General features: G+C 48.0%; 5 protein-coding genes across 5 annotated transcripts; 3 read left to right on the forward strand and 2 right to left on the reverse strand.

Moving 5' to 3' along the window:
* The first annotated feature begins 25,216 nt into the window (after positions 1 to 25,216).
* Positions 25,217 to 32,490, forward strand: LOC115650584 (dispanin subfamily A member 2b-like). The gene is made up of 2 exons (XM_030560760.1): positions 25,217 to 25,489; positions 31,784 to 32,490. Exons 1-2 carry the CDS (start codon positions 25,271 to 25,273, stop codon positions 31,991 to 31,993), a joined length of 429 nt encoding a protein of 142 aa, XP_030416620.1. The 5' UTR covers positions 25,217 to 25,270; the 3' UTR covers positions 31,994 to 32,490.
* Positions 32,491 to 49,022: 16,532 nt separating this feature from the next.
* LOC115650585 (dispanin subfamily A member 2b-like) lies at positions 49,023 to 52,324 on the forward strand. The gene is made up of 2 exons (XM_030560761.1): positions 49,023 to 49,266; positions 51,487 to 52,324. The coding sequence occupies exons 1-2, from the start codon at positions 49,069 to 49,071 to the stop codon at positions 51,625 to 51,627; spliced, it is 339 nt and encodes a 112-aa protein (XP_030416621.1). The 5' UTR covers positions 49,023 to 49,068; the 3' UTR covers positions 51,628 to 52,324.
* Positions 52,325 to 62,547: 10,223 nt separating this feature from the next.
* Positions 62,548 to 65,066, forward strand: LOC115651556 (interferon-induced transmembrane protein 5-like). Its single transcript, XM_030562631.1, has 2 exons — positions 62,548 to 62,733; positions 64,848 to 65,066. The coding sequence occupies exons 1-2, from the start codon at positions 62,548 to 62,550 to the stop codon at positions 65,064 to 65,066; spliced, it is 405 nt and encodes a 134-aa protein (XP_030418491.1).
* An 8,209-nt stretch (positions 65,067 to 73,275) lies between these two features.
* On the reverse strand, positions 73,276 to 96,811 carry PGGHG (protein-glucosylgalactosylhydroxylysine glucosidase). The gene is made up of 14 exons (XM_030560762.1): positions 96,777 to 96,811; positions 95,805 to 96,066; positions 93,356 to 93,566; positions 91,829 to 92,264; positions 90,806 to 90,925; positions 90,535 to 90,666; positions 88,567 to 88,678; positions 86,807 to 86,879; positions 86,378 to 86,514; positions 81,366 to 81,499; positions 81,160 to 81,255; positions 80,283 to 80,380; positions 75,950 to 76,164; positions 73,276 to 74,850 (listed from the first exon to the last, which is right to left on the reverse strand). The coding sequence occupies exons 2-14, from the start codon at positions 96,055 to 96,057 to the stop codon at positions 74,786 to 74,788; spliced, it is 2,082 nt and encodes a 693-aa protein (XP_030416622.1). The 5' UTR covers positions 96,058 to 96,066; positions 96,777 to 96,811; the 3' UTR covers positions 73,276 to 74,785.
* Positions 96,812 to 104,598: 7,787 nt separating this feature from the next.
* Positions 104,599 to 121,889, reverse strand: LOC115651201 (NACHT, LRR and PYD domains-containing protein 3-like). The gene is made up of 10 exons (XM_030562155.1): positions 121,591 to 121,889; positions 121,284 to 121,293; positions 116,796 to 118,486; positions 116,183 to 116,272; positions 112,753 to 112,923; positions 111,580 to 111,750; positions 110,631 to 110,801; positions 108,615 to 108,785; positions 106,378 to 106,548; positions 104,599 to 104,731 (listed from the first exon to the last, which is right to left on the reverse strand). The coding sequence occupies exons 1-10, from the start codon at positions 121,887 to 121,889 to the stop codon at positions 104,599 to 104,601; spliced, it is 3,078 nt and encodes a 1,025-aa protein (XP_030418015.1).
* Between the last annotated feature and the right edge of the window lie 19,595 nt (positions 121,890 to 141,484).

The following is a 141,484-nucleotide window of genomic DNA, read 5'->3' on the forward strand; positions in this document are numbered from 1 at the left end:
GAGAGCTGCAAGTGCTCAGCCACCCTGAGAAGCAGGCCTTGGTGCCCCAAACATTTAACTTTTTACCCTTATTACTTCCCCTTCCTCCCCCCAGGCCAGAGATCGTAAAGTTCTGGGTGACACTGATGGAGCAGGAAGCAATGGCAAGACTGCCAAGTGCCTGAACATCGCGGTCCTGGTATTGGGCTGTTCAGTAGTGCTTGTGTTCATCATCCTGTTATCAGTAAAACTTCACAGAAGTAGTGTCCGTGGGGAAGATCAGGGTCTACTGTATCTAAACCACCCCTCAGGATTCTCCCCAGCTGGTTGACTTCTCCCCAAGTTTCCCTTACTCAGCTCTGCTTGCCTTTGTTCTGCAGTTTAAATTGTCAATGGCTGGAGTGCTCAGCTGTTTAGTGGATGAACAGTGGCAGCTCCAGGCCTCAGCATGCCAAGCATGTACTTGGAGCGGCAAGCCACTGAGGGCACTCTGCCGGTCACCGCCAGGTTCAGTGGTGTGCCTGCGGAGGGTCCAGTGGTCCCGCAGCTTTGGCGGATCTCCCGCAGGCATGCATGCGGAGGGTCCGGTGATCCCACGGCTTAGGCAGACCTCCTTTGGAGGTCTGCCAAAGCCGCAGGACCAGTGGACCCTCAGCAGGCAAGCCACCGAAGGCAGCCTGCCTGCCCTGCTTGGGGCAGCAAAATGCCTAGAGCCGCCACTGTGGATGAAGGAGCAGCACTCTCCTGATGTTCCAGTTGTTTTGTAACTGGAACCCAGCAATTCTCTTTGTGATATAGAGATCTACACTCCACCACCACCCCCTTATAGCCATCACCCTTCTACTGAGACTGACTGGCTGATCCTCCTTCCATTGTCCTTGCTCACTACCCACTTGAACCTCTGATCTTTAATAAATATGGTCTTATTTTCACTTCCCACGTATTTCAGCGCTGTGGTATTAAGCGGAGGAGATCCTGAGTTGAAATCATTCAGGCTGGTGTGTACTGTCCCTTGGGGGACAGCAACCCTGGTAATTCTGTGTGTGTGCATTGAAGGGCCTGGGCACTGCAGGAGCACTGTGTGGATGTGTTTCAGAGTAGCAGCCGTGTTAGTCTGTATCCGCAAAAAGAACAGGAGTACTTGTGGCACCTTAGAGACTAACAAATTCTTTTGGACATAAACTTTTGTGGGCTACAGCCCACTTCATCGGATGCATAGAGTGGAACATATAGTGAGGAGATATATATACATACACACAGAGCAAGGTCTGTGGCAGCCTGGCAGGTTCTGCTTGTGTTGCCAGAGGCGAGTGGTGGCTGGGAGCTGATGCACAGACAAGACTTCCTCATGCTAAGGACAGGTGGTGGTGAGGTGCCTCACAAACTGGCATCACAGAGTCCCAATCCCTCTCTGTCACCTCCTGATTTCTCCCTCTCTCTTTTACCTCTGCGGAACTCCACAGAACTTGATACAGGAGATTTTTCAGCTGCTCTGTGCTGTGTAAGGAATACAGCCTAAGAGCGCTGTGCTGTCACCACTAGCAGAAGCAGGGAGAGAATGACATTCAACTGGTGTAATTTAATACCAAATAGAGTGGGGCCAGTGAAGCGTAGTGTTTGGCTACACTTAGATAGGGATAGTTGTTTATAATCATAAAGATTTAACAGTTAATAGTTTTAGGTGGCTGTGGCTAGCAATAACCAAATGGCGGTCGCCAGCCGTCACAGTCAGAGAAATCCAAAATGGAGGTCTGGGAGAGATTCGGCCAATAGCAAGCAGGCAGGCTGAACAACGGTCACTCCAAAACCCTGAAGACAGGGGTCAGTTAAGCATAACACAGGCCTTCAATCAGGTCCGGCATTTAAGGTGCAGGTCTTCAAGCAGGTCCAGATTTGATTGACAGATAGAGGGCTTAAACTTGATTGGTGGTGGGACTGTAAAAGTAAGCAATCTCAATAGGTCAAAATCTGTATAGAAAGAAGGTAGCTGACAGGCTTCGGTAAGTCTGTGTTTGTCTGTCAGTGTGAGTGGGAGGTACTGGAGTGTACTCGAGTAATAGAAGAGTCATCAAAAGAAAAGATCAAGGAGGAAGAAAACAAAAAGGGCTAAAATCACTAAAGAAAAGGCAAATGGTGACATCGAAGCATCAGCAACAATGACACCACGAGCAGAGCAGAAGGACTATTCAGAGGGAAAGGAAGACAGTGGAGAGGTAAGCCCGGCGACTCTAATATAAAGTATAATGTATGCATGGGATAAGAAAGCTGGATGTTTGTTAGAATGTAAATGTTTAAGGATTTGCTGTCAGCATTCTATATGTGACTTGCCATTCCATATGGAATGTAGCCACTTGAAGCTATTTTCAGTTGTCTGATATTACAATTCTGAATACTCTGATGTGTGCCTGTGCTTATAGAAGTTATGCCTTGTTAAGAAGATATATGGATTCTTTGTTCTTTTAATAAATTTGTTGTATTAGGAAATATTATGCTAAATAAAGAATTATTTTGTTTCTGAAGAATGGTGGCTGGATGTCGATCCTTTGAGGGGAATGCCATATCCATGTCCTTCCAAGGGTCAGTGGAGGTAGTAGTCTGTTCCAGGGAGTCTTCCAAAGGTTGGACAGAAACCCCCAGTAAAACTCTGGCAAATCCTCTAGAGCGGGCCACCCCCTTTTACCTACCAAAACAGACAAATAGATAAATTGAGTTAGACAGGCTACTGCGGTGTGCCAAGAGCCTAATTTTGACTCAGCCCCTTCACTGCAACTTGGTGGTGGTGTATTCATTTAGATGGAATATAGGGACCCAAAAGTGTGAACACGGCCCCACTTGTGTCTAACTCAACACAAGGTTGGTGGTTTGGCATATAGAGACCACAGCCGGCTTGGCGCCATGACAATACATTCTTTTAACATTCTATTGGAGATGCAGCAAAAGAAGGACGAACAGTTAAAATGTAAAGCATTAAGTAAGGCTTTCATCCTAACAACATCCCTTTTTCCCTTTAGCAGAAGAGTCTTTAGAAGGACCACCTCCCTCTCCCTAGCTCTTGTCTGATCAGCTTAGATCAGCATTTCTTAAATGCAGCCACTGTGGCTTCATGTGGCCATCAGAGGCTTTTCTTGAGGCCCCAGCCTCATGGACAGTGATGAAGTGGGGGAGGAAAGAAGCAGCCCCTCCCCAGGGCCACCAGCAGGGTTTGGACCCTGCCCCCCTTTGGAGACACAAACACTGGAGGAGCAGGCAGCCAGTGAGTTCCCCACCTTCCATGGATGGTGTGGTCAGATTTCCATCATGGAGTGGTGGGTTTCAGGCTCCATCCACGCAGTGGTGAGCTCCTTCCCTCGGCCAGGTATGGGCTCACCTCCCCCCCATAGCCCCAACCCTTGCTGCCTCTCTGCCCACCTCGCCAACTACAGCTTAATTTGTCCCTGGGCTTGCTGGGGCTGAGAAGTCTGCTGTGAAAATTGATATTTGTATGTTTGTTAATGTCACTTTTCACAGCAGCCTTAGTAGCTAACTGGGAGGCTGTGAAAAGAGGTATTAACATACAAGTATCACTTTTCACAGCAGCAGACTTACGAGCTAGACAGTAAAATAAATAAAAAAATGCAAAAAAACAACAACAAAAAGGACAAGAACGTGGCAAAGCTCCATCTTTGTATTTCTACTCTGGATACATCCAGTAAAGAATAGAGACAACTGTACATTATTTTTGAGTCTGCAAAGAAACAAACAAACCCCAGACCCTACATAAATTACAATGATTTGGACATGTATATGTGCATATTTATTTGTTTCTCTTAAAGTTAATTAAGTATTTTAGGAAAAATTGTCAGAGCAGCCACCAGCAAGAATTGATGGCTGCACTCTGAGGCATCCGAAAATTTTATTTTGAGAACCTCTGTCTTAGGGCTTGGCTACACTCGAAACGTCAAAGTGCTGCCGCAGGAGCGCTTTAAAGTGTGAGTGTGGTCGCAGAACCAGCGCTGGGAGAGAGCTCTCCCAGCGCTGCATGTACTCCACCTCCTCGTGGGGATTAGCTTGCAGTGCTGGGAGCCGCGCTCCCAGCGCTGGGGCACTGTTTACACTGGCGCTTTACAGCACTGTAACTTGCTGCGCTCGGGGGATGTTTTTTTCACACCCCTGAGCGAGAAAGTTGCAGCGCTGTAAAGCGCCAGTGTAGCCAAGGCCTTAGATAGTAATAATTGTCCTTTGTGGAAAAGAAGGAAAGTTAGCTGAGATGAGCTGGAGCTCTTGTTAATGTTGGATCCTGTTTGTTTCATGACAGAACAAAACCTACGCCAGAGGAAAGAGAAGAGCAGAGATAGAAAATGCAGCTTTGGTTGCTGGTGTTGATTTTTCACTTGCAACCTCACTGCTGGAAAAGCAGAGCACGTGGTCTCAGCAGCCACTCTGAGACTTGGCAAACATGTACTGTACCTTCTCTGACTGTTCAGGGAGCTGCATTTAGTTACCTCTTTCTGGTGCCAGGCTTACAGCAGTGTTGTCAATAGGCCGTCCTGGCCAGCTAAGCCAGACTTCCATTAGACAGAAGGAAAAAGGAGAGGGATTGGCAAGGGAAGACATATGGTAGGGAAGGAAAAGGACATGTGGGAGGAAGGGGAAAGACAAAGTCTCACACCCAGGTGGGGGATGGGATTTAGCCAAAGCCCATGGAGGTGGTGGTGTCAGCTGAGTCCCTTCTCTCTGGCCTTCTCTGGTCAGAACGTCTCTCAGAATGAGGATGAAAATGGAACAAGGGAGTCAGGCTGGGTCCCAGGAAAGGTGGGGGTGGCAGCCGTCTTGATGAACCCCACACCTTCCCCTTTGTTCAATCAACGAGTGTGCTCGCTTCACCTCTACTCAGTGCCCCTCTCCCTAGACTCTCATTGGGAGGACCCCAAAGGGGTGTGATTGGTGGAATCGCCCATCTCCACATCTGTGCACCAAGCACTCAGCTTGTGACCCAGGTTTTGAGAAGGAACAGTGTAACTGGCCTCCTGGAGGGGAGCAGTCACACAGCTGACTTCTCAGGGACAGAGAAAGGGGTGGTGGAGGGTACCTCAATCCAGGTCCCAGTTTGTCAGGATGCTATTTCTGATAAGTTTTTGGAAAGTAAATGTGTCTCTTTACATCAAGGTGCAGCTCCAACGCCTGTGGCAGACGAGGAGTTGAGACCAGGAAATTGCCAGGTGGTAGTTTGTGAGAACACAAATGACCCAACTGACGGAGAGGGCGGTGTTTTCCCCCGGGCTGGTGAGAGGAAGGGAGCAGTTATGGGAAAGCTGCTGGGAAAAGGTGCATCTGATCAAAGGGTAAACACACCTAGCCCAGAGAGCACAGATCACAGCCCTCTAGGGACTCAGTGCTGGGAGGGGGAAACACAGGGTAGCCCCACAGGAGGAGCTGGATTTTCTACATATGTACAGTCCTGGGGTTGGGAGACCACTCCCCAAAGAGCCAGCCAGTGTGCACAATCCCCCTGAACACCTATCTTGCCAGACCCTGAGGTACCAAAATTCCAGAAACATGATTAAATTAAGAGCCCACACAGAGGGGAACACTGGAGGGAAAGAAAAGCCAGTGACTGATTACATGGAAGAGAGTCAATGGACACCATGGCTAATGAACAGACTAACCTCAAACTAGAATATCTGAACAGAGGGTGTGTTATCATAAAGGTACTTGTAAACGCACATCTAAGATATACATTTTGGTTTCAGTGTTTCGGGGATAAGAATTTTGACGTGGATGTTAAACCTTATGATAATGCTACTTTTCAATTAATACCTGTAAACAGGTCTAAAGCGTATCACAGCAGAGAAACCATAAAAAAACTGGTTTGCTGTGTGTGAATGGGGAAACTGAGCATACTGCCTCATGGTATTAATGGCTGAATGCTAAGAGAACTATAACACAAACTGCCTTCAAGCTAATCAGTGACTAATCCTCTTGCAGTAAACTAAGGGAGGAGGTGTGATGTTCTGTACCTTATGGGAACACTCTACACCTCCATGTTCATCCTTATAATATGATTGTGTGGTATCCATTGCAAAGTTTGTCATGTCAAATGTCTTCGGAAGGCTCATGATGCACTGAGCATTGTGGTTAGAGTAATGTTATAGTAACTGTTGTTACAGTAATGTTATAGTTATGTTATAGGTTGTAATTTCATGTATATAGTTATGAGGCTGAAAATGAGTCCTCATGGCTTAAAAAGGAGGAAAAACTCTCCAAGAGTAGAGGGGTAGCTCACATCGCATGAGGGCATGGATGGGACAAACCCAGCCCAGCCTCACAGGAACAAAGGAAACTGGCGTAGGCAACGACAAAGGATCTGTTGGACTCTTGAGTGAGTCATCCCCCTTCCCTTAGTCAGTAGGGACTACAATGAGCTAATACTCACCTGACCCTGAAGGAGAGGACAAAGCCAAGAGGGAAGAAAGAACATGATAAAAGAGAGAAACGTTTGCCATGCTCTTCCTCTCTCTTCCACCTCCATCTACAGACATCAACACCAAGCGACTGAAGCGCTGATCAAAGGAGAGAGCCTGGCTGAAGAGCAGCCAGCCAGCCTGTGGTGAGAAGCATCTAAGTTTGTAAGGACATTGAAAGTGTTAAGATCAGTTTAGAATGTGTTTTGCTTTTATTTCATTTGACCAAATCTGACTTCTTGTCCTTTGACTTATAATCATCTTAAAATCTATCTTTGTAGTTAATAAATCTGTTTGTTTATTCTACCTGAAGCAGTGCATTTGGTTTGAAGTGTCCCCTTGGAATAACAAGCCTGGTGCATATCAATTTCTTTGTTAAATTGACAAACTGATATAAGTGTGCAGCGTCCAGCGAGCATAATTGGACACTGCAAGACGGGGATTCCTAGGGTTGTGTCTGGGACTGGAGATATTGGCTAGTGTCATTCGGTTGCACAATCCAAGGAGCAGCTTACATGCTAGAGGATGTGCGTGAACAGCCCAGGAGTGGGAGTTCTCCCAGCAGAGCAGGGTAAGGCTGGCTCCCAGAGTCGAGGATTGAAGTGACCTAGCAGATAACACCAAGGGAACATCATAGGTGGGCCAGGGTTCCCTTACCCCCTGTTGCCAACCCCCCCATGCTTGGGGCTAGTGATGAACTCACCTGAGGGTCTGCATATAGACTGTTTGTTGCTGTGCCCTGCCCTGAGGGCCAGAGCCTATAGACTATTTATTTACTCTCTGTCCCAGTCAGAAGGCCAGAAACTCGACTGTTGGTGTCAGCCATGCAGAGCCCAGGTGGCCTCCCTAGCCACAGATTTTCTTCTGAAAGCTCTTTGGGGCTGATCTTGTTCTCTCCAACCAGATGAACATTAACTAAACTGTGGCATTCGGCTGTGGAGGTCTTGGCTTGGGCAGGTTTTTCCGTCCCAACTCCTGCCCACACACTCTTGTAATGGTAAGAGGTGTGTTCCATTTCCACTTCACTGCCCTAATAGCCTATCAGTTCTGGATTTTCTTTTCCCTGCCTGTATTTCCCTCCAGTTGCTAAAGAAGAATTTGGGGGGTTATTTTCCACACAACTGGTAGCACGTGTTCGAGGCACATTCCGATACATTTAAAAAAGTGATCTGCTTTCTCCACATTTTCCACTGATCGGGAAATATTTTTGCTGCACACTGTTAACCTGTGGAACATGCTGCCACAAGAGCCCAGGGGCTCACTTCTGGTTTATGGCTTATGTTCCTATAGCTCATACCTCAGGGTTTCAGCCAGTCAATGCAGGGGTGAGGAAGAGATTCTCCCTCACAGTGTATTCTGAGAGGGGATTTTTTTTTGGCTCTCCTTCCTCTGCAGGGATGGCCCCAGTTGGAGATGGGACACTAGGTAGGTGGGCCGGGGCTTGGAGGTGAAACCAAGCATTCTCTCTCTCAGGTGCTTGGCTGGGTCATTTATGCCCATATGCTCAGGGTCTAACAGATTGCTGTATCTGGAATTGGGAAGGAGTTTGACCCCAAGTCAGATTGGCAGATACCTTGCTGGGTTTTGACTTTCCTCTGCAGTGTGTGGGTGCGGGTTAAATGCCAGATTATCTGGGTAAACCTCACCTAATCAATTCCCTGCCATTGTGGGAACCTCTGGCATTGGGGCACCTCAGGTCTTGTTCTTTGCCTGTGGCCCATACTAGTCTAGTCTCCTGTGGGCTATAATTCTCTGATCTAATTGCAGTTGCTGGGTTTAGTGTGCGGATGCGCTGGATGGTGTTGGTGGCCTGTGATATAGAGGAGGTCAGACTAGATGATCTGGTCATCTCTTCTGGCCTTAAACTCTCTGATGCTAAAATGTTATTGTGGTGAAGAGCTTAGCAGGATCAGAAGAGGGATTCCACATTAGAGCACTCCCACTCTCATTAAATGAGAGAAGTGAGAAATACAATACTTCAGGGCATACCCCTAAGTGCCTGGGGTAGGAAGAAATGTTGCCTAGGGGTGGGTGGCTTATTACATACAACGGCTCAGTACAAATCTCCTTGTAACTTCCTCTAGTGCAGCTGCCAGTGTCAGAAACAGGACACTGAACGAGGTGGACAATTCGCTTAATTCAATATGGCAATTCTTATGTTCCTAAATGTTATTTCAGCAGCCAGTCAAATAGCAATGGGAAGTGATTTCCTCACAGTGTGAGAGTTGCTTTCCAGACCTTTATCCAGTGACCATTTGTGATCTCTCTCCTCTAACCCAGAGGCCACATTTTTTTCATACATGAATATGAAACATCCTTTTGATGGGATCCCCAGGGTCCAACCTGGAACTGTTGGACCACTGTGCTCTCTTAACTCTCCAGCCTGAGCTATCTCACACAAAGCTATGCCAGTGAGAAGCAGGAAACCTCTCCAGGTGCTGTGATCACTCAGCCATTTAGCACGCTCAATGGCAGTACAGACAATCCAACAGGATATTAAGGTTCAACAGATTAAGACTTAAAGGATACCTTACAAAGCATGTATTGAACAAAACGTATCATAATCTTATGACAGTGGTGAATATGGGGGTCTCAGGGTGCTACTTTGAGGTGCAGAGCGTCACAATCCTACAGGCTTATTGTGATGAAATCTCACTGTGTTCTAGCCATTGGCCTTTTCCTTTTCCCTGCTAGTTGTCAGTGACTAGGTGGTGGTGTGGGAGTTGTGCTGACACATTAATCCCTGCACTTTGTCCCACCTCTCACAGCGGTTAGGCCCCTAAGTTACTTAGACTGTATACCCCTTAACCTGTAAGTCTCTTGGGGCAGGGACCTTCTTGTAGTTGTGTGTGTGCAGAACCTAGCAAAATAGGGTCCTGGACTAGGACTATGGCCCCACGATGCTACAGTAATACAACTAATCCGCTCAGCATGTTCAAGGCTAGCTCCTTAGCAAGTGCTGTCTCTTTTGTGTATCCTCTCCAGGGCGTGGACATTTCCTAGGTATCAAAAAGGCCAGAACTCCTCATTTTCACTTAAAACCAATCAGAGTGCCAGGGGGTCATCAGAAGAGCAGTGCCATGCTGGGTGGCGGAGGCTGGTAGAGGATGGAATGGAGCAGAAGGAATGTGTGGAGGGGAAAGGCTGGGAAGAAAGGAGAGACAGGGAATGTGGGGTCCCTAAAGGAGGTTGGGGTAGCAAGTGGTGGTGAGAATGAGATGCCAAACAGCTGCGCCCTCCTATCAGCCTATCAGGTGGGTGGGTGGGAGTCGAGGAGGGGAAGGTCTAGCTGGGGAAGGGAGGAGGAAGATCCCTCTGGGGGGCAGTAGGGGTATATAGGGCCCAGTTCTGTTTAGTTTAGTTTCCTGACCCCACCTGGGCACCCCAGCCCCTTCCTCCAGAGCTGCCTGCACTCTGCCTCCACACCTTCCTGGCATGGAGTCCAAGCCGCAGGCTGTGAGCAGCCCCAGGGCCTGGTTGCGCCCTACCCCAGCCCCATGCAAGGCTTCTAACTTAGCAGCCCATGGACTTTGTGCTCTGGTCCCTCTGCAACGTCCTGCTGTGCCAGGAGATCACCTGCCCTGGGCTGCCCTGCACTGACCTGCTCCATCAAGGCAAGAGCCCCCTCACCCCAAATGCCCCGATCCCACCAGTCCAGCCTACTCTGGATCTCCAAGGCCCATTGCAACACCCTAGTCCCTGCCCCTCACTCTCCCTCCCGCTCCACCTGCGTGTCTCCACCTCTGGACATCTCTTCCTCCCCTTTCCGCCCCCATTCCTCACCCCCCACACATCCTGACCCTTCAGCAGAGTTTTGTTTCCTCTGCTCCACCTGCCTGGCATTTTCCTGATCTGCTCCTTTGCCCCGGAGCCTAGGGTGACCTGATTTTTTTACACTTGCTATTTCTAGACACTTTTTTGGGGGTGGGGTATAGTTGCATATATAAGACAAAATCCCTAATATGGGGATGGTCCTGATAATATTGCGATGTCGTGTTACTCTACCGGAGCCACCAGCTGGCCTCTGTCTCTGTCCATACCAAGATGGTGGTGGGGTGGGCAACTGGGCTGCCCCATAGCTAGGGCTGTCTAGTGCTGCCCTCTGCAGGCAGCAATGTGGGGGGGGGCAGGCTGTATGTGGGGTTGGAGGTAAGGCTAGGGGGGCAGGGGCAGGAGTCTAGCTGAGCTCATTGGCTCTGGGGTAAGCCCTGAGGTGGGATTTGGGGAGGGGGGAGCAAAGGGGGTTCAGTTAATTCGGTGAGCACAAATTTACGCAAATACTAAGAACTGAACACAGCACCTGGAAAAATGTTACATTGTTCACAATTCCCCAGAGATAGGGCCCAAACTCTGCTGTCTGTAGCGAAGAACAATAAATTTAGCAGCTTAGACTAAACAAGAACTTACTGAAAATGCAGCCCACACATCTCCCTGCGAGGCTGCGCCAATCCCCCCCTCCCCCCCGCCTTGTCTGTTTCCAGGGCTTGGACTTCTCCAGCTACAAACTCTGAGCCATTTGGAGAGCTGAGACAGAAGGGGTCAGATCCTCAGCTCTAGTATATCAGTAACACTCCATTCAAAGCAACGGAGCTTTAGCAATTTACACCAGCTGAGGATCTGGCCTCAGAGGCTTGGCTCCAATGCAGCTTATCCACTGATATTTCAAGAGGATCTGATGGAACCCATTGACCTGCGCATTCAGTTATCCTTGGGGTGGAATGAGGGCTCCTTCAGATGCATTTACAGCCCCCAGGGTCCCTTACCCTCCTCTGGTTCTCATACACTGCTGATCGTCCTTTCAAGGGAATGAGAATGAGCTGGATTCTCCTCGGAGCCCAGCAGACCTGTGTTTTTAACTATCTGGGCAGCTCTAGCCCGTCTTTAATCATCATCAGTTAGCCAAGATAGATCTTCAACGAGTGCCAATTGGTGAAGCTCCATCAATTTCTGTGAAAGTGTGTGGAAGCCATGGCCGATTACAGTGTTTCAATCTCTCCTGCTAAATCAATCCATCCAGCACGCTAATCATTCCTGACGTGCTTCTCCAATTCCCTTCACTTTTTTTTGGGCGGGGGGAGGGAGAGAGATTTTTTCTTTTTTAACTTGCTGTACATGCTTGTTTTTACCACTTTTCTGAGTCACTCTTCTGACAGATGACTTCCCCTGAGCTGCACATGGATCTCACTTCTGTAGGCAGGGACTGAAACACAGGTCACTGGCTGGAATAGATCAAATATTGTTTTCAGATGTTGTAAAACAAACAGGGCCTATCAGTGTGCATGAGACATTGGCCTTGGCATTGGTTACTGTTTAGGTCAGCTGCAGCACTGTCCGTCCCCAGCATGTATGGGGAATAACACTCAAGTAGAAACCACGTGGGTTTCAATTTATTCAAAAGATTTCCGGGCTCAGTTAGAGGTGTTGGGGGCTGTTAGACATGGCGAGGGAGCGTACTGCAATGTAAACTGTAACTTATGCAGAAGAAGCGGAAAGGCAAAGGCCTAGCAGGAATTAGCGCACACCTTAAAGCAACCCTCCCCTTGCTTTGTTCTTACATGTTCTAGGGCTGGCCTGAAGCAGGTGGCCACAAAGGAGCCCTGGGACTCTGCTGAAGCAGGGGTGGTCACAATCGGGACTGTAGATAGGGTGGCCATATTTTTCCCAGAGGGAAAACAGGATACCCCTGGGCCAGCCTGAGCCTCTCCCCTCTTGCCCCCACATTGGGGCGGCCTGAGCCCTTCCTGCCTCCAGCCAACATAGGGCTGGCCTGAGATCCCCTTCTCATCGGCACCCAGGGCCAGCTCAAGCCCCTGCACTGCCTACCCGTGATCCCCCTCCTCGCTGCAAACCCCTCATCCCCTGCATATGGGGCTGGTCCTCCAAGCTCCCTGCACATGCAGAGCGGGTGTTCTGAGCCCCCCACACTGCCCAAAGCCCCCAGCACCCATCTGCATGCTGAGCTGCCTAAAATTCCCTCTGCCCCCTGCATGTGGAGCAGGTCAGCCCGAGCCACTCCCCCTAGTCCTCCCTCCACCATGTGGCTGGTGTTGCCACTCGCCCCTCCCCCACCTAGCACATTGCTTTGTGCCCCACTAGGGTTCCCACCCCACTTTTTCTGGCAAAACTCTGCATTTGTCCCATTTGTTTTGCAAGTGATGATCAGTTGGCAGAGCAAACAGGACAAATGCCTGGTTTTGTCAAAGAAGTTGGGAGGCCTGGGACAGGGCCTAAAAAAGGGACTGTCCCGGCCAAAAGCGAACATATGGTCACTCTTACCCTAGAGCAGTGATTTTCAAACTGTGGGTCGGTTGCAGAATTTAAGGCACTGGGTCATGGTAGCTCTCGTCAGCACCGCCAACCAGGCCATTAAAAGTCCCATCGGTGGTGCTGCCCGGCTAAGGCAGGCTAGTCCCTACCTCTTCCGACACCGCGCTGCACCCTAGATACGGCCAGCAGCAGGTCCAGGTCCTAGGCGGAGTGGGGCACAAGTCTCCGTGCACTGTCCCTGCCGCGAGCACCAGCTCTGCACTCCCATTAGCCAGGAAATGGCCAACAGGAGCTTGGGGGGCAGGGCCTGCAGGCGAGAGCCATGCGGAGCTGCTTGCGTGCCTCTGCCTAGGAGCCAGACCTGCTGCTGGCATCTTCCAGGACACAACGCGGTTTGCGGTGCCAGGACAGGCAGGAAGCCTGCCTCTGCACCCCGCTGCGCCATTGACCGGGAGCCACCTGAGGTAAGCCCACGTCCCAACCACACACCTCAATCCCCTACCCCAGCCCTTAGCCCCCCAAACCTAAAGCCCCCTCCTGCACCCCAAACCCCTCATCCCTGGCCCCACTCCAGAGCCTGCATCCCCAGCCCAGAGCCCTGACCCTGCTACCATACCCAATCCCCTGCCCCAGCCCTGAGCTCCCCCAAACTGAGAGCCACCTCCTGCATCCCAATCCCCTCATCCCTAGCCCCATCCCAGAGCCTGCAGCCCCAGCCCTGAGCCATGACCTCCTCCTGCTCCCCAATCCCCTGCCCCAGCCCTGAGCCCCTCCCAAACCCCAAACCCCTCATCCCCAGCTCCACTGGGTTGTAGGCATCAACAATTTTCTTCAACTGGGTCACCAAAAAACAAGTTTGAAAATTACTGCCCTAGAGAAGCTCTCCAGGCAGAGAGATGCCTGCAAAGAGGGCAGCTGCAGGAGGAAGATCCAGAGGTGGAGAGGCAGCCAGATAACCCTGCAGAGCTACTCCTTAGCTCTGACTGGGCTGTCTTGTGAATTCACAAGAAGGAGAGCCTGGATGCTAAGGAGTCCGGCTTTCCTAGAACTCAAACTGAGTTACACACACCAAAGCAGAGCCCTGAGCTCCTAGCTGTGTGTCTAGTGACACCAAGGCACTAGCCGCTTCCCCTGGTTTCTCACTTGCCCCGGTCTAGTTCCCTGTAACGTGTGCTCTCCGCCTCTGCTCCTCCTGGCACAGCCCCTACTCCTAATGCTGCTCACCTGTGCTTTCCCTGGTACCCTTTCTGCCCGCTCTGCATGTGAGTTGCAACTTACTGTAGCATCTTTCACTTTGGCATTGGGCCCTGAGCTCCCCAACAAGTGGGTATTTCAAAGGCTGTTCAAGTAGCCTAAATGATAAGGCTCAGCCCACAAAAATCCATGTGTCTGAATGTTCCTCCAGCCCGGTGCAATCAATCAGTCCAATGAGGGCAGGAGAGTCACAACACAGAATGGAAACCAACTTGGGCCTCCCAGATGCAGAAGGCCTCCATTGCAAAGGGGCTGAGCTAAGGGTAGAATGATCATCCACCATTACACTGAGCTGCACCTCAGCAGGCCAGGGGGAGTGAGTACAATCAGTCACATGCTGAGGGGGTGGAAAAGCAGGTTGGTCTCCTCTCCCCTTAACTCCTTGCTTTGATGGCCTCTTGGAGAATGAACACCTCCGATCACACCCTGTCCATAGTCTGCTGCTCTCACCAGAGCCTACTCTCATGATAGTCCCACTGCTACTGTTCTCCACTGCATCCAGAGGCTGCTCCCTCTTGGCAAATCCCCTTTTCGTCTGCCTGCCAAGCAGGGCCGGCTCTAGCCATTTTGCTGCCCCAAGCATGGCGGCACGCTGCGGGGGGCGCTCTGCCACTTGCCGGTCCCGCGGCTCCGGTGGACCTCCCGCAGGCGTGCCTGCGAATGCTCCACCGGAGCTGAGGGACCAGCGGACCCTCCGCAGGGACGCCTGTGGGATGTCCATCGGAGCCGCGGGACCAGTGGACCCTCCACAGGCAACTGGCAGAGCGCCCCCCACGGCATGCTGCCCCAAGCATGCACTTGGTGCGCTGGGGCCTGGAGCCGGCCTTACTGCCAAGCCTATCCCCCTCAGCCTGTCCCCTTTCCCTGCAGCTCCTCAAGCCTGTACCCCATAGCGACAGATCCAGTTTCCCAAACTCACCCCACCCGCTACAGCTCCCCCAGCCTGTACCCCATAGCGACAGATCCAGCTTCCCCAAACCACTCCCTACAGTTCCCCCAGCCTATAACCCATAGTGACACATCCAGCTTCCCCAAACCGCTCCCTACAGCTCCCCCAGCCTGTACCCCACAGCGACAGATCCAGCTTCCCCAACCCGCCCCCTAGAGTTCCCCCTCCACTAATCTGTCCCTATCACAACTTCTCCCTCTAGCCTGTAGCTCTACAGTGAGCTCCCCCTACCTCCCCCAGCCTGCCCCCTACAGCTCTGCCTCCCCTAGCATGTCCCTACAACAGGATGAACATAACATAAGAATGGCCGTACTGGGTCAGACCAAAGGTCCATTTAGCGCAGTATGTGTCTACCGACAGTAGCCAATTCCAGGTGCCCCAGAGGGAGTGAATCTAACAGGAATGATCAAGTGATCTCTCTCCTGCCATCCATCTCCATCCTCTGATGAACAGAGGCTAGTGACACCATTCTTTACCCTTCCTGGCTAATAGCCATTTATGGACTTAGCCACCATGAATTTATCCAGTTCCCTTTTAAACATTGTTATAGTCCCAGCCTTCATAACCTCCTCAGGTAAGGAGTTCCACAAGTTGACTGTGCGCTGTGTGAAGAAGAACTTCCTTTTATTTGTCTTAAACCTGCTACCTATTAATTTCATTTGGTGACCCCTAGTTCTTGTATTATGGGAATAAGTAAATAACTTTTCCTTATCCACTTTCTCCACATCACTCATGATTTGATATACTTCTATCATATCCCCCCTTAGTCTCCTCATTTACAAGCTGAAGAGTCCTAGCCTCTTTAATCTTTCCTCATATGGGACCCTCTCCAAACCCCTAATCATTTTTGTTGCCCTTTTCTGAACCTTTTCTAGTGCTAGAATATCTTTTTTGAGGTGAGGAGACCACATCTGTACACAGTATTCGAGATGTGGGCTTACCATGGGTTTATATAAGGGCAATAATATATTCTCAGTCTTATTCTCTATCCCCTTTTTAATGATTCCTAACATCTTGTTTGCTTTTTTGACCGCCTCTGCACACTGCGTGGACATCTTCAGAGAACTATCCACAATGACGCCAAGATCTTTTTCCTGACTCATTGTAGCTAAATTAGCCCCCATCATATTGTATATATAGTTGGGGTTATTTTTTCCAATGTGCATCACTTTACGTTTATCCACATTAAATTTCATTTGCTATTTTGTTGCCCAGTCACTTAGTTTTGTGAGATCTTTTTGAAATTCTACACAATCTGCTTTGGTCTTAACTATCTTGAGTAGTTTAGTATCATCTGCAAACTTTGCCACCTCACTGTTTACCCCTTTCTCCAGATCATTTATGAATAAATGGAATAGGATTGGTCTTAGGACTGACCCTTGGGGAACGCCACTAGTTACCCCTCTCCATTCTGAGAATTTACCATTAATTCCTACCCTTTGTTCCCTGTCTTTTAGTCAGTTCTCAATCCATGAAAGGACCTTCCCTTTTATCCCATGACAGCTTAATTTATGTAAGAGCCTTTGGTGAGGGACCTTGTCAATGGCTTTCTGGAAATCTAAGTACACTATGTCCACTGGATCTCCCTTGTCCACATGTTTGTTGACTCCTTCAAAGAACTCTAATAGATTAGTAAGACATGATTTCCCTTTACAGAAACCATGTTGACTATTGCTCAACAGTTTATGTTTTTCTATGTGTCTGACAATTTTATTCTTAACTATTGTTTTGACTAATTTGCCCGGTACCGACGCTAGACTTACCGGTCTGTAATTGCTGGGATCACCTCTAGACCCCTTTTTAAATATTGGCGTTACATTAGCTAACTTCCAGTCATTGGGTACTGAAGCCTATTTAAAGGACAGGTTACAAACCTTAGTTAATAGTTCCGCAACTTCACATCTGAGTTCTTTCAGAACTCTTGGGTGAATGCCATCTGGTCCCGGTGACTTGTTAATGTTGAGTTTATCAATTAATTCCAAAACCTCCTCTAGTGACACTTCAATCTGTGACAGTTCCTCAGATTTGTCACCTACGAAAGCCAGTTCAGGTTTGGGAATCTCCCTAACATCCTCAGCCGTGAAGACTGACGCAAAGAATCCATTTAGTTTCTCCGCAATGACTTTATTGTCTTTAAGCGCACCTTTTGTATTTTGATCGTCAAGGGGCCCCACTGGTTGTTTAGCAGGCTTCCTGCTTCTGATGTACTTAAAAAACATTTTGTTATTACCTTTGGAGTTTTTGGCTAGCCGTTCTTCAAACTCCTCTTTGGCTTTTCTTATTACACTCTTGCACTTAATTTGGCAGTGTTTATGCTCTTTTCTATTTGCCTCACTAGGATTTGACTTCCACTTTTTAAAGGAAGTCTTTTTATCTCTTACTGCTTCTCTTACATGGTTGTTAAGCCACGGTGGCTCTTTTTTAGTTCTTTTACTGTGTTTCTTAATTTGGGGTATACATTGAAGTTTGGCCTCTATTATGGTGTCTTTAAAAAGGGCCCATGCAACTTGCAGGGATTTCACTTTAGTCACTGTACCTTTTAACTTTTGTTTAACTAACCCTCTCATTTTTGTATAGTTCCCCCTTTTGAAATTAAATGTCACAGATGGATTTTATTTAAATCACTAGTCAGGAAGACTCGATTTAATCATGGGTTTTTACATAAACGAGCATTCTTGTTGGTTGTTATAACCTTAATACATATTCTTAACAACTCAGAGATAGATGTAGGTTTCATTTTTAGAAAACACACACTATACATGTTTAAAGTAATTTATTTTGATTAGTTTTACCCTATATCAGAAAATGAATGATTGTTTGATATTTCATTTATGAAAGGTAATTAAAGCAGATATTTATGATGTCATTGGGAAGTGAACTATCTCCAATTCAACAGGTTAATCATTAATATTTGGAGGATTTTCTTGCCATGCTATATTAGGAGGAGAACGTCACCAGACAGACATTTGAATTGTTTTATTTAACTAAAACAACAACATCATGTATTCTGGATTTTTACTTCAACAGCAAACATCTAATATTTTAATAAAACAAGCATATGAATTTTTGAATTTATTTAAATATTCAAGTTTTTTTAAAATCAGGTTTGTATTTGTTAAAATTGTTTTTAACTAAGATAGTTAAATGAAATATTAAAAAAAAAATTAATTGACTATGTCAGCCAGGTCAATATGAGAAACTTAAATTATTGGCTTCTGCAGCTAACTCAGTCATCTTCACTTTCATTTTCCCGTTTATTCATAATCTGGAAAAGAAAAACAAGCTTTCCTGCTTTTTCAGGTCCCAAACGATTTCTCAGTTTGGAATGAATTAGTCCAAAGGAAGAAAATATTCTTTCTAGACCCGCAGAAGAAGCTACTGCTGTTAAAAATGAGATTATCACTTCAACCGTTTCTGAATCCAAGTGCTTAAGTGATTTCCACCTGTTCCACCAGATGGGATCTGCCTAATGAAGAGAGGGAAGATCATCTTTGCAGGCAGGCTTGCTAACCTGGTGAGGAGGGCTTTAAACTAGGTTTGCCAAGGGGTGATGACCTAAGCCCTGAGGTAAGTGGGGAAGTGGGATACAGGGAGGAAACACAAGGAGAAGGGTACAAGATGGGAAGCCTCCTGATTCATACTGAGAAAGTAGGGCAATTGACTAGTTAGCTTAGGTGCATGTACACGAACGCAAAAAGCCTGGGAAACAAGCAGGAAGAATTGGATGTCCTGGCACAATCAAGGAACTATGATGTGGTTGGAATAACAGAAACTTGGTGGGGCAGTTCACATGACTGGAGCACTGTCGTGGATGGGTATAAACTGTTCAGGAAGGACAGGTGCGGGAGGAAAGGTGGAGGACTGTCATTGTATGTAAGAGTGTGGTATGGTTGGTCAGAGCTCCAGTATGAAACTGGAGAAAAGCCTGTTGAGAGTCTTTGGCTTAAGTTTAGGGGTGAGAGCAACAAGGGTGATGTCATGGTGGGTGTGTGCTATAGCCCACCAGATCAGAAGGACGAGGCAGATGAGGCTTTCTTTGGGCAACTAACTGAAGTTTCCAGATCACTCGCCCTGGTTCTAATGGGGGACTTCAATTACCCTTACATCTGCTGGCAGAGCAATACTGCAATGCACAGACAATCCAGGAAGTTTTTGGAGAGTGTTGGGACAACTTCCTGGTACAAGTGCTGGAGGAACTGACTAGGGGCCATGTTCCTCTTGACCTGCTGCTCACAAACAGGAAAGAATTGGTAGGGGAAGTAGAAGTGGGTGGCAACTTGGGCAGCAGTGACCATGAGATGTTGAATTTAGGATCCTGACAAAAGGAAGCAAGGAGAGTAGCAAAATACAGAACCTGGACTTCAGAAAAGCAGGCTTAGACTCCATTAGGCAACTGATGGGCAGGATCCCCTGGGAGGCTAATATGAGGGGTAAAGGAGTTCAGGAGAGCTGGCTGTATTTTAAAAGGTATATTAAAAGATATATGTATATTTGCTATGCCGATGTGCAGAAAGAATAGCAAATATGGCAGGAGACCAGCTTGGCTTAATGGTGAAATCTTCGGTGAGCTTAAACTCAAAAAGGAAGCTTACAAGAAGTAGAAATTTGGACAGATGACTAGGGAAGAGTATAAAAATATTGCTAGAGCATGCAGGGGTATAATCAGGAAGGCCAGAGCACAGTTGGAGTTGCAGCTAGCAAGGGATGTGAAGGGTAACAAGAAGGGTTTCTGGAGGTATGTTAGCAACAAGAAGAAGGTCAGGGAAAGTGTGGGACCCTTACTGAATGGGGGAGGCAACACAGTGACCAGTGTGGAAAAAGCTGAAGTACTCAATGCTTTTTTTGCTTCTGTCTTTGCAGACAAGGTCAGCTCCCAGATTGCTGCACTGGGCACACAGTATGGGGAGGAGGTTAGCAGCCCTCAGTGGTGAAAGAACAGGTTAAGGACTATTTAGAAAAGCTGGACATGCACAAGTCCATGGGTCCAGATCTAATACAGCCAAGGGTGCTGAGGAAGTAGTCTGATGTGATTGCAAAGCCATTAGCGATTAACTTTGAAAATTTGTGGCTATTGGGGAAGGTCCTGCATGATTGGAAAAAGGCAAAAATAGTGCCTATTCTTTAAAAAGGGAAGAAAGAGAACCTGGGGAACTACAGACTGGTCAGTCTCACTTCAGTCCCCACAAAAATCATGGGGCAGGTCTTCAAGGAATCCATTTTGAAGCATTTGGAGGAGAGGGAGGTGATCAGGAACAGTCAACATGGATTCACCAAGGGCAAGTCATGTTGACCAACCTGATTGCTTTCTATGATGATAACTAGCTCTGTGGATTTGGGGAAAGCGGTGGATGTGATATATCTTGGCTTTAGCAAAGCTTTTGAAACAGTCTCCCACAATATTCTTGCCAGCAATTTAAAGCAGTAGGGATTGGATGAATGGACTATAATGTGGATAGAAAGCTGGCTAGGTTGTCAGGCTCAACAGGTAGGGAGCCACAGCTCAATGTCTAGTTGGTAGCAGAGTGCCCCAGGGGTTGGTTTTGTTCAACATCTTTATTAATGACCTGGATGGTGGGATGACTTGCACTCTCAGCAAGTTCGCAGATGACACTAAGCTGGGGGGAGAGGTAGATATGTTGGAGGGTAGCGATAGGGTCCAGAGTGACCTAGACAAATTGGAGGATTGGGATAAAAAGAAATCTGATGAGGTTCCACAAGGACAAGTGCAGAGTCTTTCACTTAGGAAGGAAGAATCCCATGCTCTGCTGCAGACTGTGGAGTGATTGGATAAGCAGTTCTGCAGAAAAGGACCTGGGGATTACAGTGGATGAGAAGCTGGATATGAGTCAACAGTGTGCCCTTGTTACCAAGAAGGCTAATGGCATATTGGGCTCCATTAGTAGGAGCATTGCCAGCAGATCTAGGGAAGTGATTATTCCCCTCTCTTCGGCACTGGTGACGCCACACCTGAAGTATTGTGTCCAGTTTTGGTCCCCCCCACTACAGAAGGGATGTGGACAAATTGGAGAGTCCAGTGGAGGGCAACAAAAATGATTGGGGGGCTGGGGCACATGACTTATGAGGAGCGGCTGAGGGAACTGGGATTATTTAGTCTGCAGAAGAGAAGAGTGAGAGGGAATTTGATAGCAGCCTTCAGCTACCTGAAGTGGGGTTCCAAAGAGGGTGGAGCTAGGCTGTTCTCAGTGGTGGCAGATGACAGAACAAGAAGCAATGGTCTAAAGTTGTAGTGGGGGAGGTCTAGGCTAGATATTAGGAAACACTATTTCACTAGGAGGGTGGTGAAGCATTGGAATGGGTTACCTAGGGAGGTGGTGGAATCTCCAGCTGTCATAAATATAAAGGGAAGGGTAACAACCTTCCTGTATACAGTACTATAAAATCCCTCCTGGCCAGAGGCACAAAATCCTTTTACCTGTAAAGGGTTAAGAAACTCAGGTAACCTAACTGGCACATGATCAAAAGGATCAATAAGAGGACAAGATACTTTCATCATTTTAAGATCCAAGGGTTTGTATCTGTGCTCACCTGTACCAATTTTTGAGGATATTATTCTCAAGCCTGCCCAGGAAAGGGAGTGTAGGGGCTTGGAGGATTATTCTCAGGCCTGCCCAGGAAAAGGGGTGTAGGGGTTTGAGGGGATATTTGGGGAAGGTAGGGCTCCAAGTGGCCACCCCTAAATGTTTGTTTAAATCTCTTGGTGGTGGCAGCATTACTTAATCCAAGGAATAAGGGAGTTTTTAACCTAAAATGGTAGAAATAAGATTAGGGGGTCTTCATGCAGGTCACCATATCTGTACCCTAAAGTTCAGAGTGGGGAGGGAACCCTGACACCATCCTTAGAGGTTTTGAAGGCCCGGCTTGACAAAGCCCTGGCTGGGATGATTTAGTTGGTGTTGATCCTGCTTTGAGCAGGGGGTTGGACTAGATGACCTCCTGAGGTCTCTTCCAACCCTAATACTCTATGATTCTATGTGTTCACTTGTGTGACTTTCCTTAAAACATCATCAGCAAACATATATTTCTTGAATGGTTCTTATTCCGAAACTGCTGCCTGCTGCCATTACAGGAATGGTATGGTACATTTCAAATCAATGAAGACTACACTCAGAAAGTTCTCAAGACTTCCGGAATATGCTGCTCAAACAGTTTTACTTTTGTTTCTACTGCCTGTCCCGCTCTTCTCACATTTATCTCCAGACTTCTCCTTGTCCAGATCTATTCCACCCTCAACAATCTTCTATTCATTGAACTTTCTGAAACTTTGCACTTTTAGAGAGAGGTAAAGGATTCACTCTGTGTACACAAATTTGCAGCGGGACAACAGGGTTGAAGTCTGTTATTTCTCACCTCTCTATATTGTTTATTTTAAAACATTTTTGGTGTTAACAAGTATGTTTCCTCTGCAGATGCAAATCCACAGTTTGAGACCTGCAAAACTAAGCATCTCTGATGGTATCTAGCTGAGCAGTGAGTCTCATTTGGGTAGATAGAAAGATTAACGTAAATAATCTATACAGAAGCCCCTGGAACCTCAAAAGATTGGGTCCCTAATCCCTGAACATATACGAAACTTTTTTTAAACATTACCTGAATACATTGTCTCATACCATAGAACTATAAGCTAGAATCTCTACTCCATGAGGCGATATCTTTGAGCTAGAAGGTATCTGATAGGGAATGTACCCCCCCCGCGCCTTGTTAAATAAGCTTTGCTATTATATTATAGTTAAATGAACTTTGCAATTGTTTTGCAGGCCCCTGTGTGTAGGCTCTGGGCTCTAACTAAATAAATGCTAAATAAAACCAGTTTTGTTTGTCTGGATCCCTAGGCCTGCATATGGGCTTATTAGCATACTAAGCATTAACGTATGAAGAAATGGGGTAACTGTTTATATGGGATCTTGTCTTGCCACCAAAGCCTTTTGGAGGTTGCTGTCACTGGTTGAATACTGAACCAGGGCCATGATTGAAGTAGTAATCTATCTGTCACTGCTGCAGGGCCCTGCCATTGATATAAGCATCTGTGATTTTAACATATAATATTGCAACAATTATATGCTTTTAGCTTTATTAGTTTACAGGCCATGCAAGCTAAATAAATGCAAAATAAAAGCCATGGTTTTAGTTCTCAAAGAAACTTGTTCATCCGCATACTGTGGCACTGGGTATGCACTGGGTGTGGAGAAACTAGATATGAGCAAGCGGGGTATGGAACACTGACAAAAGAGGAACTAGGAGGGGGGACAAGGGGTCATTTGAGTGCCAGTTCAGTTTTAGGCAAGTATAGTGTAGCAAATATTGCCTGCTTACTGTAACTGCAAGGTGGAGTTACAGAATGACCAGCTCACCCACTGCCAAAACGCATGATAAGTGTGGAAATAGCTTGCTCGATTATAGAGTGACCAGCTCAATCACTGTCCAAATGCATGATATATGTTAAAATAGCTTGCTGATTTGCAATATTAATTTACCAGAAAAGAACAAATAACTTGTGTAATCAATATGACATTTTGCGGTTTTAACCTTTATAAGCTTGGTGAAAATTGTAAAGGGCAGAGCAGCTTACCTCTTGCACGAGATTAGCTGTCTTTCCCTGTATGCATACTTGTAATTTTGTTTTATCAATAAAGGTGCCTCAGGCTGTGTCATAAACAGATTGGTAAGGGTTAACGTCTCTTGTACCTGTAAAGGGTTACAAGCAGGGAACGGAACACCTGACCAGAAGACCAATCAGAAGACAAGATACTTTTAAATTTGGGCGGAGGGAAGCTTTTGTGTGTGTTCTTTGTTTGTTGTGTTTTCTTCTCTCGGAAGGTCTGAGAGAGACCAGACATTACTACAGGCTCTCTAAGTTTCTTTTCGTATCGTAAGTAAAAACAGGCGGTTTAGGCTTTTTGATTGTTTTTACTCTATTTGCAATTGGGGATCTGGCTGGTTAACTTTTATATGTGTAGTTGCTGGGAATATTTTGATTTGTATTGGTACTGGGGGGAAAGTCTCTTTCTGGTGTCTGTAAGCTATAGGACCCTGTAATATTTACATCTTGAAGTTACAGAGATAATTCTTTACTTTTTCCTTTCTTTTATTAAAAGATTTCTTTTTTTAGAGAACCTGATTGATTTTTTCCCCTTGTTTCCCTTGTGTTATTCCAGGGGACTGAGATACTCACCAGGACGGGTGTGTGTGTGGGGGGGGAGACGGGAGGGGGAGAGATAGAATCTCTCTGTTTTCGTTGAATCTGTTTGCCTCTTTGTGGAAGGGAAGGGAGATGCTTCTCTGTATGGTGATTTAAGAGGCTGGATCAGTATCTCTCAGGATAGCCCAGGGAGGGAAATTCTGGGAGGGGGAAAGGTGGGGGAATGGTTTATTTCTCCTTGTTTTAAGAACCCATGGGATCTGGGTTCTGGGGGTCCCCAGGGCAGGTTGGGGAAGTCAGAGTGCCCCAAAACGCTATATTTTTGGGTGGTGGCAGTGCTATGAGATCTAAGCTGGTAATTAAGCTTAGAGGATTCAGGTGCTAGTATCTCATTTTCTGAACTCTAAGGTTCAGATCTGAGAAAGAATGCTATGACAGGCTGTCTGATCCAAATCAACTGGGTGGTGCTCTTTTCCACAACAATATCTTATAGACTCATAGACTCATAGACTCTAGGACTGGAAGGGACCTCGAGAGGTCATCGAGTCCCGTCCGCTGCCCTCATGGCAGGACCAAATACTGTCTAGACCATCCCTAATAGACATTTATCTAACCTACTCTTAAATATCTCCAGAGATGGAAATTCCACAACCTCCTTAGGCAATCTATTCCAGTGTTTAACTACCCTGACAGTTAGGAACTTTTTCCTAATGTCTAACCTAAATCTCCCTTGCTGCAGTTTAAGCCCATTGCTTCTTGTTCTATCATTGGAGGCTAAGGTGAACAAGTTTTCTCCCTCCTCCTGATGACACCCTTTTAGATACCTGAAAACTGCTATCATGTCCCCTTAATTAAATCTATCCTGAGATCAGTTTTTTCCTCAAAAAGGATTTTATTAATAAAATCTGATTTAAATCACAAAAAATCCAATTTAAAGTCTCTCACTAAAAATCCGATTTTATGGATTGTTTTAAACAAATCACTGATTTGTACCCATCCTGCCCTCCCCCACCTTGTACCCTAGAGTTCCCCCTACCCCTTGCTTATGCCTCTCCGGAACCTGTAAGTTTCGATTCCCAGTTATCACCCCCCCGGCCCGCCGCGAGCCCTGCCCCCCTCAGTCCTTTGGCGGCCGAGCTCCGCCCCCCGGACCCGCCCCGAGCGGCATATCTGGAGCCCCCCGGGTGGGGATCGGGCAGAGCTGTTCGGGGGCAGCGCCGCGCCATGGACTCCAGCGTGAGCATCGACCTGCAGCCCCGCGACGGCGGTAAGGTGGGGCCGGGCGCCTCGGCTCCTCCGTACTCCACCTATACCTACACCAGCCCCGCGCAGGGCTTCCCAGTGCAGCAGCCGCCCCGCGACTTCGTACTCTGGTCGCTCTTCAACACCATCTTCTGCAACGTCTGCTGCCTTGGCTTCACGGCTCTGGTCTTCTCCTTCAAGGTGAGCCCGGCTGGAGGAGGGGGAGCGGGACCGGCTCCGGGGCAGGCACCACGGCTTGGGACACTGCCCGCGAGTGACAGGTGCTCGGCCCAGGGAGGGGGTGGAAGTGACCCCAGTTAATCAGCTGCGGGAGTTGTGGAAACAGGGCTTGCAGGGCAGACTGGCAGGACAGGACAGCTGGGCGCCCACTTCCGCAGGCACTTCGGGTAAGGCTGCTCTTCGCTCTCTGAAATCATGGATGGAGCGGCCAAAGGAGACTTGGATCAGAGAAATATTTCACATGCATCCCCCTGTACCCCCACCCAAAAATTTATGATTGCCATGACTAGTGGCAGTGTTAAAAGTAACCCTTTATCAGCTGTGTGTCTGCAGAAAGCCTCACAGCAGTTTGCCAAGTTGTCTGATCCAAGATTCTGAGTCTCTGAACTGGACTCCCTTTCATGTAATCCGCTGGGAATATAATTTCACTCCTTTCCATTATTTGGTTTTAAAATGCCCTTTTTTTGAATTATTGTTGGCACTTGGTCATTTCTCTCTGGTGACATTGTGCAGAGGGATGTCACTGTGCTATTTAACTTGTATTTTTAATAGCAAATCAGCTTTGAAAATATGAACGGGTGCTAGTAGCTTTAGCAATCACATTGCACAGCGCTTCTAGTGGAACATTTCATGTTTGTTTTGCAATCTTACAGTCTTTAATGCTGATTTGTTTTATAACGCAAGTTCATTCTGGGGTCCTATAACTTCAAGGCTGATTCCTGGGATTGGTATAAAAACGTCTTCAGTTTCCTTTGATCCTCCAATGGGGATTGCCTTTGTCAACTGTTGTTTTACCATTATCCAGCACCCTAGTACTTGGAAAAGGGGTCACCACTACCAGCCAGATTTTCTTAAAGATTGAAAGCACTCACATGCATCTGAAAATCCCACTAGTTGCTGCAGTATTTTTAAAATTCAGGCTCTAAGGGCGCTGTGTTACCTTGCAGAAAAATCCTTCTCCAAGGCAAACGTCTACTGTAACTTGTCTAAGCCTAGACCCTCAGGATAAATTGACAGCCAAGAATGCAAAAATCATGAGTTATGCACCTAAACTTGATTAAATTAAAAAAGACTATGTTTTGAGTCTTTTAATGTGCTTTTCTGTTGGGGCCATCCTTAGGATTTATGGGGCCCTACACGGTATTATTAAACTGGTGCCCCTATGCCTGACAGCAGCCCAGGCTCAGAGAGAGAGAGAGAGAGTCACAGTTCCCTGCAGAGACCCCGTACCATCTCCCTCATGCAGAATGCGTGCCACCAGCGCATTCGGCTCCATGAATACGGCCCCTGCCCAAACAGACTACAGCACGTGTGGTCCCGCTTTTACTTGCTGTTATGGGTGGTGAGTGAAGCTGCGCTTGGAGAGGCTGGGATACTAGCTTACCTCTTCTCACCCTTGCTCCGCCCCTGGCTGTGCCCACCCTTTGCCCAGGCCCCGCCCTCTCCCACTGCCTCCCTCCTCTCTTCCGTCCCCCTCCCTGCTCACCTGCTTCCAGCCAAATCCCTGAACCCAAATGAAGCCAATGACATTAAAAAAAAAACAGAACAAAAACACTAAAAAAAATGAAGTATGTTTTCTGCTGCATGCCAGATGGTTAAGACTGGACATGCAGAAGGTACCTAATTAAAAGCACTACATTTGGGAATAAAAAATTTCAGTCACAGGTTTTTTGATTATACCTTGAAGTTTGTCAGAGATTTATTTGCAAGAACTTTGTAGTAAGGGCAAATCAGCCGTCCTGCTGACTACAACACTAAATATTATGGAATACATGATGCAGCTCTTCTGATTAAGAAAATGTAAAAACAGTATTTCTAAGGTGATTTTATATTTTAAATGTACTCTTAAACCTTCATAAAGTAATCATTCCAGATTACTACATATTTAAGTCACTGAAACAAACTCATTATTTTAAATTAATCAGTCACAGAGGTTCAGTGTGTTGATAGCAATGTTCGTTGCTTTTAGAAAAAGGGAACACTAATTTACTGTGTGTGATCTCCATAACAATACACATGTTTATGAAATTCCACCAACTTTAAAAAATATGTTTCCAAAGATTTTAGGCATAACAAAGGATTTTATATCTTACTAAGGTACTGATTTTGCTGGAGGGTTCTCTTAAAACTAGTTCATCAGATAGAGTAAAGAGAGGGAAACTCATTTGTCCAGCTATCTGGAAGGAAAGGAGTGTTGTCCCTTTAAGGGCTCTCTTCAGCAGGGAGGTGAAGGGAGAAAGGGATGGACAGGAAGACTTGAGGAGCAAGTTTTTTTTACTTTAGTAATTTAAAATGTGTATTTTAGATACGGGTGGTATTTTGAAGGATTTATTTAAAAAAACCTGTATGTCTGAAGATCCAAACACTTAAGGCTAATGATGAATACTCAGATTGTGCATCTAAAAATCTGCGCTCGGATTTTTTTAGAGATGTGATTTTTATAATCTTCAGCAACACACTAATGAAATATTTTTAGAGCAAATTTTAAACTAAGATCCTGCAGACTAAGGGCTTGTCTACATCAGAAAGTTGCAGCACTGGTGAGGGAGTTACAGCGCTGCAACTTTGAAGGTGTACACATCTGCAGGGCATCACCAGCGCTGCAACTCCCTGTTTGCAGCGCTGGCCGTACTCCCGTTTTGTCTCGGGTGTAGAGGATCCAGCGCTGGTGATCCAGCGCTGGTAATCCAATGTAGACACTTACCAGCGCTTTTCTTGACCTCCGTGGAAGGAGGAAGCCTCTGGTAATCAAGCTGGTCTCCTTTCCCGGTTTGCTCTCTCGTTCCCGGAACCCCGAGCAAGCAGGTCTCCTTCCCTGCGGTTTGCAGGGTGGTTCGGGGAACGCGAGAGCAAACCGCGGCGAAGCTGGTCTCCTTTCCCGGTTTGCTCTCACGTTCCCGGAACCCCCCTTGAAGCCGCCCAACAGCGCTGCAGTGTGGCCACATCTAACACCACTTGCAGCGCTGGTTGCTGTAAGTGTGGCCACTCTGCAGCGCTGGCCCTATACAGCTGTACTAATACAGCTGTAACAACCAGCGCTGCAAAATTTTAGATGTAGACATGGCCTAAGGGCTTGTCTACACTTTAGGGAGCTGCAACTTTCTCGCTCAGGCGCGTAAGGAAAGCACCCGTTACAGCGCTGAAACTTGCTGTGCTAAAAGTGCCAGTGTAGACAGTGCACCAGCGCTGGGAGCTGCGCCCCTCGTGGAGGTGGAAAGCCATGTTAAAGCAGTGTTGCCAGTGTAGACTAGCCCTAACATGTTCTGAGTAAATATTACAGTCATGCACACCTCTTTTTGTCAGTAAAGGCAGAAACTGGCAGTATACACTTGGGGGTTGGCAAATGCCTGTTAAATGGCTTCATTACTCCTTGAATGGCTCTTTAACAGTTTCAGTGTTGTTCTAATAGGTCTAGAAGGCTGGAGGCTTTTCACTTTTAAGTTACTAGGGGCTTATCTACACCAAGCAGCTTTTAGCCTTGTCACTAAAAGTCAGCGTGGGTAAATGCACTTTTGTCTGCAATTTTTACGACAAACTGTTTCCAGTCCCGTGAATGGCAATAGCTTTGTTGGAAGGACAGCACTCCTGCTGGCAAAGTCATGTTCACGCTGCCACTTGTGTCAGCAAAACTTTTTTCTTTCACGGGGGGGCGGGGGGGTTAAGTACTTGTGAAAGACCAAAGTTTTGAAGTTTTGGCAACAACTTGGCAGTGTAGACAAGGCCGAAATCCCCTCTAGAGGAAGACTCACCAGGCTGCAGCAGCTAGGTGTGGGAGCCTGCAGGAAGGGTCAGAACAGGGATAGGAAAAGTAGGAGGGTGGACACTAAGACCCAAGGGTGCCCCAAATTTTCAGGTGCCCTTGGCAACCGGATGCTTTCTGTTGCAGGCTAACCTTGCTTTCAGCTGCCACTTAGGCTGCCCTAGCTTAATATTAAGCTGTTACCTTTCCCAAGGAATCCATATACCTAAAATGGTTGTACTTTGCTATAGGATCCAGTACCATTTTGGACTTCCGGTAAAGTGATTTTTTTCCGCCCCACCTCCCATCCTTTGTAATTGCAAATATATTTAAAAAATACTTATTTCTGTAAGTTACCCCCTGTCCTGCAAAGCCTGAAGCGCACACTTTGCACATCTGTTACTTCGTTTGTTGCATACTTAAATGTTGACTTTTCAACTGAATTGTTTATACTTCTAATTGCTTATTTTAATTTCAATCCACCTTTTAGGCATGCTGCATATTTTGTTCTGCTGCACTTTGGGGAGGTATCTAAACGTCTGCAACCCCCTGTTTGCATAGGTGTCATGGGAAAACCAGTTAAAGCATTTTAAGCTAAAGGAATTAAGAGGCCTTTTTCTCCCCTCAATTTCCCTTAGTTGCTTCCTTTTACCAATAAGGGCATATCTACACGGTGTGATGCTAAAAGTGTGACATTAGTGCACACAAGTTACACTGCCAGAGACTCATGTATGGATGTTTCCATTCAGAAGCACAGTCGCCTTAGTTTTGACAGCAGTAGTCAGCTCAACCATAGAAGATTGCAGGAGTCCTTTCTTCCCCCCCCCCCACCGCAAGACAATTAGTCATCATGTCTTTCACCAGTCTTGAATGTTTTTAAAGTCTTGTATAGCCCAGATGTAAAATTACATTTATTTTATTTGAAGTCCAAAGAGGAGGCGGGAAGCAATGGAGTACTCCTCTTAACTGGTAGGACCTGTGCATGCAGAAGGTGTTGGCCTGGCTACACAGTGATGCTTTCTATAGCAATGTATATAAAGTGGTGGCATTCATGTCCCATTAGAACTGACCAGTTGAGCTACATTTTTGGTGCTTTAAACTGTAAAGATTCTTCTTTATTCTCAGACTCTACCTGCTCACTACCCACACATAATATACCTTACCTTCTACTAAGTATGCACTCCTAGGAACATTTAATTTTACAAACACCACACTGTCTCTTACACATTTCTTACACTATGAATCCGAGATTGCGGTATTCTGAAATAAGAGCGTCCACACAGGGAGCTATTCCACTATAGCTATAATGCTTTAAAGTCACACACTACCTTATTCTGGAATCGTGTCCCAAATGGATAAATCCCCAATAAATGGAAAGAATGCAGGGATTGTTGGGTGAAATTCTCCGTGCTGCAGGAAGCTGGACTATATTCTCATAATGGTCCCATCTGTGAATTTACTGGCTGCCTGTTTTTGCCTGGCAGTGCTGGTGCTCTGCTGGTTCTCCTGGGCAGCGCAATTAACATGTCACTGGACTTCTGTGTCTGAATTCTGCCCTCCTGGACAACTGTGCATGTCCAGGCGCTCCATGGAATAAATTAAACAATGGGATAAAAACATAATATACAGTAGTGAATAAATGGGTAATTCAGCCATATAGTCTCTCCCTACTGAAAATGTCCATACTGTGTGTAAATGTGGTGGTGTAGCTGTGTTGGTCCCTGGATATAAAGGAGACAAGGTAAGGTGGGGGAGGTCATGTCTTTTAATGGGCCAACAGAAGTTAATGGAATGTACATCCTTGTCTCTTTTGGCAACAGACGTTGGCCCAATAAAAGGAATTACCTCACCCACCTTGTCTCTCTGCAAGGTGAAAGACAAGCTGCTAGAAGACTGAAAGCAGTGGGCAGGATGAGAGGGAGCAAGAGAGCTGGCGAAATTGGCTACAGCAAATCTATGGGGAGACATAAACAAGGAGGCCAACTTGGAACTTAATCTGGAAAGAGAGGGCAGTTTTGAGGGCATGGAAGAGCCACGTGTGCTTCTTGGGGGGGGGGCGCATGTGAGCAGGCAGGTAGGGTGGTTCCACACGTGTTGGTGTCTTGAGGGGTGGGGCTAAGGGATGCCACAGAGGAGTTGCTGGAAATCAAGGTGAGGGGAGATGAGAACGTGTGGGGAGGAGGATTTCAGCCAAGGGGCTGTCAAGGCAGTGGGCCACATGGGTGAGGTCGCAGAGAGAGTGAGAGGCAGTTCCATAGGCCCAAGAGGAAGCTAAAGGCACAGAGTGGGGAGGTCTCAAATGTGCAAAGTGTTGGGAATCACTCTGTTCATTTTCCCCCCACCCCCAAGCCTCTGCTTGACAGCAGCACTGGCTAGTTGGAGCTGGATATTGAGAGTTGATGAGCACCCAGACCTTCCACCAAAGTCTTGAGAGCCGCAAGTGCTCAGCCACCCTGAGAAGCAGGCCTTGGTGCCCCAACCATTTCACCCTTATTACTTCCCCTTCCTCCCCCCAGGCCAGAGATCGTAAAGTTCTGGGTGACACTGATGGAGCAGGAAGCTATGGCAAGACTGCCAAGTGCCTGAACATCGCGGTCCTGGTACTGAGCCTCTTGACAGTGATTCTGATCATCATCCTCGTGGCAACAGGAGCTGTGGCTGGCTTACACGCAGCTCAACAGGGGAACCAAAACAGGATCAACTACCGCTTTAACTATGGCAACTAAACCACCCCTCCGGATTCTCCCCAGCTGGATGACTTCTCCCCAAGCTTCCCTTACTCAGCTCTGCTTGCCTTTGTTCTGCTGTTTAAATTGTCAATGGCAGCGCTCTCCTGATGTAACTGGAACCCAGCAATTCTCTTTGCGATGTGGAGATTTACACTCCACCGCCCACTCCCGCTTTCAGCCACCACCCTTTTGCTGAGACTGGCTGGTGGATCCTCCTTCCAAAGTGCCACCAGCCAAGTCCTACCTTAACAGGACGGAGGGGTCACTATAGAGATGGGGGAGGGGGAGTTTCTATCATTGCTCTGTTTCCCCCACCCCAAAAGCAGAATGTCTGGCTTTCAAAGCCCTCTGAGATCCTGCAGTTGTTAGGGAGGGTCAGCATTGTTCTTATGATTATTCAGAATTTTCTCTTTAGAGAATTATTTTTGTAGAGCTCTTCTTGGCAGAAATGTGCAGAGACTATTTTCAAATAAAAGTTTTTTTCCTCTTCTAAATGGTTTATTCTTCTTTTCAAAAGAGGCAGTTGAGTTCCTTCAGGACCTGACAGATCCTGGTCCCCAAACTCTCCATCCCAGGGTCAACAATCCATTTTTAATCTGGTAGCACCTGGCTCTTGGGAACACCAGTGCTCCTATTAATGCTGATCTTGGGAGCAGCATGGATGTGGGGAACATGGAAGAGGAGAGACCAACAGAGTCCTGCAGAGGACTTGGTGCATAAGCCCTGCTTGGTGCCAGCCCCACATCTTTCCTCCTGGAGACCTTAAACTCCAGAGGAGCAAGAAAACTTTCTAGTTTTCTCATAAGGGCCCCATAGCTGTCAGATCCCACGAGACAGAGAGCCAAACACCAGAGATAGAGCCCCACTGACACACAGGAACATACAGACCTTAGAAGTCTGTGTGCGCCTGCAGAAAATCCTGAGGTCCCCAAGAGAAATTTTACATAGGGGATTGTGGGAGGCTTTTTTTTTCCTTTCCCAGAGGAGCCAAAGGAGAGCACTTTTGCCTCATGAAAGAGGGATCCTCACCATGCCAGCTGGAGAAGCTGGGAGTTTGCTTTAGGTGAGTATAACTACTGGAGACAGGGAGTATGTCTACACTACGGGATTATTCCAATTTTACAGAAACGGTTTTTTAAAAACAGATTGTATAAAGTCGAGTGCACACGGCCACACTAAGCACATTAATTTGGCGGTGTGCATCCATGTACTGAGGCTAGTGTTGATTTCCGGAGCATTGCACTATGGGTAGCTATCCTATAGCTATCCCATAGTTCCCACAGTTTCCCCTGCCCCTTGGAATTCTGGGTTGAGATCCCAGTGCCTGATGGGGCAAAAAACATTGTCGCGGGTGGTTCTGGGTAAAGCCTCACCCCTCCCTCCGTGAAAGCAGCAGACAACCATTTCGTGCCTTTTTTCCTGGGTGAACTGTGCAAACACCATAGCACAGTATACATGGACCCTGCTCAGCTCAAGGCAGCAATCATGGACGTTGTAAACACCTCATGCATTATCGTGCAGTCTATGCTGAACCGGGACCTGCAAAACCAGGTGAGGAGGAGGCGGCTACGGCAGCGCGGCGACGAGAGTGATGAGGACATGGACACAGAATTCTCTCAAACCCCTGCACTTTGGAGATCCTAATGGTAATGGGGCAGGTTCTAGCCATTGAACACCGATTTTGGGCCTGGGAAACAAGTGGGACCGCATAGTTCTGCAGGTTTGGGATGATTCCCGGTGGCTGCAAAACTTTCGCATGCGTAAGGGCACTTTCATGGGACTTTGTGACTTGCTTTCCCCTGCCCTGAAACGCCAGAATACCAAGATGAGAGCAGCCCTCACAGTTGAGAAGCGAGTGACAATAGCCCTCTGGAAGCTTGCAACGCCAGACAACTACTGGTAGGTCGGGAATCAATTTGGAGTGGGCAAATCTACTGTGGGGGCTGCTGTGATGCAAGTAGCCAAAGTAATCACTAAGCTGCTGCTACGAAAGGTAGTGACTCTGGGAAATGTGCAGGTCATAGTGGATGGCTTTGCTGCAATGGGATTCCCTAACTGTGGTGGGGCGATAGATGGAATCCATATCCCTATCTTGGCACCAGGGCACCCAGTACATAAACCGCAAGGGGTACTTTTCAATGTTGCTGCAAGCACTGGTGGATCATTTCACCAACATCCACATGGGATGGCTGGGAATGGTTCATGACGCTCGCGTCTTCAGGAATACTACTCTGTTTAAACGACTGCAGCAAGGGATTTACTTCCCAGACCAGAAAATAACAGTTGGGGATGTTGAAATGCCTGTAGTTATCCTGGGGGACCAGCCTACCCCTTGATGCCATGGCTCATGAAGCCATATGCAGGCAGCCTGGACAGTAGTCAGGAGTTGTTCAACTACAGGCCGAGCAAGTGCAGAATGGTGGTAGAATGTGCATTTGGCCGTTTAATGGCGCGCTGGTGCACATTACTGACTTGCTCAGACCTCAGCCAAACCAATGTACCCTTTGTGAAGCACACAGCAAGCAGCAATAACAATCTCTGTGAGAGTAAGGGGGAGACCTTTATGACGGGGTGGGAGGCTGAGGCAAATCACCTGGCCACTGATTGCACACAGCCAGACACCAGGGCGATTAGAAGAGCACACCAGAAAGCGGTGCATATCAGAGAAGCTTTGAAAACAAGTTTCATCACGGACCAGGGTACGTGTGACTGTGTTTGTTTCTCCTTGATGAACCCCGCCCCCCACCCTTGATAGACTCATTCCCTGTAAGCAACCCACCCTCCCCCTTCGATTACAGCTTGCTTAAGGAAATAAAGTCACTATCGTTTAAAAATCATGTATTCTTTATTAATTCATTATAAAAAGAGGGATAGAACTAACAAGGTAGCCCCGGTGGGGTTTGGGAGGAGGATAGGAGGGAAGGAAAAGGCCACTAAAAAAATTTCAAAATAATGACAGCCTTTTGGTTGGGCTGTCCACGGGGGTGGAGTGGGTGGGTGCACAGAGCCTCCCCCCATGCGTTCTTACACATCTGGGTGAGGAAGATATGGAACATGGTGAGGGTGGTTACACAGGGGCTGCAGTGGCACTCTGTGATCCTGCTGCTGTTCCTGAAGCTCCACCAGATGCCAGAGCATGTCAGTTTGATCACGCAGCAGCCCCAGCATTGCATCATCCCTCCTCTGATCTTCCTGCTGCCACCTCTCATCGCGAGCGTCCCTCCTTTCCTCACGTTCACTGGCATCTTTCCTGTAATTTGATACCACGTCCTTCCACTCATTCAGATGAGCTCCTTCATTGCTGGTCACTTCTATGATTTCTGAGAACATTTTGTCTTGCGTCTTCTTTTTCTGCTGCCTTATCTGAGATAGCCTTCGGGATGGAGTAGGGAGGCTTGAAAAATTTGCAGCTGCAGGGGGGTGGGGAAAAAGGGAGAGAAGTATTTAAAAAGATACATTTTACAGAACAATGCTTATTCTCTTCCACGGTGAACAACATTATTCACCTTACATAGAACATATGATTTCACTACAAGTTCGCATTTTACATCTCAATATTGAGTGCCTGCAGCTCTGGTGTTAGAGATCTCACAGACAAAAGTCCGGGCAGCAGAATTCAGCTTGCATGTGGCCATGGTAAGCCATTGTCTTTCAGCTTCAGCAGCCTTCATGTACACAGTGCCCTCCTTTCCCAAATATCAAGCAAAGCCCGTTCAGTGCTGCTTCTTTCCTGTTAACATGCAGCAGCAGAAACCACCCCCCCATCCAATTCTCTGAAATGATCACTTTACCCCTCCCCCCACCACGTGGCTGGTATCATGGAAGATCACTGCTAAACACCCCCAGGACCATATGCAGCTAGGCTTTGTCATGCAATGATACCAGATTACTTGCTACATGCATGGCGTGGTCAAGTGTCCTACCATGGAGGATGGAATAAGGCTGCCCTGCCCAGAAACCTTCTGCAAAGGCTTTTGGAGTACCTCCAGAAGAGCTTCATGGAGATGTCCCTGGAGGATTTCCGCTCCATCCCCAGACATGTTAACAGACTTTTCCAATAACTGTACTGGCTGTGAATGCATCCCAAGTCCTCAGGGCAAATTAATCATTAAAAAACGCTTGCTTTTAAACCATGTTTTATATTTACAAAGGTACACTCATCAGAGGTCCCTTCCATGGCTTCATTGTGTGGGATAGTGGTTTGGGAGGACTGGGAGGGTAATTCCGTCAGGGTGAGAAAAAGGTCCTGGCTGTTGGGGAGAATGGAGTGCTGTGTGCTCTCTGGAAGCTCATCCTCCTCTTCCTCCTCCTCATCTTCCCCGTCCGCAGAATCCTCAGCCATGGTTGAGATTACCACCCCCACCTCGGAATCCACGGACAGGGGTGGGGTACTGGTGGCGGACACCCCCTAGAATTGCGTGCAGCTCAGCGTAGAAGCGGCATGTTTTCGGTCCTGCCCTGGACCTTCCGTTTGCCTCTTTGGTTTTCTGATAGGCTTGTCTGAGCTCCTTAACTGTCACACGGCACTGTACTGAGTCCCTGGTGTGGCCTTTCTGCATCATGGCCTTGGAAATTTTTTCAAATGTTTTTTCATTTTGTCTTTTGGAACAGAGTTCTGTTAGCATTGAATCCTCTCCCCATACAGTGATCAGATCCAGTACCTCCTGTGCGGTCCATACTGGAGCTCTTTTTTGATTCTCGGGAGACTGCATTGTTACCTGTGCTGATGAGCTCTGCGTGATCACCTGTGCTGGTGAGCTCTCCACACTGGGCAAACAGGAAATGAAATTCAAAATTTTGCAGGGCTTTTCCTGTCTACCTGGCCAGTGCATCCGAGTTCAGATGGCTTTCCAGAGCGGTCACAATGGTGCACTGTGGGATACCGCCCGTCGAATTGCATCCACACTAACCCTAATCCGACATGGCAATACTGATTTCAGTGCTACTCACCTCGTCGGCGAGGAGTACAGAAATCGGTTTTAAGAGCCCTTTATATCGATATAAAGGACTTCATTGTGTGGACGGATGCAGGGTTAAATCAGTTTAACTCTGCTAAATTTGGTATAAACACGTAGTGTAGAGCAGGTCATGGGTTCAGCCTGTTTAGTTTAGACTCTAGGAGGCCTGTAATAGTTCTGTTTTACATATAACCATTCTGTTTCCATTGTCCTTACTCACTATTCACTTGAACCTCTGATCTTTAGTAAATGTCATCTTATTTTCACTCCCCACGTATTTCAGCGCTGTGGTATTAAGCGGAGGAGATCCTGAGTTGAAATAATTTAGGCTGGTGTGTACGGTCCCCTGGGGGACGGCAACCCTCATATTTCTGTGTGTGTGCAGTGAAGGGCCCGGGCATTGCAGGGAGCACTCTGAAGATGCAGGGGTTGGTGTGTGTCTATTGGTAGCCTGCACAGAGAGCTCAAGGTCTGTGGCAGCCTGGCAGGTCATACTTGTGGTGTCTGGGAGCTGATGCACAGACAAGACTTTCTCATGCTAAGGACAGGTGGTGGTGAGTTGCCTCACAACTAGGGTGAACATATTTCTCAACAGAAAAACGGGACACCACATGGAGCTAGCCCTCGGCCCCCTCCTCCTCATGCAGGGCTTGCCTGAGCCCTGCTCCCCCACCACAACGTGGGGCTAGGGTCGCTGCTTGTCCAAGCTCTGCTTGGCCCTTGCATGCGAGGCTGGGGCAGGCATTGTTGCTTGTGTGAGCCCTGCCTTCCCCCCCCCCCTGCACAGGGCTGGCATTGCCACTTGCCCCCACTGCCCTCAGCACGTTCATCTGCACTCTACTTTCTTGACAAAAGTGAGCATTTGATCAGTTGGCAAGAGCAAACAGGACAAATACCCACTTTTGCTAAAAACATGGGGATTGCTGGAGTAGGGCTTAAAGGGGCTGTTCTGGTACAAATGCGATATATGGTCACCTCACTCACAATGCTGGGTATCCCTGGGGAGCATCACAATCCCAATCCCTCTCCTTTAAGGGGAGACTACAATGGGTCATACTGAAGGGTGAACTGTCAGACTGGAAGGAGGTTACTAGTGGAGTTCCTCAAGGATCGGTTCTGGGACCAATTTTATTTAACCTTTTTATTACCGACCTTGGCACAAAAAGCGGGAATGTGCTAATAAAGTTCGTGGATGACACAAAGCTGGGGGGTATTGCTAACACGGAGAAGGACCGGGATATCATACAGGAAGATCTGGACGACCTTGTAAACTGGAGTAATAGTAATAGGATGAAATTTAATAGTGAAAAGTGCAAGGTCATGCACTTAGGGATTAATAATAAGAACTTTAGATATAGATTGAGGACACATCAGTTGGAAGCAACAGAGGAGGAGAAGGACCTTGGGGTATTGGTAGATCACAGGATGACTATGAGCCGCCAATGTGATATGGCTGTTAAAAAAGCTAATGCGGTTTTAGGATGCATTAGGCGAGATATTTCCAGCAAAGATAAGGAGGTGTTAGTACCGTTATATAAGGCGCTGGTGAGACCCCACCTGGAATACTCTGTGCAGTTCTGGTCTCCAATGTTTAAGAAGGATGAATTCAAACTGGAACAGGTTCAGAGACGGGCTACTAGGATGATCCGAGGAATGGAAAACCTGTCATATGAAAGGAGACTCAAAGAGTTTGGCTTGTTTAGTCTAGCCAAAAGAAGGCTGAGGGGGGATATGCTTGCTCTTTATAAATATATCAGAGGGATTAATATTAGGGAGGGAGAGGAATTATTTAAGCTTAGTACCAGTGTAGACACAAGAACAAATGGGTATAAACTGGACACTAGGAAGTTTAGACTTGAAATTAGATGAAGGTTTCTAACCATTAGAGGAGTGAAGTTCTGGAACAGCCTTCCAAGGGGAGTAGTGGGGGCAAAAGACATATCTGGCTTTAAGATTAAGCTTGATAAGTTTATGGAAGGGATGGTATGATGGGAGAGCCTAATTTTGGCAACTGATCTTTGATTATCGCCAGATAAGTATGCCCAGTAGTTGGTGATGGGATGTTGGATGGGATGGGATCTGAGTTACTGCAGAGAATTCTTTCCTGAGTGCTGGCTGGTGAGTCTTGCCCACATGCTCAGTGTTTAGCTGATCGCCATATTTGGGGTCGGGAAGGAATTTTCCTCCAGGGCAGATTGGCAGAGGCCCTGGAGGTTTTTCGCCTTCCCCTGCAGTGTGGGGCATGGGTCACTTGCTGGTGGATTCTCTGCAGCTTGAGGTCTTCAGAACACAATTTGAAGACTTCAATAACTCAGGCATAGGTTAGGGGTTTGTTATAGAAGTGGATGGGTAGGGTTCTGTGGCCTGCTTTGTGCAGGGGGTCGGACTAGATGATCACACTGGTCCCTTCTGACCCTAGAATCTATGAATCTATGAATCTACCCTCTGACTTCTCTCTCTTGTAACTCCGCAGGACTCAGCCCCTTGACTGTAATAATTTAGGTGGAACATAAGGTCCCTAAGGTGTTAACACAGCCGCAGTTGTCTTAACTCAACACAAGGTTTGTGGTTTGGCATAGACCACAGCCGGCTTGGCACCATGTCTGCACACTTAAACAGTCTTTTAATGCTTTATTGACAATGCAGCAAAAGGACAAACAGTTAAAATGTAAAGCATTAATTAAGGCTTTCATCCTAACATCCCTTGTTCCCTTTAGCAGGAGAGAGTCTTCTGGACACCCCCAACCCTCTCCTCAGCCCTCATCTGACATTCTCTTAGAACAGTGGTAATAGCCGTCATGTGTGTGTGGGGGGAGCGAGAGAGTTAGCTGAGGTGGGCTGGTGTCGGATCCTGTTTGCTTCACGACAAAACAAGACCCACACAAGGGGAAAGAGAAGAACAGCAATGGTAGTAGAAAATGCAGCTCCTGTTGCTGGTGTTGATATTTCACTTGCAACCTCACTGCTAGAAAAACAGAGCACGTGGTCTCAGTAGCCTCTCTGAGACTTGGCAAACTTCTACCTTAACCAGCTGTTCAGGGTACTGCATTTAATGGCCTCTTTCTGATGCCAAGCTTACAGCAATGTTGTCAATAGGCCATCTTGGCCAGCTAAGCCAGACTTCCATTAGACAGAAGGAAAAAGGAGAGGGATTGGCAAGAGAAGACATACGGTAGGGAAGGAAAAGGACATGTGGGAGGAAGGAGGAAGACAAAGTCTCACACCCAGGTGGGGGATGGGATTTAGCCAAAGTCCATGGAGGTGGTGGTGTCAGCTGGGTCCCTTATCTCTGGCCTGCTCTGGTCAGAACGACTCAGAATGATGATGAGACTGGAACAAGGGTGTCAGGCTAGGAACCAGGAAATGGTGGGGGTGGCAGCTGTCTTGATGAACCCCGCACCTTCCCCTTTGTTCAATCAGCGAGTGTGCTCGCTTCACCTCTATTCAATGCCCCTCCCCCTAGTCTCATTGGGAGGACCCCAAAGGGGTGTGGTTGGTGGGATCATCCAACCCCTCATTCTATCCACCAGTTCAGTCGGATGTCTGACCTGCCAATATTAGGGCATTGATTTCCAGTTCCACACTCCTCTTGTTTCCCAGGTGTGATCTTAGCACTGTCCTTGAATTACATCCCTAGGCCTTTTCCTTTGAACTAGTTCAGTCTGGCTGTCTCCCTTTGGCACCTTTTCCCACCAGCTTTTATGATTATAGGCTTACTGTGACGTTTAATGACCTTTAACTCACTTTTCACAGTGGAGCTCACAAGTGTGGTCAGTTTGTAGGCCCAACTATTACACGGGTGGTGACAAAAAGGAAACTCTCTGGAGTGTGGGAGCACTGCAGGAGCAGCTGTGGCCGAAGGCAGCCGGCAGAGCTGTCAGATCTGTGGGTTGGTGCGTTGGAGGGTGAACTTGGAGTGAGTGAGTGTAGACGCATTGAGCATGGCTCAGAACTATGGCCCTCCTTTCCTCATGTATTTCATAAGGAAATAGGGTGACCAGAGGGATGAAGGAAATCCCAGGACACATTGTGGGGGAGGAGTCCTGCCGGCACAGCAAAAAAAAAAAAAGCATGGAGTCCCGCCAGCCGAGAGAGAAAAAATTAATAATAATGGAGTCCTGCTGACAGGGGGGTGGGGGAGAAAGCGGAGTCCTGCTGGTGGAACAAAACAAAATAGGAGTGTGAAATATCGGGACAAATTGTGTCTTGACCAAACATTGATTGGGATGTGGGACAAATGCCTAAAAATTGGGACAGTCCTGATTTTATTAGGCTGTCTAGTCACTCTATAAGGAAATATAAGGGGGAAGGGAAGAAGAACATTTGGAGGGACAAAACTCTGCAGAGGGTGGAAAGCAGTGACCCAGCTGTGACTGCATTCCTCCTGTCGGCCAGTGGTTCATGAAAAATGAAACATTCTCAGACCAAAACTTCCTTAAACTGGAATTAAGGGTGAGAGCATGTCACACCTGGGAGCCTGTCAACATCCTGGAAGAACGGTTCAGTTCTCAAAGTGAAGAGCCAGGACATTCCGAGTTAAGGTTAAATTGAACATCGCCCAATATTTGAATAGATGCTTTGTGCAGCAGCAGTTCCCAGAAAGCTAAATAGGGATTCTCACCCTCCAGCCAAAGCGAGGGGAGCTTGGATGCTGACTAGAATTTGATGTTTGGCCCTCCTCTATAATGGGTCAAACCAAATCCCTAAATCCAACATCCTTCAGTTCTTGGGGTTCTGAAATAAAAGCTGATTCTTGTTACAAGCTCATGCCTGGCTCCAGGTAGATTAAAAATTTTATTAAAGCTAATGTTAAAAAAATGATATAATACATAGGTTGAGAAAAGAGTGTACATCTGGGTATAGTGTTTAGATTATCCACAAATACAAAGTCATAAGATACATATTGTGCATAATCAGCAATAACCCAAATTCAGGTGAATGAATTTAAGAATACAGTTTAGATATCTAGCATCCATACATTCAGGTACATTACTCGTGAAAAAAGTTATACAGAGAGTTGGTGGCGGAAAGCAAAATATATCAGTGAGTGAAGATTGTCCCTCAGTAAGTGAGAATTTAGGATAAGTTTTCCATTTAGAGAAAAAAAACAGTCCATAAGGAAAGTATTTGAGTTACTTTCCTGACTGCTCTCCAGTACTACTCTCCCTCTGGACCCAAGAGGGAGAGACCATTACATAGCCACAGTTTTTCTTCTAACAGTTCTTTGGGGCTGGTCTTGTTCTCTCCAACCAGATGAACATTAACTAAACTGGCATTCGGCTGTGGAGATCTTGGCTTGGGCAGGCTTTTCCATCCCAACTCCTGCCCACACACTCTTGTAATGGTAAGAGGTGCGTTCCATTTCCACTTCAGTGCCATGTCTCATCTGGCTGCTCAACACATGGCCTAAGAGTTCTGGATTCCCCCCACCCCCATGTATTTCCCTCTGCTCAAGAAGAATTTGGGGGTTTGTTTTCCACACAACTGGTTGCACATGTTTGAGGCACATTCTGATACCTTTAAAAAAGTGATCTGCTTTCTCCCCGTTTTCCATTGATCTGGAAGTATTTTTGCTGCACACCGTTAACCTATGGAACATGCTGCCACAAGAGCCCTGGGGCTCACTTCTGGTTTATGTCCTATGTTCCTATAGGTCATACTTCAGCTGTTGGGCCAGGGTTTTGAGGTGGCACCGAGTATACTCTCTCTGAGGTGTTTGGCTGGGTGGTTCTTGCTCACATGCTCAGGGTCGAAATGATCGCCATACAGAGGGTCAGGAAGGAATATTCCCCCAGGTCAGATTGGCAGAGACCTTGGGGTTCTTTGAGCTTCCTCTGCAGTGGGTGGGCGTGGGTCACATGCCAGATTATCTGGGTGTATCTCACTTAATCCCATGCCAGTGCAGGAGCCTCAGCCATTGGTACACCTTGGGCCTCCTGTTTTCTGCTTTTGGCACACAATAGTCTAGTCTTCTGTGGGCTATAATTCTCTGATCTAATTGCAGTTGCTGGGCTTAGTGTGCAGGTGCTGGGTGGTGTTGGTGGCCTGTGATACAGGGGAGGTCAGACTAGATGATCTGGTCGTCTCTTCTGGCCTTAAACTCTGTGATTCCAAAGTGTTATTGAGGTGAAGAGATTATCAGGATGAGAAGAGGGATTACCCATTAGAACACTCCCACTCTCATTAAATGAGACAAGTAAGAAATACAACAATACTTCAGGGCATATCCCTAATTGCCTGGGGTAGGAAGAAATGTTGCCTAGGGGTGGGTGGCTTATTACATACAACGGCTCAGTACAAATCTCCTTGTAACTTCCTCTAGTGCAGCTGCCAGTGTCAGAAACAGGACACTGAACGAGGTGGACAATTCGCTTAATTCAATATGACAATTCCTATGTTCCTAAATGTTATTTCAGCAGGCCAGGAAGAGCCACCAGTCAAATAGCAACGGGAAGTGATTTCCTCACAGTGTGGGGGTTGCTTTCCAGACCTTTATCCAGTGACCATTTGTGATCTCTCTCCCTAACCCAGTATTTTCTCCATACATGAATATGAAAACATCCTACAAGCTTATTGTGATGAAATCTCACTGTGTTCTAGCCGTCAGCCTTTTCCTGTTTCCCTCCTAGCTGTCAGTGACTTGGTGGTGGTGTGGGAGTTGTGCTGACATATTAACCCCTGTGCTTTGTCCCACTTTACACAGCACTCATGCAGTTAGGCCCCTAGACCAGGGGTGGGCAAACTTTTTGGCCTGAGGACTGCATCGGGGTTTGTAAATTGTATGGAGGGCTAGTTAGGGGAGGGGGTTGTGGCCTGGCCTCCACCTTCTGTCTGCTCCCCACAGACTCCTGCCCCATCCAACCCCCCGTTCCCTGATGGCCCCTCTGGGACCCCTGCCCCATCCACACACACCCACTCCCTCGCCCCTGACTGCCCCCAGACCTCAGTCGCCCCATCCAACCCCTCCTCTCATTCCTGACGGCCTCCCTGGAACCTCTGTCCAATCCAACCACCCCTTCTCCCCGGCCCCTGACTGCCCCTCACCACCCCATCCAACCCCTCTTCTCATTTCTGACTGCCCCCCAGGACTCCTGCCCCATCCAACCACCCCTTTCTGGAACCCTGGCCCCTGACTGCCCTCCCACCCCATCCAACCCCTCCTCTCATTCCTGACTGCCCCCTCCTCAGGACCCCTGCCCCATCCATCCACTTTCTCCCTGCCCCTGACTGCCCCCAGAACCCCTGCCCCTGACTGCACCCCGCTGCCCCATCCAACCCTCCTTCTCCTTCTTGACTGCCCCCTATGGACCCCTGCCCCCATTCAACCCTCTGTTCCTCACCCTCTGACCGCACCGACCCCTATCCACACCTCCTCCCCCGACCACCACCCAAAATTCATCTGCTCTCTATCCAACTCCCCCTGCTTCCTGCCTTCTTACCGCGCTGCCTGGAGCACCGATGGCTGGCAGCACTACAGCTGCACCGCCCAGAACACCAGGACAGGCAGCCACGCCACCTCGCAGCTCAGAGCACCGGGTCAGGCCCTGGCTCTGCAGCTGTGCTGCCCCAGGAGCTCGCAGCCCTGCCACCCGAGCATTGCACTGGTGCCACAGTGAGCTGAGGTTGCTGGAGAGGGGGAAGAGCAGGGGAGGTTAGCCTCCCGAGGCAGGAGCTCAGGGGCCAGGCAGGAGGGTCCCACAGGCCAGATGTGGCCCATGGGCCATAGTTTGCCCATGTCTGCTATAGACCCCTTAAATTGTAAGTCTCTTGTGGCAGGGACCTTCTTGTAGTTCTGTGTGTGCAGCACCTAGCAAAATAGAGTCCTGGCCTAGGACTACAGTCCCACAGCGCTACAGTAATACAACTAATCCGCTCAGCATGTTCAAGGCTAGCTCCTTAGCCAGCGCTGTCTCTCCTGTGTATCCTCTCCAGGGCACGGACATTTCCTAGGGGTAGGAGAGGCTGGTAGAGCAAGGAGTGAAGCAGAAGGGATGTGTGGAGGGGAGAGGCTGGGAAGAAAGGAGAGACAGGGAGGGTGGGGTCTCTAAAGGAGGTTAGGGTGGCAAGTGGTGGTGAGGACGGGATGCCAAAGACCTGTCCCCTCCTTTCAGCCTATCTGATGGGCGGAGCGGGGGCAGATCTAGTTGGCTAAGGGAGGAGGAAGATCCCTCCTGGTGGCAGAAGGTTCAGCTCTGTCTTGGGGGGCTGGGGAGTGATGCCCTTAATTTAGTTTCCTGACCCCACCTGGGCTCCCCCAGCCCTTCCCTCCAGAACCATCCGAGTCCCACCACACTCAGGCCCTGCATGACCCAGCCATGGAGTCTAAGCTGCAGGCTGTGAGCAGGCCTGGCTGCCCCCTACGTTGGCCCTGCGTGGGGCTTCCAGCTCCTGGACTTTGTGCTTTGGTCCCTCTCCGCAACATCCTGCTGTGCCAGGAGATGCTCGCCTGGGCTGTGTGAGCTGCCCTGCACTGATCTTCAGCAAGGTGAGACACGCCCCACCAAAATGCTCTGATCCCTCCAGTCCAGCTTGCACCAGATCCTCCATGCGCCAGGACCTGTTGCTGCATCCCGATCCCTGCCCCTTGCTCTCTGCCACATCACTCCCATCCCACCCGGGTTCCTCCACCCCTGGACATCTCTTGTGCCCTATCCCCCACCCTACAACCCCCAGCCCTCTGCAGTGTGTTATTTCCTCTGCTCCACCTGCCAAGGCTCCTTGAGTTTCCCCACCCCCTGGAGCCTCCAACTGGCCTCTATCCCAAGGCAGGACTCCATCTCCCCCTGGGGCTGGCTGAGCTGCCCCATACCTGGGGCTGTCTATCATTGTCCCCTGATGGCAGCTGTTTGGAGTTTGGGGTGAAGACTTGGGGGAGGGAGGCAGGAGTCCAGCAGAGTCTGTTGGCTCTGCCAGGCTGGGATAAGACCTGAGGGGGGATTTGTGGTGAGGGTGTGTGTGGAGGGGGAGAAGGAGGTGCACTTAATTCAATAGCACGAGGTGAGAATTAAATCACTCAGGGGCCTGTCAGACGGTGGGGTATTGAGGAGAGATGGGGAGCTTTGCCCTGGGGCAGCGGGCACTTGGGAAGGCTAGCTTGGTCCTGAGGGAAGGAGGGGAGCTACCTCATCCTAGAGAGGTGCTGGGGCAGAGGCAGGAGGTGGTGGCTCTGTGCAGGGGGAGGGGCAGGAGGAGGTAGCTGTGGGGGGAGATACTGGAGCAGAGATAGGAGGGGGTGGCTATATGTAGGGGGGTGGCTCTGTGTGTGGGGAGGTATTGGGGGCAGGAGGCGGTGGCTCTGTGCAGGGGGAGGTGTTGGTGGGCAGAAGGGGGTGACTGTGGGGGAGGTGTTGGGGGCAGGAGGTGGTGGCTCTGTGCAGGGGGAGGTGTTGGTGGGCAGAAGGGGGTGACTGTGGGGGAGGTGTTGGGGGCAGGAGGTGGTGGCTCTGTGCAGGGGGAGGTGTTGGTGGGCAGAAGGGGGCGACTCTGTGTGAGGGAGGTGTTGGGGGGCAGGAGGCAGTGGCTCTATGGAGGGGGAGGTGTTGGGGGCAGAAGGGGGTGACTGTGGGGGGGTTGTTGGGGGCAGGAGGGAATGTCTGTCTGTGGGGAGGTGTTGGGGGGTAGGAGGTGGAGGCTCTGTGCAGGGGGAGGTGTTGGTGGGCAGAAGGGGGTGACTGTGGGGGAGGTGTTGGGGGCAGGAGGTGGTGGCTCTGTGCAGGGGGAGGTGTTGGTGGGCAGAAGGGGGCGACTCTGTGTGAGGGAGGTGTTGGGGGGCAGGAGGCAGTGGCTCTATGGAGGGGGAGGTGTTGGGGGCAGAAGGGGGTGACTGTGGGGGGGTTGTTGGGGGCAGGAGGGAATGTCTGTCTGTGGGGAGGTGTTGGGGGGTAGGAGGTGGAGGCTCTGTGCAGGGGGAGGTGTTGGTGGGCAGAAGGGGGCGACTGTGTGAGGGAGGTGTTGGGGGCAGGAGGCAGTGGCTCTATGGAGGAGGAGGTGTTGGGGGCAGAAGGGGGTGACTGTGGGGGGGTTGTTGGGGGCAGGAGGGAATGTCTGTCTGTGGGGAGGTGTTGGGGGGTAGGAGGTGGAGGCTCTGTGCAGGAGGAGATGTTGGTAGGCAGAAGAGGGTGACTGTGTGGGGGAGGTGTTGGGGGACAGAGGGTGGCTCTGTGTGGAGGAGTCCTGGGGGGCAAGGTGGGGTGCAGGGGGTGACTGTGTGGGGGGAGTGTTGGGGGGCAGGAGTGGGTGGCTCTGTGCAGGGGGCTTCTGGGGGACAGGGGTGGCTCTGTGCAGGGGGGGTGTTGGGGGCAGGAGGGGGTGGCTCTCTGCGGGGAGTTTCTGAGGAGCAGGGCAGTGGCTTTGTGCTGGGGGGTGTTGGGGGAAGGGGGTGGCTCTCTGCTGGGAGGTTCTGGGGGACAGAGTGGTGGCTCTGTGGGGGGTGTTGGGGGCAGGAGGGGGTGGTTCTGTGGGGGGGTTCTGGAGGGCAGGGTGGTGGCTGTGGGCAGGGGTGTGTGGGGGGCAGGAGGGGATGGCTATAGGCAGGGGGGTGGGGGACAGTGGGGTGGCTCTGGGTGGGGGTATGTTGGGGGCAGGAGGGGATGGTTCTGTGGGGGAGTTCTGTCAGGCAGGGTGGTGGCTCTGTGTGGGGTGGTGTTGGGGGCAGGAGGGGGTGGCTCTGTGCGGGGAGTATTGGGGGGCAGGAGGGGTGGTTCGGTGTGCGGGGGTTCTGTCGGGCAGGGTGGTGGCTCTGTGCAGAGGTGTTGGGGGGCAGGAGGGGGTGGTTCTGTGGGGGGTTCTGGAGGGTAGGGTGGTGGCTTTGTCCGGGGGGGTGTTGGGGGCAGGAGGGGGTGGCTCTGTGCGGGGGGTGCTGGGGCAGGAGGGGGTGGCTCTGTGCGGGGGGTATTGGGGGCAGGAGGGGTGGTTCGGTGTGCGGGGGTTCTGTCGGGCAGGGTGGTGGCTCTGTGCAGAGGTGTTGGGGGGCAGGAGGCGGTGGTTCTGTGGGGGGTTCTGGAAGGTAGGGTGGTGGCTTTGTCCGGGGGGGTGTTGGGGGGCAGGAGGGGTGGCTCTGTGCGGGGGGGTTCTGTCGGACAGGGTGGTGGCTCTGTGCGGGGGGGGTGTTGGGGGCAGGAGGGGTGGCTCTGTGGGGGGGGTCTGGAGGGTAGGGTGGTGGCTCTGTGCGGGGGCTGTTGGGGGGCAGGAGGGGTGGCTTTGTCGGACAGGTGGTGGCTCTGTGCAGGGGGGGGTGTTGGGGCCAGGAGGGGTGGCTCTGTGCAGCGGGTATTGGGGGGCAGGAGGGGTGGCTCTGTGCAGGGGGGTTCTGTCGGACAGGGTGGTGGCTCTGTGCGGGGGGGGTGTTGGGGGCAGGAGGGGTGGCTCTGTGCGGCGTGTATTGGGGGCAGGAGGGGTGGCTCTGTGCGGGGGGGTGCTGTCGGACAGGGTGGTGGCTCTGTGCGGGGGGGGTGTTGGGGGCAGGAGGGGTGGCTCTGTGGGGGGGTCTGGAGGGTAGGGTGGTGGCTCTATGCGGGGGCTGTTGGGGGGCAGGAGGGGTGGCTCTGTGGGGGGGTCTGGAGGGTAGGGTGGTGGCTCTGTGCGGGCGCTGTTGGGGGGCAGGAGGGGTGGCTCTGTGCGGGGGGTCTGGAGGGTAGGGTGGTGGCTCTGTGCGGGGGCTGTTGGGGGGCAGGAGGGGTGGCTCTGTGGGGGGGTCTGGAGGGTAGGGTGGTGGCTCTGTGCGGGGGCTGTTGGGGGGCAGGAGGGGTGGCTCTGTGGGGGGGGCTGGAGGGTAGGGTGGTGGCTCTGTGCGGGGGCTGTTGGGGGCAGGAGGGGTGGCTCTGTGGGGGGGTCTGGAGGGTAGGGTGGTGGCTCTGCGCGCGGGCTGTTGGGGGGCAGGAGGGGTGGCTCTGTGGGGCGGTCTGGAGGGTAGGGTGGTGGCTCTGCGCGGGGGCTGTTGGGGGGCACGGTGGCGGCTCTATGCGGGGAGGGGGCAGGGAGTTTGTGCTGGGGCGGGGGTGGCTGCTGGCTGGGGCCGAGGGGCGGTTTCATTTCCCGAGTCACGTTTCCTGTCTCCGCCCGCCCCGCTCCAGACTTGGCCGCTCCCCGCCGCGCTCACACCCGCACCGCGCGGCCATGGCGTGCAAGGAGCAGAGCGTGAGCATCGACCTGCAGCCCCAGGGCCTGCCTCCCCCCTACCCCGGCGCCCAGCAGGGCTTCCCGGCCGAGCAGCCGCGCGACTTCGTGCTCTGGTCCATCTTCAACGTCCTGCTGTGCCAGAAGCTCGCCTGCCTGGGCTGCCTGGGCTTTCCCGCGCTCATCTTCTCTATCAAGGTGAGAGTCGGGCCGGACCCTCGGCGCCTCCCGCCCCAGATCCCCGCCCCCCGATCCCCCGGTGCCCCCAGCGCCGGAATCCCTCGGTGCCTCCAGCGCCCGGTTCCCCCCCCCGGATCCCCCGGTGCCCCTAGCGCCCGGTTCCCCCCCCCGATCTCCCGGTGCCCCCAGTGCCTGGGTCCCCCCCGGATCCCTCGGTGCCCCCAGCGCCCGGATTCCCCCCCCCCCCACCGCCCAGGTCTCCTGGTGCCCTCAGCGCCCAGTTCCTCCTCCTCGGTGCCGCTAGCGCCCGGATCCCCCGATGCCTCTAGCGCCCGCATCTTCTCCCCCCCGCCCCCGGAGCGTCCGGATCCCCCAGTGCCCGGTTCCCTCCAGGTCCCCCGGTGCCCTAGCGCCAGCATCCCCCGATGACTCTAGCGCCCAGATTCCCCCCCCCGCCCCAAGGTCTCCCGGTGCCTCTAGCTCCTGGATCCCCCGATGCCTTTAGCGCCTGGTTACACACACACACACACACACACACACACACACACACACACACACACACACACACACACACACACACACACACACACACACACACACACCGGTGTCCCCAGCGCCTGGATCAGCCCGCCCGGATCCGATGTCCCCAGAGCTGGTGGCCCATGCATTCCCGCTCTCTAACCCTTCTCCATTCTTCTCGGAGCCCCCGGTCTCTTCTCTCTCCTGGAAGTTTATTTTCCCCTCCTCCACAGCCCTGACTCTGGCTTTTTTTTATCCTCCCAGCCCCCTCCCTACCCCCACCGCCAAGTCCCAAGGCAGGAATCCACCCTGTGGGCTGTCCTGTTCTGCTCCTGCTATCAGCAGTCCTTGGCCCGGGCTGTGTGTGGGCGTTTAGGGTTAGGAGTTTGCTGCAGAGCCGGTTGTCTGTGAGCATCCAACTAACTGCAGCAGGGTGAGCCTGAGCGTGGAACTTGAGGTCCTATTGGATGTTGGGGTATTTAGGGGCTGCATGGAGCTTTCCAGCAGAAGGACCTCTTGCCGTGGAGGTTTTCAAAAAGAGGCTGGAGCGCCTGCCCACTTGGATGGGTTAGACTAGATCTCTGCACCCCCTTCTTAACCCTGTGGGTCTATGGTTCTGTGGGCAGTGATCCTCCGAGAGGCTGCAAAGCCACTCAAATCAGTGGGCAGAGTTGTCTAGTTATGGTGCACCCCCCGAGAGTGCGGCGCTTGTGTTGTGCTGTGATGCAATGAAGTGTGAAGACTATGCCACAGCAGCTGGCAGCGTGTGATGATGTGGTTTGGTGAAGTGGCGCTTCCCTCTCTCCCCCCTCACCATTAGAGGGTCAGGGAAGGACCTGGTGTGTCTGGGGCACTTGTTCAGTGCTCCCTGCATTGCCTCTGGGGTGTGTGTGTGTGTGTGTGTGTGAGAGAGAGAGGGGCGGGGGGGGTAAGCAGTGGGAATGGTGCCTCACATTCTGTTGGTGAAAGAGACAAGCTTTCTAGCTACACGCTGCTCAATTTTAGGAGCAAGTTCTTTTGAGGGCAGCTTTTACCTTGGACATCCACATCCTTTCTCAAATCAGGGCACTTGTGGCTTTTAACTTAATCAACAGTTTCTTAATCCTCCCATGACCATATAAGTATATAGTCAACAGATGTGGTTGCTCAAATGAAAATTGCCTGCTTAGTTCCATATTAACTATTTCATGCATCAATGCTGTTAGGCTATAGCACCATCTTGTGGTCATGGTTTTTGTTGCTTATTTAAACTTCCACCCCTCCCTTTGTTTCCTTTTTAGTTAAAGATGGCACTGTAAAACAAAACAATAGTGAATCAAGGATCTAGCACTGATGGGTGGGACCAACATGCAAACAAGCAATGTTATACAAATGATCATTATGCAAACGAGCTTCATATTTACAAAAGGCCATAAACTGCATGATGGAATGCTCTGCACAAGCAGTGCTTTTTGAAATCCTGGCTATTTTGCAAAACCATCACTTGTATTTTCTACAATCCTAGTGAAACCTCATGAATAAACATCTGAACTAGCTCCCTTTGAACTCTGGCTTCTTCTCTTTCTGCTGCAGAAGTCAGGGTGTTCTCTATAGCTCAGTAAGAAGGTGCATGGGCTGTGGGTGCTTTAGCTTGGCCCAGAAGGGGTTAAGCCATTAATAAAAATTCTCCCACCCTCTTGACTGCTCTGATTTTTCACATGCTCCTGTTTTCTTTTCCAGGCTCGAGATCGGAAAGTGCTAGGGGACCTGGAAGGTGCTCGGAGCTATGGCACCACCGCCAAGGTGTTAAACATCATCGGGTCACTGCTGGTGGTAGTTGCTATTGCTGCGGTCCTTTTCGTTTACTTTTGGAGACCTTAACAGCATCCGTTTAATGAAATTCCTGGGACTGACACCAGCCAGGCATTCAGAGAGGGGATTGGTAGATAACTCAAATGGCGAGCCAATGACCCCCTGCTGGCTGTTCATGCTATGATGGAAATTCACAACAGGTCATGAGTTCAAAAATTGACTCATGAATAACACCATTGTAGCTTTGATGCTAGTTATGTGGTCACCCTCATTTCAAATCTGCGCAGGCCCCCACTTCTCTGCTTCATGCACTGTGGCCATGGAATCAGCCACTACTTACTTGTTCCTCTTCCAGCCTGATCCAGCTGTTTACCTTTTTTGGGTTTCTTGCACTGAAAATCATCCACATTCACTGCTGTTGTGACCCTCCCTCTCTGCAGTGCCTGACATGGAGAGTAATAGATGATGAGGTCAGAGGAGGCTCCAGTCTACCTCACTTTGTTCCTAGAGATGGACCAAGACCACCCACTCTTTGGGGGAGTTGGGATCCAAGCTTTGCCATTGGCCCCCATTTCTACAATGGGCCAATCAAAACATGGGTTCCAAATCCCCCTCACACACACCCCCCCCCCCCCGCTCCCCATGCTTTGGGACATTTAGATTTGGATTCAAACTCTGTGCCTTGGCCCAGTTTTATGTGTCTGTATCAACCCAGCAATAATGTTCGCCCGGGGCAGTATTTACACACTAAAGCCATCTGCAGAGACTCCAGCCTGCTCTTTTCACTGCAGCGATCTGCCCTGTGGGGAAGAGAGAGGTGTAAAGGGGACAAAATGTTTAACTTGATCTGTGTGATGGGGTAACGCACTGTGGAACCAGTTGGCCCCGCCCCACCTCTGATAGATGTCAGAGTAGGGGGTGCTTAAATGGGAGAAACCCAACTGAGTTGGTTGCAGAGTGGGGAGGGGAGCAGTCCGCAGCTCCTGCAAGGCGAGGTGTGTGTGTGTGTGTGTGTGTGTGTGAGAGAGAGAGAGTGAAGGCAGGAGTTTTTTATGCAACTGCTGCCCAGCAGCTCCTCCTGGAAGGAAGGGTGGGCTGACCCTGCTCGATGTGAATTCACCATGAGAGGGAACTATTTCTCTCGGTTTTCTTGTGAACTCATCAGTTTAGGGCCCCAGCCTGGTGAGCACCTTCTGAAGAACAAGAGCCCTTAACCCATCTTGGGGATGCTTCATTTGTGTTAATTCCCTTTTTGTTCTGGTCACTGATGCCCACAGCCAGGTGCTCTAGCCAGGGCCCAGCTGGACGGCTGAGCTTTTTAGGACTGGAACTGGAGTGGGAAAACTACCCGGGCTTCGCAGACCAGGGGCCTGGGTGAGTGCAGGGGTCCTGCCTAGAGCCTAGGGGGTGCCTGGGAAAGGCACGCGGGTGTTAATCTGATTAAAAATAAAAGGCCTTATAGTGATTGGCAGCAGCACATTCTGTCCACACACACTCAGTTCCCCCCACACCCAGGCCTCCTGTGGCCAGTTCCAGGGCCCCAGTACAAAAGCAGCAGTTGTGCTGAAAGTGTGGGGAGTTTCCCTTCTCCCTCTCCCTTTGGGTCAGGCTGGGGAGAATTGGGCTGAGTCCTAAATAAGTGAATGCACCAGACTCTGACACACCCCTTGCAAGCAGAAGCATTGGGCACTCCGGTGCCTTTATTCCAGTGATTCTCAAACGTTTGTACAAGGTGACCCCTTTCACATAGCAAGCCTCTAAGTGAGACTCCCCCCACTTTATGAATTTAAAACATTTTTTTAATATATTTAACACCATTATAAATACTGAAGGCAAAGCGGGGTTTGGGGTGGAGACTGACAGCTTGCGACCTCCCATGTAATAATCTCATGACCCCCCTGAGGGATCCCGACCCCCAGTTTGAGATCCCTTGCTTTAGTTAGTATCCTAGCAAAGCTAGTTATGTGCTTCCTTCACCCCCTGGCCCCATTCCTCCTCTTCACCCCTGGGCCCATTCCTACAATCAGTGCATCTATAGGGCTGAATTGTGCTTCCAACAGAAGAATTTGGGGGAAAAAAAATCTCAGGTGGACTTTGAGTTTGCTCCCTGACCTAACCGCTCTCATAGAAGGGCAGGATCTGAGTCCGAGGTACGAGCCAGTGCTCCGATGGAGTGGAGGGAGGAATGTGAATGTGAGGTCCTACCCCCCAATCTGCATTATTCAGAAGACCATCAATTTGGTGTCCGCCACCTGTGTGCCTGCCAGAGAAATGGGGAGGTCTATCTGAGGAGAAAGTGATCTACAAGAAATGGCAGAAGAGCCAAAGATGAGAAAGGATATTGTAATCTCATCTAGTCTGGGGTCTCAATGCTGGAGACTTCAGAGTGAAGCATGTTAGTAGATACTAAAACTGCTACAATTTTTTTATATATTTTTATACATATTATTTTATATCTGTTAATCAAAATCTTTTTTGGGGTATAAACCAAAGTGTTTTGTATCTACAAATCTAGTGCTCAGTACTTATCAAACTGAAAAGTTCTTTGTACTTAGGTTGAACCTTAGTGAGGGACCAAAGGAATGAATGTTTGTAATCAGTAATGGAATGTGTATAATCCTTTCCTCTGACCCTGTTGACCTGTGAAGAATTGCATTCCCATGTCCAGAGAGGGACCACTGGTGATTGACAAGGGATGTTTGTTATTACACAAGTATTTGTGATTGATAAACATCAACCAGTGGTGCATTATTTTAGGTCAATAAGAACCACTTATTGTCACAAGTGGTTTAGGTAATAATGAATCAGTCACAGAAGTCTTATAAATGAGGTAAATTGAGGCATCCAAGATAGAACTCGCAGTTAAATCAGTCATGGGAATGGAATTTCTTTGTCCCAAGCTATATATAAGGAAAGAGTTTTAGGGAGTTAAGTCAGAAGTGCATTGAGCAGCTGTCACTTCTCCAGTGATCAGATTGGTAACATATGTATTCCTTTCTGTATTCTGTATCAGGCTGTATTAATCTTTTACTAATAATCTTTGACTGAATTGCAAATGAACCAGCTGTCTGACATCTTGTGTTATTAATATTTTCATTATTAAATTTGAACATGCAACAAGCATAAACTCTCCAGATTGTGCTGATGCTGCAAGATTATGTCCTTGGCGAAATTACTATCTGACTCCAACTGGTATTCTGAAGCATGTGGGTCAAGACTAGAGTTGGATGGAAAATGGATTTTCTGTCTACAAAAAAAATTCATTTTTTTTCTTTGTCCCAAAAAGGAATGAAATGCCAAAATTTCCTTTAAAACAAAATAAAAAAAATAGTTTTGGATCAATTGATACATATTGTTTCAATTTCAACCCTTATTAAAATTTATTCTTTTTTTTAAAATAAAGTAAATGTCAAAACAAAGTCGTTTCAAAATGAAAAAATCAAAACATTTTGTTCCAAAAATGTCAAAATGGGGGATTTTTTCCCCATTTTTTTTCCAAAATGGAATTTATTTAAAATTGATACTAAATTGAGACACAAAAAATTTAGGCTTTGTCAAAACAGCTGTTTTCCTGGGGAGAACTGTTTCAATGAAAATTTCTGGACTAGCTGTAGTTAAGACCCACTGTGTTGGGGCGTGCTTGCCCTGCACTGGTATTGCAAGGGTTAACTCTACTCTTTGGGCCAAGTTATTTACAACATTAAAGCAGATAAACAAATGAGTTAAAAAACCCTTAAGTTTCAAAAGGTAATAGAAGTTCCTATGTTCAGCAAGCAGTATGTGTCCTTTAGGGCTACGCCAGGCTAAGCAGCTGGGGACCTCTTGCTTATGCCTAGAAAACCTTGACCACCAGAGTCTAAGCAGCACAGAGATAATCAGTTCCTTCTATTGGAGGTTTTTATATTTCTTCAGCCTGAGCTAATGGGAGGAATTCAGTTGCATAACTCATCTTCATGGGGTGAAGAGAACAGGACAACTGAGTCTTTTGTCCTCTTTCATGTCCCACAATAGTCCATCTGGTGTTGATGGGCCTTTCCTGTTGGGCAGGACATAACATCTTCTGTTGCAGATTAGTACTTTACACTAGTTAATGTTTCTCTCCTGTCTGGTGATTTACATTGTCACACAGGTTTGCAATACAACTGCTCAAATACTATCATACAATATAGTATATGGAGATTAGTGCATGCAGCAGCTCACAAGCATTTAATAAAGTCTAACCACTAAACACATCCTTATAGGTCTAATACCTACTTGAACAATACTAACACGGCACCGCCACCAGCAGCAGCACAAAAGTAAGGGTGGCATGGTACCCCCACTGCTCTAGCTCCCCCTCCCCCTGGCAGTGTCATTTGGGAACTTGAAATATGGTAACCCTAGCTGCAGTGATTACATCGCTTGTGTGTGCCAACACTTAGCCCCTTGTGTCAGTGCTGTGTGGCATCATCAGAAGCGCTTGTATAAATTATACTTCCCCAGTGGGGCATTGTGGGAAGGCTCCTGAAAGCCAGTAACAGGCAACATAAGCAATGCAGTGTCTTCACTGACGCTGCATCCACCTATGTCGACCTTGACGCTATGCTGCTCGTGGAGATGGAATTAGTAAGTCAGTGTAGTCGGGCAGTTATGTTGACAGGAACGAAATTTAAGTGTCAACACTTCCATAGTTAGGTTGATGCAAGGTGGTTTATGTTGGCCTAACTCTGTATTGTAGACCAGGCCCATGGGTGGCTCTAGGCATTTTGCTGCCCCAAGCACAGCAGGCAGGCTGCCTTCAGCAGACCCTCCACAGGCACGCCTCCAGGAGGTCCGCCGAAGCAGGACCAGCGGACCCTCCGCAGGCAAGCCGCCGAAGGCAGCCTGCCTGCCGCCCTTGCAACAACAGGCAGAGCGCCCCCAGTGGCTTGCCGCCCCAAGCACGCGCTTGGCGTGCTGGTGCCTGGAGCCGCCCCTGACCAGGCCTCACGCTGGGGCAACAAGCTTAGCTATAAGCTTTCTACTTTTCCTCCTGGCTTAAGTAACTGTCAGCAACCTGGCTATGGGCTGAGGCAGCTGAACTGTCCGTCAGGCAGTCACTCCCTTTGGAGTGGTGTGGTAGGCCCACTGGGAACCCAACTCAACGGAGTTTCCCAACTGAGGAGTGGGAAAACTCTCAAACCAGTCACTCCGTGAAGGGAGCTGGATGCTCCCTCCTCTTCCCTTCCAACTGACACCTCAAGAGGAGTGACTGTCTCCTCTCCTCAGCCATCTGGGGTCAAAACCCAACCAGAGCTCCCGTTTTCTGGGACATCTAGGCAGCTGCTTTAGTTCGGCTCTCTGGCCTTTCTGCTTCAGAGAGGGTTGCCTGGCAACGGGGCAGCAACGGCTTCTGGGACTCCAGGCCCAGGTAAGTTTCATAGCCTCACTTATGGTAAGGAGGAGGCAGGGCGGGAGGAGGGAGGTTACATCTGGTATTTTTCTTAAAGCCCACGTGACTGCATGGAAATCTCAACTCTCATTTAAAAAAAAAAAGTGAGTTTCTAACCACCTTGATTGCATAGCAGATCACAAAACTTTTACTGAACAGTTTCTACTGAAGCCTAGGCAAATTTCCGTCTATGCAGAGCCCTTCCCTTCTGTGGTGATACTGAATACACGATGTCAGGTAACACAGAGACTGAAACAATGTTAATGTCAGATTTTGCCTTTTGGCCCCACTCTCCCGGACAGAGCCCTGCAACCTCCAAGCCCCGGTCGGAGCTCCGCAACCCCGTGGTCCTGCTCCCCCGGCCGGAGCCCCGCAACCCCACATCCCCGCTCCTTCGGCCGGAGCCCCGCAACCCCACATCCCCGCTCCTTCGACCGGAGCCCCGCAACCCCACTACCACCACCGGAGCACGCCACCCAGAGAGTACATGCCCCATGAATCGGGCCCCGCACTGGCTAAAGCCGGTCCTGGCACTGCCCATCTGCTCCCCTGAGGCTGCAGGTGAGCCTCCCTCCCTGCTCAGCTCCCCTGCCCCCACAGTGCAGCCCCCTCCTGTGCTGGCAGCACAGCGAGTTGAGGCTGCGGGGGAGGGAGGACAGCATGGAAGGGGCCAGGGGCTAGCCTACCTGGCTGGGAGCTCAAGGGCTGGGGAGGACAGATCCACAGGCTGGATGTGGCCCATAGGTCAGAGTTTGCCCACCCCGTCCTAAAGGCTCAAAACCAAATACAAATGTATTATTTTTTTTAAAAAGCCTCATGATTTTTAAGCCAATATTATGGCTTTTTGGAGCCTGAGTCCTGATGTTTGAACAACACCAGGGGCTGCAGGAACAGAGTTAGAGCTATGTGTCAATTGTCTTCAGTTCTGATAACAGAAAGTTGGAGAATGGTGGTGGGCTCACTTGCTTCCGTTCTCATTGGAGGATAAGAGTCAGAGAGCCTGGTACAGAGTTGTTCAGCAGTTTGTTAGACTCTGTAGTGGGAACACCTCTGCCTGCAGAAACTTTGCTAAGTAAAACCTGCAGGCTCTCTCTGTACATAGCTTGTTGGCTTTTCACCCACATCCTTTTTGGTACCAAGGAGCCTTGCAAATGATTCATCTCATCTTCAGCCTTTCCAAGGGGAGATCACACTGCCCCAGGTATACCTGTGGATGGGCATCTTTCCCTAAAGACCTGGCAATGTCAGAGGGGAAATTCTCTTTTCTGCTCATCCTTGGCAATAGAGATGGTGCCCCTGTCCCCACCTTCCTCCAGCAAGTCCACTTCAAAACCAAAATCTTCCTATTATCTGTAGGAAGGGACTTGCCCTAAATGAGGAATGAATCTTTCTGTAGGCCACTTGGTGGAGACATAACATAAGGAAAGGAAGTAGCTACTTTGAGAAAGGAGGCCTTTGCATTGTGCATCTCATCCAATCTTTCCCTGTGTTCCATTTTCCCAGGGCAGTCTCTGGTTTAGGGTACAGTGTGTTGCCAGCCTGACTAGCTGCAACTTGTTCCCATTGTTTGACTTTTGAGATAGAAATGTAGGACAGGAAGGGAACTCAAGGAGTCATCAAGTCCAGCCCCCTGCATTGAGTCAGGACCAATTAAACCTAGACCATTCCTGACAGGTGTTTGTCCAGCCTGTTCTTAAAAAGCTGAAATTATGAGGCTTCTGTAACCTCCTCTGGAAGCCTATTGCAGCGTTTAACTACCCTGATAGTTAGAAAGTTTTTCCTGATATCTAACCTACATCTGCCTTGCTGTTGATTGAGCCCATTACTTCTTGTCCTACCTTCAGTGGACATGGAGAACAACAGACCTCCACCCTCTTTATAACAGTCCTTAACATATTTTAAGGCTTTTCAGGTCCCCCCTCAGTCTTCTTTTCACAAGACTAAACATACACAGGTTTTTAAATACTCTTTCCTCAGAGGCCAGGACCAGGTTTTCTAAACCTTCTATCATTTTTGTTGCTCTCCTGGCATGTCTCCAAATAGTCCACATCTTTCTTAGAGTGTAGCACCCAGAACTAGACACAGAACTCCAGCAGAGGTGCACCAGTGCTGAGTAGAGCAGGACAGTTGCCTCCCATGTCTCACATATGACACTGCAAATAATACACCCCAGTTAATATTTGCCTTTTTCACAACTGCATCACATTTTTGGCTCATATTCAAGTTGTTAAACCTCCAGATTCTCTTCTGCATTATTCAGTGGCGGCTCTAGGCACCAGTGCTCCAAGTGGTGGACCTCCTGCATGCCACCAAAGGCAGCCTACCTGCCATGCTTGGGGCAGCAAAAAAGCTAGAGCCACTCTTGGCGGTATTATTGTCTATCTAGTTATTCCCCATTTTGTATTTGTGCATCTGATTTTTCCTGCCTAGATACAGTACTTTGCACTTATCTTTATTGAATTTCGTCATAGTGATTTCAATCCAATTTCCCAATTTTTCAAGGTCCTTTTGAATTCTAATCCTGTCCTCCAAAATGCTTGCAACCCTTCCCAGCTTGGTGTCATCCACAGATTTAATAAGTACATTCTTCACTCCATGAGTCAAGTCATTAATGCAAGAATTGAATATTACCAAACCCAGGACAGTCCCCTGTCGAACCCCACTTGATATCGCCTCCAAGTTTGACAGCAAGCCATCGATAGCTCCTCTTTGAGTATATTCTTTCAACCAGTATTGCACCAACCTTATAGTAATTTCATCTAGACCATATTTCACTAGTTCACTTATGAGAATGTCATGTGAAACTGTGTAAAACCCCCTTACAAAAATCAATATAGATTGTGTGTACTGCTTTCCCCTATTCACTAGGCCAGTAACCCTGCCAAAGAAGGAAATTAGGTTGGTTTGGCATTATTTGTTTTTGACAAATACATGTTGCCTGTTTCTTATAACCCTATTATCCCCTAGGTGCTTACAAAGTGATTTTTAATAATTTGTTTCAGTATCTGGTCTATAATTCCCCAGGTCCTGTTTGTTCCCATTTTTAAAGAGTGATACTATGTTTGTCCTTCTCCAATCATCCAGGACCTCACCAGTCCTTCATGATTTCTCACCAAAGATCATTGGTAATGATTCTGGAATTGTGTCTGCTAGTTCCTTAAATACCCAATGATGAATACCCTGCCAACTTTAATACATCTAACTTTTCTAAATATTCTTTAACCGTTCTTTCCTATTTTGGTTTGTGTTCCTTTCTCCTTGTTGTTAATATGAATTGTGTTAAGTACCTGGTCACAATTAACCTTTTCAGTGAAGACTGAAGCAAATTAATCATTGAACTCTTCAGACTCCTTGATGTCATCTTTTATTAGTTCTCCTTCCTGGCTAAGTAGGGGACCTACACTTTCCTTCATCTTTCCCTTGCTTCTAATGTATTTATAGAACCTTTTCATATTGCCTTTTCTATCTCTTGCATGGTGCAACTCATTGTAGGAGTTAAGAGGTTGATTTTCTCTCTTTCTCTGTGTGTGTGTGTGGGGGGGGGGAAGTGGAGGAAGGGAAGCAATCTGAAGCTGGTGTGGGAATTAAACAATACCTAGACCTTCATATGAGCTTTCTTAGGACTATCTGGATTCTGAAAGGCCATAGTCAATTCACTTTACACAGGAGGGGAAGCTTGGCCATTATATCCATTACAATTATTATTTATTTTACAGCACCCCAACATGTGCTAGGCACTTCCTGAACCCTGTGAACTGCTACCCTCTGAACTGCAGTGGTTACTGTTACAGATCTTGAGGGGCACCATAGCCAAGAACCTGGCAGAAAGCTATGGTGGTAGAAAGGGAAGTACAGTATCCTGCAATATTACCAGTACGGCTGGATTTAACATGAGCAGCTCTTTCCTTTTCCAAGTGTGTGACTGTAGGAGCCTTGGTCATATGGATGGTGCCCTCTAACACTACAGCTCTCCCTATTGTGCTGTATCAGGGCCGGTACTAGAATCACTGCCATCCATCTAATCTGTAGAATTGCTAAGGTGCTTGTCTCTAGTATCTAAGCTCTGACCTCCTGTTTCTCACCTGCATTCACTCTTCCATTGATATGTGGAGGGTACCTGAGTCCTAAGCAACCCGTCCACGGAACTGCAATATCCAGTTAGTCTTTATTCTGGGCAAGCGACTTTGAAAGGCAGCAATCTGTTGGTTGTGAGTTGTATGTACCTGTAGCCAGCCTGGTTTGGTAAAGACTAGAATCCCTTAGTGTGACAGCTGTCTGATGGCCCATGTCAAACCTGAAAAGACAACACCAACATATTCCTGCGAATTGCTGGGGTTTGCACTGAAATAGCCAGAACTTCTGAGCATAGAGATGTTAGAAATATTACACTTGCGGCTGGTTTGTCTTTACTCTTACTGAAGTCTGGTTGGTCTTATGATCAGAACTGCTCCAGCCACTGCTAGGGTTGAGCCCTGGGGTTTCAGGAGAGGGAAAAAAAAAAATCCTGCTCTGGACTCTGGAAGAAGAAAACTTGACCTGGATATCTGCCAGCCTGGAATGGACCCTATGGGGCAGATGTTACTCTTTTACATCAATGTAACTGAGGGCAGCTGCTGGCTTCACAGCTCCTCCTTGACTGTAAGTACTTCAGTTCCATACCATGAACAATAGCCCCTTGTTCGAACAGTCCTTGGCGCTGTCTTGGAGAATACTTCTACAGGGCATTTATTCTAGGGTAGGCACAGGGCCCAAATTCTCAAAGGTATTTAGGCACTTGACTCCCATTGACTTTGGTGCCTAAATACTTTTGAGGGTCTAGCCAGGGGTTTGCAAAGCTAGCTCTGTTAGGGCCGTGTTTCAGCCCCTCCCTAGCCTTGGCAGCAGCTCTCCATTTCAAAGTGCTTTACCTTTTGTGGATGACACATTTGTGAAGTTCCTGATGTGGGGGCATCACCTTAGGCTATAGATGGGTGGGAAATGGGTACATTTTAGAATATTTAGCAAAGGGTAATGCAAAACCCAGAAAAACATATAGAGGCGGGCAGGGGAAATGCAATCCCCCTTGGGAAGTTATTGATCTTTTAGCGCTTGAGAAGAAAGAGCTCTTTCAATGCACTTGTATTGCCCTGTACATGTACCTCGCTGTGCCAACAGCTTCCCTCTCTGTCCCCGATGGGTTATAACACAGAACTGCCATGCACAGTCCTGTATGGTCCATGGCGCTTTGCATTGCTCAGGATCTGCAGCATGTCCTTTTGAAGCTGGGTTCCTGAATCAGTGCCTCAAGCTGCCTAGCTGTCTGGAAAAGGCTGACAGGGAGGCCTCAGCCCATGAGACTATAAAAAGCGCTCCATACACAATCAGGGGAGGACAGGCTTACAAACCCAAGTATGTTGCTCTCAGCTTTGGCCAAACATTTCTGATAACCACAGCCAGCAAGGGCTGTAATTTCCCTGTTTTATATATAGAGGGAGATGGAGCTGTGCCTCAGGCAGAGACTATAAAAAAGACCTGCCCTGTACTGGCTCCCCTTACAGGCTGCTACCACAGGAGAGCTGAGGATTTTGCCTTCCAGGACCATGGACACGTCTTACCCTCGCGAGGACTACCTGCCCATGACATCCCGCAAGCAGGACACTTGTCCCACCGTCATCACCATTGGACCCTCTGTAGTGCCCCGGGACCACCTGATCTGGTCCATCTTCAACACCATCTACATGAACCTCTGTTGTTTTGGCTTAGTGGCTCTTGCCTACTCCGTCAAGGTAAGACAGCCCAGCTCTCCTCTGCCTCTTCTACACAAGCCCATAGAGGCTGACTCTAGTGCAGAAACGGACCCTTTTGTGTCCATGTCTCCCAGTCACTTGGAGATTCCAGGATTAGGAGGTGTACAGGAAGTGTACATCTCAGTGCATCTAGTCTTACATGGAGATTCCTTCCTGGGGGTCTCTAGTAAGAATGATATGCTCCAGTTCTATTGAGTTGACCTAGAGATGCTAGGATTTCCCAGGGATTCTGGTAGGAATTATAAACTTCACTCAGGTTACCTAGCGATTCTGGGATCTCTCTCTGTTCTCTGAGTTGTAATATACCCTAAAATAGGGAAGGTATGTGAAAAATCTAGGAGATTCTGGAAGAATGTCATGACCCTTCCCCCTCTGGAGGCGGAGGGGACTAGCCCCAATTCTTTCCGGTATCCCCTACAGGCTAAAAAATCTCCTGCCGTTACTGCGTACTGGAGGGTACCGCCCTACTCATACTACTGTGACACGGTAGAAAGTTGTTATCGGCAGTTGGCTTCAGTTTGCCTCAGCCCTAAATCTCAACTTGTTAGCACTGTCTTAGCAGAGGAAATTAGCCCCGTGCTGCCCACTAGCTGGAATTCTACCTTTCAAAAGGAAAAATACTTTGAAAAATACAACTATCCGTGACAGCTGCTCTGGCATTTCCAAGACAGACTGCCTGAGCCTCCTGATTCAGTGACTGGGTCTGAAAGGGCAGTGATTGGGCAGGATAGCTGACTGCAGTGTTTGTGTAAAGAGCATCAGGAATTATGTGAGCACCCTGTGCTGGTGCAGCATCCTTAAGCACCATGTCCTCATGCTGGTTGAGGCTGATGTGTATCATCTAAATAATATCCCTGGCTAGATTGCCACACATCAATGAGGCTGCGAGCTGTCCTGGCAATCACACTTTCCTGTTATTCCACAATTAGTGCCATCTGTATATGGATTAGGTTCTGGGGAATGACTTCTCTACTCCAGAGGATGCCCGGGGACCATGATCTATGTGGAGGGACTCCTCCATATCCCACATCTTGCAGCTGGGAATCTGCTCTGTTCAGGAATGGGGGATGGGTATATCCTGAACTGCTGGGAATGGATTTAATGAAGCCAGCAAGAGGCACTTCCTAGAGAACTGGGGGAAGGAGAAGTTTAGAGTAACCATTCTGTTCCCAGATCTCTCTGCTGAGGATCATTCATGTAGGGTCAGAGCCACTGCTCCTCTTTGGATTTTATTTGCTAAAAGATGCTAATAGCAAAGGAGCGCTCCCGCGGCAGCGCTTTGAAGTGCAAGTGTGGTCTCAGGGTCAGCGCTGGGAGAGAGCTCTCCCAGCACTGCAGGCACTCCACCTCCCCATGGGGATTAGCTTACAGTGCTGGGAGCCGCGCTCCCAGCCCTGGGGCACCGTTTACATTGGCGCTTTGCAGCGCTGTAACTTGCTGTGCTCAAGGGGGTGTTTTTTCACACACCTGAGCGAGAAAGGTGCAGCTCTGTAAAGTGCCAGTGTAGCCAAGGCAGACAGTGGGCTAAGGTCAGAGGTGCTGTAAATCGCTTACTGATGTGTAAGGGAGCTAAAAGTGGTTTAATTAACACATCAAGGAGCTGGAGGAAGATGTAAATTAAAGCGGGATGTGAACTACTTTAATTCACACATTCTTGCAGTGCCCTGTGGTTTTTGTAGCTACAGACCTCTCTCCTGGCCACTCGCCATGTTGAGTTACACCAGCTGAGACTTACTGGGCCAAATTAGAGATAACGTGTATGGTAATGGAGGGGTAAGTTACCAGTTGGTAAGGGGGTGAGTCTGCTTTGCTGTGAGGGAGCCAGCAGAAGGTGCCAGTTGTTTGCTTAAACTCACTGGATTAGGCTGACAGAGAAGTTCAGAGAGAATGGAGCGGGGAGAGAACAGTCAGTTCCAGAGCAAGGGGCAGATGGAAGTGAGGTGAGTGACAGACAGTCACTGAGAGCTGCAGTGGGTGGTTGCAGCTTGTTCTGATGCTTGTAGTTTGATTGTATTGCTCTCAGGGCATTGCCTTGTCCTTTGCCTCCTCTGCCATGTCACTAACTCACTGAACCCTTCCTGGGGCTATTGCAGGCGCGGGATCAGAAGGTGGCTGGTGACATCGAGGCTGCTCGCCGCTTCAGCTCCAAAGCCAAATGCTACAACATCCTGGCGATGGTGTGGAGCCTGCTGCTGCCACTGCTGCTCATCGCCCTGGTGATCACAGGCGTGATCCACCTCTCCAAGCTCGCTCAGGAATCGATGGACTTCTTCAACTACAAGTTGTTCACTAATGACGATGACGGAAAGTGATCCAAGGGCCTCGTGGGATCCTGGAAACACATGTGGGCCACTCTGGTAGCCTCCTAAGGACACTGCTAATCCAGTATAACCCAGCAAACCAAACCACTGCACATTGCAACCTCCGTTGTTGTAACCCAGAGCAACCAATGCCTCACACCAATCAGAGCATCGCTGAGGTATTCATGTGCCCCGGAACTCATTTCACAGCTTGCCCTTTGGTGTGGCCTGAGGTGTGAAAATAGTTCCTTTTGCATCCTGGTAGTTTGCGTGGACTCACGCTCAAGCTAGCTGAGTCTGTGCACTGTGGTTCCTCTCCTCCTTTCCTCCTCCTTTGGTCTTTGCTTGTCCTGGGATCTTGGCCATAGGGTGTTAGAGACATGAGCTATCGACTTCCCTTGGAACCCTATTCTTTTGTTACTGTGTCTAACGCTGGCTGCGCCACCAGTTTAACCGTTGTTGTTACTATTTAAGTGATTAAATAACTTCACAAATCCCATGTCTCTCTATGTGTGGCAGTTTCTAATGGCTAATGTAAATGTGGCATAGTTACTCGGTTACCCTAAGGTCCTGGTTTCAAATTTCCCAGTCAGAAGGGCTAGAACCTGACTGTTCTTCTTAATGAAATCTCAGATTCTGTTGTGATCTTGTGATTCCAAGAGCACGAGGGTCTAAACGTGGGCCTGTAGAACCTAGGCCTTAATCCAGGCCTGCCCCCTCCTTCGCACCATGGGAGGCCCAAGCTGCAATGTACATGTCGGGACTAGATCAGGGAGGCTAGTGAATACAGGGGCATGCCCAAGGGGGGAAAGGGAAAAGAAATGAGCCTGGGTGTTTGAATCTGAATCCCTAGCTCCTGTGAAGGGACCAAGGCCACTAGATGGTGGTTTGCGTTTTTGAGATATTACCTAATATGAATTGAGTTATGACTGGGGCTACGACTTTGTCATGTAAGTCACAGAACCCATGACTTCCAGAGGCCTCTGTGACTTGAGCCTCTGGCGCCTGGGAGCTGTAGGGTCCCCTCCACCCCCAGTGGCTGGGAACTGTGGGGCCCGAGCTCCTAGCCATAAAGGGCGACAGGAGTGGCCCGTAGCTCCCAGCCGTCACAGGCAGCGGGACCCATCTGCAGCTCCCAGCCACTGCGGGCAGTAGGGCCCCGGGAGCTCCCCACCGCTGCAGGCAGAGGGATCTTGGGAGCTCCCTGCCACTGCAGGCAGTTGGACCACTCTGCAGGAGCCAGCCGCTACGGGTAGCGGGGCCCTGGGAGCTACCAGCCACCACGGGCAGCACAGGTTCTCCGCAGCTCCCAGCCTACCAGCAGGGCTGCCCCAGAGCATGGAGCCCCTGCGGTCGGCAGGGGTGTCCTGGAGTTCCAAGCCAGAGGCACTGCAGATGGCGGGGATGCCCCAAGCTTGGAGCCACCAGTGATGTGGGGACCCTGCAGTTCCAAGCCAAGCACCCCTGGGCAGCCCATTTTGTCACGCATATTTTTAGAAAATGTCACAGACAGGTCACAGCTTCCATATATTTTTCTTTATTGCCCATGACCTGTCTGTAACGTTTACTAAAAATATGTGTGATAAAATCTTAGCCTTAGTTACGCCTTACAAATTCATTATATTGAAGATTCCCATATAGGGATGCGTGCTCTGGTTCTGATCAATGAAGAACCAACCTGAACCTTCACCCAAAACATTTTTCAGGTTTGAAAATCTCTCAGACCCTTCCTTCATGATTTTTTTTTCTCATTTTTGCCGTGCCTTGATTCCATTTAGGAGCAAGGATGGGAAATCCAAATGATCAGAAGGAAGGCTGTTTGGCTGGATTTCTGGCATGAATGGAAGCATAAAGCAATGGAAATCTGCCTATCTTTGTAAAATGTCCTGCCTAACAGTGCACTTTTGGAGAATTGGGGTGAAGTTCAGAGAATCATAGAAATGGAAGGCTGAAGAGGGAATCTAGTCCCTCTTCCATGCTGAGGCAAGATTAAGTGTCCAGAGGGTATGATGCTTATCTGAACAGCACTTCTGCCCCTTTTGAACTTTGCCCATCCCCTGAGAGAACCAGGGTGGGGATCTCAGGGAGCAATTTACTATTTCTCCATCTCCTGGCCTGTCAAATATCATTAAATATCCCCCTGGGGTCCTGAAGGAACTCTGATTTTCAGTCACACTCACTCAGCTCCACCCCTCTGCCTTGCACATGGGGTACCCCAGACTTCGCACAGAAGGGGCATATTTTAGCTGAAAAGAGCAACAGTGGGTTTTCCCCACAGATGTGAGTAACTAGTTTACTGGCTGCTTTTAATGCTCCTCTTGGTGTATTTGGCTATTCAGCCCAGGGCAGCTTAACAATGTCAAAGCTGCCGAGACTCAGGAGAATTGTAGCATATCATTATCAGCCAAATAGTGTGGCTTTTGACTTTGGAAGCCAATGGGTGCACCTCTCCTGTCAACCAAGCAATCTCATTGGCTGCCAGACTCAGAGGAGCAGAGTTCTGATTAGTTAGTACACAGACTCAACACTCAGAACATGCAAGGAACTCAGGATATAGCTAATGCTGAGAATGTCCAGTCATACACTCCCTTACCTTTCAGTGCAGTCTTGATTGGCTTGTTAACTGGCTTCTCATTGGTTTGTTCACCATTGATCTTTGTCCAGAGTTTAATTGTTCTGGTCAGGCAGCCAGTTAATCTGGCTCTAGCCTAGCTGGGCTCTGCTCCCCCTGCCTCCTGCGGTCTCCTAGGGTGGAGACGCTGTGATATTTCTGTAGATAACTTGGGCTGTTCTGTTTTACTCCTTGTGTGGTCCCTGCAGCATTCCAAGTCTGGCAGGGATATCACTGAAAGGACATAGAATTATAGAATATCAGGGTTGGAAGAGACCTCAGGAGGTCATCTAGTCAAACCCCCTGCTCAAAGCAGGACCAACCCCAACTAAATCATCCCAGCCAGGGCTTGCACTGTGTGTGTTCAGATGCCCCAGTGAGCTCAGGCCGTCCTGGGGATTGGCAGAGAACTCTGATGTCCATGGTCAGCTCAAGCCATGCTGGGAGCTTTGATGGCCACTGTTGCTGAAGGGACATCTTAATAGTGACTCCCCCAAATCCACCTCTCTTCTCTGTGACCTGGCACTCGTCTGGTATTTTGCATTCTTAGGAATCACCAGATTCTGGGTGGTGGGGTACAGCTTGGAGGTGTCGAAGGGACAAACAAGGCAACGTAAGAATAAGCCCCAAGTGTCACACATTCCTGAGCAGAAAGGCAAATTCCCTTGAAGTACTGGTTGTAGCGTGAGTTGCCTCTCCACTGGATCTCTCTTCTACACCTACTAGTCTTGCCCATTAGCTGCACCTCAGAGCCATACCAGGTGACTCTGTGGGGCACCACATATGCTGGTGCAGCCCTAGTCTGTTGTGTGATTCATTCAGAAGATGAGTGGGGCCCAGCCAAAAGGGGTTTAGGCTTTGGGACCCAAGGCCAATATCACTCCTGCTGCTGGAAAGGGGTGGAGCTGCACGATCTCCCCAGGAGATCAGGACAAGCTGGTCCAGCCCAGTTTATATTCTAGCTTCCATTGCTGTTGCCACCAGTGGAGCTGGTGAATCCTGGTCTGATTTGGGGTAAGGACAGGGCTCATTTGGGGAGTACTATTCTTTATTATTTATAATATTGGAGTGTCCCAGTCATGGCCCAGACCCGCTCTGTGCTGGGCGCTGTACAGCCCCAAACCAAAAAATGGTCCCGGCCGCAAGAAGTTTACAATCTAACTACACAACAAGAGCCCACAGATGGATACAGACAGATGGGGGAGTCCAAGGAACCAATGAGACACTACTAGTCAGCATGATAGGCCATGGTCTCTGCACAGCAGCAGCCACTATGCAGCTGTGATGTACACTGAGCACTGCCCTACTCTGCGAGGGGCCCTGTTGATTCCTGCTCAGCGTGATGAAGGGCGGCAGGAGCTGGCCTGAAAGCTGCTGAGATTCCAAAGGGACCCTTGCCAGCAGCACTCTCCCGGGGGAGTCTGCCACTGGCCATCCTGGCAGGTGCCGGGCCGAGGCTGTCCTGATGGGAAGTGGCCCTGAGCTTTGGCAGGGGAGTGTTCCCAGGGCCCCAGTGGGGTCAGCTGGCAGAGGGGATCTACAGCTCAGGCTCTCTGAGAAGAGGGAGCTCCATCCTGTCTCTGCTGCTCTCCCCCAACGGGGCAGGGAGCTGAGAATCTAGAGCAGGTTATTTTAATTCCTTCTCAAATACTTTCCTCCAGGATCTAAGCATGGACTGAAACCTCGAGGCCCTCAGGGCTGTTATCAGGGGGGCTGCCTCCTCCCACCCCGCCCTGGCCTAGCGGCCCAGTGCTGATTAGTGGCTGTGCTGCTCTGACAGGACCTAATTTACAGCCAGCCTAATTACAAGGCAGAAACTCTTGTTTTCTCCCTCCTTAAGCATTGCCACATGCTGCTGGTGGCACAAAGAGGCTCTGGGGCTTTTTATAAACTCCATCAAGGTTAGTTTGAGGTTTCTGGGTTTTGTTTACACAGGACGGCATCTTGCCAAACCAGGGTGTGGCTTTAAAATGCTCTGGTTTGAAACATTAAGAGTGAGAGATGAGGAGGAAAGGTAGAGAGAGAGAGAGAGAGATGGCCCTTCAGCCTGTACTCAAAAGAGGAAGAAGTAACAACAAATGCTTATAGCAATTGCATACAGTGACATGTAGGGCCGCCCAGAGGAGGGGTCAAGTGGGCCAATTTGCCCCAGGTCCCACAGGGGCCTCCATGAGAGTTTTTCAGGGCCCCTGGAGAGGGGTCCTTCACTCGCTCCGGGGGCCCTGGAAATCTCTCGCGGGGCCTGGGCCCCTGGAGCTTCTTCTGCTCCGGGTCTTCGGTGGTAATTCGGCGAAGGGGGGTCCTTCTGCTCCGGGACCCACCGCCGAAGTGCCCCGAAGACCCACAGCGGGGGGTCCTTCTGCCCCGGGACCCACCACCAAAGTGCCGGCTCAGCTGATCAGGTCCATTTAATCAGGCATCGTCAGTGCCGGCCAGGATAGAAGGAAGCAGGAGGGTCAGTACTAGGGTGACCAGATGTCCTGATTTTATAGAGACAGTCCTGATTTTTGGGTCTTTTTCTTATACAGGCTCCTATTACTCCCCCCACCCCATCCCGATTTTTCACACTTGCTGTCTGGTCACCCTAGTCAGTACAGACCAAAAACATGTTGGCATTGTACCTAGATACAACAGGATAGCAGCAGGGGTCAGAGTGTTGCTGAGTTTCCAGCTGTGACAATGTGCCCAGGGCATTGTTAACCCTTTCTTTTCAGGGGGATGTAACTCAACAAGATTTTAGGGGCAGAATGGTTCTGTGTGCTCTCTGGGGGCCCCTCAGTTCCTCCTTTTTGCTCTGCCTGTTCTCAAGGCACTCCCCGGAGTCTCTAACACTGTGTGCATGACCCAGTGTGACATGAAGTCCTCTCCTGGTGGGCATGAGCTGTTGCCTCTGCAGCACTCTGTCTGCCTGGGACCAAGAAATTCCCTGGGTGTTACTGCCTCCAACCACAGGGACAGACAGGAATTGCTTTTTGATTTCATAGGAACCCACATGGCTGTGGCCCCCTCTCTCACACTCACCCACCCACACATGCTGTAATTTCAGTTCCTTTCTCAGATGCTTTTTTTGGCCCTTGATAGCTCTCAAGTGGGATTCTGTTCCACATCTGTGGTTCTGATGGCCATTTTGTTAGCTTTCTAAAGCTAAGAGGGGAAGAAACAAGGCCTCTCTCGGGCCCTTCAAAACACTTGCTGTCATGGAGAAGAGCCTGCCATGTCTGAGGGAGCAAGACCCCCTCACTCCCCTAGGGGGACATCCTGGGCCTTGCTCAGTGAACCTCAGGTCCAGGTTCAGGAGGACCCCAGGCCCAGATCCTTAAGGGAAAATTCTGAGCCTAAATATCTTTGGGGATCTGGGCCCTAGTGTCTAGGGGAGGACTCACCGCTGGTCAGAAGACAAGCTGCAGAAATTGCTGGAGAAAAGCATTTGGCACCTTTCTCCTTAGCTAGGATTCAGTTCTGCACAGCTCTGAGCACCCTCATCCAGCAAAGCAGGAGTAGGCCCTTCAGACTAGGATGGCTCACAGGCTTCACGTTAACCAGGTGCTTAAGTGTTTTGCTGGAGCAGAGCTACCGTGCTTAGCAACTTGCAGGATTTAGCCTCTGAGAGGGACCCAGATACCGCCACAGCCTGTAACTCTGTGCACAAAGGATGGTTTCAGGGAGGAAAAAGCCCTGTGTTATTGCTACAGGCTGAGCACAGGAAAATGAAACTAACCTTTGGGCACTAGGAAGGGGCCATGGCTGCTGTGAGCACTGCTGAGAGTCTGCGCAAGGAAGCTGCCTGTCCCATCTGCCTGTTGTATTTTACAGGCCCATAGACTGTGGGCACAATTTCTGCTGAGCCTGCATCACTCAGTTCTGGGGGGAGGAGAATCAGGGCCAAGCTTCTCCTGCCCTCAGTGCAGAGATGTTTTATCCCCAGAGGAACTTCAGGCCATCACAGAACTTATTAAGTGTTTCAGGTTAGGAACACAGAAAGAGCCAGGATGGGGAGAAAATGGTGAGAAACACAAGGAGGCTTTGAGACTGTTCTGCATAGAGGATCAAATCCTGATCTGTGTGGTTTGTGATAGATCCCAGGATCATGGGTTTCACACTGTGATTCCAGTACAGGAGGCTGCCCAGGAGTACAAGGCAGGAAGCTGCTCGGTATTGTCCTGATCCAGCTATGTTATCTTTACATACTGACTTTTTAATATTAATTTTATATTGTTTCTAGTTGCATTTAGAATACCTTGCCTAATGCACCTTGGCATTTGGATGTAGTATTTGACTGGTATAAGGAGCCGCTAGTATTACCAATCCTAAGCATTCAAAACTCATGAGTCAGGCCTCCCAAAATCATAAGACTGGGTCAGAAATCATGACATTTCAAAGCAATAAATATTGGGTCTCTTTATTTGCCTTCTGGCTTTTGAGCTTTAGGGTTCATGTTTTCAAGCTTTGGTCCGTGGATATGTGGGCGAGGAACATATATTTTTGTTTTTAACGAAAGCTGTAAGTCTCACATAGTCACCTGACTCCAGGAGCTGGGACTTTAAGAAAACCATCAGCTACTGTGAGACTCAGAATACAACTATGAGTTGGCAACACTGATTGAACCTGATCTCTTCCAGCAGCTGGAAGTTTCCTGGCACCAGTGCTAGTTTTCTTGTTGGTTTAATAAACGAGATAGAGCTAAAGCACAATTTAAATGAAATCCAGGCAACAGTGTAATGTTTTGTTTTGATTTGAGGGGGCGGGAGAGACCAACCCAGAAAAGAAAAACCAGATTGAACCATTTTCCTTCCTTTCCCTTAGGAACATATCTGGGGTTGTCTCGAGATTCTGAAGAAATAGAGAGAAGCTCTCCTTGCATTTAGAGAGAGAGAGAGAGAGAGAGAGAGAGAGAAAAGGAAAGCCTGGAACTGCTGGTAGTCGCTATTGTCACTCAGGGCAAATTCAAATAGGGCCAGTTTTGTTATTACCCTCTGGGCCAGATTGTACCCCCTTGTTCCATGCATGGAGGGGAACATCTACATATGGATTTCACCCCACCTGTGCAGAAAAGGGAAGGTATCTGCAGTCCAGGAAAGAGTGGCTGGATCAGGGCTGGGTGAGTCACACAGCAGCCCTCACATTAGCATTCTAGAGAGTAGATAGGAAGGAGCTCCTATACGATTACTCTCAGGGCTGGCCTACACTGAAAATTTATCTCGGCATAGCCACTTCTCTCAAGGGGTGTGTGAAAAATCCACCCCCCTGAGGGACATAGCCATGTGGACCTAACCTCGGGCGTAGACAGCACTAGGTTGATGAAAGAATTCTTCCATTGACATAGATATAGGGTTACCAGAAATCCCGATTTTGTAGGGACAGTGACGATTTTTGGGTCTTTTCATTATATATGTTCCCATTACCTCCGACCTCCTGTCCTGATTTTTCACATTTGCTGTCTGGTCACCCTACCTAGCTACTGCCTCTCGGGGAGGTGGATTAACTACAGCAATGGGAGACCCTCCCATCACTGTAGTGAGTGTTTTCACTGCAACATTTTCCGTGTATATGTAAGCAGAGTTGAATGAGCTCTCCCCTGACATCTAGTGGTGAGCTGTGGAAAAAGACTCCAGGAGCTGATCTTGTCCGCAGAGTTCACCTCCCACCCTGTGTGGAAGGGAGTGGACGGTAAGGAGGCATCTTACATTCGCCACTGATCGGGCACTCGCTCGTCGCCCCAATGGCCGATTGCCATGTTTCTCTGCGCAGCTCTATCCTGTCCGTGCCTCTCCACCAGCTGCCCTGCGGGCCACTTGCCGCACCTCTCCAAAAGACCCACCCTCCTACACACACAGTCTTCCGCAGTGCCCTCAAGGGAGCAACAACAACATTAGCCAATAAAATAAATCCTTTGGGCTCCCCAGCGTGTATCTTCTTTAAAGTGTAACCACCCTGGGGCAGGGACTGTCTCCATTTTGTGCATTGTACCTTCCAAGCACCTGGCCGGTGATTACCAAGTAATGGGTTTGATTTCCCTGTCCATTGCACCCATGCGACCCGCTGGCTTTCAGTGGAGATAATCCCACTTTATGATGGTGGAATGGAGAATAGAGTCAGGCCCAGTGGGTCTGGAACCCCTGTTGAGCCCAAATGAGGTTGCCAGAGCCAATGTGCCATTCTCAGGAGCCTACTCAGAATGACAGTAACTTTTAGAGTTGGACACTAAGCAGTGAAAGAGTGGGGCTGGGCATGAGATTTCAGCCAGGAGAAGCCAGCAGACTATGCGTTCTCTCTCCCTCTCTCTTTCTGTTTGGTTTTGTGCTACAAAGCAGTAAATAAAGCCAGACGAATTCCAGCAGACACCTATTTTTAGGAGGTTGTAATGCAGGACTCACTTGTGCAATTCTGTTCAGGTTGGGTAAACATTCTTCCTCAGCTCCAGAGCTAACCTACCCATCTGAGTCAATATTCCCTCTTCTGGTGGGTTTTAGGTGGGTGGCCAAAATCAGAGGGAGATTTTCAAAGGCACAACTGGGAGTTGGAGGTGGCCTAGCTGCTCCTTGTGCCTTTGAAACTCTCACCATATGAAGGAAAATGACATGCCATGTTAACTATGGAGCAGCTGCTGTCACTCCATCATGTGTGCGCGACATATTGTACCAGGCATGGAGGGCAAAACCCAGCTCCCATGCTGCCAAACGTACTAGGCGCAAGCTTAAGGAAGTGCCATAAATAGGTGCTCAAAGGGATGTGGCAGAAGCTGAGCCCAGCAGAGAAGAGGTAAATATTGGTCAGCAAATCTGCAGGGAGGTAATAAGGGCAGGTAATTGGGAGGTGAACCAAATTCAGCTGTCAATAAAACCATTTCCCAAAGGCAATAAGAGCAGGAGGATGGTGCATTCCCTTCCTCCCCACTCCATCTAGAATTTCCAAGCATCTGCTCACTGGCCACAAAGGAAGCAAGGAAGTCAAACAGCTTCCCCCCCAGAGCACGTCAGTTATGCGCAGAGCCTGTGCAGCCAAACCTCAGTCTGCTCCACAACGCAGCAGGGGCTCCCAGGCCATGCTGCTCCAGGACGCTTGCTCCCTGCCATGTTTGCGTAGCTTTGGTAGTTTTAATGCCTGCTCTGACAAATACAACTTAAAATGGCTCCTCAGATACTCTCTGGATCCGGCCAGCAGCTGTGGCGAAGGAAACGCTCTGCCCTGCAATGGAAGCAAACACACAAGCTTTGAGAAGGACTCTGGCTCTAAGCACCCTCTCTCTGGTTATTCCCTTTAGTCTCCTATGTTAAGGTATCATCTAGGGGAGGGGTAGGCAACCTATGACACGCGTGCCAAAGGTGGCACATCAGCTGATTTTCAGTGGCACTCACACTGCCCGGGTCCTGGCCACTGTTCTGGGGGGCTCTGCATTTTAATTTAATTTTAAATGAAGCTTCTTAAACATTTTAAAAACCTTATTTACTTTACATACAACAATAGTTTAGTTATATATGATAGACTTATAGAAAGAGACCTTCTAAAAACATTAAAATGTATTACTGGCAAGCGAAACCTTAAATTAGATTGAATAAATGAAGGCTCGGTACACCACTTCTGAAAGGTTGCCAACCCCTGATCTAGGGCCAGGGTGTTTTTCTAAGTCAGCTTCAAAGCAGGAAATGCAGTCAGGTAGTTCTGCCCCCAGTCTACTCCAGTGGGACGGGCTGCGGAGGGCAGGAGATTATAGCCTTGGCTGTGTGGAGCTGACAGCTAGTCCAGTCCCTGCCTCTGCCAGCAGGTAGTGCTGTAAGCAATGGTCTAGGAGTGCGGGTCATGGGCCAGCTTGCACTATAGCAGCCACAGCTTTTCCCAGGAGGCAGGGCCGGTCTGAGGGAAAACACCACCTTGGGCAAACTTGTATTTTGGCATTCCCTGGCCCCTGTTGTCTCCCCATCCATGCCTCCATCACATCTAGTTCCCGCTACCTCCCTAGATTCCACACCCATCCCCACAGGTCCCTACTGCCTCTCCAGGCTTGCCAGCCCCACATCGCCTGGAGCTCCCTTCTGTGGTCTCACACCCCAGGCCCACCCAACTTCTTGCCTCTTGACCACAGCGCCCCTCTGATCACGGCACCCTGGGGGATCGTCAACATTGCCATCCTGTGAGGCCGGCCCTGCCAGCAGAAGTGACTCCAGGAAAGGGTGTAGGACTGGGAGACCCAGATGCCTTGCTGCCCCCTAACTTTTCCCAGCAGAACACGCTCTGCAGCAAAGATCAGAGATGCACAGCGCAGTGATGTAGTGGGGAGACACTGTACCTTCGGGCAAGGGAATGCGCTGCCCTGATGCTACCAGCACAGCTTCCAGGGGGGACAGCTGTGGGTCACGCGAGGACTTTGTCACCTTTATCCCAACATTCTCTTTGGTGAGCGTGAAGTTCAGCTTGCTTCCAAGGTAAGAGACTCCAGTGACCTTGAGTTTGCTGATGTTGTCCGGGCATATAGGGTCAAAGTTCAGGCTGCTCTTGGTGATCCTAGGAAAGGCAAAGGGGAGTCAGGGGCCATGTTAGCGAATTCCATCCACGGGGGAAGAGACACTGGCTATTCTTCTTAGAATATCAGTGAATCTTCCAGCACCCCCTCTTGAGGTGGGAGCAACAACAGGACTAAAGCAAATACCAGCTGTGAGAACCTGAACATCTCCCAAAACAGCCTTGCTAGAATACAGCACAGCTGCTGACTTGAGCATGCAAAATGTCTCCTATGACCTCCACCTGGAGCAAACCAGCTCATCAAATAGGGAAGAGGACCTCTGTGTAAACCCAAAAACCACAGCAGATTGCAGAAGAGGGCGAATCTGTTCCCTTTCTGTGAATAACTCCTTCTGGGCAGAGTTTGGTGGTGACGGTCTCATGTAGCTCTTACTCTCTATGGTCACTGAAGAGATGGACTTTAGGCTACAGTGTCTTTAGTTCTTTACAAAAAATAATTCCTAGCCAATCTGCTTTTTGCCAGTTAGTTTCCTTAGCAGTCGCTAAGTGGCGTGCAATGAGCCACAACTCATGACTGACTCTTCCAGCGCTGTTACCTGAGCTACTGGCAACAGCTTAACTCAGAACCACATCACAAAAGACTGGGTGGCTCTGGAGCATGCTAATGGCATGTGGAGCCTTAACCTAGGTCACTGGTTCAACTCTGGCCCAGTGTCCTAGTGACAAATGGTTGTTAGCAGCCAATGTGACAAAGCCCTGGCTTGGCAGAGGTCTGGCTGGGATGATTTAGTTGGGGTTGGTCCTGCTTTGAGCAGGGAGTTGGACTAGATGACCTCCTGAGGTCCCTTCCAACCCTGATATTCTATGATGTCTGTTTGGAGGCCCATGTGAAATGAGTTGGAGGAGGGGTGAAAGTCATCTCAGTCTGCCTTCTAAGGAAGATTTGGATCCAGATTCAAACTCTGTGGCTTGAGTCTGTGTCTAAGTGGAACAGGGAGTCCAAATACCTTTGACTGGTGAAAAGGTGGTGATTAAGGTTGGAGTTTGGATGGTGAAACCTGCAACTCACACCTATGTCTATCAGAGACTTTGGAGTTTCTCACACCTAATACTGACCACACGCACCAACAATGAATGCAACTCGTTAGCACTAACTATTTTTCTACGTATCAATCTTACCACCTCTAAACTCGATCTGTCCTCAACTAAGCTCTTCAAGATTATGTTCCAGGACCAGAATCACATCTGTTTTGAGTATAAATACTGTGACCTTAGCTTTGAAAATCCACCAGATCTGACCACTCTAAAGTGCTCTCTGAATGCTGCTTTTAGGGCCACTGAGGAGACTTTAGTTAAGTTTTTTCTAATTCAGAGGTTCAATTTTTTTTCAGAACCACAACTTCTCATGCAGCTAATTGGCTCCCCTTTAAACCACTTACTTACTGCAGGTGCAACTGGTTTTGACCCATAGGGCAGGAACACTTGGAAATGGCTCCACATGTGTGTCAGGTGAGCTCTCTACTCTTGCTCTGAATTGGCTCCATTCTCACCGTGCCAGCCCAAGTTTCTCAGACTCAGCTGGAGATTTCCCCTCCTCAGGAGTTGATGTCAGTGGTGAGTTCCCACCACGTGGTCTATTTTGGGCCCTTTAGTTATTTACAGTTTCTCTGTCCCTGTGGGGAAGATGTTTTTAAGCCTGGAGGCTGATGTGCCTGGTCATTAGGGTGATATCCGGATCTCTACTTTGCTCTAATTCAATATTGATTCAGCTGGCTTTGCTCTGCTCTGGGTCTCTTGTATCTGGATATAAATTCTGTGGCTGCTGCCAGTTTCCCCACAGTTAATTATGAATAAACCAGAAATAACTGTGTTAGTAAAAGGGCTCAGACATTATTACTAGCTTTTGGCAAATCTTAAACAGATTGAGTAGAGTCCCACTGCAGAGCCATGTTCCTTTCCTGTAATCTCTCTCCCTGCATGCTGCTCACCAGGATATTTGTTTGCCAATAGGAAACAATCTCCTTCCCCTGATGTCACAATGTATCACTTAGAATCATAGAATCATAGAATATCAGGGTTGGAAGGGACCTCAGTAGGTCATCTAGCCCAACCCCCTGCTCAAAGCAGGACCAATCCCAACTAAATCATCCAAGCCAGGGCTTTGTCAAGCCTGACCTTAAAACCTCTAAGGAAGGAGATTCCACCACCTCCCTAGGTAACCCATTCCAGTGCGTCACCGTCTTCTTGATGGTGATATCCCAGGCCAATGATTTGTACATCCCTGGGTGAAACCAAACCTTAGGAGACGCATCTGGCTAGAGAGGAGAGTGCTTCTGTTTGCTCATCACCATCTTCCTACCCAGCAGAGAAGAGAAAGGGAAGGTAGAAAATGGCTTTGTAAACTGGTAGTTTGCTAACGGGTTATTTTGACACCTCCTGCCTGCAGTGGGAGGGGAGGTCTCAGGTAGAGCTAGCTGGAAACTAGAATTCCTGTTCCGTGAGAAATTTAATTTAAAAATTAATAAATTCTGACTTGGAACAAAATGTCAAAGCTTAGAAATATCACAGCAGAACTGAAATTCCTAAATTTTGTTTCAGAAACATCAAACCAAAACGCTTCAATAAGGTTGAAATGAAATAATTTGATCTCAATGAAATATTTTCCATCAAACGTATTGGAATGTATCAATTTAGTCAAATCAGCATTTTCTGATGGAAAACTCTTCTGTTGGAAAACATTCAACCAGCTCTACTCTCAAGTAGTACCCGAGGCAAGAACAGATGGTCTTGTAGCTGAAACACAGGATTGAGGCTCCAGAGATGTAGCTTCTCAGCTCTGCAACTGATTTATCATGTGACTTTGAGGAAGTAACTCGCTCTTCTTAACCTCAGTTTCCCCATTTTTAAAATGGGAAGGATACTAGTATTATTATCGAGAGGGGAGAATCCCCCTGAGATTCAGGCCAACTTTAATAATTACAATGTTGAAGTCTGACTTAGCCTTTTGTCACCTCAAGGAGTGATTTCCGTGATTAGTCTCCAGTGATTTCCATTAATTTGAGAAAATCTAATCCAGCATATATTTCAAATACACAACAAAAGTCAGTCTATTCATGACATTACTTAAGAGGGGCAATCTCTTGCTATCTAAAGTATAAAGCATCAATAGGCAGATTTAAAAGTTTACCAAAAATGTTCCATTCTGTAATGTTATACAGGGCACATTCGAAGATATTTACTTTGTAAGCTTTTAAAAGTGTGTTTTAATGTTGATGGTTGACTTCTATTTTTGGAAACTGGCCTATTAATAAAAAGTGGATTATTAAAAATTTTTAAAATTTTGTCATGGGTATGTGCACTAATTTTTTAATCAAGCTAGATCTAACCAATAATTTCAGAATTAATGGATTCAGGTCTTAGGGCTGGTGTACACTATAAAGTTAGGTTGACCTAGCTGTATTTGTCAGGGGTGTGAAAAATTCACACCCCTGAGAGATGTAGCTAAGCTGATCTAAGCTCCAGTGTAGACACTGCTAGGTCAATGGAAGAATTTTTATTTACTTTACATACAATAATAGTTTAGTTATATATGATAGACATAGAAAGAGACCTTCTAAAAATGTTAAAATGTGTGACTGGCACGCGAAACCTTAAATTAGAGTGAATAAACGAAGACTTGGCACACAACTTCTGAAAGGTTGCCGACCCCTGCTCTAGGGAGTGTTATGGGGTCCTTTGACCCTATTGGGGTTTCAATCTCCATTGGAGAAGCTGACTGGGATTTTCAGAAGGGTTCCCTGTTGGCCTGAACCAGTTCCTATTGATGATAATGGTTTTACCATTGACCTCTAAGGGGGCAGAGTGGGTGCTTTTGAAAATCCCACCCCGTTCTCTGCAATTCACTAGTTACCATCTGGGATTCCTAGGGGATTGTAAGCTTTGCTGTTTGTCCATTACCTGCAGAGAGCTGTCAGAGGACGGGGATGGGACAGTATCCTCCATTTAGAGATGATGCCATAGACTGGAAAGACTTTAAGCCCCAGCATCCTGAATGCTTTAGCCATAGGACCAGTCATCTTGCTACATTTAAAGGTGAAGGTTCGTAGAGATCTTTTGTCATGGTTGTCAAGAAATTCAGTGGGTAGCACTAGCGCTCGCACCTGAATCCTGTGTATCCGAAAAGGATGGCTTGCAGGAATCCCCCCATTCCCGTCAGGAAATTCACAGCTCCTGACCCATCGGAGTTCTCCACCCAGATCTACACCAACACATGAGAGAGAAATGACTTAGGCCATGTCAGGATTTATTAGTTATGCTTCACTGCCTTACATGCGGTTGGAAAGTGTTACTTATGAGCATCATTTGTCTGGTGCCTTGGGAGCCCAGAGAACTGCCCCCACTCCTGCCACAGAGGGATAGGGTGGGTATGATGCATTCTTCCCACATGGTCCTGCTGCCCCACAGTAGGGAAAAAGGGAACTCTATTTAGGTCTTCCCTGCTCCGCTGCCCTTCTCCCAGCAGGAGGAGAAAGGGAGTCATGGTGGGTGAGATCTAGTCACCATTGGAAAGAGGGGAATTGGGAGCTGATAGTGGGCCCTCTCCTAGCACTGAGGGGTGGTGGTGTTGCAATGCCCCCAGCCCTGTGGCCTACCTTTGATACGAGGAGCTGGGCGGGAGAGCAGAGCAGGGTACTGCTTGTCCCACTGCCCCCACCCATAATGAGGAGAAGGAATCTGAGGTGGGCATGATGCCTGCACGTTAGCCTACTTCCCCTAGTGAGAGGAGAAGGAAAAGGGTGGTGGTGCCATTCCCCCATTGCCCATCAATGCGCAGGGAGATGCGGGTGGTGAACTGCTCTGTAGTATGCAAGACGGAGGTCAATAAAACAGAAGAGGCCACAGCAACTGATAATACAGTTAATGTAGGTGCTGGTCTGAGTAACATCTGTCAGCATCACGGGCTGCTTGTGACCAGCCGTTATAGACCTGTCATCTATCTACAGTGGCAAGGGGCAAACTCCACTGCACCTGCCTGACCTTGAATGGCTCGGTGATGTTGTTGAAACACTTGCTCAGTTGACTCTGCGCCCTCTGGATCTCCTTCAGCTCCATCCAGCCAACTGCAAACATGCTCTGCAGGAAAGAGATCCAAACAGGTGCCTCCTGGGTGCACTGCGAGGAGCTGAGCCCTGCAGGAGGCTCATCCCTTTCACACTTGGCTTCCACTCTGCTTGGCAGCTTACCCAGGTCATGGCTGGCCCATCCAGCACAGTGACAGGTTCATACATCTCCAGGTCATTCTTTCGGACTTCAGGGCTCATGGGATACATCACTGGGTATCCAAGTAAGATGACATCAGCTTGTTTCACCTGCTTACCTGGGAAAAGGACAGCCAGAAAGGGCAGAGCATATATTGAAACTAGGAATGACAGGTGATGGGCCCAACTTGAATCTCATATCCCAGAGGAGAGCGTGCAGAGCTGGCAGCTAGAAAGCTAATTTGAAAGGGAGGCATTTAATGCAATACACTGAGAACCACGCGATGCCATTTCAACAGAGCAAAACTATAACTGAAGTGCAAAGCAAGCTTAGAGAAGGCAGGTCATGAACACAGGAGATCAGCTGGGGATGGCTTAGGTTTGGCTGGCTGGAAGTTAGATCAAGACACAGTGATTTTCAGTTTGTTTAGAAAGTTTTTCATGGACATGGTCCTAGCAGGTACCTTCTCTGGAAGCTGGTGCAGGGCCAGGATAGCACCCCAAACACCCAGTTTTAACATGGTGTTAACCAGACGGCATCTTCTCAAAACAAGGCACAATGGAATGACTCACAAATGTGCAGGTGCACACACACCACCCCAGATTTATGACCAAGCAGGCACTCTTGTGGCAAAGCAGATTTTAACTGAGTTAATGTTTCAGTGTGCAATTATCTTTTTTGCATGCACAGAACCGGGGAGCAGCAGGCATTACTGTGGAGCACAGCCTTGAAAATGTAGCTTCAATGTCTAAACAAACATTCAAACAGTAACCGTGTGTCATAAACAGATAGCTAAGGGTTAATGTCTCTTTCACCTGAAACACCTGAACAGAGAACCAATCAGGAAACCGGATTTTTTCAACTTTGGGTGGAGGGAAGTGTGTCTCTGAGTCTTTTGTCAGTCTTCCTGCTGTCTCTGAGCTTTGGAGAAGTACTTTCTACTTTCTAGTCTTCTGTTTCTAAGTGTAAGGACAAAGAGATCAGATAGTAAGTTCTATGGTTTCTTTTCTTTGGTATTTGCATGACTATAAGTGCTGGAAATGCTTTGATTTGTATTCTTTTTAAATAAGGCTGTTTATGCAATATTCTTTTAAGCAATTGACCCTGTGTTGTATCATCTTAATACAGAGAGAACATTGGTATTTTTTCTTTCTTTTTTATATAAAGTTTTTTTTTAAGACCTGTTGGAGTTTTTCTTTACTTCAGGGAAATTAAGTCTGTACTCACCAGGGAATTGGTGGGAGGAAGAAATCAGGGGAAAGGTGTGTGTTGGATTGCTAGCCTGATTTTGCATTTCCTCTGGGTGAAGAGGAAAGTGCTTTTGTTCCAGGATTGGGAACGGCGAGGGGGACTCACTCCGCGTAGTTTCACAGAGCTTGTGTCTGTGTATCTCTCCAGGAGCACCTGGAGGGGGGAAGGGAATCAGGATTATTTCCCTTTGTTGTGAGACTCAAGGGATTTGGGTCTTGTGGTCCCCAGGGAAGGTTTTTCAGGGGGACCAGAGTGCCCCAAAACACTCTAATTTTTTGGGTGGTGGCAGCAGGTACCAGGTCCAAGCTGGTAACTAAGCTTGGAGGTTTTCATGCTAACCCCCATATTTTGGACGCTAAGGTCCAAATCTGGGAATAAGGTTATAACATGGTGTGCAGCGGCGGGATATAGACAGAATCCAGAAGCCAGTAGGAATATTATATTTTTCTTTGCTAAGGGCTTTTTAGCAGAGAGAAACAGTTTGGTTTTAAAAGGGAACCAGAGAGAATTTTTTTTTTTCTGCTCTCTCTAGCAGTTTGTGGTTTGCATATTAAGCGAGAAGACTGTTAAGGGTCTTTTGTCATGCAATAGCCCTCCCATTAGGTGGCAAGTACCAGCACTTATATGCATGCAAATTAAGTGGTTTTTCTGGTTTCCCTTAATTGAACATTAGCTAGAGAGAGAAAAGGAAAAAAGCACTGTTGCTAGGCAGACTTCAGGAGGCAACAGAGAGCCTGCAGTTCAGAAGATAAACACCGGAGGGCACCCCAACACAAGAAAACAGGAACCATGACTTCTAAGGCAAGGATTGACGCCGAAGAACAAATCAAAGACGCTGAACACAGGCGACAGATGGAGATGAAAGAAAAGGAAGAAAGCCTCAAACTGGCAGCCTTTCAAAGAGAACAGGCAGCCCAAGAGGCAGCACACAAAAGAAAACTAGAAGAAGAAGAGGTGGCCCACCGCCGAGAAATGGAAAAACAACAAAAAGAGAATGAAGAGAAGGAAAAACAGAGAAAACATGAACTGGAGATGGCAAAAGCTGGGCTCCATGTGCCAGCCAACCCTAACAACCCGGCGCCAATTATTGCTCCACAGCACAGGAAATTTCCCACCTACAAGGCAGGTGATGACACCGAGGCCTTCTTGGAAAATTTTGAAAGAGCCTGTCTTGGGTACAGCATCCCCGAAGACCAGTACATGGTAGAATTAAGGCCACACCTCAGTGGACCTTTAGCAGAGGTGGCAGCTGAAATGCCCAAGCCGCAAATGAATGACTATAAACTTTTTCAAACCAAGGCCAGATACAGGATGGGGATAACCCCAGATCATGCCCGTCGGCGCTTCAGAACCCAAAAATGGAAACCAGAGGTGTCATTTCCCAAACACGCCTACTACATTGCAAAAAACTATGAGGCCTGGTTAACAGGAAACAACATTCAAACCTTGGAAGAAGTGAACCTCCTCATACAAATGGAGCAGTTCTTGGATGGTGTTCCTGAAGACATCACACGGTACATACAAGATAGAAATCCCAAAACTATCGCTGAGGCGGGGGAGATTGGAGCCAAATGGATGGAACTGGCAGAAAGCAAAAAAGCTACTGTCAAGGGGAACGATTACCCCAGGGGGCACACAAACCATAAACCCTACAACCGAGGACAGCCAAAGACCCTACATACCACCCACGTAAAGCCACAGATACCCTACTCTTCAACCTCACCAGTCTCCAGTAACTCACCTCGGCCCAGTGACCCATCAGATGGAAGATGCTTTAAGTGTAATGAACCGGGACATATCAAGGCCAACTGTCCCAAGAACACCATGCGAGTGCAATTCATTACACCACCATCACACCAAAGATCCCCAGGCCCGGATGCCTCTCAAATACCCTTGGAGCGAAGGGAAAATTTGAGAGTGGGCGGAAAGAAGGTTACTGCGTGGAGAGACACGGGGGCACAAGTGTCAGCTATCCACCAATCCTTCGTTGACCCCAAATTCATCAACCCAAAGGCCAAAGTTACAATTTACCCCTTCATGTCACAAGCTGTAGACTTGCCTACAGCTCAACTGCCTGTCCAGTACAAAGGCTGGTCAGGAATGTGCCACCATGACATAACCTTATTCCCAGATTTGGACCTTAGCGTCCAAAATATGGGGGTTAGCATGAAAACCTCCAAGCTTAGTTACCAGCTTGGACCTGGTACCTGCTGCCACCACCCAAAAAATTAGAGTGTTTTGGGGCACTCTGGTCCCCCTGAAAAACCTTCCCTGGGGACCACAAGACCCAAATCCCTTGAGTCTCACAACAAAGGGAAATAATCCTGATTCCCTTCCCCCCTCCAGGTGCTCCTGGAGAGATACACAGACACAAGCTCTGTGAAACTACGCAGAGTGAGTCCCCCTCGCCGTTCCCAATCCTGGAACAAAAGCACTTTCCTCTTCACCCAGAGGAAATGCAAAATCAGGCTAGCAATCCAACACACACCTTTCCCCTGATTTCTTCCTCCCACCAATTCCCTGGTGAGTACAGACTTAATTTCCCTGAAGTAAAGAAAAACTCCAACAGGTCTTAAAAAAAAACTTTATATAAAAAAGAAAGAAAAAATACCAATGTTCTCTCTGTATTAAGATGATACAACACAGGGTCAATTGCTTAAAAGAATATTGCATAAACAGCCTTATTTAAAAAGAATACAAATCAAAGCATTTCCAGCACTTATAGTCATGCAAATACCAAAGAAAAGAAACCATAGAACTTACTATCTGATCTCTTTGTCCTTACACTTAGAAACAGAAGACTAGAAAGTAGAAAGTACTTCTCCAAAGCTCAGAGACAGCAGGAAGACTGACAAAAGACTCAGAGACACACTTCCCTCCACCCAAAGTTGAAAAAATCCGGTTTCCTGATTGGTTCTCTGTTCAGGTGTTTCAGGTGAAAGAGACATTAACCCTTAGCTATCTGTTTATGACACCGTGCCACTTGCAACCAGGGAAAGAGCAAATTCCCCAGGCACTATGGACGTACCCCTTGCAAAGAAAATCTTGACATAGGTCAACTTCTTTAATAATAACTAGGTGTGGCAAAAGTTGACTTTTATTTTTTATATTTTTGATAGATTATATTGATCATTTTAAAACATGGTATTAGATTTTTATTCAGTTAAATGATCACTGATGTGGGAAATTATGGGGGGAGTCAGACAATTATTTAATGACAGTAGACATTGAGATTCGAAAAGTTAAAGCATTATAACTATTAAAACAAAAACTGTCAACATCATATGTCAAAATATACAAAGGAAATTGCCGTAAATCAAATTCTAAGACATTCCCAAGCAGCATTTTTCTTATTTTGCCAATTAGTAAAATTAATTATTATCACTGGAATACTGAAAATATGGAAAGATTTTTTCATCACTTTGTGTATGGACAGTGAAATTGACATTTACGAATCAAAATCGATTCCTTCCAAGCCTAAAAATAACCCAGAGGTAAGAAATATCCCATCCAGCGCAGAAAACAGCTCAGTAGCCACACCTTCTACAATAAGAACCTGGGTTAGGTGACCCACCAGCACGCACACTGCATCAGCATCAATCCTTCTTCAATGGTCCAGCAACACAGCGCTTGCCCTAAGCTCTATGTAGTCAGGATCCGAGGTTACTATTGTGCTGTAAAGCATCCTCAAAGGACAGATGGAGGCTGAGATGCAACCCCTCCCCTTCCTGTTCCTCTGACTCACCTGGGCTGTACCCATCGTACTCTGGATGGTAGTTCCTGGCTGCATCAAATGGCACTTTGACTTTCTTGGCAACCTCCTGCCACTCCTCAGGGACAGGGATCTGGAAATCACAGGCCACTTCGGCTGCAAAGTTCAAGCTGTGAGATGGGGTGGGGGGGTGAGGAGAGACTGTTTATATGGTATCTGCAATGCTTTAAAGAGCAAAATATAAGAAGATTGGAAGCAAAGGCGCTAACCCAGCCCGTCGCCCACAAGGGAAATAGCAAGACTGAAAGACCACGTATGGCCCAAAGCATGAGCTTCAGAGAGCCGCTGATGCCTCCTGGAGCCTGGGCTTTCTTCTGAAACCCGCCAGCTTGCTAAGCAGCAGGGAAGACTGATCAGAGTCTGGAAGAATGGTTCAGTGTTTCTAGAAATCATGCGCGTTACCTCTTCTGGGCCACGGCGTTGGTGTAAACAGAGTTATCGACACTGTAGCGATACTCATCTGGGGGCATGACACCTGGAGGAAGAGGGAGAAGACGTCACACCAGGGCACTGCCTGTCCTTCTTTTGTTTTAAACCCCTTGTTCCGGGGATTGATGAGAGGCTATGGAACCTTTCACCTTGAGCTCGCCGGTTTGCATTGTAGCTAAGTGTTAGTGGGTGGCCTTTGGGAAGCGAGCAGGGATCTCACTGCAGCCCTGACTGGAGAAGTATACATCACTGGCACCCATGTTGGCAGCCTTACTAGAGTTACAGACTTTGGACTACCTTCTGAGCCATAGTGGTGTTTCCGTAGCCTCAGGGCTGAGGCCCATTGGCAGGGTGATGTGGATTAAGTGGCATGTGGGGTACCTGTTCTATGAATTAATATCTAGAGTTCCTAACTCCATAGCGGTTAATCTGGTACCTTCCCCTAACACTGTGTTCAATCATTTCCGATATGGGAGTGGAGAAGATTATCTCTGGGGACATAGGCATTAATTTCTCAGTAGAGGGGGGATCCCTTAGATTAACAATAACCTTTTCTTTAAAACACTAGTGCACATTGAATAGGATCTCAGGAAGAAAGAGCCAGTTGTGCATAGTACAAGGATTTTCCAATTCTGCAACCACAGCTCTGTGGATGCACGTCCATCCTGACGCACAATAGCCACACTTATTCCAGTCCCAGGGCCCTCACAGCTCTCCCCAGGCACTCTGGTCCTGATCTGCTGCACCTCCTGCTTTTTTAGTCTTCCTTCTCCTGAGAGAGACAAGGTGTGGGAGGGAATGTCATTTATTGGGCTGTTCTCTGTTGGGGAGAGAAACAAGGTTTTGAGCCACACTAAGCTCTTCTTCGGGTCTTTCTAACCTGGTGAGCCCAGACAAATGGCCCAACTCCCACCACAGAGCGAAGGGGCAGCTGTGATGCACCTTTTCCCCTCTGGCCTGCTGCCCCTCACTCAGCAAGGGGGAAAGGGAAGCCATGGCAGGTGTAATATGCTTTGTCCATCTCATTGCCCCTGGAGCTGGCAGGAAAAGAGAAGGCTCCATATCTCTTCTGGCTCCTGGGAAGAGGTGACGCTATGCTAGACTTACACCTCCCCCAGACATGCCAAAGTATGTGTTGGGTAGGTGATACTGACTAATTCACCTGTGGGCTGTAGGATGAGACAAAAACACCTTTTCACATGCAACTCACTGCTGTATTTGAACGCAGGCCTGCAGAGGCTAAAGGCCTGTGTGTTAGCCCACTGGGCTGTGCCACCATCCTCTCCTTGCTCCTATTTCTACTCCAATGAGGACCACATTATCCATTTCCTGCGTAACGTAAGGCACATCCTTATCAGAACTGAAATGAGATCTGATTCTGATGCCGCGACAGTGGCAAATACAGGGAGCTCCACACTTAACGGCCATCCTGTCTGGAAGGGTGCAACACAGGGCCCGAGGGAGTGGGAGATTGGGTGAGCCTGGAAGGCACAAGGGAGCTTTTCCAGCCACTCTCTGAGCACACAGTAAAGCTAGGCGGGGTCTGAGTGGGAGGTGGGTGTTAAGCCCATGGTAGGCTGCTCAGGAATACAGGGGACCTGAGAGCCAGTGCACCCCACGCAGAGAACAGCTGTTACTATTTGCCAGAGTGAGGCAGGCCAAGCTGGAGAAGCTGTGGGCTTTCACCTGCCAAGTCCTATCTCCCAGAAACTAGCTCTCAGGGGGGGAATTACCTTTGATATGGTAGCACTGCTCCTCCTGACTCCACACCACCCTGCTGCACCAGTACTGAGCCACCATACTGACCACGTCCCAGGCTCCTTCCTCCCTGAACAGCTTCTGGTCCTGGAGGGAGCCAAACCCAGAGAGAGAGATGGGGAGCCACGAGGAACAGAGACACTTGTACCCAAACCCAGAGGGAGCCACGAGGAAGAGAGACAGTGGTACCCAGACCCAGAGAGATGGGGAGCTGGGAAGAAGATGGACATTGACCCAAGAGTCAGTTGGCTGAAATCACAGCAGCTGCTTCCCTTGCCTTTTTCCAGCATCAGCACAAGCACATCCCCTTTGTCCAGTTCATAACATGACTGATACTGCACTGCTCTTTGGGGGTGCTATTCCCAGTGGAGTTTGTTTACAGGCTTGGATATCCCTGAAGTTTCAGCAGTAGAGTGCAATATACCCTCCACCCTAGACACTACCTCCACAGTAAAGAAATAAGGCCAAATTCAGCACTAGTGTAAGTGGACACAATTCCATGGATTTCAGCAGTTGCACCAGTCTGAATTTGGCCCATTGACTCATTTGAAGTGTGTGTAATCGCCTTAGTGAGGAAATCGCATACCACCCTCTCTAAGCAATTCCAGACAATGGAGGGGAGCACCACCATCTCCCTAGGCTTCCTCCTCTAGGAGAAAATGAACCTCTGTCCTGTTCTGCACACATTGTGTAACAGGCTTTCCCCAGAGGAACTGGGGGGGAATTCAGTTCCCTGAGCAGGCAAGCAAACAGCTCTGTGGACTGGACTTTGTACCTGCCAGTAATTTTCAGGCCTAAGAGACATTTTGGGTATGTCAACATTGCAGTGTAAGCCCAGAGCTAGTACAACTCAGGTTAGCAGACCCTGGGTTTGTTAACCTAGGGGGTTGAGCATCTACACTCATTTGTAACACCAGGGTAGAAATTGTTGAACCCTGGGTCCCAACCTGGGCTCCAGGGTCTACACTGCTTTATGTGGCCTCAAATCCAGTCACCCATATCCCAAACATCCTAGTGCCCTCCCATAGTGTGGTTGCTCTAGCCCTTTATTTGTGGTGCCATTTGGGAAAACTTGACTGTCCATCTGATTATCCAGAAGAAAAAGAAAGTCATCCCATGGGATTGTGGTATACTTTTGGAGGTCTTGCAGAGCATAAATCTAACAGGTCTGTGTCTACACTGCAAATTAATAGGGCTTGAACCCTGGGTCCTAGCTTGGCTCAGGCTTGGACCCTCCACACCGGTGGAGTCCTGGGACGCTGGGTCTGAGCCCTGGATTAGCACGATTTGTGTGTAGATGGAAGGGTTAGGCTTGAGCCTAAGTTCTAACCCTGGGCTTACACTGCAGTGTTGACATACCCTTAAAAGGCTTCATGTCAGCCCCATCCACTTTTGAGAAGACAGCTTTCTAACTGAATGACAGAGAAGACTGACAGCTGCAAAAATCAATGGGGGCTATTTAATGCTTCTCTTTAGTTGGGGTTCTTTAGCTCCTACTCAGAGAGCTTTTAGACTCAGGGCAAGGGAGACACGAGAAAGATAAATATAATACTCAGGGCACGAGGAGAGCAGCAGGGCTGTTAGGGGGTCCAGGGGACTCTGGTAACTGGTTGTACCAGCAGTAGTTAGGGGAAGGGGTAAAGAGAGACTAGTCCAGAGTTGAAAAGCAAGATGCTGAAGAGTGAAATAAGGAACAATACCTGAGAAGCAGGCGTTGAAGAAGGGCGACTGCAGATTGTGGAGAGTCTAGTCAGGGAGTGTTACTGGCTGTTGTGGATGGGGGAAAGGACAGCAGAGACTATCTGCTCTGGAAGGGGAGGAGCAAAGTGACCAAGGACCCCATCCAAGGAATTGTCCAGTAGACTGGTAGATTTGGCCACTGGGCTTGTCCTGTTTCTGGCACCATCCTCATACCTGCACCATACCGCACGTGTCTCGGTTACCTGTGTGGCGTGATAATACTGCTCAAATGCCAGCAAAACATCCCCATTGATGTGAACTTCTTGAGCTCCATAAATCTCTTCAGGGCAGACTTCCTGGCCCGTGACTGCGCTCTCCCAAGGGAACTTAGCACCCTGTCGGAAAAAATCCCCCCCCCGGAGAGGGTGAGCATGACCCTCTGAAGGGAACAGATCAGGGCAAGCTAAGTATTAAGAGGATTATTTCCTTTGGTGGCTGTCGTCTCGGTTCGTTTTCTGACAAGTCTGTTCCTACCTTATATCCCTGCTCCTGGGCATTCTTCAGGGCTCCGCCTAGTGCTCGAATACGGTATTTCAGGATGGCTCGGGCTGCTTCAGGGTAAAATAACAGGATGTTTGGGTATACCCATGTGTCCTGGAAACAGAAAATGAGTCTGTATAAGGTCAGACACTTAGTGAAACTAGGGGAGGTTAGGACAATGAGTGTGCCAGGACTCAGAGAGAACACCAGGCCCAGGCCCCTCTAGCCTCTGAATACTGTGGGATCTGTGCTCCCGGAGCCGCTGAGGCCCTGCCAACACAAACACTGTTAACTGTGCATGTAACTGGCTAGTTGCACTGTCACCTTAGCTCATTAAAAGTAACATAGTTGAGTTGTGCCCATACAGGAGCATTTCTGCCCTCACATCCATGCTGGTGTCACCATACCTGCCACGCTCCCAAGCCCTGTTTGTATCAGAGCATTCTGGGGGAGTCCAAGCAGTTCTCCCATAGTGCCCCACCAGTGGAGCAGAGAGCCTGGAGGATGTTCCTACGCAGCAGCAGCACTTGGGGTTGTTCCACCCCACAGATTGCTAGGAAGAAGGCCATCCAAACCAGTTCCAGAGACCTGGTGTAACTGCTGCCCACACTACAAAATAGTCCGTGCAGTGAGCCAGTTATTGGAAGAAAACCGTGTGCTGGTCTAAGCCTCTGGCAGGGGGGAAACACTCTGAGCTGACCATGGTCACCACATTAAACATACTTAGAGGCAACCCTGCCAAGAACGGGTTATGAATCTGGCTATAGGGACAGGGTCTGGGTTCAGGAGGTTCTATATCCCACCACACTCCTGCTATTAGTTGTCTTCCCAGCCTCTGAGTGCTATAGGATACACACCCCAGGGCATGGCTACCAAGATTTGCCCTATCAGCCTCCCAAGACATAGACTGTTGCCACACCTCCCACTCAGTGCCACGTGTCCCACTCCCAGGCTGGAGTGCTGTAGCATGTCTGATCCCCAGAATGGAATTATGGGCGGCAATCCTCTGTAGCCCACCTGGTCCCAGAAGACGTGTCCCCAGTAGTCTTCTCCCTGCGTGCCATTGGATAACCCACCAGGGCTGATTCCATGGAACAGGAAGTCAGGAGAATCCAAGGGAGGAATTGCACTCAGCAGGTAATAGAGACATCCATACAGGGCCTGCCTCAAAGGGAGAGGCCCATCTACATCGACCCGGCATCCTTTCCAGAGTGCTGTCCAGGCCTGAGTGTGAGAGGAATATAAGGAGCCAGCAGCAATTAGGGACGTTCCTTCGCTAAAGCACTTCTTCACTTCCTCTTCACTCTCTGCCACAGCGGTCAGGAACTCCCAGGTTCTCTCTTGCTCCTCCCCTGGCAGGGTCACAGCCTGCGGCACCGGAGTCCAGATCATGTGCACCGTGGGCTGGGGAGCCCCCTTCACCTCAGGGATCAAAGTTTTCCCATAGATATATCTGCAAGGTACAGCAAATAGCATGGGAAATTGCAGCTTCGCCTCAGCAGCCAGAAAGGGGTCACAAAGTGAATGACTCAAGGGGCCAGATCCTCTGCTGGTATAAATCAGTGTAGTTCCATTTACTCCAAAATAGTTACGTCAATTCATAGTAGCTGAGGATCGGGCCCATATTGTTGTGTGGAATGGGCCTTCCTTCCTCCCCCAGCCCATTTAGCTAAGAGGGACTCTCACCACCAGAGAGAGCTTCCGAGTCTGGAATGTATCAGGACTCTCATTCCACTGTTATTAGCAAGAGCTGTGGAGCACAGCGTAGGGGTGCTGAGAAGAGAGACCAATAGACATGGAGGGGAAATAGACAGATGACCCAGAGTATGGGAGAGTTCAGAGTATGGGAGAGTTCCCATTTACACCCCCTCTTTCCTCCCTTGGATTGTCTCGTGGGCCCAGATCCTCTAAGCTATTTAGGCTTCCAACTTTCATTCATTTCAAGCCTAAATACCTGGTGCTCTCTTCCCCCTTCAGATTGTCTTCCTCTCCACACCCCTGGTGGGAAAATATAGCAAAATGCCCATGGCAAGATGGCCCTCCTCTAGGCTGCACCCACCTGCAATGGGACATTGAACAGCTTGAAGTTTACCCGATGGGGTGGGAGTGGGGCTGTCTCCGTCAATTAAATTAACACCCACCCGCTCCCGAACATCAAGCAAATGTCAAACAGGAAATTGAAGAAATCCCAGCTTAGGTCAAGCTGGACTCTACAAAGCTCAGCTTTCCAGACTCTCCCTTCTCCCTCCACTGTAGTCAGTGGCTGCTGTGGTTGATACATCTGTAGCTGTGATACGTGGCATCCATTGCCATGGCACCACCAAAAGTACCAAGGGCCTGAGGCAGCTCCCAGGAGCCTGACTTTTGGGCCCAGCCCCTCTGGAGCATGGGTAAAGTTGCTCAGAGTCATTCTGGCCTCTCAGAACCCTAGCCATTGTCCTAGCTCTGTTTTTGTCACCCTTTTGAAAGTTGGAAAGAGGGCGAGTCCTTTTGTTCCTCAGGCCACATCCCTGCTGGGTACCACCCTATCATGACCACACTCACTGAGCTCCCTGGAAGTCCTGCCCCTTGTGCAAGTCCAGGTCTCGGCTCTGTGGCTTGAATTGCATCTGGAGCTGCACAGTCACTGGTGGGCCTTTGGTAGTCGATCGCTTGATGGTGATGCTGAAGGCCAGCAGGTGTACGAGGGAGTGGTGAGCATAGATCCTGTGCGTAGTGGTGTAACCTGGCAACTGAAGCAAGTGGCTGAAAGTTCCTGAAGACACAAACAGAGTTATCATTTGGAGCTTCCGCTGTCAGATGTTCCTGCCTGTTCTCTAAATCTAGGGCCTGATCCTGCTATCAGATCTGGGTGGGTGCAGATCTGTGTCTGCATGGAGCCCTCTTTGGAGCAGGGAGAAAGGATAGTCAGAGGTACCATTGTAACAGATACATAAAGTGCACATGGGCCCAGAGTCTCAAAGGTATTTAGGCACCTAACATCCACTGATTTCAATGGGAGTTAGATAGCTAAATACCATTGAGAATCTGGGCCATAGAACCTACAGGAAATATGATCCTCCCCAATTAGTTTAAACCCAGCAGTGATTTATTATCAAAGCAAGAAATGAGCCAGGACCAACCCTCAAAACTGAACTCTGGATCCAAATCTCACAAGCCTGATTCTCCACTTGCTCCTACCAGCTTTATGTTGTTGTAACTGAGAGCAGAATCAGCCCAGTGTCTCTAAAACAGACCTACCTAAGTACTCAGAACGCTGGATCTGAACTCTCCCAAACTTTGGATTTCAAGATCTGGACCAAATTCAAAAACTTTCTCAAGTGCCAGTTTTTTAGAGTGCGATAGAGTAAGCGAGATTAGGTCCAAACTGCAAAGAGGGAGCCTAAATTGGATCAATTTCTGAAGTTGTGATCCAGAATCTTTTTTCTGGCTGCTCCACTGTCTCTGCTAGTACTGGAACCATTTTATCCAAAAATGTTTAAACACGGCTCTTGCCTGTAAGTAACTGCTAATATAGTTTACCAGGACAGAGCAGCCATGGAAGGAATTATGTTATAAATTGGCTTGTCAGAATTCAATTTTTTTTAGAAATAATTTCAACTGGTAATATCAATGTTTATTTTAAAGCATTTTAAAAATCTATTTAAATGGGAGGGTTAGACAATTATTTAATGACAGGAGACACAGAGATTCAAAAAGCTAAAGCGTTATAGCATCATATGTCAAAACATACAAAGTAAATAGCCTTAAATCAAACTCATAAATTCTCAAGAAGCATTTTTTCTATTTTGCCTATCTGTAAATTTCAATTATTATCAATGGAAATATTTTTTCCTCGGTTTGTCTGTGAAATGAACATTTATTAATAAAATCGAATCCTTCCAAGCCCAGTTATAAACTGTTTTACCGAAAGTCATGGTTAAACATCATTTACTAGCATGGTTCCAGCAGGTGCATAGACATGGCATAATCACTAGTGTCTTATTCTCAGCTAAAGGGAAATTGGCCAACCTTAACAGTGTAATGCAAAGGTGAAAGAAGTCAGAGTCCAGTATAATCAGGCCTTACAGCTTTCTATGTATGTGTTTATTTTTAAAGACATTTAGCCACTATTCTGTGAAATTTGCCCCTAAAATGTGCATGTGAGTGCTCCTCACTGGCTCTGCAGAAGCCATTCACTGTTCCCAGACTATGGGATATTGAAAACTGTGTTTCAAGTGTAAGCTATCACTTAACATTTCTGAGGGGTTTCCTGGTCCTGCTTGCAGGCTAGTGGGCTCTGTAGGGAAACATGCCATCATCAGACTCAGTTCTGCAGACAGACAGCCTAGAGTAAGGTGGGATGAGTTGTGGCTCTCTTTTTTAGGGAGCAGCCTGCTTTGTATCCCTCTGTTTTGGGTTTTTTTGCATATGAGTGTTTTGAATTCTAAGAAATAAAGTAGTTACATTGCAACCCTTCCAACAAGAGTATTTTATCCTTTTTATCTGTCTTCACTGTGTGTATGCCATGAACCTAGCACAGACTTATGCATGCTTTTGTCTGACTGCTGTCCGTGATGTCACGCACACAGCAAGAAGGCAGGGCTGCCCAGAGGATTGAGGGGGCCTGGGGCAAAGCAATTTCAGGGGTCCCTTCCATAAAAAAAAAGTTGCAATACTATAGAATACTATATTCTTGTGGGGGCCCCTGTGGGGCCTGGGGAAAATTGCCCCAGTTGCCCCTCCGTCCCCCCAGGCTGCCCTGCAAGAAGGAAACACAAAGTCCGGCTCCTTTCTGGCTCTGTTAGAAACATGGGACCAAGAATGGAGAAGAGAGAATGTGTTGATCTGATCACACAGAAAATGAAAACGTTGGTAGGGGGATTTAGAGATTTAACTTCTAGGCTTCTAAGAGGGAGTCACTGACAATGAGGAGAAAAGAAAATCAGGCAAACAAAACATTAAAGCACAAGAATGTAGTTGCCACTTGGGAGCTGAGGCTCTGCCTGTTTACCTGTCCTGGTGTTCAAGGCGAAGGTCTCTGTCAGTCCATTCTCACCAGGCCCATTGATTCTGACGTTGACAGGGCTGGGGACATTGGCACGGTGAGTGTCCCCCACTGCCCCATTATACACCCCGTTTACATGGAGGATGTCCCTATAAACTCGGGTGCCCAGGTAGGCATTGGTCACCGTCGCAAGGAGGCGGGGATCTGAGGGCAGAGTGCTGGAAGTGAACACAGCAGGATCTGTCCCACCATCTGCCATTGCTACTTCCTGTTAACAGGGAGCAAACAGAATCAGAGACGAGGATTAAATAAAACAACTCCATACAGTGAATTTTTGTCAAAGACAACCCTGCAGCCCCACAATCTTAATGCAACATTATCATGGTGCCTGGCTGAGATTGCAGAGTGCATTCAGGATCCTAGATGGAGTTGGTCCTGCATTGCTTGTGGGATGAGGAATTACCCCATTTGTCTGGTGGCAGATGGATGAAGGTGTATTAGGAAGTTGCCATGATTTGTAGTTGATGGCAGGGCATTTCTGACAGTGAGAATGGTGTGTGGAACATGATTATTTTTAATTTCTCAGGCCTCTATGGCTTCTAGACCTGAGGACTGGAATAGCCATATTGCAAGTCAGGGTTAAGGTGCATTGGTAGAATAGTGGTGAATCTACCACTGGAATAGCAGCTGGTGTTGCAGGTTAGGACTCAGGTGAACTGGTGGGCCTGTATGGGGCCCAGAACTGGGAGCACAGGACTGCAGAGGCAATCTGCGTTCTCTCCCTGGAAAGTAAAGACTGGCCCAAGGGTGAGGAGGAACCAAGAGGGAGTTTGCACTCATCGCATCTTAAAAACAATTCAAAAACTCCATCTGTCAAGGAAAAATACTAGCTGCAGCTCACGTGACAATCCTCTCACCTGGCAATGGAAATCATGCCCGTGCCCGGTTCTGTAATGCACCCCAGGCAGTCATTCTTACCTGTGGAAAGTGGGTGCAAAATGCTACCAAGTCACGTTCTAGCTCAAACAGGAATTAATTTGAGGGAATTCCTGTATCATAGAGGAGGTCAGACTAGATGATCACAATGGTCCCTTCTGACCTTGGAATCTATGAATCAACAAACAGAAGAATTTTAGACCCACTTTGAACTAAGTAAATGATTACAAGGCGCCAGTTGAGAATCAGGCACAACATTCTATTTCAAATTAAAATGCTTCTGTCGGAATGTCGTAGGAAAATTCAAGTGGCTGATTCCTTCTCCCTCCCTGCCTGCATCTTACTGCAGTGGATATCTCCCTTCTCTTCTAGATAATCACTGCACCTGTTTGTTTTGGGAGAGAGACACAATCCCATGGGAGACCTTGAACTTAGGGATCTGGTCCAACTCCCTTTGACGTTCACAGTGGAGTAAGATCAAGGCAAGCCTGGGTAGTTTTTCTCTCTTTAAGGGCTAGGCTTGCAAGAACTTGGCAGGCCAGGCCAGGATTCATAAGTTGCTGCCTGTTTGGGACCTTGAGTAATGAGAATGCAGCCGGGCGGCATCTCCCCTGCTATTAATCTCTCTCTCCGAATGCCAGGCTGGCAGTACTGGAAATCCCTCCCTCTGCTCAAGGTTGACAGCTTTCCTGTCAAACTCTCCTGGCAGTTTCCCGCCTGTAAATGCCTCTCTCTGTGCTCGTTCCTGGTGGCCCCTAGGAATCAGCCAGGCAGAAAACATGACCCACAAGGTTTCGGGGAGAAGTTGAAAAGTTAGATATTGTACCTTGCCTTCTCCCTTAGTGCTCGGCTGGACTCTGGCAGCTTGAGGCTGCTGTTGCAGCTGTAGGAGGGGCGAGGGAGGGTAGAAGGAAGTCACTGAGCGGAGAGGAGAGGAAGGAAATAACTTTTTTTGAAAGAAAAACAGTAAGACAGGTACTGCCATAGGGGGATCTCCTGACACACTCCTCTCCGGGCTTAATGCATACAAGAGGCGTGAAGTGCTGAGGTCTTATCCATAAGGACTGGCTGTCTAGAGATCAGATTGCTGCAGGGGCTGTCCCAGACTCAAGCTTTGTGCAGGGAGAAGCAGAAGGAGGGAAGTCCCTAGCCGCGTAGTTTTCAGCTGCAGATTGCACAAGAGATTCCATGAGAACTGGGATTATTACCAAGCATGATCTTTGTCTAGGGACTGGCTGTTTGTCCCTCCCCTCCTCCCCCTACAATCCCGTGAGGGGTGGAAAGGGAAGAAGGTGAAAATATATCACTTTTAATGGTGAATGAAGGCAAGTGACAGGGAATGGGTTCCAAATGCTGTCCCAGTTTGCCATATAAAGGAGGGGAGAGCATGTCTACACTGCGGCCACTACAGCAACACAGCTACAGTACTGCAACTGTGCTGCCATAGCATAAATGCTTCTGACATCGACCAAAAGGGTTTTTCCATTGATGTAGGGAACCCACCTCTCCCCGGGGTAGTTGTTCAGTTGTGCTAGCTGTATGTATACTGGGAAAGGGGGCAGGGGGGAGTTAGGTCAACCTAACTGCAGTGCTCAGGGTGCAACTTTTTTCACAGCCTTTAGTGCTGTAGCTAGGTCAACCAAAGTTTGAGGTGTAGCCCAGCCTAAGGATGTGTTTACACAGCATTTTAGAGCAAGTCTCCCAGTCCAGGTCAACAGACAGACTAGGGGGGCTCCCACTCATGCTCTAGAAATAGCTGTATAGACACAGCTCTGAAGCTGCAGGTCAAGCTCCAAAGCGTGGTGGGTGGGGATGGAAAGGGGCTGATCTGCTGCAAAATATCCCAGGCCTTGTGAGCCGTCTGAGACCCAGTGGGCTGAGAATACAGGCTGGCAGCATATTTTGATGATTTTACTTAATAAAGAGCCAGATTAAGGCAATCCGGAGCCACAGGCCCACCACAACACAGACCTCCTGGGTCCACTCCTGAGCTGTGGCCCCGCTCCTCATTTGGAGTAACAGTGGCAGAGAGGCCCATTTCCTCTCCTAGGGAGGAACAGGCCATGGCGTGGGCCCCCCATCTCTCTCCAGGAACAGCGGGATCCTCCCCCTTTCCCGGGGATGCAGGGGTGTGCTTGGGTGGGGGAAGTAGGCCCACTGTATTCTTCTCCTGCTGCCACACACAGAGTCCTCTTCTGGGGCGGTGCCCCCCATATAGGCCCATTGCCATGGGAAGGTGCTAGGGTGCTGTCTACCCTCTCACACCTCATAGCCTCCCCGGGGGAGTTTCCAGCCCCGAGAAGGGTTTGGAGAGCAAATCCCAGGTGTCCTGACCTCCTGCTGGCAGCGCCTGGCAGGCTGCCACCCTCTGCCCCATCCGTGATGGCTGCCTCCTCCCCAGTGTGAGCACAGAATCCGGAAGGGCAGAGAGCCAGGCTGGCTGCTCTAAAGCAGGAGCCCACCAGGGACAGAGTCTCAAGGCAGCAGGGTGAAGAGGAGCTGGGACACAGGGTTGAGGGGAGCTGGGACACGGGGTTTGAGGGGCTGAAGCTGAGGGGAACTGGTCTGGGGAAGTTCAGGGGAGTTGGGGCAGGAGTTCAGGGGGCTGAAGGGGAGCTGGTCAAGGGCAATTCAGGGCAGCTGGGGTGAGGGTTCATGGAGCTGAGGAAGGAGATGGGGTGAGGGAAGTTGGCTAGGGCAATGCAGGGGAGCTGGGGCACAGGAGTTCAGGGGGCTGGAGCTGAGGGGGGCTGGTGTAGGGCAGTTCGGGGGAGCTGAGGCCCAGGGGTTCAGGGGCTGAAGGAGAGCTGGTCCAGGACTACCAAGAGGATCTGGGATGAGGGTTCATGGAGTTGAGGAGGGGTTGAAGGTATGAGGGAAGCTGATCGAGGTCAATTCAGGAGAACTGGAGTGCAGGGTTGGGTCATTTATATTTCTTTAAGCCAAGCTGTCCCATCTTCTCACAGCAGGTCTTTGCTTTGAACTGGTGTTATCACCTTGTGAATTGCACCAAGTGACCTCAGGTGTGTCAACAGCTTCTTGTAATTCTCAGGTATTAAGCTGTTATTACAGGAAATACTATAAGCAACTAAGTCTCATGATCTGTTTTGTATTAGCACCAGTGTCATCACTGTGCTATTTACTGTTTGGTTTTATTGTACTCAAATTCTTGGAAAAGAACTTGAGCCAAATTCAGGCGTGGTGTAATTTCCTTGAAGTCCATGTCTAAGACAGGCTAGCGAGGCAGCTGGAAAGGTGATACTGGATAGCTTGGGACAGGGTGGTTAACCTGAGAGTTTTCCCTTTCCCCCATAAGCATCTGTATCTGTAAAGGCTGGAAATACATGAGATGTGGGGAAGACATTTGTATAGCACCATAAACTTACCTTGCTCTTCAAACATAGAAAGAACCATGGTCCCTTGCCGTGGGAGCTTAAAGTCTATGCTGGATTCTGCACTCTTATGCATGAGAGTTACTGTATTCATGTGAGTAACTTTACTTACATGCATAAGTATTAGCAGGCTCTGGGCCTAAGTCAGATTAGACAAACACAAAGCAAAGCCCAGGATGACAGGTGAGGGGAGGAAACAAGGGTATTCCTGAAGAGATGGGATTTGACTGCAGTAGTGGGTGATCCAGGCACAGGGGCAGTGTGATAGAAGAAATGGAACTGAAAGCAGGTAAAATAAATGAAGGGAAAAAGCAATGACCAGGGTGAGTAATAAAGATAGAAACAAAGGGTTCGTTTGGATCCCTTTCTGCTCTCACTGAAGGAAGGGGTGTCATTGAACCCCTGGAGTCTAGTAAACCAATTGGCATTTTATTAAAGAATTAAAGAAAGTGACCAAATGTCAAATAGAAATTAAAAAATACAGTTCATTACAGAAAAATTACATTATTGGAGCTTGCAGGGTGGACATAGCTGTCATTCACAGCAGGACACTGAATCAACATATCAGACAGTTATAAAGCTATCTAGGCAATTGCACCAAGTATAAGTAAATGTAACCTGTTTACAGGTACCTGATTGAGATTCTAACAACCTTTAAGAATCAGTTTGACGTTCAGGCATTACAGCTCAAAGATCTTCAGGAACATCAGCAGAAAGTGGATCATTTCAAGAGTGATTTGGAGTGCTAGAAGTGTGTAAACCTACCTTCACCAGGAATCTTTCACTATAATAGATAAGTGAATGTGCAAATTGTGTGTTTGTGAAGCCTTCCCCATTGCACTCCTGCACAAAAGCTTGACACAGCTGCAGTCCTTGTGCTCACAGGAACACAGATGCTCTTTACTGGTACACATGGGATGCAAGAGCAAGAAGACATTCTGAAGGGAGCACGGAGGAGCCGAGTCCTAGAGGGAAGCTGTAGCTCACACCCAGTGAGTTAAGAAATTCTAACCAATCTTGGCTTAGGAATTAGTGCTATTTGTCAACAAGTTGCTATGTCTGATAGTCACCACGCAAAGGCAATTTTAAAGCCCTTTGCTGAGACCATGTTAAAGATGCCAGCCTGAACCAGTGTTGGATGAGCCATTTAGCACGTTGATTAAAATAGCATGATTTCTGGGGTTCTAAATCTATTTTTCGGGGATTTGTGTGCTGGCTCAATCAAGCCAGAGAGCAGGGCAGGAAATGGTTTTCCCATCCTGTGAACATTTTTGAGATTTCAGAAATGAAACTGAGACCTCTGAAAATGTTCACAGACAAGAAGAGACAGACAGCCCACCCTAGAGTAGCCAGTAGCTCAGCGTTTGGGACAATAAGCTGGGATATAGGCCACCAAGGTTCAAGTCCTACTCTCAATAATTCAGGTAGATTCAGTCTCTCAGATCTGTGTCCTGATCATTGAGGGTAGGGTTGAGTTTTCTTTCTCTCTGGTTTTGACCAGAAATTCCACCCTGGACTTGACGAAAGTTTAGTTAAAAATGATACGTTCCTGCGAAAAGTGTCTTTTTTGACGAGTGAGCATTTTCTGATGAAAAATCTTTTTTGTTGAAAAATTTCCGACCAGCTCTAGTAGAGTGTATTGAAAAGGGCTGTTCTTGAAAGCCTTTTCTGCCACCTTTCTCATGATGGACATTAATTTTTCCAACAAGTAACCTCCAGTAAGTCAATGGAACTACTCCAGGAGTAAGGTTCTACTCAGCGTGAGTAAGGATGACAAAATTAGGTCCTTAATTCTCTTCCTTCCTGCCCAGAGCTCATAGACTCTGTGACAAAGTTCCTCCTCTACCTTGGTGGGTCCTGTGCTTATTGGCAGATTTTGCTCACCTCAGTGATCCTCCCTACAGTCTGGGTCAACTCCTCCTTTGTCTGTTCAGGAGTTGGGAGGTTTGGGGGTAACCCGGGCCCGCTCTCTACTCCAGGTTCCAGCGCAGGGCCCTGTGGATTGCAGCTGTCTATAGTGCCTCCTGTAACAGCTGCATGACAGCTATAAGTCCCTGGGCTACTTCCCCGTGGCCTCCTCCAAACACCTTCTTTATCTTCACCACAGGATCTTCCTCCTGGTGTCTGATAATACTTGTACTCCTTAGTCCGCCAGGAGCACACCCTCTCACTCTCAGCTCCCTGTGCCTCTTGCTTCCAGCTCCTCACATGCACTTCCTCTCCTCTGGCTCCCCCCTGCCTGACTGGAGTGAGCTCCTTTTTAAACCCAGGTGCCCTGATTAGCCTGCCTTGATTGGCTGCAGGTGTTCTAATCAGCCTGTCTGCCTTAATTGGTTCTAGCAGTTCCTGATTACTCTAGTGCAGCCCCTGCTCTGGTCACTCAGGGAACAGAAAACTACTCATCCAGTGACCAGTATATTTGCCCTCTACCAGATTCCTGTACCCCACTGGCCTGGGTCTGTCACAACTCATAGAAGATTAGGGCTGGAAGGGACCTCAGTAGGTAATCTAGTCCAATCCCCTGCTCAAAGCAGGATTAACCCCAACTAAATCATCCCAGCCAGGGCTTTGTCAAACCTGACCTTAAAAACCTCTAAGGAAGGAGATTCCACCACCTCCCTAAGTAACCCATTCCAGTGCTCCTAGTAAAATAGTGTTTCCTAATACTATATGGGGAGAGTATTGGTTTGTGCCAACCAAATTCATTTCTATTTCTCAAGGTCCAAGGAGAGAAATCACTTTCTGTTAACAAGATAGGAGAGCATTGTTACTGGTTAGGAATGTTTTATTTCTTTGATCCCATTAACTTCTCTAACATTCAAGGGTATTAAGTTTAAATTATTTGTCACAGCAACATAGGATTGCCAGACTGGATCAGACTCAACGTCTATCTAATCCAGGATCTTGTCTCTGACAGTGGCCAGCACCAAGTTCTGCAGAAGAAGGTGTAAGAACCCTGCATTAGGCTGATGTGGGACAATCTACTGGCTGATCCTCATTTAAATCTTGTCCTACTCTTTCATCGTTAGAGATCGCTTAAACATGAGGTTTAATATCGCTGCCCAAAAGAATTAGCATTAGCTGTTTCAGCTCTGGATATTCTTCATAGCCACACACTTGTTCAATCCTTTTTGGACTCTTGCTACATTCTTGGCCTCAGCTGCACCATGTGGGGCCAAGTTCCACAGTCTAATTGCAAAGTGTGTGAAAAAGTATTTCCTTTTATCATTGTTGAATTTGCCATCTTTTGGGAGAATTTCTGACTCCACTGAAGTCAGTGGGAGTTTTGCAATTGAATTCAGCTGAACCATGGTATCCACCCTTTAATTTTATCAAACGGTCCCTTAGTCCTATGGTAAGAGACAAGGAGAACAGAAGCACTTGAGACACCATCTCTGTATCATTCATGATTGAACATACTTTTATTATGTTCCCTCTGATTTGTTTCCTTTCTAACATAAGCAATTTCAGTTTTTTCAACCTCTATTTGTAGGAGAGTTTTTCCAGGCCCTTGGTCTTTCTCATCACCTTTCTCTGAACCCCCCTCTAGTTCTGCAATATTCTTTCTGAGGATTCTACGCACAGAATTCCAGAGCAGGCCATACTGTTGATTTATATAATGACATTAAGATATTATCTGCATTACTCTCCATACCATTTCTTATGCATCCTAACATTTTGTGTGCAGTGTCTGACTGCAGCTGCACATTGAGCAGAGGACTTTATTGAACTATCTAAAATGATGCCAAGGTTACTTGTCATCATACAAGAAACTCTTAATTCCTCCATATGATCTGACACTGCTGTTTTCCACTTTCTCCACCAGATGGCTCTCTTTTACTGTTGTAAGATCAGTACCGCAACTGTACTGAACTCTGTTTCCTTTATAGCTTTTCAGTGTATCCTATTGTGCTGTATGGAATTAGAACACAGCTGTTTGTGTCAGTCAATATAAATTAATTTTGTTATTTTATGTTCAGTCTTAAATGTTTCACAGATCAAATAGCATTTTTTAATCCATCACGTATCTATTTCTAAAGTGCCTGTCACCCTGGTATTTAGGCACACTGATTTCATTCCACTGCTGCAAATCACATTCCTCTCTGATCCTGGTTCTCAAAGGATTTGTGGGACTGACCAGGATTTGTGAAAGTCTGAACAGCAGTCAATATCCTGTGAATAAAGCTGGCTGAAATTTCTTGAACTAATTTGTTGTTGTTGAAAAATAGGCATTTTTTAAACAGAAAAATGCCTTTCTTTGGCAAAGCTGATCTCCAGTGATGTTATGCTAGGCCTGGAACCTACTTTGTGGGATTTGAATCAGTTTAATCATGGATAATCTGTTTACCCCTAAAAGAAAAGGTGTATGTGGTTTGTTTTATCATTTGCCATTTCTAGAATGAGATGATGAGTGATTTTAAAGCAAGTGGGAAAGGGTGAAAATCCCTTAAAACGATATTCTGATGATGTGGTCAGAGATGATCTTCAGGATTGTACTCTTCATCGCCACTATACTCTTCATCACCATTGTAGTCTTCATCACCATTATAGCTCTCTTCATCATCCTTGCCATCTCCATCTCTCTTAATAGCTTCTCCATTCAAGCTAGTGAGGAAGAAGCACAAGTATGTTGTGAATATGTCACCAGTACCCGAGATCTCAGCCCCTGCTCCCATGGCCATGCACACCGCTGTGGTCACATACATGTGGTCTGTGGTGCTACCGGAAGTGCACTTTTGGGCAGAAAGTGATTTAAATCTCTGCATTCCCCCAGGAGCAAGGTCTGCCATGCATGTGATGGAACTATGTATCTCTCCCCATCTATCTTCTCCTTTAACCACTCCACCCTTCCAGCCAGTGTCTGTCAAGCAGAAAAGACAAGCTGGGATACTCTTTAGAGCCCATCAGTGTAATTCCTTAGTCTGCTACAGGAGTTCTTATTAACTGATAGCAGCTACACTCTGATCATGAGTGCACTGTCTCCTCGGCATCCTCAGACCCTGCCTGCTGGGGCAGTGGCAGACTGGGATTGAGGCCTTGGCTACACTGGTGCTTTACAGCGCTGCAACTTTCTCGCTTAGAGGTGTGAAAAAACACCCCCCCCAGTGCAGCAAGTTACAATGCTGCAAAGTGCCAGTGTAAACACTGCCCCAGTGCTGAGAGTGTGGCTTCCAGCACTGTCAGCTAATCCCCATGGCGAGGTGGAGTACCTGCAGTGCTGGGAGAGCTCTCTCCCAGCGCTGGTGCCGCGACCACACTCGTACTTCAAAGCGCTGCTGCGGGAGCGCTCCTGTGGTAGCGCTGTATGGCTGCAAGTGTAGCCGTACCCTAAGAAAACTGAACCCCTTGAATGGAAACAGGGAGCATGATCACAAGACTACTGGCCTGGTCCATTCTCAGAAACCCGCATTGGGGACATGTGATAATTCAAAGCACATAAAGTGGAAGGTCCTATTCTAGTGGGAGTTAGCACCAGGATTGATCTGGAGAAAAAGGGCCAGATTCCCTGGCCTGATTCATTCCCTCTCTGCTACTCTCATGGTGCAAAGGGGACAGAAGCTGAAGCTGGACCCATAGGTGCTGACTTCTACTGGTGCCAGTGGGTGCTCGACCCCCCCCTGCCCCCGGCCCCGCCTTGACTCCGTCCCTTCCCTACCCCCTCCAACCCCCATTCCAACCCTTCCCCAAAATCCCTGCCCCAACTCCGCCCTCTCCTTGCCCCTATTCCAACTCCTTCCCTAAATCCCCACCCAGCCCCGCCTCTTCCCCACCTCCTCCCCGAGCATGCCACGTTCCTGTTCCTTCCTCTTCCCTCCTGGAGCTTGCTACAGATGTTTGGCAGCAGCAAGCACTGGGAGGTAGATGGAGCAGCAGCGATATGGCGTGCTCAAGGAAGGAGGCAGCAGAGGAGGAGGTGGGGTGTGGCGAGGAGGGGAGCTTGGCTGCCGGTGGGTGCAGAGCACCCACTAATTTTTTCCCATGGGTGCTCCAGCCCTGGAACACCCACAGAGTTGGTGCCTATGGCTGGGTCTATCTTCCCTGCTGGAGATTTCCCAAGCATGTGGGAGTCTATAATAGAGCCAATGCAGCTGGATCCTAGACCATGTCCCCCGGGGACCCCAGCATAGGGAGTGTATTGGAGTCAGGGAGAGTTGGGAAGGAAGGTGAAACCAAAAACCAGAAACAACTCTTAGTCATTTGGCATCACTTCTTTCTTTCTGACTCTGTCAGGACAGCCAGTGGTCACTTACAGTAGCATCTGCAGCTTACAGCTTGCGCTGTTCAGTCCATCACGCAGTCTTTTCATTCCTGAATCTCCCAGCGCATCGTGATTGATATTCAGCTCTGTCAGTGACTGGTTTGTAGTTATGACAACAGAAAGATCTTCGCAACAAGCAGGTGTCAGACCACACCCAGTCAGCCTGCAAGAGACAGGGACATGCCAACACAGGCATACAATACATGGTGTCCTCCCCCTCCCCCTGCCTCTGAAGCCAAATTCATCCCTGATAGATTTTAAGGCTAGAAAGAGCCATTATGATCATCCAGAGGCAGACTTGCAAAAGTACAAATGGTCACTAGGTGCTGGACTCCCACTGGTTTTCAATGAGGCTTAGGCCCGTAATTACCATTTGTGCCTTTGAAAATTTCCCTTCTAGTCTGACCTCCTGAATAAGGCCAGCCAGAGAATTTCACTCGCATCTAGGTTATGATCCCTGTATTTAGCCCGATAACATGTGGATGAGCCAGAACATATCATTTAGGATGACATGTTATCTTGATTTAAAGGCTCCAAGAGTTGGAGAATCCAGCACATCCCTTAGCAGTCTGTTCCAGTGGTTAATTACCTGCATAGTTAAAAAGTTGTGTTCCTCAGGAGATTATTTTATGCCGTAATTCAGTGAGAAACATCAGTGATTTTCCAAAGCAATGAGGGGACTTTTTGCTGTTTTTGGTGATACAGACTAACATGGCGACCCCTCTGAAACCTGTCACCATGCAAGGCAGTGATTTTACAGAGTGTTGTGCACATACTTCCTGCCATGTGGATTTCGCTCTATGAACACTTGCTGACTGTTCTACTTGTTTATTTCTGTGTTATCTGAAGAGGAAAAGTGTTGGCAAAATTCATCCCTGGCCTTATTCCACTGAAGTAAACTGGAGTTAAATCAGGGATTCATTTGCCCCCATGATTCTGACCATATTAGGAAAAGCTGGTGCCATCTGAGAGTAGGTATGAAAACCTGACACTCGTCTTTCTACCCTGCTGGGGTTTGGCGGGATGCTCCCCAATTTAAGGTTGGCCATTTTCTATGAACATTGCTAGTGCAGTGTAGTTCATTTGAAGTTCTTGACCGTTGTGCACCAATCTATATCTTGGCAAGCAGGCCTGACCCAACAGGCTCACATTGAAAGGGTGACGCCTTAATTACTGCGTAAGAAAGAGATGGAAGCAAAAGCACAGGACAGAGACAGAGTCAGCAGAAAACACTCAGCAGCCGCTGGAGAGATGGAGATGCAAGGAACAAGAGCAGGGATTGTTACGCTCTCACAATGCCAGTGTGACTCTAATAGGCACATAGTGGCATCCAGATTTACACTTCAGCTGAGGTTTCATTACAGTGACACAGTGCCACCTGGTGGCTTTGGGGCTGTCACTCCTTTTTCTTGCTGGAGAGTTGTCCATATAACCTGCCATCCAAGTGGGTAATACTTAATAATTTAGCTGGCAGGCTCCTCACAGGTACCAAGTTTTTGAATGGATCTGCATGGGTTTAGAGGCTGAACTACGTTGACCAGATGTCCCAATTTTATAGGGACCGTCCCACTATTTGGAGTTTTATCTTATATAGGCACCTATTACCCTCCACCCCCATCCTGATTTTTTATACTTGCTATCTGGTCACCCTCGGCTGAACATCCCTCTCATCCGAGGGCAGAGGCGGTTCTGCTATAGGGGCACCTGTGGCACTTCCCTGCTCAGAAGGCGAGACAATAAAATCAGTTGTGGACTCATCCCTATTCTCTGCACCGTACCCAAATGTTCATTTAACTGACTGGACCCTGCCTAAAATTCTGATCAAGGGCTGGCACTGTCAACAGGGAGGAGCTGGAAGTGAGGTCACGGAGCTGTACCTATTCTGTGGTCAAACAAAGCATTTCACTCTTCACAGCGGCCAGTTTGGCACATTTGATGACCACTAAATGCACAAAAAAAGACAACAGAGACTGTCTACCGGCCTTCAGTGGTAAAAGCTGTGCCGAGCTGATCCTGGCATGGATGGGGAATGGATGGGACTATCTGGCGACGCATATTGCTAAACATAGAAAGATCCCACTTTTGCCAGAGATCAAGGAATAGCTGCAATTGCTGGAGATGTTTAATTTAAGCAGCCACAATGTGTTGATGGACGAAAACATGCCCAGATTAGCCAGAAACAGCAGAGCCAAGACCAGCCAATCACAAAGGAAGCCGCTGGTGACTTACCTTAGTTTCTGTAGTTTGCAGTCTGGCTGTCTCAGCCCATCACACAGCAGCTTCATTCCTGCATCTCCCAGTTTATTATAGCACACGTCCAGCTTTCTCAGGGACTGGCTTTTACTGAGAACAGCAGAGAGAGCCCCACAACAAACTCCTGTGAAATAACAGTTCGACAGCCTGCAGGGGACAGACAGACAGAGAGGACAGTGATCAGGCCTCGGGAGTCTCCCAGCTTATCCTGAGGATTCCCATTTTCTGGCACCCTCTGCCGGCCTCCTAAGCAGCTGCTTCAGTACTCTGCTCTGAGCAGCATCTCTATGGGTAGAGTCCTTGAGGAGTCCAACCAGACAGGGCCGGCTTTAGGCCGATTCAGCTGATTCTCAGGAATTGTGCCCCGCCCCAAGAGGGCCCCGCGCCGAGAGCCGGAGCCCCAGCCGGAGCACGGCAAGCAGCCCCGCTCTCCCGGCTGGAGCCCCGGCCAGAGCGCGGCAAGCTGCCCCGCAGCCCCGGTCTCCCGGCTGGAGCTCCGGCCAGAGTGCAGCAAGCCGCTCCGCAGCCCCAGTCTCCCGGCTGGAACTCTGGCCGGAGCATGGCAAGCCTCCTCGCAGCCCCGCTCTCCCTGCTGGAGCTCCGGGCCCTTTAAATAGCCCCCATAGCCCTGGGGTAGCGGGTGGCTCCGGGAGCTATTTAAAGGGCCGGGACTCCAGCTGCCTCTGCCACCCCATCCTTTAAATAGCCGCCGGAGCCCCGCCGCCACCATGTATTCTCCAGGGCTCTCGCTGCTATTTAAAAGGTCCGGGGCAGGGTAGAAGCAGGGGAGCCCCGGGCCCTTTAAATAACCCCCAGATCCCTGGGATAGCGGGAGGCTTGGGGGCTATTTCAAGGGCTGGGGCTTCAGCTGCCTCTGCTGCACCCCCTGCCCTGCCCCCAGCCAGCTCTGCCCCCAGCCAGCTCTGCACTCCATGCCCACAGCCAGCCCCTGCCAACCCCCCTGCCCTGTCTCCAGCAACCCCCTGCCACACACCCCTGTGGCCCTGCCCAAAGCCAGCCAGCCCCCACACACCCCTGCCCGCATCAGCCCTGCACACCCTGCCCACACCCAGCCCCAACCCCCCTGCCCTGTCTCCAGCCAACCCCGCTGCACTCCCTTGCCTGAAGCCAGCCAGTTCTGCACTCCTCTGTCTCCAGCCCTCCCAACCCCTGCTGCATCCCCCTGTGGCCCTGCCTGAAGCCAGCCCACCCCACACTCCCCTGTCTCCAGCCAGCCCTGCACCCCTTTCCATGCCTGCAGCTAGACCCTATCTCCAGTCAGCCCCTGCCCTGCCTCTAACCAGCCCCATGTCCACTGCTGCCCTGCAGTTCCCAGGGCAGTAACCCTGCACACCTGCTTCAATGAGGAGGGCAGGGAGCAGCTGGGACCCACACGTGCACAGCCGTAGGGAGTGGCAGGGACCCACACATGTGAAATGGAGGTCATTAATAAGCAATCAACAGCATATATGATGCAATGTACATAATATATAATTGTATTATTTATATAGTTATGGAAAGTAAATAATACATGGAAGAAATGAAAGGCTTTTTTTTACACTTTTTTTTTTTTTTAGTCATCCCTGCCAGGGCCCCGCCGAAAATGTTCGAATTGGGCCCCGTACTTCCTAAAGCCGGCCCTGCCACCAGAGAGGCATTTCCGACCGTGGCAGCCCTGTCCAGCCTACAGACACAAAGGTCTGCATAAAGGAAAGCCCTTTGGTATCAGTGGGCTCGACCCTGCAATGCTTTCACATGGGAATCTGTGCTGAAGGATCCAGCCCTTACTTCTGCAGGCTTTGCTTCTTTATTTGAGATGCTGTAGCTAAATCCTTCCCCACAAAATATTCTCTCTTCTGGTACTTCATGTTGCTCATGCTCTTGATCTCATTGGCTCTGAACCTGCACCGCCCACATGGGGAAACTTACACTATGCCTCTGAAATGAGCAAACACTAATCAGAGGCTTTTAAGGAAGCCAGGGAGCACTCACACGAGTTTATGTATTTTACAGTTCTCTCGTTTCAGTCCGGCACACAGATGTTTCACTCCAGAATCCCTCAGCTCATTATTTCTCAAGTCCAGCTCCGTCAAGGTCTGGTTGGTACCGAGAACAGAGGCAAGGTCATCACAACAAGCAGCTGTGAGAAGGCAACACTCCAGCCTGTGGGAGAGAGAGATGGACAGAGAGAAAAGTAGCAACCTGTTTCTGCACCACTCACTGCACTCGGGGCCGGTTTCAGAGGCGATGTGTAAGCTGGTGAAAATTACATTCCCTAGGTCAGAGCCAGAGTCTGTTAAAGTGAAAGCAACTCTTTCTGTTGGTTTCAGTGGGCACTGTGGCAGGTCTTCTGGACTCAGTTTTGCTCCCCTTCATTTCAATGGGTGGTGTACCCCATAGCTGACAGCATAGGCTCCAGCACTGGAGCACCCACAAAAAAAAATAGTAGGCACTGAGCACCCACCAGCCACAGCTGATAGGTTGTGGCGCCAATCAGCTGTTTGGAGGCTGGTGAAGGCATTTGGGGGAGGGCAGAGAGCAGTGAGCCGCGGGGGCCTTGGGGAGATGTTGGACAGCGGTAGGAAGAGGCAGAGTGAGGGCGAGGCCTCAGAGAGGGGGCGGGAAAAGGCAGATTGAGGGTGGGGCCTTATGGAAGGGGTGGAGTGGGGACAGGGCCTCAGAGCAGAGAGGGGATGGAGCATCCCTGGAGAAAAATAAAAGTCAGCGCCTATGGCTGAGAGGATGGGTGATGTTAGAGAGGGTTTAAAGGATTAATAGTATAATATTTGGCACTAGATTTCCAAATACTGCCGGAATAGCAGGAGTCCTACATCTGAATATGAGGCTGTTTGCCCATGCGTAGCACACACAGATCATTGGTGAAAAGAGATATAGAAATACAGTATGAAGAAAATGCTCATCTACTCCAGTGGTTACTCACTTTATTTTCTGTAGTTTACAGTTTGGATGCTTCAGTGCTTTGTACAGCAGCTTCACTCCTAAATCTCCCCATTTACTATAGCTCAGGTCCAGCTCTGTCAGGCTCTGGTTTTTAGTGAGCACAGAGGCGAGATCGCCCAAGGAAGTAGCGGTGAGACTGCGACCCCTCAGCCTGCAGGAGACAAAGGTATACAGAATCCACAATGACTTCTCATTTGAACACAGCCACTTGTGTCCCTGTCACAGCTAGGCTCCTAGGAAGCCAAGCTAGGTAGCTCGACACCTGCAGCAAAGGTGTGAGTTGAAATCCAACAGGCCTGAGGGGCATCCTGGCTATTCCAACGTTAAGGAAACCAGAATAGCTCTGGGAGTGCTGGGCTGGCCACTGCTACATTCTCTGAAAGGTGCCATGTGAGCAGCCTCTTGAATTAGCCTTGGTCCTATAATTGGTGCAGAAGATGAATATGCCTATGGCCCCAGCCCCATCACACCATGCCCATTAGAGGACTCCCTGGCTCTTTTCCTTCTCTTCCATTGTGTTCTGGGAATGTCAGGACTGGGGCTGTGTGCCCCTTTGGCAAGGGCGTATCAATGGAAGGATCCTTGGTTGGTGCCATTTTTCCCACTTCCACTTTGTACCCCTTGCCAGCAGCCACAATCTGGCCCATAACATGCCAGCAATTATTAATCATTGTAATTGATCATGACCAAGTCAAAGTCCCACAGGGGCTTTATCTCCCTACATCAGGGCTTGGTAAAGTTAATCTTTCACTTTCAAAAGGAAACCAAAGGGCTTAGGACTGACTGGTGAGAGTAAATTTACTGCCTCCTTCCAGCGCAGAGATCACAGACTCGCATTTAAATGTTCCTGAGAACTTCTCCTCTGGCCTGAGAGTGCAGCATGGCCATTTTCAGCCCATAAGGGAGTTTTCATGAAACTCACTGGGAAATGGAAAACCGGGCTTCTGCTGGAAGGCTGTGTGCAACCTTCACCATAGTGTAACTAGTAGTAGCTCCATAATCCTGGGGCTGAAATCTTCTGAACTGGGTCTCAGAGCTGAGTAGAGGGCTATCACTGACTATGAACTGAAGTGAAGAGTTCCTCCTGGATGTAGGTTTCAGTTATAATGCCATGAATATAACACAGTTATAAAGAAAATCCATGGTTACGTACCCCAGTTTCTGAACACCGCAGTTTTGATGTTTCAGTCCCTTACAGAGCAATTTAATCCCTGTTTCCCCCAGTTTGTTACCGCTCAGGTCCAGCTCTTTCAGGGGCTGGTTAGTCTTGAGAGCAGAGGCGAGATCTTCACAACAAGCCAAGGTGAGACGGCAGCACCCTAAGCTGCAAGAGACAGCTGCGGTTACTGCTTGTTTTTACCCAGTTGGCGGCCTCCACTTTATTCATATCAGTGTATTCCTGTAAAGAGATTTAGAGCTTGATCCAAAGCCTAAAGACTCCTATCATCTTCCCTGGCTTTGGGTCAGGACCTTTGCCAGCTGTATTGTTCTTAAATCAAAGTGACTGCTAGCCATCCTATGGCATGTGCCAAACACTCTGCTGATGTGACGATGACATGGCAGAAGTGTTCCTAGGCAATTAACAGACTAGAGTGAGGGCATGTTCAAGGTTACCAGTGCTGAACAAGAGAACAATCTCAAGCCGGGCTCCTGGAAGCACCTAGGTACATGCTTAATTTTAAGTACATGAGTAGTTCCATTAAATTCACCTTTAAAACAGTAATAGGAAAACTGAAGAACTTCATGTGACGTGGAAGGAATTTCTCTCTTTTACAAAAAGAAAAGACAGTGTGCAAATGGAAGGCTCATGGGAAGGTGGAATGATTTAGCAGACCAGGATTTTATGTTTGTAACATGTTTCCTTGCTTCTCCATGATAATTTGAGGTGTTTTGCAAGCACAGTTTTGTATCATTGATTTATAATAATTGAAGACATTTTAAAAACAAACAAACACTATGCCAATGTAATAGGGAAACTGAGACTGTAGCAGAAGTCAGGACAGTCAGAGTTATGGTTAACTCATTCCCTGGGGCATGCCTTCTGCTCTTCCCCTTGGCATGCATTTACTATAACAGGATCTTTCATTACAGGGAAGATGCTTCATAATATTCCATGTTTAATTAACAATCCCAAGCAGGGCCGGCTCTAGCCATTTCGCCGCCCCAAGCACGGCGGCACGCCACGGGGGGGGCTCTGCCGCTCGCTGGTCCCTCAGCCCTGGTTGACCTCCTGCCTCTGGGAGGTCCACCGGAGCCACCTGCCGCCCTCCCAGCAACCGGCAGAGAGCCCCCCACGGCATGCCGCCCCAAGCACGCGCTTGGCGTGCTGGGACCTGGAGCCGGCCCTGATCCCAAGAGCTGAACTGTAAGTGGCTTGTATTTGAGCAAAGACTCAGTTGTGAAAAGCTAAGCAGGATCTGGGTAAGTAAACAGGAGAAAGGGAAGACTGTTTAGGGTAGATTTTTCAAAAGAGTTTATGTGCCATGTGGCAAACTCAGGACACTTAGCTACCAAGAGAGGGGTAGTAATTAGTCCCAGAAGGCTTAACCGTGGAGGAATAAGGTTCAGCTGGAACAGAGGTTACCAGGGAGCTAATTAGTTTCAGCTGGCCCCAATAGCTGGAGACCTTTTTAATCCCTCCCTGGCAGGGAAGCAGGGGGGAGGAGAGAAGTAGAGTAGCTGCCAGTGAGTAGGGGCAGCTGAACTCTGAAACTTTTCTTGCAAGGCAGATTACACTCTCCCCAGAAGGACAGAACAACAGAACAAGGGCCTGACTGAGAAGGGATCAGCCAGACCCTGTGCGACTGTGAAGGGCTTTTGCTTTGCCCAAGCCTGTGTCTCCAAGGCTGAGAAGGACTGAGCTAGCAGAGGAGAGACAGGTACTTTGCCACAGCCATTAGAGAGACAAGTTAGATGAGGTAATTTCTTTTATTGGACCAACTTCTGTAGGTGAGAGATCCAAACTTTCGAGCTACGCAGAGCTCTTCTTCAGGGCTGGGAGATGTACCAAGAGTGTCACAGCTAAATATAAGATCAAACAGATAGTTTAGCATAAGTAGTTAGCATATATTTTAATCTAGGGTGACCAGACAGCAAGTGTGAAAAAAAATTGGGACAGGAGGTGGGGGGTAATAGGAGACTATATAAGAAAAAGACCCAAAAATCGGGACTGTCCCTATAAAATTGGGACATCTGGTCACCCTAATTTTAATCTGAGGGACCATTCAAGGGGAAGTGGCCGCTGCAGTCACAGGACAAATAGAGGAGTTAGTGGGTTGCAGATTGCAATAAGCCATAACTCCTGTGTCTTTATTAAGAACATAATTTTTAGAGTCTAGCAAAGTTATGAATTCAAACTCCCAGGTTCATCTTTTGAAAGCCTCGGGCAGGTTTCCTTTGAAGGTGAGGACTGATAGGGGTCAGATGTGGAGCCATCACTTTGTGAAAAGAGTTCACCCAGAGGTGAAAGGGTATTTTCATCTTTGATCATTTTCCTGTGGGAGTTCATTCGATCTGTAGTGATTATCCTGGGGCCATTGACATTCACTGAAATCCCTTAGGTACCGTACATTTGAAAATTCTTCCTCATGTCAAATGTTTGAGGGGTTTAAAAACCAATCACCATTGAGACTTCTTGGTTTGTTAACAGCATTCTTGGTCAAAATTCTCCTCTGAGATTCTTGCCTAGACTTATACTGACTCCAGTGGGAGTTGCTTCCACGTTGACCCCTGAATTTTTTCCCTCTGGGAACAATGCTTCCCATCCAGGAATAATGCAGCTGTGGAGCCCCATACTAAGTGGGCATTTTTCAGGAGCACATCCAGTGTGTCATAGACCTGGACATCTATAAAAAACATTATTCCTGTCAACCAGCTCTTTTTCCATAGAACATAAATAAACTGCTCTTATTTTGTATGGGTGAGGGGACGCGAAAGAAGAAATCAGGCCTGTTACATTGGTAAAACATATAGGACAGGGGTGGGCAACCTTTCAGAAGTGCTGTGCCGTGTCTTCATTTATTCACTGTTATGTTAAGGTTTCGCGTGCCAGTAATACATTTTAATGTTTTTAGAAGGTCTCTTTCTATAAATCTATAATATAGAACTAAACTATTGTTGTATGTAAAGTAAATAAGGTTTCTAAAATGTTTAAGAAGCTTCATTTAAAATTAAATTAAAATGCAGAGCCCCCCGGACCAGTGGCCAGGACCTGGGCAGTGTGAGTGCCACTGAAAATCAGCTCGCGTACCGCCTTCAGCACACATGCCATAGGTTGCCTACCCCTGATATAATATATACTTAATAACAGAAATACATTTCATAATAATGTTCTTATCTAGATACAGTGCACAAAGTGGCAATAATAAATAATAATGATACATAAATATGTCTGGCTTGAGTGGCCTCCAGATTCCTGGGTCTTTATCACTAACACATCATGAGGCTGGCTGGTTCCATGTGAATTAGCAGTCATTCTGCTGCTCAGAGACTAAACACCAGTGATACATAGCTGCACATTGCTGCTAAGCCCTGGCCTGAGAGAAAAGCAGCAATGATAGGCTCGTAGAAGAGCAAACACTTACGATATTTTCTTTACTTTACAGCCTGGATCCTTCAGTGCTTGACACAAAAGATGAGGTGGGGAATATTTTGGCTCCTTCTCCTCCAGCTCCCTGGAAAGAGAGAATAGAAACATTCCATTTTGGGTGCTGAAAAAAAAATTCACTCTCATTTCAAGAGGTTGGCTCAGTAGTTTTTATTCTGGAGCAGACAATTCAATTATTTTTTTTGAAAAATAATCCTTTTAAAGATTATCGGATGCTACTTTAGTAAATGGGGGATTTCTGGCATCAGAAATGTGTATCTTGAAAAGTGTAAGTGAATCGGGCTTATTTGACAGCCTAGGGAATTGAAGGTGTCTGTTATTGGCCAGGACAAAGATCCTGAATGACAGCCCATTAACGTTTATGGAAAGACTCTCATGTTGACTTGAATAGGCATTGGGTCAAGACTGTGGTAATGTAAGCAGCCCCCTATGTATTGAGTGAGGATCTCTGGATTTAGGCCTATGAAAATATGGCATTATGCTGGAATGGTTGACAAATCCATCTGCACTCTGACAACAGCAGGTGCTATTATAACTACACACACTGGATATTCATATCAATAAACTGACACACTCACCAAGGAACTAACTTTCGTAGCACTGACTCTTGTCTTTCCTCCTGCTTTTCCAGTCCAAACGTACAATCATTCAGAGAGAGTGACTGCTCATTACGACAATTCTTTATGCAGAATGAAAGAACCATGTGGTCGATTTTTGTAAAGTTAATATTGCTCAGTCCAATTTCTTGGAAATGATCCATTGCACTTTTGACAAACTCTTCTTCTTGAATCTCATACAAACAGTGAAGCAACTCAAGCTGGAATCGTTTTTCCTGGAGGGATCTGAAGGTCAGACCACAGCTTCTTTTTGCTGCAGATCCAAACCACTTCAATAAATCCTGTTTAATTTCAGGTGAAATTTTACAGCCAAAGATTTTTTCTGTGTGATTCATTCTCTCTTTGTTTAAGAGACCAAACAGGAAATGTACCGTCAAGGTAAAAGAATTATCTCTAGATTTTCCATAATTTTTCAAAATTTCATTCACATCTTTCTTCAGAGTCACTGAATCACACCCTTTTTCTTCATTTTCCACCAAGAGATAGAACAAAGCTGCAAAGAACTCTTGGAAACTTAAGTGAATGAAGCTGTAGATGCTTTCAAAGCCGATATCTTTTTGGAAAATATTCTTAGTGAGAAAGAGGGACTGAATGTCAGATCCATCCAAACCATGCTTCCTTGCATCTTCTTCTTCAAAGAGTATTTTATTGTTTAAGATCCCATCTGCAGCTAGGGAGCATAGCTTCTTCAAGTCAGTGTGCACGGATTCCTTTGAAGTGGAATGGTTATCTAATAAACTGGACAGAAAGAGCATGTATACTGAGGTGGTTGTTTTTGAGCTTTTGGCTAGATCTTCTCCACTCTCCATCTGTTGTTTCATCACCGTGCATAGGATCCAGCATACGATGGGAGCAAAACACATGGTGAAGAGCATTTCATTCTCTTTTACAAAATCTAGAGCTTGTTTTGCTTGGATGGCATTTGCAAAGAATTTGCAGAAATACTCCTTCCTGTCCTCTTCAGAGAATCCCAGGATTGTTGCAATATGGGGAAACTTCAGACACTGCTGGAGTTTATCCAGACCAGTTGGTCTGGTAGTGATTATTAAGTAGGATTTTGGAAGAATTGTTTTCCTTAATAAACTGCTCAATATGATTTCCACTGGCTTTGTCTGACAGGGATCAGTGCACACACTACTTTCTTGCTGATCAAAGGAAAATTTAAGTACATCAAAACCATCAATTATGAACAAAAGCTTCTCTGGATTCATCAAAATATCTTTGATGGGTGCGTTTCTGTCAGGACAATTGTTTAAAATCAGATCCGCGACACTTCGACGCTCAGAAATACAGTTCATTTCCCTGCTATTGATGTAGAAGATGTAATCAAACTTGCCGGGATAGAGTTTTCCAAATGCCCAGTCTACCATGAGCTTCTTGGCTAACATTGTTTTTCCAATCCCAGCAGCTCCCTGCAGCACAATGCTTCTCAGTGGTGTTTGCCTGTTTCCACTAGCATCGAATAAAGTCTCCAGTTTAGTAGAACTAGCTCGCTTTGCCATGATTTCTGCATGCTCTTTCCCTTTGGCTCTTATTTCGTGCTTTCTCTCCTTCTGGTCACGATGTTCCTTTACAATCAGCAGCTTTGTGTATCTTGTGTTTAGTTCCACACACTCTCCAATTTGATTGTTCCTCTCTTCTATTAGTTGGTATTTTTCTGTAATCTACTTCAGTGATATGGAGCATCAAAATCCATGAATGCAGAAATTCAGGGGAAAAAGACAGATTTGTCATTAAGGAGTTTCATGGTAGTGCTATTTCAATGCATAGGAATCCCAGATTCTAATCAGCAAGGAGAATAACAGATCATATTGCTGGGGAGTGGAGGGGGGGGGATTTCAGATGATGGAAAATAGGTATTTTGAAATTAAATTTTAAAAATTGAATTCAGCTGAACATTGACTATACTAGTGAAATGTTTCCAGAGATGGAGGTTCTTCAATATGGAGAGATGCAGGGAGTAGAAGGGAAAATATATACATGCTGTCTAATAGCTGATGTTTAAAAGCAGAATGCTTCCCTTTATTTCAATGGGTTTTGGATCACCCCCCCCAACTCAGTTACTCATGAATTTGAGAATTTGGAAGACACACTGGGCCAAATTCTGGTCTCTGTAGCACTGGGATAAATCAGAATAATGACCTAATTACAGGTATTCGAGATTTACACTGGTGTACCTGAGGTCAGATTCTGTCCCCAAATGACTATTATTTTGTCTACTGATACACTGAACACTTGATAGATGCACTGTAATGTCTGCAACGCTGCTACCAATTGGGTACATTTTCAACATATATGTCCCATACGTTACCTTGCATCATTTTCAAACTCAGAGTTGCAACAGATAGAGATCGAGTAGACTGAGGCTGAACCAAAACTGAAAGAGAAATAACATGGGGTTAGTATGAGTCTCAGAGAAATGAGATGGGCATGAGCCACATATCAATGGATCTCCGCTCCTTTTGAAGGAATGATTCTTACAGAGCCAAGACTCAATCCTCTTGTTCTCATTAAATATCAAGGGTGCTCACAGGAATAGGAGAAGTACATTCTAAAGAAACTTCATTACACTTTGGCAAGTTGCAGTGAGGGCCAGGAAGTGATGAATCCTGTGATGGGGCATCTGCTCTGCACTGGCCCTGATAGGGTTAAAACCCAGCCTACAGGGCTGCAAAGAAACAGCCAATTAGGGCAGTGTCTGCAGCCAATTAGGGTGGCGGCTAGACCAGCCAATCAGGGCCATATAAAAGGAAGCTGAAAGCTGGAACAAGGAGTCTGCTGCAGGAAGACCAAAGGAGGGGACTGGCTTCCTAGAGGGATGCAGAGACTAGCACTGTGAACAGGGCTGCTAGAGCTTGCAGGCCCGAGGCCCTGGGAAGAGAGTGAAGGAGCCAGAGGCAGGAGCTGAAGGTGCTGGGGCTGCAGGGAAGCGGCCTAGGGAATTGAGACAGAGTGGTATAGAAAGAAAGGAGGGGCAGTGGGAAGCTGTCATTTAGAGGGTCCCTGGGATGAGACCCAGAGTAGTGAGCGGGCCTGGGACCCCCTCCCCACTCGCTGCTGAAGAAATGGCCAGGCTATGGACTGTCAAGCTGCTGCGAGGAGCAGCTAGACTGTTGCATAAGGAGTCCCTCTGGAAGTGGGGAACCCGGACTGTGAGACGGCCAGAGGTCTGTGCCACAAAGCAGAGGCAGTGAGACTGGAACTGCAGTGGGTCTACAGGCAGAAATGAGGACGGGAGCGTCACCACCGCTGGCGGGCACACCTGCTGACCAGCACTATTTCCTGAAATGGCCACCAGGAGGCACCAGTGTGGTGAGAGACCCCATGACAAATCCTTAAAATATGAGTCCAAAGCAACAGAATAATATTTCAGGTGGAGTGGAGGGGGAAAGTGCATCATTTTCAAACTAGTGTAACTCACAAAAATGGCAGAACAAATTTTATACAAATTGTCCTTGTATTCTCAATGGGCTGAGATCATCTTGGAAACCTTGTTTGAGAAGGTTACGAAGTGTGTGTGTGGGTGAAGCAGGGGGCCTAGAAAAGGAGGGATAAGAATGGAAGGGAGAAAACATTGGTAACTGTAGCGCTATCACAGCAGCTTTGGTCTATATAGTGAACTCCAGCAACTCTGAGTCACAGAGCCACCCGCAGGCAGTGGTGTCAGGCTGCCGGAAAGCCGAGCAGTACCTGGGGCTGTTATAATATATGCCAAGGGCCGGGGTCTTAGAGAAGCCCCAAATCCAGGTGGTGCACTAGTGGCTTAAAGCTACCCATGTTCTCCACTCCCGAGCTGTGTGTTCCATGCTGTGTTTTCTGAGAGCACAGAATCTATCCTGTGGACTTCAGTGGGAGTAGGATCAAACTCTGTGTCATGTACAGATCTGTTTAGCTCAGGGGTTCTCAAACTGGGGGTTGAGACCCCTCAGAGGGTCAAGAGGTTATTACATGGGGGGGCGGGTCGCAAGCTGTCAGCCTCCACCCCAAACTCTGCTTTGCCTCCAGAATTTTTAATGGTGTTAAATATATAAAACAGTGTTTTTAATTTTTTAGGGGGTCACACTCAGAGGCTTGCTATGTGAAAGGGGTCACCAGTACAAAAGTTTGAGAACCACTGGTTTAGCTCCTGTGTGATGGGCTGTGCTTTCTCCCACATAAAAATAAAATGTAGGGCATGACCATGCAACCTGGAAGCGCAATAGGAGCAGAATCAGGCTTTTACAATAGCATTCTGCTTCTAACAGGTCTCTCTCTTCCTCAGTTACCTGTATGGTGTCAGTCTATATTTGACATAAATACTTAAGTGGAAATGTATTATACACTAACTACAGCTGATTCGTGGCCTAATAAATGCAGTGCTCATCTAGAGAACAGGCAGTAAGAGCTACTAATAGAAAAAAGGCACAATAGTTTCACAGTCATTCTAGAAAAATATTATGGACCAAATTTTCAAAGAGCAGCATCCCTTTTACTGGTGCAAATTGACGTATAGGTGCAAATCTGGGTACTCCCAGTGGGTACAGAACAGGTTGTTAGAGGTGCCAATGCTCTGATTTTTGCACTTTTTGCAGGTGCAAAAAAGGAGGCTGGAGTTTTGCAAGTTCACCCCATATGTGTGTCTGCCTCAGCTGGTGACTCCCATCGGTTTCCTCAGGGTTCTGGACTCTGTTAGGTGGTGTTAGCTTGCTGCTGCTGCTACTGCTGTTCGTTCCGCTGGAGCTGCCGTGGGGAATATTAATGAAGAAGAACTCACAGGGGTAGCAACCACATTAGATTTTTTGTACCTGTCTTTTTTTCCTCTTGGAGTTTCACGGCAGAGTTTTTCAGACCGATCTTGGTGAAGATTTCGATCGCTACGTTCACTGCACTGTCTTCGCCATAGAACTCTATCAGGAGACTGGCCACGTCCATTTCGTCGGCATTCTCCAACTTGCCCCGGGGGATTTTACGTTTCGTCCCCTCATAGTGAAAATCAGATAATTTGTGTTTAAATTTTTTTAAATCTTTCTTTTTGAGATCCTCCGGTTCCTGCACGAGGATGTCAGTCAGGGTCTTGTCTTCACTCATCGTGTGCTATTAGGAATGGTCTGAAACTGAATCAAGAACATTAGAAGATTAAAGCTAAACTCCATCAGACTATTAAAACCAAGAGACATCAGAAATTTGCAGTCACTGCACAAAACAAACATCTTCTCATGGACCCAAAGGAATTAGCTCAGCAGACGTTATCGTCTGCATTGTGTTACTAGAGATTTCTTGTAACACTTATTTTCCTAGTTTACTCTTTACAGTGTAAGTATTGTCATAGCAGATCAGATCAATGATCCATATCGTCTAGGACCCTGCCCCCAGCACCGGCAGCCCCTGAGGCTTCAGAGAAACATGTAAAACTCTTGTAATGGACAATTATTGAATGACTTCTCCATAGGACTTCTTCCTATCCTCCATCAATTAGGGCATGACTATAGTCACAAAGCAGGAAAGTTTAGCCACCTACTGGATGGAATCAGAACTGCTCAACTGAGTGTCAGATTAACTGAAGCTGGTTGGAAAATGTGAAAGTGTTTTCCCCCAAAAATGAGAGAGATGAGGTAGAGGAGGCAATGTCTTTTATTGGATCACCTTCTGTTGGTGGCAGGGACGAGTTTTCAGGCTCCACAGAGCTCTTTGTCTGGAGAAAGTTACCAGAAGGTCTGAGCTAAATAAAAGCTGGGACAAATTGTTAAGCATAAGGGTTTCACACATGTTGCAGGAGACACTTAAAATGAAGTGGGCAATCAAAGTTAGCAGACAATAGGGTATGTGACCCTACTGTGTTTAGTGACAGCAGAGTGATGAATTTAAGTTCCCAGGCTCATCTTTTGAAGGTCTTGTGCAGAGAGTTCGCAAAAATTGTTGACCTTGTCCTGAGTTAGAAGGCCTTAAAGTATTTTCAAACTTTTAGGGTTTTTTTCAAGCCTTTTTTCTATAAATGTTTTTATGATTTTTTTTTAAAGCTTTACTGAAAACAGTTTTTTTGGTAAATGAAAAGTTTCTATGACCATAGTGGTAAAGTAATTAATAAAATACAATTAAAATTAGATTAAAATATCATGAAATTTGGGGCAACAGACAAAATTTCTTGACAAACAATTGTTCCCAAGTATAGCTATTTCTAGAGTAAACAAGAAAAGGGACTATTCTTGATATCATTCTAAGTAAAGACTTGGTACAAGAAGTAGCTACGTTTGAGTCACTGACAAATAGAGACAACAATATATTTAAATGTAACATCCCTGTAGGGTGGACTGTACCAAAAATCAGATCTGTCACACTTTAGAACGGAGGATTTTATAAAAATGAGGAAGCGAGTCAAAAACCCCTGATATAAAAATGAGGACATTAAACTTCTTAGACACATGACAAGGGCTACTTTGACTATGTTTACACTACACCACTTACGGCTGATTGTGACTTTTTTTCTAGATATTTCTTGATAACAGCTTCCAGGCTTCACAACACTATGTGGAACAGTGTCTGTACATTCGGCTGTAGTTGTATCAGCAATACCTTCCTGCTTTGCCAACCATGTTAGGGTCACTTGTAGAAACAAGGACATGAAGCTCGTTGGTATTATCATAAATCACTGTCTATGGCTGTACTGCAGACTTAGTATTTTCAGTGGTGTCACTGGTGCAAAAGATGCTGCTATATTTATGCTTAAAAGCTGGTTTAAGTGGTCACTTTATGAAATGTTCAGGTGGGCTGGTAATTAAGCAACAGGTTATATGATGAATGACTTTGATCACCTGAGGTAGAACTGCAGGTCACTTGACAAAGGAGATGGGTGGTTATAAAAGAGAGCTTCTGGGTCACCATCCATTCTGAGAAGAGACCAGAAGCAGAGGAAATTTGGACAGGAGAGCAGAAGGGTACTGACTGCAAAGATCAGTGTCAAAAAGATTCCATGGTTCAGAGGAGAAGGCATGTGCAGGAACAGGGGAACCTGGACTTCTCAGAGTGCTCTGCCCAAGCTCAAAGAACTTTCAGAGTGGTGAGGAAACAGAGGCAGAAACATGCATACAGGTGTGTATATTACTTTGTCTAGATCCGTGTATCTCTCATGCTATCTCATTAGAGAGCCAGGGTGTTTTAGAATCCTGTGCAAAGTCTGTGTGTGCATGTTTGCTTCATTATTATGTGCCTCTGAAGAGATGAACTGTAAACCCAGAGTACCCACACCCCTGGAGTTCTTTGGGAGGGTGTGCTTAAGCTACAGAAGAGTCTGAGGGGTCAGCACTGGTCCTAGTGGCTAGGCAGTTGGACTACAGGATCTCAGTTCTCAAAGAAGGTACTAGACAGAGAATCTCCACACACAACTCCTTGCCAGGGCTTTCATTTCTACAGTTCTCAGATGGCTTCTAGGTAGTCCTTAGAGTACCTGTGGCCTGAGCTTTGCTGGAGTAAGCACTCTGGTACCACTCATTGGGCAATGCTGACCTACACTCTGCTGTTTTGTTTTTTTTTCCAAACAAAAACAGCTGGAGGCAGTTGTTTCATGCATTAGTCCATCCACTCATCACAATGTCTTGTCCCTGGGCCAGCAGGGGATCATGTTTAGTATTGTGTTGTACCATGGCATTTGTCACTGGCAAGGGGTCAGGACATAGGTACTGTCTTTGATTCCACTTCAGTATTCTCACTGTTGTTTTCAATGGCAAGTTTGACAAGCAATCCGTACTCGCTTCATTGGCTGGTACTTTTGAACTCTGAGAGCCCCCAAGAATATCGCTCAGCTCTGTAATCATGCTGGAGTCGTTGTCAGGACTGATTTTGGTGGGTTAAAAATGGAAACTAGAGATGGATGATCTATAGCTAGAGAAAGGGCTTATCTGCACAGGGGAACAGCCCGGAATAGCTATTGCGGACTGGCTATTTGGCACTAACTCTCCATGTAGACATTCTTATTGCGCACTAAGAGCGCCTCTGGACTTGCATCAACTTTCTTTTGATTTATGCAAATCATCTTATCAGTGGTGTAGCCGCCATGTGCAATTTGAGTCTTTGAAAAACTCACATTTAAGCTTATTTTGCTCTGAGACTACACTCAGCAGCCTCTCACCACACTCCAGTCAGAAAGGGGTTAAAACCAGCTCTGGGAAAGGGCTGCCCTGAAGAGCCAATCAGGGGAGGGCAGGTTGCAGCCAATCTAGGGCTGGGAGGGATGGTATAAAAAGGGCTGTGAACTAGGAGGCAGCAATCTGTCTCACTCCAGCCTTGGGGTGGGAAGGACCTGGCTGTCTGGGAGCACAGGGTACCTTCAACAGAGCAGCACTGGGGAAAGGGCAGGCTAAGCTGGAGAGCTCAGGCCCGGTGACCTCCCAGGCTGAAGCCTGACAGGAAGGTCTAAGGAGGTACAGGGGCCACAGGGAAAGGCAGCAGGTCCAACTCCCTAGCCAATGATGAGTGGCCACTTCAGACTGCAGTTTGTCCCTGAGTAAAGGGGCTACATGAGAACTGGCAGTGGGTCACTCAGGTGAAATGGGATCAGGGGATTGGGGTTCCCTGTGTGAGGGGCAGCACCCCAAGGTAAGGGGCACCATGGTCTGGGAGGGATGTGGGGCCCACACGTAGTGGAGATAAAGGAACTGCAGAGGGGCAGGTAAAAGAGGGTGAGACACTGGCCCACAGAGGGTGCTCGAGGGCTGAAAGAGCTAATTCCTGGATGACCAGCTGGAGGTGCTGTGCCGGTGAGTCACTGCTCTGCTATGTATACACATTGTTGTTCTGGCTGGTATCTGAGAGACAGAACACAGTGAGCAGTGCTAGAGGGCTCACAAACTATTTAAAAGGGCACTACCCTATACACTACATTTTTGTAACTTACACCGTCACTTACATGGGCTCTGAACATAGCCCTACAAGATCTATTTCATATAAGGTGTCTAAGCAAAATGTCTACCACATATACAGAAGTCAGGAGGAAGCGGTGTCTATAGAAAGTGAGACTGAGTCCTCACTCCGTCTGGCAGCGGGAGTCAAATTTTAGATAACAACCCCTGTGTCCTCTCCCATCCTGCTGCAGATCAAAAGGTCTCCACACGAAAAGAAAACCTAAACCTGGACTGTTTCCTCCCTGAGATGTCACTGATATCAAGGCCCAAGGGGGGCTGAAATGGAATCAAATTCTTGACCATCTTCGCAATGCACTGTCAACCTCTGGAACTCCTTGCCAGAGGGTGCTCTGAAGGCCAATACTATAACGGGGTTCAAAAGAGAGCTAGATAGATTCATGGATGATAGTTCCATCAATGGCTATTAGCCAGGATGGGCAGGAATGGTGTCCCTAGCCTCTGTTTGCCAGAAGCTGGGATTGGGTGACGGCATGGATCACTTGATGATAACCTGTCTGTTCACTCCCTTTGGGGCACCTGCCATTACTGTCAGAATACTGTCAGAGGACAGGATACCGGGTTTGATGGACCTTTGGTCTGACCCAATATGGCTGTTCTTATGTGTTCTTATGTTCCCTAAAAAGGAACATACCCATGAAAGGGTTGGCTGGCCCTTTAAAGGAGGTTACGGGCCTAGCGAAGCCCTATTCCTAGTTGTGGTCTAGGATTTCACAGCAGGGGATGTTGAGAAGAGGTGTCTGGGGAAACAAGCACTTCCATTCCTTCAAAACAGGGAGAGCCTGAGGGTAACAGGGAAAAGCCTCTGTGCATCTGCGGATGTCCCTCTCTCTCAGGTTCCAGTTCTTATGAGTGTATCGCAAATCTCATGCAATTTGGGTGTAAGTTTTTTAAGTTTCTCATGATCTTCTGATTCCCCACATCAAACCTGAACATTTTCACTTGCAATGGCCACCCATTATTTCCAAAGGGACTGAAATCACAGGCTCCTCTGCCCTCGGTCAAGAGGTGTATAATTCCCTTATAAGTTGGGATGTAAAGGTGAGGCTGCCCTTGGTAAAGCTTAATGATGTTTCCATTGGGACTGTAGCCAGGCCTCCCACCACCAATATGACTTTTTGTGGCTACAGAACAGGCCAGGACACTGGGACGTGGAAGGGGAGTGTGGGATGCAGGAGGAGTCTGACAGGCTGCAGAGGAATATTATGGGAACAAGAGGGCACTGGCAGGGTACAAGGGAATATGTGGGGCAGGAGGGGACTGAGAAGGTATAGGGGAATGTGGAGAAATGGCACACGGTGCTATAGGGCAGCCATAAGGGCTCTAGACCAGACACAGGCCTCTATGCCAGCGCAGAGCCCATGCAGTCTACTCACAAATGCCTCTGCAGTAGCCGCAGGGGCCATTCCTGGGTCAGGAGCAGATGTGGGATGGAGACTGGCCAGAGAAGGGAAGGGGCATATTGAGTAGGGGAGGAGGAGTGGCCAGAGTAATTCTGAACCTCTGTAATGGTCTCTAAGTGCCTTCCAATGGGGGCACAAACTAGGGTGGCTTTCTCTGGCCGGCATGGCCTGCACTGAAGACCAGGCTAGCTTTTGGCAATGCCAGAATAGGGCAGCGCAAACCGTCGTCATGTGATTTGTCTTACATAAATACGTAAATGTCCTATGTCTACTTTCGTTCTGAATTTATCGACTGAGTTTGCACCTTTTGAAGAGGAGATGGCAAATAAGCCAGGTGAATAGTTCCAGTAGACCAGTTACCTGCTATAAGGGAGCTAGGTGCTCAGCAGCGGTGAAGGCTTTAGATAGGAGCAGTTCTGCACTTAACTTGAATGATAGCACAGCTCACAAGGCCAGTCCTAACAGCTTAATGACCGATCATAAAGAAGAACAAAGTGTGTCTGTTATCTGAGAGCCTGGTACCTGCAGGGTTTCCCAGTGTATTTTGCTGTCACATTCAGAAAGTGATACTTAAAATTTCTATTATAAAACCACCAGGAGCCAGGCTCAGGGCCCCGCACCCCGGGTGGTGGCTCACACTCCCGGGAGCCGCAGAGCTCAAGCGTGGTGAGGGAGGAACTGGGGGGCACACGGGGGCCGGTGCCTGCATGCATCCACTGCAGCCTGCAGGAGCCCAGCGGGGCGCTGGGCCGCAGCCTGGGTAGGAAGGGCAAGGGCGCAGCTGCTCCCCACTAGCTGCGCTGCCACCTTTGCAGGGCTGCTGCCTGCCCGCGCTGCGCTGGCTCCTCCATGACTGGGGCTCACCACCCTGCAAGTAGTACGCTCTGGCTCTCTGGTGTGTCTGGAAGGCGGCTCCTCCCTGCCATGCCAGGGCAATGTTTTTTGGCACCCCCAACCACTTGGCGCCCTAGGCAACCGCCTAGTTCGCCTAGTGGTTGCACCAGCCCTGACAGGAGAGCCGTGAAACTCTCAGGCCCTGGGTGGAACTCTGGCATGTTGTTCAAGAGAAGAGTTCTAGGCACAGGAGTAAAACCATATCCTCCGTGGGAGCACCTCTGGCTAGATGATCCATAGACTAGTATTAGCTTTGGCTTCAGAAGAGGCTGTTCACCCACTCAGACACATGCTGGAGATCTCATGCAGCCAGCAGCAAAGCATCATTAGAGTTTCTGGAACTTGTAGATAATTTTCTAACACAAAAGGTTTTGCCCCCAACCAGCAGCAACTCTATTTTGGATTTAGTTAGGATGGATAAAGAGACTTGATCGCTGGACTGGAAGTTGATGGTTGCCTAGGGACCAGAGATCATAGCCTGATTACCTTTATTCTGGGAAAAAAGAGAGAGTCAATTCTTTAAGAAGTCATTATTACATGGCCAAAAAGCCACACTTCCACAATCAAGAAAGAGGACAATATTGGCTAGGAGCCCATCCCAGTTCAGTGGAGAAGCGACATCAGCAATTAGAAATAAAAGCCCAATATAGAACAAATGGAAAGAAGAGAAATAGATAGCAATCAATATAAATTAAAGTTATGACGTGCAGAATATTCAAAAGGGAAGCTAAAGATATTAGGAAAAATCCATGCTGGCAAGATGATAAGAAGGAGTTTTTAAAGTTGATCAGGAACAAAATAAAACCTAAAAATGCTAAAGGCCGGCTATCAGAGGGAGGTGGTGAAATTGTTAATACAGATGTAGAAAAGGCAGAAGTGTTCAATAATTGTTTCTGATCTGTATTTGGAAAGAAGCAGGACGATGTATTCATATCACATGAGGATGATGAAATAGTTTCCAGTCCACTAGTAACAACGGAGGATGTTAAACATCATCTGCTAGGGATAACAGGTCCCAGATAACTTGCACCCAAGCATCCTAGAAGAGCTGACTAAGGACATCTCTGACCTGCTGATGTTAAGTTTTAATAAATCTTAGAATCCTGGGGAAATTCCCAGAGACTGGAAGAGTACTAATGTCATGCCAATATTCGAAATGGACATGTGGAATGCACATGTAACTATAGGTCGGTTAGATGGATATCAATCCTGGGCAAAATAATGGAAAAACTGATATGGGATACAATCAATAAAAAAATCAAGGGTGGGAATACAGTTAATGCCAGTCAACATGGTTTTATGGAAAATAGGTTTCGTCAAACAAACCTGATTTCATTTTTTTGGTGTGATTACGAATGTGGTTGACAATAGTAGCTGTTGAGATGTAATAGATTTTGTCAGGTATTTTGTTTAGCACTGCACAACATTCCGATTACAAGATTAGTACGATACAATATCACAGCACACGTTCTATGGATTAAGGACTGATTGACAGAAGTCAGTAGGAATCAGCGTTAAATGGGGGCGGGTCTAGTAGAGTTCAGAACGGTTTGGTTCTAGGCCCAATGCTAGTCAATATTTTGATCAATGATCTGGAAGTAAACAAAAATCACTGCTGGTAAAATTTGTGAATGACACAAAGGTTGGTGGAGTAGTAAATAATACTGAGGACGGGGCAGTCACGTAGGATATGTCTACACTGCAATGTGAGTTGCAATTGCAACATGGGTAGGCATACCCGAGCTAACGTTGAACAAACTAGATCGCTAAAAATAACAGTGTAGCCATGGCTAGCTGCCCAAGTACATACCCAGGGTCCTAGACAGAACCCAGCAGCTAGCCCATCCTCTGCCCCTGCCTTGGTGACTACACTGCTGTTTTTAGCTAGTTAGCTCTATCAAAGCTAGCTCAGCTATGTCCACACGTGCGGCAATCACACCTCTGGTTGCAGTGTAGATATACCCACCACAGAGCCCTATGGATTGCTTGGTAAACTGGGCCCTTTGAACAAAATCCAGCCAAATGAAAGGAACAAAGAATGCAAGCCCTGCCTACAGAAGCGTGGGGGTGTGGGGGGAGGGGAAGACAGTATCCTGGAAAGCACTGACTCTGAAAAACATTTAGAGATCATAGCAGATAAGCAACTCAACATGAGGTTCTAGTACGTTGCCAAGCCATAAAGGGCTAATGCAAACCTTGAATGTGTAAATGAGGGAACAATGAGTAGTGAAGTGATTTCTACCTCTGAGTATGGCATTGGTGAGACTAATACTAGAATATTGTGTATACTTCTGATGGCCACGTCTGTAAAAGATGGTTGAAAAATTACAGAGAGTGCAAAAAAGTCACAGAAATGGTTCAGACTGGAGAAAATACCCTTCAGGGAGAGATTTAGAGCTCCATCTGTTTAGCTTACCAAAAAGAAGACTGAGAGGTGGTGGGATTATAGTGTATAAATATCTTCATGGGGAGAAGATGCTGGGTACTAAAAGACTCTTTGATTTAGCTGGGAAAAGCATAACAAGAACCAATGGCTGGAAGTGAAAGTCAGACAAATTCGAAGTAGAAGAAAGGCACAGATGTTTACCAGTGACAGCCCCTAACCACTGGAAAACACTACCAAGGGAAGTGGTGGCTTCTCCCTCTTGATGTCTTCAGATCAAGACTGGAGGCCTTTATGGAAGATATTCAATAGTCAAACACAAGTGATTGGGCTCAATACAGGAGTAACTGGGTGAATTTTAATGGTCTGTGTTATCCACGAGATCAGACTAGATGATGCAATGCTCCCAACTGGCCTTAAAATATATTAATCCATCTTCTCCAAGATGAGCTTGTGAATGTATAATTAACTCTTGGAACTCATTGCCACAAGGAATACACTGTGTAAAAGTATTTTAGTTTTAAACTTGTTGCCTTTCAATTTTATTGAATATCCTCTTGCTCTCATTTTATGAAAGGCTAAATAAGACTTGCCTTATGTAAACCATTCATTACTTTATATGCCATTCTAGCTTGTCACCTCTGATAATATTTGCAGTATTTTGTATTTATTCTTTACACATCATAAGTACTTTTTTGGGAGGGATGGGCATGTTGACCTATATTACACATTCAGCAGAGGTTTTCACAGAGCTTTCCACAATGATAGCTTTTTCCTCAGTGGTTACACTGGATGTGGAACCTAGCAATGTGTATGAATAGTTCAAATTATTCCCTCCAATATGTATCACATTGCATTAATCAACATTTAATTTCATCAGGCACTTGCCTAGCTCTGCGTCAAGTCCATCTGAAGTTCCTCACAGTCTTCTCTAATCCTGAGAAACCCAAATAGTTTTCAGAGTAGCAGCCGTGTTAGTCTGTATCCGCAAAAAGAACAGGAGTACCTGTTGCACCTGTTAGTCTCTCAGGGTGCCACAAGTACTCCTGTTCTTTTTCCAAATCGTTTTAACATCTGCAAATTTGGCCACTTCACTATTCTTGCCCTTCTCCATGTCATTAGTGAATCCATTAAGCAGCAATCTGATGCACAACTGGATGGTACTTCACTTTTAGCTTTTTTGCCATGTTGAAAGCTGACCATTTGTTCTTATTCTTTGTCTTCTGTCCCAACACCAGTCTCTAATCCATGACGGTAATTTCCTTCTCACCTCAGGGTAAATTTCTTTAATACCCTTGAGAAAGACTTTGTCAAAAGCTGTCTGAACATCTAGATAAACTATGTCAACCATCTACTTCCAATTTCCCCACTATTTTATCATCATGCTTAAATAATTCTGGAAGATGAGAGGGGTCTGGGTTTTCTTTACAGAAAGCATGGTGGATGGTTCCTATCACATTGTATTTGATTTAAGGCTTTTATAATTGTTTCTTTCATTTTTGTTTCATTCCATTGACCAGGTGCACAAATAAGGCTCACTCGTATATAATTCCCAGGAGCACTCAGCGTGTTTCTTAAAAGTAGGTTTGCTACTGATATAGGTTCTCTGATATAGCAGCTATTTTTAATGAGTTAGCATATTGTTGTCAGCAGCTGAGCCATTTCATTCTTCAGTCCCCTCTGAACTCATGGGTGTGACCCATCCAGGCCTGAGTGCATGCTGCTCTTTGATTGACCAATTTGTTCCAGGAGCTCACTTGTATCCCCACGATACTATCTGAGAAAGACTCTTCGTGGATTTCTCCTTCAGCTCCCCAAAACTCTCCCTCCCATCTTCTCTGGGTCCCGCCCCCTAACTTTCTCTGTTCTCTCCTTAGTTTCCTATGGGCTTATTATCTATACTACCAGTTACGTCGCTCAAGGGTCTGAAAAAACCACCCTTCTGAGTGACGTAACTTACATCGACTTAAAGTGGTGTCTACACCATGCTATGTCGTCTGGCTGAGGTGAGGTAGTTACGTTGACATAATGCATCTTCACCAGACGTGCTGCAGTGGCACCTATTTAGCAGGGTAGTGAAGACAGGCCCTATAATTCTTCCTCTCTCTCCGCCCCCTCCCTTGTTCCTGTTCTACATCTCTTCTCTTCCCATTCCATGTGTCCTTTTCCTTTCCCTGTCTTCCCTCTCCTTTCCCCTCCTGCCACATTCCATCTGTTCTCCACTCCTTTCTCCTATTTCCATGTTTCCCCTTTCCCTCTTCCAGGTCTTCTCTTTCCTCCTTCAGAATACACAGGTGTGTGATGGCTTTCAAGACAGCGAGAGATCATAAACAACCACCTGTGGCTCAAATGTTTCAAAGCAGTCTAGGGATTTAAGATATCTCTTCTTTAGAAGTTAATGCCAAATGTGTCTAAATCCCCTGTACTGCTACAAAAATCTCACCCTATGATTTTAAGAAAAAAACCCTCCATGACAAGATGATAGCTCTGGTGAGCAGCTTACTCCTTGAAGACTAACTTTACCACCAAAAAGGCTACAAGCTTGACTTCTATTTTAAAGGTCTCCGCTACATTTTCATACTGAAAGCCTTATACAGGCAATTATTCATGATTAAATATTTGACTACTAGAATCACAGGTGTCTAGTTCATGAGTTTGCAAGAAAACTCTTTATAACTTTCCAAAGACCAACTGTGTTCAAAACAGGGCAAATACAGGCAGGGGCGGCTCGAGGCACCAGTGCACCAAGCGCGTGGCTGGGGCAGCAAGCCATTGGGGGTGCTTTGCCAGTCGCCTTCAGCAGCATGCCTGTGGGAGGTCCGCTGGTCCTGCGGCTTTGGCGGCAATTTGGTGGTGGGTACGCCGAAGGTGTGGGACCGGTGGACCTCCTGCAGGCATGCCGCCGAATCCGTGTTACCAGTGGACCTCCCACAGGTAAGCCTCCGAAAGCCACCTGACTGCCATGCTTGAGGCAGCAAAATACATAGAGCTGCCCCTGAATACAGGCCGTTTAGCTGCAGGCTTAGTAGTGGCTATGGAATCCTAACCTCTGTCAGATGTAAAGCTGCCAAGGAAGCATAAAGCTGCAGGATACTAGAGGAGCAAGGGGAAAGATTCCTGCTTAACACAGCTTTGTTTACAATTGACAGACATCAGGCAGCGTGAGAGAAATCCCCTCCTCTAACTTCATAAAGCTGTTGATTAAGCAAGATTAATTTAAGTCAAGGTAAAACAGAGCGTGATGCATTTACTGTGAAAGTCCACAGAGAACTTGGGAGCCAGCTTCCTTTCTTTGCCACAGTTTGCTGTTTAGACCCACAAATACAGAGATAAAAAGAACCCAGGACAGGGAACAAGCAGCTCTTCCCCGCTCTCTCTCCAGCCTGCAATCTGCTTTAGAGAGTGAGGAAAATGCCACCTGTGAAAGTGAAATTCAGAGCAACCAGTTTACAAAGTTAACCCTTCACCCACCTTAACACAGTCGGAGCCTCTTAGGACCAATTTTTGCCTGGCTTTTAGTGCATGCATGGGAACAGGTAGGGGAAGTGTGATTAAGCTTTCTCTCGCCTTGTATGGCCTGTGCAAAGGCCAGGTAAAATTATAGTCCTGGCACTTAGTCCCTATGTACGCTGAATTGTAGGAATATAGGGGTGGGAAGGGATGTTGAGAGGACATCTAGGCCAGCCCCCTGCACAGAGGCAGGACCAAATGAACCTAAACCATCTCAGACAGATCTTTGTCTAACCCAGTGGATCTCACCCTATTTATGACTGTGGGCTGCATATGCAGTTCTCTGTGTTATGTGGGCTGCATCCACACAATACATATACTACCTGGATGGACTTGAGGATGTCACAGGGGCCACAACTATGGGCTGATTGGACTGCAAGCTGCCTGCGGGTTGAGAACCACTGGTCTAATCTGTTCTTAAAAGCCTCCAGTGATGGGGATGCCACAGCCTCTATAGGTAACCTGATCTAGTGGTTATATATCCTTACAGTCAGAAAGTTTTTTCTAATATCCAATCTCTCTCTCTCTCTCTCCCTTGCTACAAGCTGATCCCATTACTTCTTGTCCTACCCTCAGTGGACATGGAGAACACTTGATCATAAGCCTCTTTATTCTGATCCATTGTTTTACAATCTATAAAATCCAGCTTTTGGGTGCCCAGCGGCTGCAGACATTTTTGGTGGATGTAAGCTAAGAGGAGCTTTTCCAAGCTTTAAGGCCCACTCAAAATGGCGACTGCACCTGGGGAACAACACTTCTAAAGCAGATTGTTGGCCATAAAATGGAATGGTTGCTGGCCCCTGCCAGGCTGTAATTCACCATAAACCCTCTCTTTCTCCTCCCTCTCCCTGCATGCATCTCTACCGGCCGACCAAAGCGCCACCCACTCCACCATCCATGTGCTCAAAATGGTGATCACATGCTATCTCCTCCCCCACCCCCGTGCAGCTGATTCAAATAATCAAACTTTGAGCAGGTGAATAAGTTTATTGAAATGTGATACAGAAAAACAAGCCATAAAAATAGTTTGCATGCCCGCATGAGGATAAGGCTATCATAGTGTTTTATAAGGTATCTTTAACATCATTTTATCATTCTAGGTGCCATATGTCACCTCATAACAATTGTTGCTCATAGAGATTGCACAGCCCTATTAATCTTATGGCACCAGGAAGAGGTGTATTTAATAGTCACTTCATCATTGCAATTGAGGAGGGAAATGTAACATCATATCATTTCACAGGAGGCAAAGACCTAGCAATTATTAACCATTAAAGTTCTTGACAGTCACTGCGGAACTCCCCTCGATTGTTCTGTGCACATTGTGCATGTCTGAAGAGGACAGAAAGCAGCGTTTGAGGCAAAGAAAGTGCTCGATTTTAGTAGAGCACCCCTATCATTTGTGCTGGCATAGATGGCAACAGCCTTCCAAACCTGCAGCAATCCTTGTGAATAACATCACACACATCTTGCTGGTCTGTCCTTAGCCTTCTTGGATAAGCCCCTTCTCTGCTTCCTAGTCACTTGTATCAGCGTGATGTCATCCAAAGTCAAGGTGGCCTGAAGAGGTGCAGAGGCAATTACTAACCTGTCCCCCCATGCTTGAGAAGTGATTAGCTTAGAATTACCACGCTGTCATCTCTATAATAACACAGGGGTGGGATTTCCAAAATTGTATGTGTGACTTGGGAGCACAAACACCCCCCACCCCTAGCCCTGACAATAAATGGGACTTGTGCTCCTAAGTCACTTGGGCAGGTTGAAAATCACACTTGCACATGTGTAAGTATTTAACACAGAACAGATATGTCAATTTTTCAGCTCTGTTTGAATTGCCCTATGATCTTAACAGTTTGTGCTGAGCTGGGATCTCAAAAAAAAAAAAAAAAAAAAAGGCAAAAAACTGAAACCAGAAACAAAGAAAGAAAAACCACACAAGCCAGAAACTTGGGTTTAAAATCTCAGGATGACTAATCTTTTCTACTGGTGTCTCTCTCTCTCTCTCTCTCTCTCACACACACACACACGTTTGTTTTTCAATATTTCTTGGTGTTACGCATAAAAGACTTTCCTGGGTGACTCTCTGGAGCGGTTCCTCAATCTGTCCAAGTGTTCTTCAGAAAACAAAGGTTTTGGGGTCAGCTAGGGCCTGAGCTGAGAAATGGGCCCTGCTTGGTACATCTCCACACACAAAAGTTCCCCAAGGAATTAGTGTAGAGGGCCTATTTCATGCATCATTGGGCCTAACGTCAAGGTGCTGCACATGCTCAGGCTGTCAGCACCGTTACTAACCTAGCATTCCTGCCATGGTTAGTGCACCAATGGGGAATTTTAAGGAAAAGGTTTAGGGTGATCCCAGCTGTACAGTATGCCAGTGTAGACATGACCTGCCTTTCTAATGTAAAACAGAAGACAGAAAAACTAAGTTGCAATGGGGATGGGAGGAGAGTGTGTTAAGATGAACACACTCCAACCGGAAAACAACTTTCTCCTCTGTGACATGTGTCCACCCCCAGATCCCAGTGGTGGAGACAGACTTTGGCCATTAACCTGCCTCACCTCAGGCATATTTGGTGCTGTTCTCTTATGTCCTGACAGGCAGAAGGGTGATTTAATTTCCCCAAACTCAAATCTTAACTGCATTCTCACCAAAATGCCCTAAACTGTCACAAAGCTGAGATGCAAATGAGACCATTCAGTCCTTTCCCCTTGCTCACTGATAGATGGTGGCAGAAAGCTCCTTCCCTTATGAAGCGTCTGTTCATTTTGTGTTCTCCCAGTCCTGCTCTTCTCCCTGTTCACCAACTAGTGTCAACAGCAAGCTCCCAGATCTCTAGGTCATCAGGCCACAGGGCCTATACTGGTTATTCCAAGCAACTGGGAGAGACACAGTGTAACAGGTTTGGCACCCACCTCTTGTGAGTGCCTCCTTCTGGCTGGGCATCTGCATTCTTTAGTTCTGGTGACCCCTTTTGGTGGTTCTCAGGTGGGTTTGTCAGTGACACAGCACTCCAGCTGAGTCACACTGTCTGCCTGTTAACCAGCACAAATCCCTTCTTGGTTACATGGTCCACTGGGGACTCTCTCAGTCAGGGCCGCCTTGGGGAAGGGGGCAAGTGGGGCAATTTGCCCCAGGACCCACAGGGGCCCCCATGAGAGTTTTTCAGGGCCCCTGGAGTGGGGTCCTTCACTCGTTCCGGGGGCCCTGGAAAACTCTCACAGGGCCCAGGCCCCCGGAGCTTCTTCCGCTCCCGGTCTTCGCTGGCAGGGGGTCCTTCAGCTCCAGGGTGCAAGGACCCCCCGCTGCCGAATTACCGTCGAAGCGGGACCCACTGCCGAAGTGCAGCCAAGTCTTTGGCGGTAATTCGCCAGCGAGGGGCCACCGCTATGGGTCTTTGGGGCACGTCAGCAGCAGGTCCCAGAGTGGAAGGACACCCCCATTGCCAAATTACTGCTGAAGCGGGGGCCCCCTGCTGCTGAAGACCCCAGGGCCCCGAATCCTCTGGGTGGCCCTGATCTCAGTACTCCTCTGGTGGTCTCTCTCTCTAGCCCTCCCTGGGCTTTGGTCTTTAAGTAGTCCAGCCCTGGTATGAGGATGAATCCCCAAGGCTTCCTCCCTGGAGAAACTATCTTCCTGCAGCCCTCCCCAGGCTCAGTCCCAGCAACCAGCCAGGAGCTCCCCCAATGCTCCCCTAGTCTCTGCTAGCAAACCGTCCATGGCCCTACTGTTCTTCCAGGCAGCCAGACCTGAAGTCCTTTCTTCTCCTGCTCCAAGCAGCAACTGACTACTGCTCTCCTCTGCAGCTTCTTTTATATGGCCCCCCTGGACCCTGATTGGCTGCTTCCCTTGCAGCCACTCTAGCCTGCTTGGAGGACCTCTCCAGTGTTCCATGCCTGGGATGGGTGTGGCAAAACCCTGAGATCTCCAGCAAGGGGCCTTTGGGCCTAGTCCATCCCATCACACAAGGCCTATGAAAATCCACTTCCACGTGCAAGAAAGTGGTGGTGGTGGTGTCAGATTTAACGTCCAGTAACTTGTCCTGTAGTCCTAGGACTCGCCCTAAAACATCTTTATCCTCTGCATTATTTTCAAGAATGTCCATTCTCTTTGTAAGATTGTATTGTATGAGAAAGTTGAATAAACACTGCTCAGAGTGTAATGGAGCTTTGTCTAGAGTCACAGCATGTGAACTTGTCTAGGCCTCTCCAAGACACTCCTTTTCGATTACAGAGTGGCAAGAAATGCATCATAGTTCAGGTTCTGTTGCAGTTTACAGCTAATTTTCCAAAGTGCTTTAAAATCCATATGCATTGGCAGATTGGCCTGAAAATTGCCAGGTTAGTAGAGGTCTAGGGGGAGAGTTAGTGGTTCAAATTTTGAATAATTTGATCTAAGGGTCGTTAAGATACAGTCTCCCCACCCCTCACACAAATTACCTTGTTTCAAAATGTAATTTTTTTCCAACACTTTTTTTGCACTGCACCAGAGAAGGCTCAGTCCTGCTTCTGCTCAGGCCAAACTCAGAAATACAACCTGTTTGTCTCACTCAAACTTATACCCTGTGTGTTTGGGAGCTCTATCAATCAGTGTGTTAGCAAATAAGCATCTATGAGGAGACTTTGTTCAGGAGCACTTGATAAATTAGTTGTGTGTCAGGCATAATTAGTGTAGCAGCATCTGTCTGGGTACAAGGGACTCCTGTTAGGGTTTTTGAAAATGCCAGGTGATCAGTCATAAACGAAGCCTTCTCCCTGTCCTGAGCCTTTGTTCTCCGCTCCCCACTGGGCAATCAGAGACCTTTTACCTTTCCGAAAAAGCCGGGAGCACCCTGAGAGGAAAAAAACAAGCCCTCTTCTAGCTGCCCAAATGGACATTTTCCCTGAAAAATCTTCTGACAGTGTTGACTGTATTGGATAAGAACCTGGAACCATGAAATAATGTCCCTGAGGACTCCCATAGTCCTGAAGAAAGTGAGAGTTCTTTTGCATTAGCACAACTATCACAAGAAATACAAACTCTAAAGGACAGTGTTATTTCTTGAGTCATGATCTTTACTGGACTCCAGCAAAACTGACACAGAAACATACACCTGGGATTAATAAAATGGAGATGGGCACAGGAAATCCTGACTTAATAGCTGTAGGATTGTGAAAAACTACAAAACCCCTTGTAAATATACAAATAGTGACTGAGCTATTGGAACAGAATGGAAATTCCTGACTGGTTCTTGAGTCTCCCCCCTGCCCTGACAGACTGAACATGGGCAGTTACCAGATCTCTCCATCGAATTCCCACGTCTCTCCCTCTCCTGGGCCCTGACCCCCTTCCTCCCTCTTGCTCACTCCCCCTACAATCCAAATTCCCCCACCAAGGTCAGACCAAAAGCAGAGCAAATCCAGCTCCTACTCCTGTCTCTCACCCTCATGCAGGAGGGTTGGCCCGACAATCTCTACCTAGTCACCTACCGCAGATGCTGAAATACGTTGCTGGAGTCCCTGGGGATGGCGGGGATTCTCTCAAAAGAGGCAGGTGTCCGTCTGTCCCCCGCACCAAGCTGTTGCCCCAGCTGGGGGCAGGCCAGCCAAGCCAGACCCACAATGGTGCAGTATCTCCCGCTCACAAGCTCTGCTATGTCTCTATGACCAGATCAGATTTTATCTTTTTCACAGCAGCCAGCTCTGTCTGTGTTTCTTTGGTTACATGCCACTTGGACAAGCTGTGGGGAAAACAAGGAAAGAAAAGGCAGTGTTAATTATCTCTCAGTAACTGTTTGAAAGAGAGGAAACAAAGGGTAGGAACAAATGGTCAGTTTTCACAATGGAGACATGGACAACAGGGTCCTCCAAGGATCAGTACTGGGGCCTGTGCTGTTGACTATATTCTTTAATGATCTGGAAAAGGGGATGAACAGTGAAGTGGCAAATTTTCCAGACAATATAAAATTATTCAAGATCATTAAGTCCAAAGCAGACTGTGAGGAGCTACTGGGTGACTGGGCAACATGAAATTCAGTGTTGTTAACTGCAAAGTAATGCACATTGGAAGAAAAGAACAAGCTATACACCCACAATGATGGGTTCTAAAATTAGCTGTTACTACTCAAGAAACGTCTCGGAGTTCCCTGAAAACTTCTGCTCAATGTGCAGCAGACGTCACAAAGACTAACGAGTATTTTAGAAACCATTAGGAAAGGGAATAGATAATAAGACAGAAAATATCATTAATGACACTTATAAATCCATGGTATAGCCACATCTTGGCTACTGTATCCAGTTCTGGTCGCACCCATCTCAAAAAGGATATAATAGAATTGGAAAAGGTTCAGAGAAAGGTGACAAGGATGATCATGGGTATGGAACAGCTTCCATATGAGGACTAAAATGATTAGAGCTGTTCAGCTTGGAAAGAAGATGACTAAAGGGGATATTATAGAGGTCCATAGAATCATGGATGGTGTGGAGAAAAACTGTTTTTTACCCCTTCAAACAGTGCAAAACACCAGGGGTCATCCAATGAAATTAATAGACAGCAAGTTTAATACAAACCAGAGGAAGTACTTTTTCACACAATGCACAACTGATCTGTGGAACTCACTGCTATGGGATGCTGTGATGGCCAGAAGTATAACTGAGTTCAAAAAAGAATTGGATAAGTTCATGGAGGATAGGCCCATCAGTGGCTCTTAAACCAAGATGCTCAGGGATGTGACCCCATGTGCAGGACAATCCTAAACCTCTGACTACCAGAAGCTGAGACTGGAAGATGGGGTGGATCATTCCAAAATTGCCCTGTCCTATACTCCCCCTGAAACTTTATATGGGCCACTGTCAAAGACTGGCTACTAGGCAAGATGGACCATTGTCTGACCTAGGGTGACAGCTCTTATGTTATATTCTCTGCAGACATAACGCCTGTCGCTACAGTTTCTCTGAGGCACAGTGCGCTGCCCACTACTCGGTTCTTTCTCATCTGCCTGCCAGAGCCCACAGGATCCATGTCATTGTCACTCCCCTGCCTGCTGAGTCACTGCTAGCAGGTGCCTTTCCCTTGGGGGAGGGGAGAAGAAGCGCTAGTGCAATCTGTAGCCTGGCCTGTTCCTCCCCACACCCTACTCACCCTGTAAGCTCTGGGCAGGGACAGCAATGTCCTTTCTGCACGTAAAGGGCTGGATTGTGCAGCCCTTGCTCAGGGCGGTGAGCACTTACTGACATGGCCAGTCCCATTGATCGCTGTGGGGCTACTGAGCGCTCACAAGGGACAGGGGCTGCAAAATCCAGCTCACAGAATCTCTCCATGGAAGCAGCAAGATCTCAGCTCTCTTTGCTGCAGGGGCTCCTCACGCCCCCCTCCCCACTGGCTTCCGTAACACAGCTCTTGAAGGGGGTGAGTTTGCAGCAGCTGTTGTGGGGCTGCAGACTTGGCCGGAAACTACTGCAATGCAGATGGGCGCTCAACAGCCATCCTGGCTGCAGGAAGATCTTAAAGTTTCACTTATTCTTGTATTTCTTTTACAGCTAGTTTGGGGGAATGGAGTTTGTCTGTTTGTTTACAGTAAATGTAGGTGGGCAGGCTCCCATGCT

This window comes from Gopherus evgoodei, chromosome 4, assembly GCF_007399415.2.
Source record: "Gopherus evgoodei ecotype Sinaloan lineage chromosome 4, rGopEvg1_v1.p, whole genome shotgun sequence".
Classification (NCBI taxonomy): domain Eukaryota; kingdom Metazoa; phylum Chordata; order Testudines; family Testudinidae; genus Gopherus; species Gopherus evgoodei.

What these genes read in the sequence shown, in the direction of transcription:
- LOC115650584 (XM_030560760.1), top strand. Translation starts at nt 25,271, where the DNA reads ATGGACTCCAGCGTGAGCATCGACCTGCAGCCCCGCGACGGCGGTAAG. An exon ending in CTCTGGTCTTCTCCTTCAAG is followed by an intron (nt 25,490 to 31,783) that starts GTGAGCCCGGCT and finishes TCCTCCCCCCAG; the next exon opens with GCCAGAGATCGTAAAGTTCT.
- LOC115651556 (XM_030562631.1), top strand. Translation starts at nt 62,548, where the DNA reads ATGGACACGTCTTACCCTCGCGAGGACTACCTGCCCATGACATCCCGC. An exon ending in CTCTTGCCTACTCCGTCAAG is followed by an intron (nt 62,734 to 64,847) that starts GTAAGACAGCCC and finishes GGGCTATTGCAG; the next exon opens with GCGCGGGATCAGAAGGTGGC.
- LOC115650585 (XM_030560761.1), top strand. Translation starts at nt 49,069, where the DNA reads ATGGCGTGCAAGGAGCAGAGCGTGAGCATCGACCTGCAGCCCCAGGGC. An exon ending in CGCTCATCTTCTCTATCAAG is followed by an intron (nt 49,267 to 51,486) that starts GTGAGAGTCGGG and finishes TTTCTTTTCCAG; the next exon opens with GCTCGAGATCGGAAAGTGCT.
- PGGHG (XM_030560762.1), bottom strand. Translation starts at nt 96,057, where the DNA reads ATGGCAGATGGTGGGACAGATCCTGCTGTGTTCACTTCCAGCACTCTG. An exon ending in AGTATTATCACGCCACACAG is followed by an intron (nt 88,679 to 90,534) that starts GTAACCGAGACA and finishes GGCTCCCTCCAG; the next exon opens with GACCAGAAGCTGTTCAGGGA. An exon ending in ACATCACCGAGCCATTCAAG is followed by an intron (nt 80,381 to 81,159) that starts GTCAGGCAGGTG and finishes GTGTTGGTGTAG; the next exon opens with ATCTGGGTGGAGAACTCCGA.
- LOC115651201 (XM_030562155.1), bottom strand. Translation starts at nt 121,889, where the DNA reads ATGAGTGAAGACAAGACCCTGACTGACATCCTCGTGCAGGAACCGGAG. An exon ending in TGTAAAGTAAAGAAAATATC is followed by an intron (nt 112,924 to 116,182) that starts GTAAGTGTTTGC and finishes TGTCTCTTGCAG; the next exon opens with CTTAGGGTGCTGCCGTCTCA. An exon ending in TGCGGTGTTCAGAAACTGGG is followed by an intron (nt 111,751 to 112,752) that starts GTACGTAACCAT and finishes TGTCTCCTGCAG; the next exon opens with GCTGAGGGGTCGCAGTCTCA.